This window comes from Ursus americanus, chromosome 25, assembly GCF_024610735.1.
Source record: "Ursus americanus isolate L20-20 chromosome 25, mUrsAme1.1.p, whole genome shotgun sequence".
NCBI classification, from domain to species: domain Eukaryota; kingdom Metazoa; phylum Chordata; class Mammalia; order Carnivora; family Ursidae; genus Ursus; species Ursus americanus.
This window is the reverse complement of record NC_142151.1, coordinates 1,218,496-1,332,637: the sequence shown is the minus strand read 5'-3', so window position 1 is coordinate 1,332,637 and position 114,142 is coordinate 1,218,496. Positions and strand designations below refer to the sequence as shown.

At 40.1% G+C, this 114,142-nt stretch overlaps 1 protein-coding gene across 3 annotated transcripts; it reads left to right on the top strand.

The window, feature by feature from the left end:
* The first annotated feature begins 16,489 nt into the window (after positions 1-16,489).
* On the top strand, positions 16,490-79,290 carry USP18 (ubiquitin specific peptidase 18). Of its 3 annotated transcripts, none has more exons than XM_045775409.2 (11): positions 16,490-16,658; positions 28,187-28,446; positions 29,548-29,644; positions 35,784-35,929; positions 46,737-46,816; positions 47,112-47,258; positions 47,628-47,723; positions 48,414-48,581; positions 60,610-60,741; positions 61,737-61,786; positions 77,354-79,290. In XM_045775409.2, the coding sequence occupies exons 2-11, from the start codon at positions 28,389-28,391 to the stop codon at positions 77,397-77,399; spliced, it is 1,020 nt and encodes a 339-aa protein (XP_045631365.2). In that variant the 5' UTR covers positions 16,490-16,658; positions 28,187-28,388; the 3' UTR covers positions 77,400-79,290. The 3 variants fall into 3 exon arrangements, with proteins under 3 accessions (XP_045631365.2, XP_087711565.1, XP_087711566.1); XM_087855439.1 differs by having other exon boundaries at positions 16,495-16,593; XM_087855440.1 differs by lacking the exons at positions 16,490-16,658; positions 28,187-28,446; positions 29,548-29,644 and adding an exon at positions 29,694-30,524.
* The last annotated feature ends 34,852 nt before the right edge of the window (positions 79,291-114,142 follow it).

Genomic DNA, 114,142 nt, shown 5'->3' with positions numbered 1-114,142 from the left:
ATAATCCCCAAGAGTAAAGGTGAGACTTGACTTACCCACATCTTTTCATGATGTGCAGAATGGAACTCCTTACGTGACTTTTTATATATCGTATTTTGGATTTAGAAACTAAAGTCTAAAATGTAAAGCTATTGTTTGGCTCATGATCAATGAGGCAGAATAGACTTTTTTAAAAGATAGATTTATGTATTTTAGAGGGAGTGAGCATAAGCGGGAGGAGCAGAGGGAGAGAGACTCCTGCAGACTCCCTGACGATCAGAGCCCAACTTGGAGCTTGATCTCACAACCCTGAGATCACGACCTGAGCCAAAACGAAGATTCAGATGCTTAACTGACTGCCACACCCAGGCACCCCCAGAACATAGACATTCTAAGCAGATTCCATTATTTTGCAGTGGGAGGGGAGGAAATAAAAATGTAAAATGGCTTCCTTATAAATGCCAATGCAAAAATCATTAGTAAATTATTATCAAACGGAATTCATACATTGAAAAGCACAGCACAACCAATTGGGGTTTATTCCAGGAATTCAACCATAGTTCAATATTAGGAATTCCATCAGTCTTAAAGCCTGCATCATAATGGGGAAACATTAGAGGCATTTCACTAAAATCAGGAACAAGGCAGGGATGCAGGATGCCTAGCATCTCCACCACTATTTAAATTGTACTCAAGTATTAACTAATGCATTCAGATAAGGAAAAATAGAAGAACAGTAGTTGGAAATGAAGAAGTAAAACAATTTGTATTTGTAGATGAGATGATGGTGCATTTGGAAAACCCTGCTCTATAAGACTAACTTAAATATGTCAGTATGGTAGCAGGGTATTAATTAATAGCCTTGATTTCACAAATACAATAAAACCTCCGTTAACAATAGAAACAAAGAGATGCTTAGAAATAAAAATTTAACTAGAAATGTTTAGAAGCCTTTATGAGAAAACTTTATACTCAAAGACACAAAAATAAATGAGCAAATTTAAAGACGTTCCTTATAATTGGATAGTAACTGTCAACAAAATAAACATATTATTCTCCCTAAGTTAATTTATAAGTTTAATTTAATCCAATAAAAATGCCCATTTCATTTTATTTTATTTTTGCCCATTTTTTTTCTTAAAAAAACCTTTATTTTGAGATAGAGATTCACAGGAAGTTGCAAAAATGGTACAGAGAGGTTTACCCAGATTCCTCCATCAATTCTACTTTACATAATATCAAACTCAGGAAATTAACATTGACATTTGTAGACGTATTTCTATGCCATTTTATCACATGTGTAGATTTGTGTAATTACCAGTCCAGTCAAAGATAAGGTACTGTTCTATCAGCACAAAGATACCCCCTTTATTCCTACTCATCCTCCTCCCCAACCCTTAAACATTGGCAATCCCCAATTTGTTTCCCATCTCCATAGTTTTGTTACCTTGAAAATGTTATACAGATGGAGTTATATAGTATATAAGTTTACCTCTATCTCTAGTTAAGAGTTTTAAATCATAAATAGAAGTTGAATTTTGTTAAATGCCTTTTCTGCATCAGTTGATTTTGATCACGTGATTTTCTTCTTTAGCCTGCTAATATGGTCGATTACATTGACTTTTGAATATTGAACCATCTTTGTATCCTTGTAATAAAACCCTACCTGGTCAAGGTATATAAACCTTCTTATATATTGATGAATTCTATCTACTAACATTTTGTGAAGAATTTTCACATCAGTATCCATAAAGAATATTGGTCTACAGTTTTCCTTTTTGCACTGTTTTTGCCAGATTTTGATATCAGGGTACCATTACAGGGAAAACAACTGGGCCTGGAGATTTCTTTTTTAGAGTTGTAAAAATTAAAAGTTCAATTTCTTTAAAGCTTATGGAGTTATTCAAACTATCTCATATTGGTGAAGTGTGGTAGTTTGTGCTTTTCAAAGAATTGTTCAGTTCAAATAAGTTGTCAAATTTATGTGTGTATAGTTGTTTATACTATTCTCTTATTTGCTTTTATATCTGCAGGTTTTGTAGTACCATCTCCTTTTAAATTCCTGATATTGGTAATTTGTATTTTCTCTCTTTTTCTTTTTAAAAAATTTATTTTATTTAAATTCAATTAAATAGCATATAGTGTATTATTAGTTTCAGAGGTAGAATTCAATGATTCTTTTTTTTCTTTGCCAGTCTTGCTAGAGATTTGTAATTTTTTTAATTTTTATTTTATTTTAATTGTTTTTGATTCAAAATAACAATCAGTATTTATTTATTTTAATTTTTTAAAATTATGTTAGTCACCATACAGTACATCCCTGGTTTTTGATGTAAAGTTCGATGATTCATTAGTTCCGTATAACACCCAGTGCACCATGCAATACGTGCCCTTCTTACTACCCATCACCAGTCTATCCCATTCCCCCACTCCCCTCCCCTCTGAAGCCCTCAGTTTGTTTCTCAGAGTCCATAGTCTCTCATGCTTCATTCCCCCTTCTGATTACCCCCCCTTCTTTATCCCTTTCTTCTCCTACCGATCTTCCCAGTTCTTATGTTCCATAGATGAGAGAAACCATACGATAATTGCCTTTCTCTGCTTGACTTATTTCACTTAGCATTATCTCCTCCAGTGCTGTCCATGTTGCAGCAAATGTTGAGAAATCGTTCTTTTTGATAGCTGAGTAATACTCCATTGTATATATGGACCACAGCTTCTTAATCCAGGCATCTGTTGAAGGGCATCTCGGCTCCTTCCACAATTTAGCTATTGTGGACAATGCTGCTATGAACATTGGGGTGCATACAGCCCTTCTCTTCACTACGTCTGTATCTTTGGGATAAATACCCAGTAGTGCAATGGCTGGATCATAGGGTAGCTCAATTTTTCACTTTTTAAGGGACCTCCACACTGTTTTCCAGAGTGGCTGTACCAACTTGCATTCCCACCAACAATGTAGGAGGGATCCCCTTTCTCCACATCCTCCCCAACAATTGTTGTTTCTTGCCTTGTCAATTTTTGCCATTCTAACTGGCGTTAGGTGGTATCTTAGTGTGGTTTTGATTTGAATTTCCCTGGTGGCTAATGATTTTGAACATTTTTTCATGTGTCTCTTAGCCATTTGTATGTCTTCATTGGAAAAGTGTCTGTTCATATCTTCTGCCCATTTTATGATTCGTTTATTTGTTTCTCGTGTATTGAGTTTGAGAATGATTCGATAAACCAGGAAATCAAAAATCAATTTAAATAATTTATGGAGAACAACGAGAATGAAAACACAACGGTCCAAAACCTATGGGACACTGCAAAGGCAGTCCTAAGGGGAAAATACATAGCCATCCAAGCCTCACTCAAGAGAATAGAAAAATCTAAAATGCAGTGTTTTCTTAATGTTTTTTTATTATATTAGTCACCGTACAGTACATCCCTGGTTTTTGATGTAAAGTTCGATGATTCATCAGTTCCGTATAACGCCCAGTGCACCATGCAATACGTGCCCTCCTTACTACCCATCACCAGGCTATCCCACTCCCCCACCCCCCTCCCCTCTGAAGCCTTCAGTTTGTTTCTCAGAGTCCATAGTCTCTCATGTTTCATTCCCCCTTCTATTACCCCCCCTTTCTTTATCCCTTTCTTCACCTACCAATCTTCCTAGTTCTTATGTTCCATAAATGAGAGAAATCATATGATAATTGTCTTTCTCTGCTTGACTTATTTCACTTAGCATTATCTCCTCCAGTGCCATCCATGTTGCAGCAAATGTTGAGAATTCGTTCTTTCTGATAGCTGAGTAATATTCCATTGTATATATGGACCACAACTTCTTAATCCAGTCACCTGTTGAAGGGCATCTCGGCTCCTTCCACTATTTAGCTATTGTGGACATTGCTGCTATGAACATTGGGGTGCATATGACCCTTCAATGTTTTTCCATCTTTTTGTGTCTTCTTCAGTGTCTTTCAAGAGTGATTTGTAGTTTCTAAAATATAGATCCTTTACCTCTCTGGTTAATTCCAAGATAACATATGATTTTTGGTGCTATTGTAAATGGGATGGATTCCCTAATTTCTCTTTCTTCAGTCTCATTGTTCGTGTATGGAAATGCAACTGATTTCTGAGCATTGATTTTGTATCCCGCCACATTACTGAATTGCTCTATAACTTCCAGTAGTTTGGGGGTGGAGTCTTTTGGGTTTTCCATATAGAGTATCATGTCATCTGCGAAAAGAGACATTTTGACTTCTTCTTTGCCGATTTGGATACCTTTTATCCCTTTTTGTTGTCTGATTGCTGTTGCAAGGACTTCTAGTACTATGTTGAATAATAGTGGCAAGAGTGGGCATCCTTCTCATGTTCCTGATCTTAAGGGAAAGGCTTCCAGCTTTTCCCCATTGAGAATGATATTTGCTGTAGGCTTTTCATTGGTGGTTTTTATGAAATTGAGGAATGTACCCTCTATTCCTACACTCTGAAGGGTTTTAATCAGGAAAAGATGCTGTATTTTGTCAAATGTTTTTTTCTGCATCTATTGAGAGGATTATATGGTTCTTGACTCTTTTCTCGTTGTATGATCTATCACAGTGATCGATTTGCGAATGTTGAAACCAGCCTTGCATCTCAGGGATGAATCCCACTTGGTCGTGATGGATAATCCTTTTAATGTACTGTTGGATCCTATTAGCCAGGATCTTGTTGAGAATATTGACGTCCATATTCATCAGGGATATCGGTCTGTAATTCTCCTTTTTGATGGGGTCTTTGCCGGGTTTGGGGATCAAGGTAATACAGGCCTCATAGAATGAGTTTGGTAGTTTTCCTTCTGTTTCTATTTTTTGAAAAAGCTTCAGGAGAATAGGTATTATTTCTTCTTTGAATGTTTGGTAGAATTCCCTGGGGAATCTGTCAGGCCCTGGACTCTTGTTTTTGGGGAAGTTTTTGATCACTGTTTCAATCTCTTCATAATTAATTGGTCTATTTAAATAATCAATTTCTTCCTGTTTCAGTCTTGGTAGTTTATAGGTTTCCAGGAAGGCATCCATTTCTTCCAGGGTGTTTAATTTATTGGCATATATTTGTTGATAATAGTTTCTAATAGTCTCTATTTCCTTGGTGTTGGTGATGATCTCTCCCCTTTCATTCATAAATTTATTAATTTGGGTCCTTTCTCTATTCTTTTGAATAAGTCTGGCCGGTGGCTTATCGATCTTATTTATCCTTTCAAAGAGCCAGCTTCTAGTTCTGTTGATCTGCTCTACTGTGCTCCTGATTTCTAATTCATTGATCTCTGCTCTAATCTTGATCAACTGCCTTCTTGTGTGTGGGTTAGGCCTGTTCTTCTGTTCCAGCTCCAGCTTCTTGAGGTGAGAATATAAAAACCACATTTTAGATTTTTCTATTCTTTTGAGTGAGGCTTGGATGGCTATATATTTTCCCCTTAGGACTGCCTTTGCAGTGTCCCATAGGTTTGGGACCGTTGTGTTTTCATTCTCATTAGTCTGAAGAAATTGTTTAAATTGATTTTTAATTTCCTGGTTTACCCAGTGATTATGAGCAGGATGGTTCTTAGTTTCCAAGTGTTTGAGTCTTCCAAATTTTCCCTGTGATTGAGTTCCAGTTTCAGAGCATTGTGGTCTGAGAATATGCAGGGAATAATCTCAGTCTTTTGGTATCAGTTGAGACCTGTTTTGTTACCCAGTATATGGTCTATTATGGAGAAAGTTCCATGTGCATTCGAATAGAATGAGTATTGTTTGGTTCTGGGGTGTAGTGTTCTATATATATCTATGAGGTCCATCTGGCCCAGTATGTCATTCAAAGCTCTTGTTTCTTTGTTGATTTTCTGCTTGGGTGATCTGTCTGTTGCTGAGAGCAGAGTGTTGAGGTCCCCTACTATTAGCTATTTTTATCTCTATGTCTCTTTATTCTGGTTAAGAGTTGGCTTGTGTATCTAGCTGCTCCCCTGTTGGGGGCATAGATAATTATAATTGTCATATCCACTTGTTGGATACATCCTTTAAGAATAATATAGTGTCCTTCTGTATCTCTAACTACAGTCTTTAGTTTAAAATCTAATCTGTCTGATATGAAAATTGCTACCCCAGCTTTCTTTTGAGGTCCATTGTCATGAAAAATGTTTTTCCATCCCTTCACTTTCAGTCAGGATGTATCTTTAGGTTCGAAATGAGTCCCTTGTAGACAGCAAATGGATGGGTCATGTCTTTTTATCCAATCTGCAACCCTGTGGCGTTTATGGGATCATTTAGGCCATTTGCATTGAGAGTGATTATTGAGAGATATGATTTTAATGATGTCATGTTGCCTGTGAAGTCTTTGTTTCCATAGATTGTAAATATCTGTTCTGTATCACCCTTGGGGTCTTTTTACTTTTATAGAACACTCCTTAATATTTCTTTTAGGGCTTTCTTGGTGGTCACAAATTGCTTCAGTTTCTGCCGGTCTTGGAAGGTCCTTATCTCTCTATCAATTCTGAATGACAGCCTTGCTGGATAAAGTTTCCTTGGTTGCATGTTCTTCTCAGTTAGAGCTTTGAAAATACCCTGCTCTTCCTGGCCTGCCAGGTCTCTGTAGCCAGGTCTGACATTATTCTGATATTCTTCCCTCTGTACGTAAGGATTTTCTTCCACCTGGCCACTTTTAAGACTCTATCCTTGGATCTAGTATTTGCGAATTGCACTATGATGTGATGTGGTGTAGGTCTGTTCTCATTGACCTTGGGAGGGGTCCTCTCTGCCTCTTGGACACAAATGCTTGTTTCCTTTGCCAGATTAGGGAAGTTTTCAGCTACAATTTGTTCAAATACCTCTTCTAGACCTCTCTCTTTCTCCACCCCCTCGGGGATGCCAATGATTCTGACATTGGAACATTTCATTGAGTCAGTAATCTCCCATAATCTACATTCTTGAGACTGGATATTTTTTGAGCCAAATTTCCATTTTTACTTTTCTTCTACCATCCCATCTTCCAATTTACTAATTCGTTCTTCTGCCTCATTTACCCTGGCCATCAGAGCATCTAGTTTAGACTGCAATTGATTCATAGCATTATTAATTTCTGCCAGATTTGCTCTCATTTCTGCCCTTAGAGAGTCTATATTCTCGTTAATATTTTTTTTCAAGCCTACACATCATCTTGACCATTGTTACTCTGAACTCCATTTCTGACAATTTGGTTATATCCATATCCATCAGTTCTGTGGCAGAGGCCACAGTCTCTGTGTCCTTTCTTTGCTGAGGGTTACTCCTCCTCGTCATTCTGATGAGGAGAGGTTGTGGGGATGCACAGAGACCAAATTATTGACCAGGACCCAAGCAATGTGCACTTGTTTTGTAGGGACCTTAGGGATGTGGGCTTCTTGATTTTTCAGCCTGCCTTCTGAGGGAGGGGCCTGCCACACTGATACTCAGGCAACCCTGTTTGTGTAGCGTTGCCCCGCTCCCTGTGAGGGGGGATGGGGATGGGCACAATGTGAACCGGTATTTCTGGGCTTTTATCCTCTGGCAGCTTTCCCTGGTGGTTTTCTGTGACTCTTCTGAGAGTCAGAGCAGCAGTGGCTGTATCCTAGCCTCTGTCTCAGAACAGAGAGATCACAGTCCGCTCTCCACCGAGCTCTCCTGGCCACTTTAACTCTGTTTCTGTTGGTGCTGCTAAAAACCCTGCAGTGTCCCGGGGTGTGCTCCCCACAGCCGCTCTCCCAGCCCTCGCTTCCAGGGCCAGCACATCTCTGTCCTTTGTGCTTCTAACACCGCCAGCTGCCCCCTTCTCACGCGTGCTCCCATGCTCTCTGTTTCAGTGTGGTTCGCAGGCACTCTGGAGTGCCACTTTTCCGTCTGGTTGTGCGCGCGCTCCTGAGCTCCCAGTATCAGTCTAGTTTGAGTGTGTGCTCCAGAGCTCCAGTTTTCATTTTGAACACACGCACGCTCCCGAGCTCCCGGTATCAGTCTGGTTCCAGTGAGTGCTCCAGAGCTCCGTTTTTCAGTCTGGTTGCATGCGTATTCCCAGGCTCACGGTCTCGGTCTGCTCTCTCGCAGGTGCCGGTCCGCGAGTCCAGCCTGCTCCCCAGTGCAGGTGGGTACTGCTTCCCGGCACCCGAGCACTTCGGCTCCCTCCCCCTTCCGTTTATCTTCCGATATCTGTGCGCAGTTTCACGGCTCCCCACTTCATACCTCAATACTCAGTGCTGGAGATGTTCATTTGTAGAGATCCAGATGTATCTTCCTGCGTCTCAGGCTGATTTCGTGGGAGATCGAGATGGTCTGGTAGATATCCATCTCAATTCAGGGGACCGGCTGAAAAAAGGGTCCCCTACTCCTCTGCCATCTTTTCCCCCACCCCAGGGGATCTAGTTTCTTTTAATAAGAAGATGAAATACACCCGGGATCTCGTTTTCTGTTCTGATTTGTTTCTTGGATGATTTTTTTTCTTATTTTTTTTGTTTTTGTTTTTTTTCTGATTTGTTTTTTTCCTTTTCTTTTGTTGTGGTTGTCATTGTTGTTTTTTTCTCTTTCTTTCTTCTATTCTTTTCTGGACAATATGATGAGATGGAGAAATTCACCCCAGAAGAAAGAACAAGAAGTAGTACTCACTGCCAAGGATTTAATCAATATGGATATAACTAAGATGTCAGAACTAGAATTCAAAAAAATAATTATAAAGATATGAGCTGGGCTTGAGAAAAGCATAGAAGAGAGTAAAGAATCCCTCACCTTAGAAATACAAGAATCTAATTAGGCCAAAATTAAAAATGCTATTACTGAGATGCAGTCCCAAATGGAGGCTCTAACAGCTAGGATAAATGAGGCAGAAGAGAGAGTCAGTGATATAGAAAACAAAATGATGGAGAATAAGGAAGCTGAGAAAAAAGCAAGAAAAACAACTACTGGGATCACAAGGGGAAAGCTGAGAACTTAAAGATTCCATAAAGCAAAATAATATTCAAATAATAGTGGTCCCTGAAGAGGAGGAGGAGAGAGAGGGGTAGAAGGTTTATTTGAACAAATTATAGCTGAGAACTTCCCTACTCTGGGGAAGGAAACAGACATTCAAGTGCAGGAGGCACAGAGAACCCCCCTCAAAATCAACAAACGTAGGTCAACACCTCAACATATGATACTGAAGCTTCCAAATTTCAAAGATAAAGAGAAAACCCTGAAAGCAACAGGGTCTTTAACCTATAAGGGTAGAAGCATAAGGCTGGCAGCAGACCTGTCCACAGAGACCTGGAAGACCAGAAAGGACTGGAATGATATATTCAACACGCTAAAGGGGTAAAATATGCAGCCAAGAATGTGGCTGTCATTTGGAATAGAAGGAGAGATAAAGAGTTTCTAGGACAAAAAACAAACAAACAAACAAACAAAAAACCTGAAGGAATTTGTGAACACTAAACCAGCCCTGTAAGAATTATTAAAGGGGATCCTTTGAGCGAAGAGAGAGCCCCAAAGTAACAAAGACCAGAAAGGAATAGAGATAATCTAGAGAAACAGCGACTTTACAGGTAATACAATGGCACTCACCTTCATATCTTTCAATAATTACTCTGAAGGTAAATGGACTAAATGCTCCAATCAAAAGACATAGTGTCAGGAAGGATAAAAACACAAGACCCATCAATATGCTGCTTACAAAACACTCATTTTAGACCCAAAGACACCTCCAGATTGAAAGTGAGGGGGTGGAGAACCATTTATCATGCCGACGGACATCCAAAGAAAGCTGGATAGCCATCCTTATATCAGACAAACCACATTTTAAACCAAAGATTGTAATAAGAGATGAAGAAGGACACTCTATCATAATAAAGGGGCCTATCCAAACAAGAAGATCTAGCAGTAGTAAATATTTATGCTCCTAACTTGGGAGCAGCTGATTATATAAAACAATTAAACAAAATTAAAGAAACACATCGACAATAATAGAGTAATACTAGGGGACTTTAACACCCCACTCAGCAATGGACAGATCGTCTATGCAAAAGATCAGCAAGGAAACAAGGGCTTTGAATGACACACTGCACCAGACGATATATTCAGAGCATTTCATCCTAAAGCAGCAGAATGCACTTTGTTCTCGAGTACACTCCATGTGCATATTCTCCAGAATAAATCACATACTGGGTCACAAATCAGGCGCCAACCAGTACCAAAAGACTGAGATTAGCCCATGCATATTTTCAAACCACAAAGCTTTAAAACTTGAAGTCAACTACAAGAAAACATTTGGAAGGACCACAAATACATGAAAGTTAAAGAGCATCCTATCAAAGATTGAACAGGTCTGCCAGGAAATTAAAGAAGAATTAAAAAAAAATACATGGAAGCAAATGAAAATGAAAACACGACAGTTCAGAACCCTTGGGATGCAGCAAAGGTGGTCCTAGGTGGGAAGTAAGTTTCTTGAGGCCTTCGTCAAGAGCCAAGAAAAATCTCAAATACACAACGTAACCTTACACCTAAGGGAGCTGGAGAAAGAAGAGCAAATAAAGCCTAAGTCCAGCAGGAGAAGAGATTTAATAAGGATTAAAGCAGAAATCAATGACATAGAAATTAATAAAAAAACAACCCCCGTAGAACAGATCAATGAAACTAGGAGCTGGTTCTTTGAAAGAATTAATAAGATCGATAAACCCCTAGCCAGACTTACCAAAAAGAAAAGAGAAAGGCCCCAAATTAATAAAATCATGAATGAAACAGGAGAGATCACATCCAACACCGAAGAAATACAACTATGAGAGAATATCATGAGTAGTGCTATGCCAACAAATTAGGCAACGTGGATGGAATGGATGCATTCCTAGAAACATATAAACTACCAAAACTGAACCAGGAAGAAATAGAAAAATTGACCAGACCCATAACCAGCAAGGAAATTGAAGCAGTAACCAAAAATCTCTCAAAAAACAAGAGTCCAGAGCCGAATGGCCTCCCAGTGCATTTCTACCAAACATTTAAAGAAGAATTAATACCTATTTCTGAAGCTGGTTCAAAAAATAGAAACAGAAGGAAAACTTCCAAACTCATTCTATAAGGCCAGCATTATCCTAATCCCAAAACCAGACAAAGACCCCACCAAAAAGGAGAATTACAGACCACTGTCCCTGATGAACATGGATGCAAAAATTCTCACCAAGATACTAGCTAATACGATCCAATAGTATATTCAAAGGATTATTCACCAGGACCAAGTGGGATTAATTCCTGGGCTGCAAGTTTGGTTCAACATCCACAAATCAATTACTGTGATACACCACATTAATAAAAAGAAAGGACAAGAACCATATGATCCTCTCAATAGATGCAGAAAATCATTTGACAAACTCAGCATCCATTCTTGATAAAAACTCTCTTCAGTGCAGGGATAGAGGGAACATACCACAATATCATAAAAGCCATATAAGAAAAACCCACAGTGAAATCATCCACAACAGGAAAAAACCGAGAACTTTTCTCCTAAGGTCAGGAACATGACAGGGATGCCCACTGTCACAACTTTTGTTCAAGATAGTACTGGTAGTCCTAGCCTCAGCAATCAGACAACAAAAAGAAATAAAAGGCATCCAAATTGGCAAAGAGGAAGTCAAATTTTTACTCTTGGCTGATGACATGATATTCTATGTAGAAAACCCAAAAAACTCCACCCCAAAATTGCTAGAACTCACACAGCAATTCAGTAAAGTGGCAGAATATAAAATCAATGCCCAAAAATCAGTTGCATTTCTCTATACTAACAATGAGGCAGAAGAAAGAGGAATCAAGGAGTTGATCCCATTTACAATTGCACCAAAAACTATAAGAAACCTAGGAATAAACCTAACCAAGGAGGTAAAGAATCTGTTCTCTGAAAACTATGGAATGCTATGAAAGAAATTGAGGAAGGCACAAAGACATGGAAAAAAATCCATGCTCATGAATTAAAAGAACAAATATTGTTAAAATGTCTATGCTACCCAGAGCAATCTACACTTTCAGTGCAATCACTACCAAAATACCATCAACATTTTCCACAGAGCTGGAACAAACAATCCTAAATTTTGTATGGAACAGAAAAGACCCTGAATATCCAAAGGAATGTTGAAAAAGAAAACCGGGGGCACCCCGGTGGCTCAGTAGTTAAGCGTCTGCCTTCAGCTCAGGGCGTGATCCCAGAGTCCTGGGATCGAGCCCCGCATTGGGTTCCTCCGCTGGGAACCTGCTTCTTCCTCTCCCACTCTCCCTGCTTGTGTTCCCTCTCTTGCTGGTTGTCTCTCTATCTGTCAAATAAATAAATAAAATCTTTAACAAAAAAAAAAGAAAGAAAGAAAAAGAAAACCATATCTGGAGGCATCACAATTCCCGACTTTAAGCTCTATTACAAAGCTGTAATCATCAAGACAATGTGGTACTGGCACAAACACAGACACATTAATAATGGAACAGAATAGAGAACCCAGAAATGGACCCTCAACTGTATGGTCAACTAATCTTCGACAAAGCAGGAAAAAATATCCAATGGAAAAAAGACAGTCTCTTCAACAAATGGTGTTGGGAAAATTGGATAGCGACATGCAGAAGAATGAAACTGGACCACTTTCTTACAACATATACAAAAATAGACTCAAAATGGATGGAAGACCTAAATGTGAGACAGGAATCCATCAAAATCTTACAAGAGAACACAGGCAGCAACCTCTTTGACCTCAGCCACAGCAACTTCTTGCTAGACACATCTTCAAAGGCAAGGGAAACAAAGGCAAAAATGAATTGCAACTTCATCAAGATAAAAAGCTTTTGCAGAGTGGAGGAAACAGTCAACAAAAATAAAAGACGACATATAGAATGGGAGAAGATATTTGCATGTTTTATCAGATAAAGGGCTAGTAACCAAGATTTATAAAGAACTTCTCAAACTCAACACTCAAAAAACAAATAATCCAGTCAAGAAATGGGCAGAAGACATGAACAGATGCTTCTCCAAAGAAGACATACAAATGGCCAACAGACATAAAAAAATGCTCCACATCACTCGGCATCAGGGAAATACAGATCAAAACCACAATGAAATACCATCTCACAGTAGTCAGAATGGCTAAAATTAACAAGTCAGGAAACAACAGATGTTGGTGGGGATGCAGAAAAAGGGGAACACACTTACACTGTTGGCAGGAAAGCAAACTGGTACAGCCACTCTGGAAAATAGTGTGGAGGTTCCTTAAAAAGTTAAAAATAGAGCTACCCTATGATCCAGCAATTGCACTACTAGGTATTTATCCAAAGGATACAAGCATAGCAATTCCAAGGGGCACCTGCACCCCAATGTTTATAGCAGCAATGTCCACAATGGCCAAAATACGGAAGGAGCTGAGATCTTTATCAACAGATGAATGGATAAAGAAGTGATATATATATATATATATATATATATATATATATATATATATATATATATACACACACACACACACACACACACACACACACACACACACACAATGGAATATTACTCAGCCATCAAAAAGAATGAAATCTTGCCATTTGCAAGGACGTGGATAGAACTAGAGGGTGTTATGCTAAAGGAAATTAGTCAGTCAGAGAAAGACCACTACCATGTGATTGCACTCGTATGTGGAATTTAAGAAACAGAACAGATGAACATAGGGGAAGAGAAGGAAAAATAAAATAAGATAAAAACAGAGAAGAAGGCAAACTATAAGAGACTCTTTACGGAACAAACTGAGGGTTGCTGGAGGGGAGGTGGTTGGGGGAATGAGATAACTCGGTGATGGGCATTAAGGAGCACACTTGAAGTAATGAGCACTGGGTGTTGTATACAACTGACGAATCACTGAATTCTACCTCTGAATCCTATTTTTTAAAAACTAGAAATAATCCAGTTGTTCTTCAACAAATGAATTGTTAAACTGTGGTGCCATGTAATACTACTGAGCAATAAAAAGGAGCAAACTATTGATACACTCAACAATCTGGATAAATCTCAAGAGAATTATACTGTGTGGAAAAAAACCCACAACTTTTCCCAAGGTTTATATCCTGTGTGATTCCAAATACATAACATTTTTGAAATGACAAATTAGTGAAAAGAAGGATAGATGAGTAATGTCAGATGAGGAGGGAGCAGGGCTGGAAGGAAGTAGGCGTGGGTATAGTAGTGCAACATGAGGGATTCTTGTGGTTATGGAAATGTCCTGTATTGACAATGACTGCATCGATGTCAATATCCTGGTCGTGATGTGTGCTATTGTTTTACAGGTTGGGAAAACTGGAATTTCTCTCTTGTGTTTGTTACAACTGCTTGTGACTCTACAATTATCTCAAAATAAAATATTTAATAATAAAAAACCCAGATGAATGGTATTAGGGCTTAGAGTCTGTGTGGGTAAAAGAGAATTAATATAAAGGACAATTTTTGGGATAATTGGCAATATTTAAATATTTACTGTATGTGTTGGAAAATTTTATTTTATCAATATTAAATTTCCTGATTTTGACAATTGCCCTCACTTTATATAAGAAAATTTCTTTGATCTTAGGAGATACATTGGATTATTACCAGTGGTGAATCTTGATATGCAATTTCCTCTCAAATTGTTCAGCAAACAAAAGAACGCTGGTTTAAAATATATGCATACAGGGCATGTGTGTATGTGTGTATGTGTGTATGTATACACAAGAGAAAAGTAATAAAGCAACTGTGCCACAATGTTAATAATGAGTAAATAGTAATGGGGTCATTGCAGTATTTTTGTAACTTCTCTGTATGTTTAAATTTATTTTCCAAAAATAAAATATTTAATTAAAAGAAGTCCTCCATTAAGGCAACAAATTGCCAGAGGATAGAAAATAATTTAACAGATGCCAAGTCATAATCTATTTTAGTTCTACCCTGAAATCCATGCCGGGAAATTGAAACTTAAGAGTTCTGTTAGACTGCTTCAATTTATCTCCACTCACTTCTTAAGAGATTGTGTTTACCCAAAGGACTTCTAGGAGAGAGATTTAGTATATACACCTGAAAAGCAAACTTATAATTTATTTTTGGAACCATGCAAAATAAAATGAAGTTTAAAATTTAAAAAAGCGTATCTTGATAAAAATGCAGAGGGAAATAGACAAACGAAAGAGCTGTGGAGGAGAATGAGCAAACAATTCACATGAATCCAGCAGTGTTTGTGGAGAAATGAGCTATGTAAAGAAGTGCTAATATGTACTTTATTAGTCATTGGGTTTTTTTTTTCCTTTTTGTTAAAACACCACTTGCCCTTATTCCATGCAACAAAGCCTGTCCTTTTCCTAGAAGAAAAATTAGCATCAGGTTCTATGAATTGTTCCTCATCTTGTACAAATAACTTTTCTCTAAAAGTAGCTTTCCACAGTGAAGAACTAGATAATCCCATAAAATCAGCCATGCGTCTTCTTCTGTGACCAAATTTTTAGGCAGAATTTTCAAGTGAGGCAGTTAGGTGTGGCTTCTTGTGTTGCACTTCAAATTAAAAAGGAAAAAGAGAAGGAAATCCATCCGTGATTTTCTATGAAACCATGCAAGCTACAGAAAATGCTTCTTAAGGCACAAACGTTCTTTCTTCTTCTCCTTTTTAAGATTTCATGTATTTGTTTGAGAAAGAGAGCGAGCACAAGCAGGGGAGGGGCAGTGGGAGAGGGAGCAGGGAGCAGGTGGCGGGGGCGCCATTCCAGAACCCCAGGATCATGACTCCAGCCAAAGGCAGACGCTTAAGGGACTGAGCCACCCAGGTGGCCCCCAAACTTTCTTTTGAAGCAATTATTACACAGTTTCAATTGAAACTCGTTCTTGCCTTGTTTTGAGAAATGTCAACCAGAGCATTCAAAGAGCACCATCTTCTTAGATCTTCCCATTCTAAGTTCTGAGCAATAAACAGCTTACTTTCTTTCCCCTTTGTGCTCCACTATTCACCACCTATGTCCTCTTCTGCTGGCTCCGCACAACAGCAGCAGAACAAAGGAACAAGGACTTTATATCTGTGCGCCACATTTCATTGAATCTACAAGCCATCGATGTTAACATACACAATTTCAGAAATTGTATTACGCAAGACAAAATGTTATGTATACTATGAAACACCAAAGGACTATAAAACACATCCTTTAAAAAAATTTAAATTCAAGTAGTTTCAGGTGTAATGTTCAATGATTTGTTTCTATAACGCCCAGTACTCATCACATTACATGCCCTTCTCAATGACGCACGATCATAAGACTCCAGATAAGACGACCCCTGCGTTCTGGCAATCGTAGGCAAACGGCAAGTACCCGTAGCACAGCACACATCCGTGAAAGCAAATTTTAAGACTCGCTGGGTCTTCCGGGCTCCCGGGTGGGGGCGGTGCATCGCTCCTCCTCCCCAAGCGGAGGCGCAGGTCTCACGCCGCCTCTGGCTGAGTTTCACTTTCCATTCAGTGGGAAACGAAAGCTGGGCGGCCGCGGGGGCGGGTGGGCGGTGCCTGAGCCAACCCAGGAGGAGCAGCCTGCGACCGCGCGCGGGGCCAGACGACTGAGGACTCTGCCGCAGCTCTGCAGCCCCTGTGCCTTCTCTCCGCCCAGCTCGGCGCTAGCAAGGCTAGAGAAGGTATTTCTGAGTTTCCCTAGCATTGAACTTCGCAGTGGAGGTTTGACGCTTCCGTGGAAATTGAGGCAAGTTTGGTGTTAATATTGGAAGTTTCTTTCCAGGGAAGACATCCAAGGGGGTTTTTGCTCAGATGCCACCTGGGCAATCAAGGAATTTATTTGGATTTTGCAAATTACAATAATAGTCTGTATTCATTACATACATATATTGGGCCAATGAATTTTTCTGCAACTTGACATATTTATTTGGTCTTTCTTGCGTTTTGTGTTTAATTTAAAAAGAAATTCCAAAAGCGTTGCAACCTTGTAAAAAAAAAATTGAAACAATGCAGACAGATAGTAAAGTGGAAACCGAAATTTCTCTTACTCCTCAACTCAGTATCATTTTTTTGTATACTTTACCAGGAATTTTCATCCATACAAGTCATTAAAATTGTTTTGTCATTTGCCTTTTCCCACTTAACAGTATAGATGGACCTCTTTTACTGGCAAGACATATAGCTACGTCAACCTCATTTTAAAAAAATTGGTGCGTAATGTGGCAACTACATCATTTATTTAAACAATTCATAGGCATTTATGTTGTTTTTACTTTTTACCGGTATAGATGATGCAGCAGTTACACATTTATATACACGCTCGTGTGAATATACAAATATATTTGTGAAAAATTCCTAGAAGTGGAATTGCTGGGTCACTGAGCATATATACTGAGAAATTCGAAAGGTTTTGTCAAATTGTGCAAATCAGCGTATTTTAGTCTTAACCCCCCTCCAACCTCCTCGCATTCTTTTCCTGGAAGAAAGCTAAATTCAGATGTTTAAACATAAAACTTCATTCTATGACTCTTGAAAATCTGGGTTCAAAGTGTTTGAAAATTAAAACAGTGGCATTAACTGCATGTTTTATAGCATTGAGGTAGTTATACTTTGAAATTGTTCCAGAAAACAGGCAAATTATTTACATTATATATTATTATTATTATTATTATTATTATTATTATTATTATTATTATTTGACGGGGGACGGGGCACCGGAAGACAGAGAGAGAGAGAATCTTAAGCAGGCTCCATGCTCAGCGCAGAGCCTGACCAGGGGCTCAATCTCAGGACCCTGCAGTCATGACCTGAGCCAAAATCAAGAGTCGGACACTTAAACAGCCGAGCCACCCAGGCACCCCTTAAACAAGGCAAATGTTTTAAAACATTTGAAAACATGTATTTATAGTGTTATGTAGTGGCAGAGTGAGATGGGGGGGTGTTTAAATCTAGATATCTAGACTATTTAACGTGTTCATAGGAACAAAATGGGTAGGAGAGTAACATAGGTATATATAGTTCCATCTTGATTTATGGAGCACTATCAAAGAACTAAAAAAAAAGCTTTCTGTTTTGTTTTTCCTTTTTCACTATTAAAAATATGTTGTGCTTTTGGTACTTTTATTTTTTAAATTTTTTAAATTTTCAATTTTTTTATTATGTTCGATTAGCCAACATATGTTCATATGTTATGTTCAATTAGCCGCCATTAGTTTTTGATGTAGTGTTCAAGGATTCATTAGTTGCATGTAACACCCAGTGCTCATGCCTTTGGCACTTTTACACTATGATGGGCTTGCAAAGGGGAAATACTTAACATGTACACAGCCTCAAAGAAGGTAAGTCCTAATGCCTTCCACATGGGTTGTTTCTTTTAGATAAAGTAGTCCCAAGATTCATTCCTTCTTATTTGGGGTTTCATCTGGTATGTTCTAATCCGTGTACACAGCACATTACCATTACTCAAGAAACATACAACAAATGATTAAAGATGAGGTCTATACGCAAATGAATCATCGAACTTTACATCAGAAACCAGGGATGTACTGTATGGTGACTGACATAATATAATAAAAAAGCATTAAAAAAAAAAGATGAGGTCTAAATTTGTTGTTGCCATGATGGGTTGGATTTGGAAGGCTGTGAGGTGGTTTGTATCATGTTCTAGGCACGTTAATTTTGTTCCTCTTAGGGCATTTAAAGACAGTCAGTTTTCCTTAGGGAGAGTCTAGTTGTGGGTGAAGAGCCCAGTTAGAGACCTAGATGACCCAGGTTTCCTGCATCACATTTTTTGCTGTTTCTTGGAACACCCTGATTGATTCTGTGGCTACAATGATGGTGGACTTAGATCTGCTTCTATCGTTCACATCTCCTATTTATTTTAAGGGTAAAATTTGGGGAAGGTTGGGAGCAAGGTTAGTTTAGTTCTTGAAACCAAAAAGAATTTAAAAAAATAATAGACGATTAGAGCAATTTTAGGTTCACAGCAAATTTGAGTGGGAAGTACAGAGTTCCCATATACCCTATCACTCCCTCCACCCTCATCTCAACCATTATCAACATCTGACACCAAAGTGGTACATTTGCTGCAATTGATGAGCCCACAGTGACACGTCATTATCATCAAAAGTTCATACTTTACAATAGGGTTCACTCTTGGTGTTGTACATTATATGAGTTTTGACAAATGTATAATGATGTGTATCCACCATTATAGTATCATACAGAATAATTTCACTGCCCTAAAAATCCTCTGTTGGAGCCAATTTTTTGAGTCAGGGCTTGAGTTTGAAAATTCAGCTTCCTTGGAATAAAACCATCCTTTTTTCTCTGCTGTGTGCTTATCACCACCTGCTTATGTCAACTCCATGTTCTCTGCCAACTCCGCCTTCCTTCATCCTTCTTAGATCTCTCGGTTTCATTTTCCTTCCTTTTGTAGCCACACCTACCTGTTTCTCCTCTGTGATCAGCTCTGAAGATTTTCCTTTTGGAATCTGGCCTACCAGCCTGCCCAAATGATAATCTCCACTGGGTTTTACTGCTATATTTGGCTAACATAAGTAGTTTTGAGATCTTTTTTTTTTTTAAAGACTTTATTTATTTATTTGCCAGAGAGAGAGAGAGCGAGAGAGCATGAGAGTACAAGTAGGGGGAGCAGCAGACGGAGGGAGAGCTGAGCAGGGAGCCCGAAGCGGGGCTCCATCCCAGGACCCTGGGATCATGACCTGAGCCAAAGGCAGACGCTCAACGAACAGCCACCGAGGCATCCCAATATCGAGGTCTTGACAGAGTACAGAACAATGTCTCTGGAAAACACAGGCTGGTCCTTTTCTACTCTGTTTCATCAGATTTCCCTCAGTGTGGTCTTAAAATCCTATTTCTTGCTCATGGAATTGCCAACTGGCGTCATTTCTCTCTTAGTTTAACCCTTCAGGCTGAGCCTCATAAGACTAGGAGATTGTTTTTATTTATTTAATATATTAAGAGACCTTTATTAAGACTGTTTAAGAGTATTGAAAATAAATAAAAATAAATACTAAGTAAAATAGGTTATTATCTGATTCATTTAACATGATTTATTAATATATGCCACTTACATATTTAGGTGTTTCCCACTTCTGATTTTACCTTTGCTTCACATTTTGTAAAAGAATTAAGAAAAAGAAATTCTAACAGTTCTTCTCATCCCTAATTTGTTAATTTTTTGGATCTTGATGTAGGAACAGTATTGCCAACAAAGGTTCCCTTAAGACATATTATTAAATCTATCCCCTAAATGAATTATTGCTTATTTTAAATTGCATATTAATTAATTGCAAGAAGTTTGGAAATTAAGAAAAATAATTAAAAAAGGGAAAATGATTTGTTATCCCACCAATGAGAGTTACTTTTTAATGACATTTTTGGTATATTTCATCCCAGTCTTTCCTCTCTCTCTCTGTAGTTATATTTATGATTTAAAAATTAGGTTCATACCATATGATTTTTTAATAACTTCTTTTTTATTCAATGAAATGTTATAGTCATTTCCCCATCTTTCTTAGTCTAAAATTATTGTAATGTCACCATAATATTTCATTTTATGAATGTGTTGTAATTAACTTTTATTGTTGCATTTCTGGGATGGTTTTTTTTTGTTTTGTTTTGTTTTATTTTTATTTTTTTTATTATATTATGTTAGTAACCATACAGTACATCCCTGGTTTCTGGTGCAAAAGTTCGATGATTCATTGGTTGTGTATAACACCCAGTGCACCATGCAATACGTGCCCTCCTTACTACCCATCACCAGCCTATCCCATTCCCCCACCCCCCTCCCCTCTGAAGCCCTCAGTTTGTTTCTCAGAGTCCATAGTCTCTCATGCTTCATTCCCCCTTCTGATTACCCCCTTTCTTTATCCCCTTTTTCTCCCACCGATCTTCCTAGTTCTTATGTTCCATAGATGAGAGAAATCATATAATAATTATCTTTCTCTGCTTGACTAATTTCACTTAGCATTATCTCCTCCAGTCCTGTCCATGTTGCAGAAAATGTTGAGAAATCGATCTTTCTGATAGGTGAGTAATATTCCATTGTATATATGGACCACAACTTCTTAATCCAGTCATCTGTTGAAGGGCATCTTGGTTCCTTCCACGATTTAGCTATTGTGGACATTGCTGCTATGAACATTGGGGTGCATATGGCCCTTCTCTTCACTATGTCTGTATCTTTGGGGTAAATACCCAGTAGTGCAATGGCTCAATTTTTAACTTTTTAAGGGACCTCCACACTGTTTTCCAGAGTGGCTGTACCAACTTGCATTCCCACCAACAATGTAGGAGGGATCCCCTTTCTCCACATCCTCTCCAACAATTGTTGTTTCTTGCCTTGTCATTTTTTGCCATTCTAACTGGCGTAAGGTGGTATCTTAGTGTGGTTTTGATTTGAATTTCCCTGATGGCTAATGATTTTGAACATTTCTTCATGTGTCTCTTAGCCATTTGTATGTCTTCATTGGAAAAGTGTCTGTTCATATATTCTGCCCATTTTATGATTTGTTTATTTGTTTCTCATGTATTGAGTTTGAGAAGTTCTTTGTAGATCTTGCATACCAGTCTTTTATCTGTAGCATCATTTGCAAATATATTCTCCCATTCCGTGGGCTGCCTCTTAGTTTTTGGGACTGTTTTCTTGGCTGTGCAGAAGCTTTTTACCTTGATGTTCATTTTATCTTTTGTTTCTCTTGCCTTTGGAGATGTGTCATGAAAAAGGTTGCTTTGGCCAATGTTGTAGAGAGTGCTGCCTATGTTCTCCTCTAGGATTTTGATGGATTCCTGTCTCACATCGAGGTCCTTCATCCATTTGGAGTTTATCTTTGTGTATGGTGTGAGAGAGTGGTCAAGTTTCATTCTTTTGCATGTAGCTGTCCAATTTTCCCAGCACCATTTATTGAAGAGACTGTCTTTTTTCCACCGGATGTTTTTTCCTGCTTTATCAAAGATTAGTTGCCCAAAGAGCCGAGGGTCCATTTCTGGATTCTCTATTCTGTTCCATTGGTTTATGTGTCTGTTTTTGTGCCAGTACCATGCTGTCTTTGTGATCACAGCTTTGTAGTACAGCTCGAAATCTGGCATTGTGATGCCCCCAGCTTTGTTTTTCCTTTTCAACAATTCCTTGGCGATTCGGGACCTTTTCTGGTTCCATACAAATTTAAGGACTATTTGTTCCCGTTCTTTGAAAAATGTCCTCGGTATTTTGATCGGGATAGCATTGAAAGTGTAGATTGCTCTGGGTAGCAGGGACATTGTAACTATGTTAATTCTTCCGATCCATGAGCATGGAATATTTTTCCATCTTCTTGTGTCTTCCTTCAATGTTTCAAGAGTGATTTGTAGTTTCTAGAATATAGGTCCTTTACGTCTCTGGTTAAGTTAATTCCAAGGTAACGTATGGTTTTTGGTGCTATTGTAAATGGGATGGATTCCCTAATTTCTCTTTCTTCAGTCTCATTATTCGTGTAGAGAAATGCCACTGATTTCTGAGCATTGATTTTGTATCCCGCCACATTACTGAATTGCTCTATAACTTCTAATCGTTTGGGGGTGGATTCTTTTGGGTTTTCCATGTAGAGTATCATGTCATCTGCGAAGAGAGACAGTTTGACTTCTTCTTTGCCGATTTGGATGCATTTTATCCCTTTTTGTTGTCTGATTGCTGTTGCAAGGACTTCTATTACTATGTTGAATAATAGTGGCGAGAGTGGGCATCCTTGTCGTGTTCCTGATCTTAAGGGAAAGGCTTCCAGCTTTTCCCCATTGAGAATGATATTTGTTGTAGGCTTTTCATAGATGGTTTTTATGAGATTGAGGAATGTACCCTCTATCCCTACACTCTGAAGGGTTTTAATCAGGAAAGGATACTGTATTTTGTCAAATGCTTTTTCTGCATCTATTGAGAGAATCATATGATTTTTGGCTTTTTCCTTCTGGATAAAATCTAAGACACCCATCGATTTGAGAATGTTGAACCACCCTTGCATCCCAGGGATGAATCCCACTTGGTCATGATGAATAATCCTTTTAATGTACTGTTGGATTCTATTAGCCAGGATCTTGTTGAGAATTTTGGCGTCCATATTCATTAGGGAAATCGGTCTGTAATTCTCCTTTTTGATGGGGTCTTTGCCTGGTTTGGGTATCAAGGTAATATTGGCCTCATGGAGACTAACGAGAATGAAAACACAACGGTCCAAGACCTATGGGATACTGCAAAGGCAGTCCTAAGGGGAAAATACATAGCCATCCAAGCCTCACTCAAAAGAACAGAAAAATCTAAAGTGCAGTTTTTATATTCTCACCTCAAATAGCTGGAACAGCAACAGAAGAACAGGCCTAAACCACGCACGAGAAAGCAGTTGATCAAGATTAGAGCAGAGATCAATGAATTAGAAACCAGGAGCAAAGTAGAGCAGATCAACAGAACTAGAAGCTGGTTCTTTGAAAGAATAAATAAAATAGACAAACCACTGGCAAGACTTATCCAAAAGAATAGAGAAAGGGCCCAAATCAATAAAATTATGAATGAAAAGGGAGAGGTCACAACCAACACCAATGAAATAGGAAGGATTATTGGAAACATTTATCCACAGCTTTATGCCAATAAATTAAGCAATCTGAAAGAGATGGAGGCCTTCCTGGAAACCTATAAAGTACCAAGACTGAAACAGGAAGAAATTGATTTTTTAAACAGACCAATTAATTATGAAGAGATCGAAACAGTGATTAAAAACCTTCCAAAAAACAAAACGCCAGGGCCTGATGTTTCCCCGGGGAATTCTCCCAAACATTCAAAGAAGAAATAATAACTATTCTCCTAAAGGTATTTCAAAAAATAGAAACAGAAGGAAAGGTACCAGACCCAAATATCCTTTTTTTTTTAAATGATTTTTTTATTGTATTATGTTAGTCACCATACAGTACATCCCCGGTTTCCGATATAAAGTTCGATGATTCGTTAGTTGCGTGTAACACCCAGTGCACCATGCAATACGTGCCCTCCTTACTACCCATCACCGGTCTATCCCATTCCCCACCCCCCCCGAGGCACTCAGTTTCTTAAGCAGGATGGTCTTTAGCTTCCAAGTGTTTGAATTCCTCTGAATTTTTTCCTGTGATTGAGTTCCAGTTTCAAAGCATTGAGGTCTGAGAATATGCAGGGAATAATCTCAATATTTTGGTATCGGTTGAGACCTGATTTGTGACCCAGTATGTGGTCTATTCTGGAGAAAGTTCCATGTGCACTCGAGAAGAATGAGTATTCTGTTGTTTTAGGGTGGAATGTTCTGTATGTATCTATGAAGTCCATCTGGTCCAGTGTGTTAATCAAAGCTCTGTTTCTTTGTTGATTTTCTGCTTAGATAACCTGTCTATTGTTGAGAGTGGAACATTGAGGTCTCCTACTATGAAATGTATTATTATTGATACGTTTCTGTATTTTGGTTAACAGTTGGTTTGTGTAGTTGGCTGCTCCCCTGTTGGGGGCCTAGATATTTACAATTGTTAGATCCTCTTGTTGGATAGACCCTTTAAGAATGTTATAGTGTCCTTCTGTATCTCTAACTACAGTCTTTAGCTTAAAATCTAATTTGTCTTCTCTGAGAATTGCTACCCCAGCTTTCTTTTGAGGTCCGTTGGCATGAAAAATTGTTCTCCGTCCCCTCACTTTCAGGCTGGATGTATCTTTAGGTTCAAATGAGTCTCTTGTAGACAGGGTCTACAAGATGGATGGGTCCTGTCTTTGAAACCTATCTGCAACCCTATGCTGTTTCATGGGAGCATTTAGGCCATTCACATTGAGAGGGATTATTGAGAGATATAATCTTAATGTCATCATGTTGCCTGTGAAGTCCTTGTTTCTATCGATTGTCTCTGTAAATTTCTGTTCTATATCACTCTTGGGGGTCTTTCTTCTTTTATAGAACCTCCCTTATTATTTTTTGCAGGGCCAGCTTGGTGGTCATATATTCTTTCAGTTTTTGCCAGTCTTGTAAGGTCCTTTTCTCTTCGTCCATTTTGAATGACAGCCTTGTTGGATAAAGTATCCTTGGCTGCATGTTCTTCTGACTTATTGCCCTGAATGAGTCTTGCCAGCACTTTCTGGCTGGCCATGTTTCTGTTGACAGGTCTGACGTTATTCTGGTGTTCCTCCCTCTGTAGTTAGAAATCTGTTCCCCCTCGCCGCTTTCAAGATGTTTCTCTGGATCTAAGGTTTGCAAATTGTACTATTATATGTCGTGGCATTGGTCTTTTCTCATCAATCTTTTTTTTAATTTTTTTTATTGTATTATGTTAGTCACCATACAGTACATCCCTGGTTTCTGGTGCAAAGTTCGATGATTCATTGGTTGTGTATAACACCCAGTGCACCATGCAATACGTGCCCTCCTTACTACCCATCACCAGCCTATCCCATTCCCCCACCCCCCTCCCCTCTGAAGCCCTCAGTTTGTTTTCTCATCAATCTTGGGAGGGGTCCTTTCTGACTCTTGGACACTAATGCTTGTTTCCTTCCCCAGATTAGGAAAGTTCTCAGCTATGATTTGCTCAAATATATCTTCTAAACCTCTCTCTCTCTCCACCCCTTCAGGAATCCTAATAATTCTGATATTGGAATGTTTCATTGAGTCAATCTCTCAAATCCCTTGGGCTTTAATCTGTTTTTTTCCCATACCTCCTCTGTTTTCTTCTTTTCTATCATCTTATCTTCTAGCTCACTAATTTGTCTTCTGCCTTGTTTACCTTGGCAGTGGGAGCATCCAGTTTAGACTGCACTTCATCATAGCATTTTTTAAAAAGTTTTTAAAGTTTTTATTTACATTTCAGCTAGTTAACATACAGTGTAATATTAGTTACAGGTGTATAATATAGTGATTTAACACGTGCACTCCTGAATCCCCATCACCTACTTCACCTCCCCTCTGGTAATCATCAGTTTGTTCTCTATAATTAAGAATCTATTTCTTCATTTGTCTCTCTCTCTTTTTTCCCTTTGCTGGTTTACTTCTTAAATTCCACGTATGAGGGGTACCTGGATGGCTCAGTTGGTTGAGCATCCAACTCTTGATTTCGGCTCAGCTCATAATTTCAGGGTCATGGGATCAAGACCCGTGTTGGGCTTGGCGCACTGAGCCTGCTGGAGATTCCCTCTTCTTCTCTCTCTGTCCCTCCCCCTGCTCTAACCCTCTCTTTCTCTCTCTCTTTAAAATAAATAAATAATAAATAAATAAATAAATAAATAAAATCTTTTAAAAAAATTCCACATATGAGGAAAATCATATGATATCTGTCCTTCTCTGACTGACTTATTTCACTTGGCATTATACTCTCTAGCTCCATCCATGTTGTTGCAAATGGCAAGATTTCATTCTTTTTGATGGCTGAGTAATATTCCATTGTATGTGAGAATATATAAAAATATATATATTTATATATTCTCAGATTTATATATATTTATATATTATTTATCCATTCATCAGTCAATGGACACTTGGGCTGCTTCCATAATTTTGTTATTGTAAAAAATGCTGCTATATACATAGAGGTGCATGTATCCCTTTGAATTAGTGTTTTTATATTTCTTTTTTTTAAATTTTAATGTTTTTTTATTATATTATGTTAGTCACCATACAGTACATCCCTGGGTTTTGATGTAAAGTTCGATGATTCATTAGTTGCGTATAACACCCAGTGCACCATGCAATACGTGCCCTCCTTACTACCCATCACCAGTCTATCCCATTCCCCCACCCACCTCCCCTCTGAAGCCCTCAGTTTGTTTCTCAGAGTCCATAGTCTCTCATACTTCATAGCATTTTTAATTTTGGCCTGATTAGATCTCATTTCTGCCCTTAGAGATTCTATATTGTCATTAATATTTTTCTCAAGCCTAAATATAGACTTCATAATTGTTCCTCTGAAGTCTTTCTGACATCTTGCTTATATCCATATCCTTTAGGTTTGTGGCAGAGCCCACAGTCTCTAATTCTTTTCTTTGTTGGGGGTTCCTCCTCTTAGTCATTCTGTTGAGGGGTGGTTGAGGGAATGTACAGAGTCCAAAGTATTAACCACAACCCAAGCAAGATGCACCGATTTTATAGGGACCTCAGAGTTGTTGTCCTATTGTTCTTCCAGCCTGTCTTCTGGGGGAGGGGCCAGCCACGCTGTTACTCAGGCAACCCTGTTTGGGCAGAGTTGCCCTGCCCCCTGTGGGGGGGGGATGGGCTCCGTGAAAACCATATTTGGGGGGCTTTTGTTCTCTGGCAGCTTTCCCTGGCGGCTTTCCATGTCTCTTCCAGGATTCAGAGCAGAAATGACCACATCCAAACGTCTGTCTCAGAACAGAGAGATCACAGTCTACTCTTCACTGAGCTGTCCAGGCCACAGTGTCTCCATTTCTACCTGTGTTGCTAAAAACTGCAGTCTCCTGGGTTGTGCACCCCACAGCAGCACTCCCAGCTGTTGCTCCCAGGGCCGGGCACATCTCTGCCCTTTGTGCTTCTAAAACCACCAGCCACCCCCAGTTCATGCATGCCCCTGTAGCGCCAGGTTTCAGTCTGGGGGGCTTCCCTAAAGTCCTTTCCCCTCCGCTGTCTGTGCCCGGTCCCCAGTGCCCTTTGCCCTCCAGTGTTATCTCACCTTCCTGGCACCAGCTTATGGTGGCTCCCTCCCCCTTCTGTTTATCTTCCGATATCTGCCCACAGAGTCACAGCTCCCTGCTTCATACGTTGAGACCAACCACCAGAGACATTCTGTTTGCAGAGATCCAGATATATCTTTTTACATCTCAGGCTGATTTTTGTGGGTGTTCAAAATGGTTTGGTAGATATCCAGCTTGATTCAGTGGACCAGTTGAAATGGGGTCCCCTACTCCTCTGCCATCTTTCTTTCCTCCAATAAGTGCCCTCTTTAATGCCCATCACCCATGTAGCCCATCTCCCCCAAACCTCCCTCCATCAACCCTCAGTTTGTTCTCTACCATTAAGAGTCACTTATGGCTTGTTTCCCTCTCTCCTTTTTTTTTTTCTTTTCCCCCTTCCCATATGTTCATCTATTTTCTTTCTTAAATTCCACATATGATTGAGATCATGTGGTATTTTTCTTGCTCTGACTTATTTCACTCAGCATAATAAACTAGCTCTATCCACATAAGACTTGTCTCTTTGGAATCAGAACTGATCACATGAATGTGCACTCCCTCTCCCCTTATCCTTACCTACCTCTGATGTGTTTTCACAGAATTCCCACCAAAGTTGACTCACGTGAGCTCTTCCTGGAAGTGTGCAGTCCTGAAGACAGGCTTGGCAGACAGTGACCTGGGGATTTTGGAGTGATCGCTAATGAGTCAGGTGTTGGGGTCCCTGAGGAAATTTGCCAGTGCATCCTGGCTGAGTCTCAGCATTTCTCAGCAGAATCCATTGAGAAGAAGGAAGAGAACAACATGAAGCGGAAGAAGGAGCAGCTAAGGGAGCGCATCAGTGCCTGGGACTGTCCTCACGGTCATTAGATCCTCACATTTTTCTCTTTTTGACCACATGGAAATGCTTTGCTCACCCACTGTACTCTGAAGCAGTAGAGCTTTGTGGTTAATGACTCTTGGTTTCTTATGCCTCCATTTCTGCATCTGTAAAATGGGAATAACCATAGTACTGAGCACATAGGGTTGTTGGGAGGGGTAAGTGAGATAATCTCTGGAAAGTGCTTCAGATTAATGCTTGGCACATAGCAGCAGCCAACATTGGTTCCTGCCTATACTGTTATACCTGTGTGCTAGGATGTTTAGAGGCAAAGTGCTTCTGCTGATTCAGGAGCCGAAATCTATGATTACTTGCTGTCTCTGGATTTTTTCCATCTTAATGCCCTATCTCATATATGCAAAAGTCCTTTCCCCAGGAACTCTGATATTAGTGGTATTCCCTCCCTCTTAAATTACTCACCTTGTGGAATCAGCTTAGCCCAAGTTGAGTTGGGAAAGGAGAGTTTGGTTGCTATTACATCAGATAAATGCTTTCTTTTGGTTTTCTCACATCTTCAGAAGTTCCTTTTGGCTTCTGGCCTCTGGAGGTGAGCTTAGATTAGTGAATCTCCCCCAGAGCTTTTTTTTCCCCCCTCCCTGATTTCCTTCAGCCACATGGTGGGGACTGGGCAGAGGCCTTTCCACTGGACCCTGAAATAGACTAGCTAGGAAATGACTTTTATCTCTGAGCTGTATAGATGCCCATTCTGACAACTCTGTAGGGAACAACTTGAGTGGGGGAAACTCATAATGCTCCCAGTTATGCTTTCTGTAATGTTTCTTTCTTTGTCTTTGCTCTTTTAACAATTGCTTGTACAACTCATTTGCCGTTGCTTACTCTTTCTTGTGACAGCTCTCTTTTCCTAATGAACTGTTAAAAGTTTTACTACTATTTTGTTTTTCAGAGTCCCATGCTTTATCTCTCCTCTCCAATTTGTTTGCAAGCTCTTTAGTGAAGTCTTTGTACTAGTGAGAGTATTTTGCAGAATTTCATGTCCTTAGTAGGTTTTAGAAAAACATTTGATTTTTGTTGAGTCCCTTAGCTTGCCCTTGTCCTCAGTATTTTTTTCCCTTCCCTGTATAGGCCCGGTTGGTTTACACAACATTGGACAGACCTGCTGTCTTAACTCCCTGATTCAGGTATTAATTATGAATGTGGGTTTCACCAAGATATTGAAGAGGTAAGACTAACGTGTATATTATTGTACATTTTCATATATTCAATTTTTCACAGCGACCTGTACTTTTAAAAGTCTTCTTTGAACAGTTGCCAGAGAAAAGATATTATTCTGAACAATCTAAACTATATCACCTAAGAAGTTTAAAAAGAAATATGAATGCCTAATGATACTACAGATAAAGGACTGGTGTCCAAGATCTACAAAGAACTTCTCAAACGCAATACACAAGAAACAAATAAACAAATCATAAAATGGGCAGAAGATATGAACAGACACTTTTCCAATGAAGACATACAAATGGCTAAGAGACACATGAAAAAATGTTCAAAATCATTAGCCATGGGGAAATTCAAATCAAAACCACACTAAGATACCATCTTACGCCAGTTAGAATGGCAAAAATTGACAAGGCAAGAAACAACAATTGTTGGAGAGGATGTGGAGAAAGGGGATCCCTCCTACATTGTTGGTGGGAATGCAAATTGGTACAGCCACTCTGGAAACAGTGTGGAGGTCCCTTAAAAAGTGAAAAATTGAGCTACCCTATGATCCAGCCATTGCACTACTGGGTGTTTATCCCAAAGATACAGACGTAGTGAAGAGAAGGGCCATATGCACCCCAATGTTCATAGCAGCATTGTCCACAATAGCTAAATCGTGGAAGGAGCCGAGATGCCCTTCAACAGATGATTGGATTAAGAAGCTGTGGTCCACATATACAATGGAATATTATTCAGCTATCAAAAAGAACGATTTCTCAACATTTGCTGCAACATGGACGGGACTGGAGGAGATAATGCTAAGTGAAATAAGTCAAGCAGAGAAAGACAATTATCATATGGTTTCTCTCATCTATGGAGCATAAGAACCAGGAAGATTGGTAGGAGGAGAAAGGGATAAAGAAAGGGGGGGTAATCAGAAGGGGGAATGAAGCATGAGAGACTATGCACTCTGAGAAATAAACTGCGGGCTTCAGAGGGGAGAGGAGTGGGGGAATGGAATAGGCTGGTGATGGGTGGTGGAGAGGGCATGTATTGCATGGTGCCCTGGGTATTATACGCAACTAATGAATCATCGAACTTTACATCAAAAAAAAAATATGTGAATACCTGTTTCCACCACCAGACATTTGGTTTCAGTTGGTCTAGGGTGGGGCTCAGGTAGTTACTTTTATTTTTTTAATTTATTCTAATTAATTAATTTTTTTGTTTTTAAATATAAAATCCATTTAATTAATGTATAGTGTATTATTAGTTTCAGAGGTAGAATTTAGTGATTCATCAATTGCTTATAACAACCAGTGCTCCCTCCATCAAGTGCCCTCCTTAATGCTGATCACCCAATTACCCCATCTCCCCACCCACCTTCCCTCCAGCAACCCTCAGTTTGTGTCTCCTTCTCTGATTTTGCCTTATTTTTCCTTCCCTTCCCCTATGTTCATCTGTTTTGTTTCTGAAATTCCACATATGGGCACTGGTACTTTCAAAAACTCCCCAGGTGATTTGAAACTGCAGCCAGGATTGACAGCCACTGATTTGGTTAAAACGGTGTCTGGACTATATCAGTATCAGAAATATCAGAGGAGGAATAAATCAACAAGTGGGCCCCTGAATCTCTCCATTGATTTCTTTCAAACAGAACACACACACACACACAAAGTGTATATATATATTTATACATATATATATGTTTATACAGTATATATATATATATATATATATATATATATATATATATATATATATATATACATATATATACTGGTATATACTTTATCACACATTCTTTTTAAAAAATGTTTATTTACTTTTTAATTTAATTAAATTGCTTTTAGTAAGGTTTTTTCTTGCCCCTGGATTATTAAGTTTTTATTTAAATTCCAGTTAGTTAACATACAGTGTAATATTAGTTTCAGGTGTACAATATAGTGATTCAACACTTCCATACATCACCTGGTGCTCATCACAAGTGCACTCCTTAGTCCCCATCACCTATTTCACCCATCCCCCCACCCACCTCCCTCTAATGACCAGCGGTTTGTTCTCTGTAGTAGAGTCTGTTTCTTAGGTGGCCCCTCTCTTTCTTTTTACCCCTATGCTCATTTGTTCTGTTTCTTAAATTCCATAAATGAGTACAATCATATGGTATTTGTCTTTCTCTGACTTATTTTCACTTAGCATAATACTCCCAGCTCCATCCCTGTTGTTGCAAATGGCAAGAATACATTCTTTTTTATGGCCAAGTAATACTATGGACTGTGAGAAACAATCTGAGGGCTTCAGAGGGGAGGGGGATGGGGGAATGGGATAGGCTGGTGATGGGTAGTAAGGAGGGCACGTATTGCATGGTGCACGGGGTGTTATGCACAACTAATGAATCATCGAACTTTACATCAGAAAACAGGGATGTACTGTATGGTGACTAACATAATAAAAAAACATTAAAAAAAAGGAAAAATAAAGAAAAATAGGTATTAGTTCTTCTTTCTTTTTTTAATTTTACTTTATTTTATTTTATTTAAATTCAATTAGCCCAGGTATAGTACATCATTGGTTTTTGATATAATGTTCAATGATTCATCAGTTCAGTATAACACCCAGTGCTCGTCTCATCATGTTCTTCTTTAAATGTTTGGTAGAATTGCCCTGGGAAGCCATCCAGCCCTGGATTCTTGTTTTTTGGGAGATTTTTTTTATTACTGTGTTAATTTCCTTGCTGGTTATGGATCTTTTCAGGTTTTCTGTTTCTTCCTGGTTCAGTTTTGGTAGTTTATATGTTTCTAGGAATGCATCCATTCCATCCACGTTGCCTAATTTGTTGGCATGTTGTTGCTTTTTAAAAATTTCTATGTCATTGATTTCTGTCCTAATCCTTATTAATTCTTTTCTCCTGCTGGACTTAGGCTTTATTTGCTGTTCTTTCTCCAGCTCCCTTAGGTGTAAGGTTAGGTTGTGTATCTGAGATTTTTCTTGGCTCTTGAGGAAGGCCTGTGTTGCTATATACTTCCGTCTTAGGACTGCCTTTGCTGCATCTCAGGGCTTTATTTTTATTTGTTTCCACATATTTTTTAATTCTTTAATTTTTATTTGTTTCCACATATTTTTTTAATTCTTTAATTTCCTGGTTGACCCATTCATTCTTTAGTAGGATGCCCTTTAACCTCCATTCTTGTAGTTGACTTCAAGTTTTAAAGCTTTGTGGTTTGAAAATATGCATGGGCTAATCTCAGTCTTTTGGTACTGGTTGGCGCCTGATTTGTGACCCAGTATGTGATTTATTCTGGAGAATATACACATGGAGTGTACTCGAGAACAAAGTGCATTCTGCTGCTTTAGGATGAAATGCTCTGAATATATCGTCTGGTGCAGTGTGTCATTCAAAGCCCTTGTTTCCTTGCTGATCTTTTGCATAGACGATCTGTCCATTGCTGAGTGGGGTGTTAAAGTCCCCTAGTATTACTCTATTATTGTCGATGTGTTTCTTTAATTTTGTTTAATTGTTTTATATAATCAGCTGCTCCCAAGTTAGGAGCATAAATATTTACTACTGCTAGATCTTCTTGTTTGGATAGGCCCCTTTATTATGATAGAGTGTCCTTCTTCATCTCTTATTACAATCTTTGGTTTAAAATGTGGTTTGTCTGATATAAGGATGGCTATCCAGCTTTCTTTGGATGTCCGTCGGCATGATAAATGGTTCTCCACCCCCTCACTTTCAATCTGGAGGTGTCTTTGGGTCTAAAATGAGTGTTTTGTAAGCAGCATATTGATGGGTCTTGTGTTTTTATCCTTCCTGACACTATGTCTTTTGATTGGAGCATTTAGTCCATTTACCTTCAGAGTAATTATTGAAAGATATGAAGGTGAGTGCCATTGTATTACCTGTAAAGTCGCTGTTTCTCTAGATTATCTCTATTCCTTTCTGGTCTTTGTTACTTTGGGGCTCTCTCTTCGCTCAAAGGATCCCCTTTAATAATTCTTACAGGGCTGGTTTAGTGTTCACAAATTCCTTTAGTTTTTGCTTGTCCTGGAAACTCTTTCAGCTATTTTATCTTCAGATAAATTTTCTTTCCCTTTTTCTCCCTCTTCTTCTCCTGTGACTCCTATAATATGAATGTTATTACACTTAATGGAGTCCCTGAGTTCCCTAAGTCTAGTCTCATGTTGCATAATTCTTTCTCTCTTTTGTTCAGCTTCATTGCTTCCCATTCCTTTGTGTTCTAGGTCATTAATTCATTCCTCTGCTTCTTTCAGCCTGCTGTTCATTGCATCAAGCATGTTTCTAATTGCATTTATTGCACTCTCCGTCTCTGATTATTTTTTTAATATCTTTTATCTCTGCAGTACAGATCTCACTGATGTCTTTCATTCTTTTCTCAAGCCCAGTGAGTAGCCTTATGATCATTTCTTTAAATTTTCCCTCAGGCATGTTACTTGTATCTGTTTCACTTAGATCTCTGGCTGTCGCCTTATCTTGTTCTTTTATTTGGGATAATTTCCTGTGCCTTCCAATTGTGTCTAAGTCTCTGCCTGCATATGTTAGAAAAGTCAGTTGTGTCTCTTCTTCCTCAAAGTAATGGTCTAATGGAGAAAGGTCATATAGTGTCCAGGGCCTGCTGCTTTGGGGATTGTCTCCTGTGTGTGCTGCATGTGCTCTGCTGTTGTGTTTTGGTTGCTCTATCCTTCAGGCCAGTCTTTTGAAGAGGCTCTCTTTGCCTGCTGTGGGCAGTGTTTTGTCTCTGGTGTGAATTTTAACTAGGCAGTGAGTTTTAACTAGGTGTGCCCTGGTCTGCTTGTGAAATGAGACCTATCACCACCTCCTCTGCAACTGAGGTCCTGCAGGACTCTCTGGTTGGGAGGTGTGCTATGGGTGGGGGTTTGTGCTGGTCTTCTGGGGGAGGGGCTCACCACACTGGGACTTAGGCAAGCATGACTGAGAAGCGTTGTTTTACTGGAGCTCAGGGGTATGAGGCTTGGTGTAGGTAAGTTAAGCAGCCAGTATTGGCACTATGCTGCTTCCCACAGATGGCTCTGTGTTCATGCTGAGGGGTGGGGGAGGAAAATGGTGCCACCTGGCTCTTTTATTCTTAAATGGTGTCGCTGTGCATGCTCCCTCTCAGGGATGTGCTCTGAGAGGAGCAAATAATCTCCCCATTGTGTGCCCCAGGCATGCTTTAGATCCCTGTTTCCATGCTCTTTGTCCCCCAGGTTGTTTCCCACCTTCTCTCCAGTAATAGCACAGTGACCTCGAGGTTCCTTCCCAGTCAGGCCCTCTGATCTTGGCTCTGGCCCTCTGATCTCTGGCTATGGTTCCAGCTTTAAGCCCTGGTGATTGCAAAAACTTATGAAATTCTATCCTCCTCCTTTCCTAAGCCAGTGGCTTTGGGGAAATGTTCTCGTCATGTGTTCTCTTATCTCTCTCTCCCCCTTCTCCATGACCATGGCTCCCTCCCCTCTGGATCACCTGCAGTCTGTTTCTTCCCTAAACCATATCTTTGCACTTCCTACATTCTTTGATGTGGCCTCTTTTCTCCCTTTAGTTGTGGTGTTTGTTGTGTCTTCAGGTCAACTTTTGTGTTGGACTGATAGTTATGTAGTTGTGTTCCTGGGACTAGTTGTATTCCTCCTTGGCTTGGGCAATGGGAGATACCTATAATTAAAGAAATAATTTTCAAAATAAACTGACATTCCTTCATGTCCTTTATTTCCAGGACCTAGATCAGTATTTGACTTTTCACTTTGGAGTACTTCAGCCTGGACATTTTGCTGTATGGCCACTTTGCTGTGGACCCAGGACCCTCTTCATCTGCCCTTCATTTAAATATGATTGTTGCGCAGAGTGGGGAGAGGAGTGAGGCAAAAGTTGTCTGATACCCCCCTTGAGAGGATACTCTCTATAGCCAGTTTGCTAATATGGTGCTTCTCAACCTTGTTTATACATTTAAATCATCTGGGAAACTTAAGAATTCTGATAAATGAGCCCCACCATCAGAAATTCTGATTAAAAAATTCTGATTTAGTTAGTCTGCAAAGTGGCCTGGACATGGAGAGTTTTGAAAGTTCCCCCAAGTGATTCCAGCATGCATCTAGCATTGAGAACTGTGGGGATAAGGAGGTTCACAGATGTTCTTATTTGGCAGGATAACAGTACCAAGGGGAACAGAAGAACAGAGAAGAAGTGTCCCCTTCCAGTTGCTCTTGCTACTGGAGAAGATGCAGGACAGCCGGCAGAAAGCAGTGCAACCTATGGAGCTTGCCTACTGTCTCCAGAAGTATAACGTTCCAAGTAAGATAGCCTTCTCAGCTCTGAGAGGGAGGAAGAGGGAGGAGGTTGGGGAAGGGAAAAGAGGGAGGGAAAGTGCCTCAAAGAATGAGTCAGAAGCTGTTCCCTCCCGTTCTTTATTTTGGAAGAGTTTGTGAAAGGATAGATATTAATTCTCTAAATGTTTGGTAGAATTAAGCCAATTCTGGACTTGAGCTTTTCTTTGTGGGAAGTTTCAAAATGACTGATCAAATCATTTTCCTTTTTACAGTTAGGGTCCTTTCTTCAGGTTGAAAAACTAAACTCCCTTTAGCAATTTCTTGTAAGGCAAGTGTAGAAGTGATGAACTCCCTTAACATTTGTCTGGGAAAGTATCTTTCTTTCATTTCTTTTTTTTCATATATATATATATATATATATTTTTTTTTTAATTTATAAAGTAAAGTTTTCTTAGATTGGCAGTTTTTTCTTTTATCACTTTGAATACGTCATTCCACCGTCTCCTGACATCTAAGGTTTGTGCTGAGAAATCCACTGATAGCCTTATGGGGGGTTCCCTTGTAAGTGATAAGCTCCTTTTCTCTTAATGATTTTAAGAGCTCTCCTTGTCATTGATTTTTTTATTAAGTTCAATTAGCCAACATATAGTAAGTTCATCATAAATTTTTGATGTACTGTTCAATGATTCCTTAGTTGCTTGTCATTGATTTTTAAAAGTTTACTCTTGATGTGTCTTGCAGAATATCTATTTGAGTTGAATGTGTTTGGGAACCTAAGAGCTTCATGAACTGTGATGTCTAAATCTCTCCCCAAATTTGGAAAATCCCAGTCACTTATTTCTTTCTTTATTTTTTAAAAATTTTATTTATATTCAATTAATTAACATATAGTGTATTATTAGTTCCATGAGTAGAGTTCAGTGATTCATCAGTTGTATAGAACATCCAGTGCTCATTATATTCGACATTCCCACGCCCACCGTTCCAGCAACCCTCAGTTTGCTTCCTGTAGTTGACTCTCTTATGGTTTGTCTCCCTTACTGATTTCATCTTTCCCCTCCCTTCCTCTATGCTCCTCCATTTTATTTCTTAAATTCCAAATATGAGTGAAATAATAAGATAATTGTCTTTCTCTGATTGACTTATTTTGCTGAGCATAATACTCTCTAGTTCCATTAATGTCCTTGGAATTGGCAAGATTTCAGCTTTTTGATGGCTGAGTAATATTCCATTGTGTGTGTGTGTGTGTGTGTGTGTGTGTGTGTGTGTGTCAATTCATCTGTTGATGAACATGGCCCTTTTCATAGTTTATTTATTGTGGACATTGATGTTATTAAACACTGGGGTGCAGGTGCCCCTTTGGATCACTATGTTTGTATCCTTTGGATAAATACCTAGTAGTGTAATTGCTGGGCTGAAGGGTAGCTCTATTTATAACTTTTTGAGGAACCTCTTTACTGTTTTCCAGAGTGGCAGCTTGTATTCCCACCAGTAGTGTATGAGGGTTCTCCTTTCTCCATATCCTCACCAACATTTGTTGTTTCCTGACTTGTTAATTTTAGCCATTCTGACTGGTATGAGATCGTAGTTTTGATTTGTATTTTCTTGATGCTGAATATATTGAGCATTTTTTCATGTGTCTGTTGGCCATTTGTATGTCTTCTTTGAAGAAAGGTCTGTTCGTGTCTTCTGCCCATTTCTTGACTGGATTACTTGTTCTTGAGTGTTGAGCTTGATAAGTTCTTTATAGATTTTTGGATACTACCCCTTTATCTGATAAAACATTTGCAAATATCTTCTGCCAGTCTGTATGTTGTCTTTTATTTTAGTCAACTGTTCATTTGCTGCTCAAAAGTTATTTATCTTGATGAAGTTCCAGTGGCTCATTTTTGCTTTTGTTTCCCTTGACTTTGGAGACATGTCTAGCAAGAAGGTCTGTGCATAGATTCATTTGTTTGCATGTGGGTATTCAGGATTGCAACACCATTTGGTGAAAAGACTGTCTTTGTTCTATTGTATTGTCTTTGCTACTTTATTAAAGAGCAGTTGACATTGTTTATGTTGGTGTATTCCTGGGATCTCTGTTTCATTCCACTGATCTACTTTTCTGTTCTTTTATAATACCACATTGTTTTGATTACTGACACTTTATAGTAAGTTCAGAATTAGTTCTTTGACTTTGTTTTTTCCCCTCAATATTGTGTTGGCTATTCTGGGTATTTGCCTCTCCAAATAGACTTTAGAATCACTTTGTCAATATCCACAGAATAACTTGCTGGGATCTTGATTGGAATTGCATTGAGTCTATAGATCAAGTCGGGAAGAACTGGAATCTTGACAATATTGAGTCCTCCTATCCATGAGCATGGAATATCTCTCCATTTAAGTAATTCTTCTGATTTCTGTCATTAGAGTTTATAGTTTTTCTCATATAGATCTTGTGCATATTTGGTTAGATTTATACCTAAGTATTTCATTTTCATGGGTTCTAATGTAAACCATATTATGCTTTTAATTCAAAATTTCCCTTAATCAGAAACTAATGATATATGGTAACTACCATATCATCATCATAATAAAAAAACCTAATGATGTACTATATATTGGCTAGTTGAACATAATAATAAAAAAAAAAGAAAAAAATTCCCCTTGTTCATTGCTGATATATAGGAAAGTGACCTTTATATATTTACCTTGTATGCAACTTAGTTCCAGTTGTATCCCATCCTAGTTTCAGGAGTTTTTGTTGATTCTTTTGAATTTTCTACATAGATGATCATGTCACCTGCAAATAAGGACAGTCTTAATTTTCCTTTCCAATCAATTTACCTTTTATTTTATTTTTTAAGGTTTTTTTTATTATATTATGTTAGTCACCATACAGTACATCCCCGGTTTCCAATGTAAAGTTCGATGATTCATTAGTTGTGTATAACACCCAGTGCACCATGCAATACGTGCCCTCCTTACTACCCATCACCAGTCTATCCCATTCCCCCACCCGCCTCCCCTCTGAAGCCCTCAGTTTGTTTCTCAGAGTCCATAGTCTCTCATGCTTCATTCCCCCTTCTGATTACCCCCCCTTTCTTTATCCCTTTATCCGCCTACCGATCATCCTAGATCTTATGTATCATAGATGAGAGAAACCATATAATAATTGTCTTTCTCTGCTTGACTTATTTCACTTAGCATTATCTCCTCCAGTGCCGTCCATGTTGTAGCAAATGTTGAGAACTCGTTCTTTCTGATAGCTGAGTAATATTCCATTGTATATATGGACCACAGCTTCTTAATCCAGTCATCTGTTGAAGGGCATTTTGGTTCCTTCCACGAATTAGCTATTGTGGACAGAGCTGCTATGAACATTGGGGTGCATATGGCCCTTCTCTTTACTACGTCTGTCTCTTTGGGGTAAATACCCAGTATTGCAATGGCTGGGTCATAGGGTAGCTCAATTTTTAACTTTTTAAGGGACCTCCACACTGTTCTCCAGAGTGGCTGCACCAACCTGCATTCCCACCAACAATGTAGGAGGGATCCCCTGTCTCCACATCCTCTCCAGCAATTGTTGTTTCTTGCCTTGTCAATTTTTGCCATTCTAACTGGCGTAAGGTGGTATCTTAGTGTGGTTTTGATTTGAATTTCCCTGATGGCTAATGATTTTGAACATTTTTTCATGTGCCTGTTAGCCATTTGTATGTGATCTTTGGAAAAGTGTCTGTTCATATCTTCTGCCCATTTTATGATTTGTTTATTTGTTTCTCATGTATTGAGTTTGAGAAGTTCTTTGTAGATCTTGGATACCAGTCTTTTATCTGTAGCATCATTTGCAAATATATTCTCCCATTCCGTGGGCTGCCTCTTAGGTTTTTTTTGACTGTTTCCTTGGCTGTGCAGAAGCATTTTATCTTGATGTAGTCCCACATGTTCATTTTATCTTTTGTTTCTCTTGCCTTTGGAGATGTGTCATGAAAAAGGTTGCTTTGGCCGATGTCGTAGAGGTTGTTGCCTATGTTCTCCTCTAGGATTTTGATGGATTCCTGTCTCACATCGATGTCTTTCATCCATTTGGAGTTTATCTTTGTGTATGGTGTGAGAGAGTGGTCAAGTTTCATTCTTTTGCATGTAGCTGTCCAATTTTCCCAGCACCATTTATTGAAGAGACTGTCTTTTTTCCACCGGATGTTTTTTCCTGCTTTATCAAAGATTAGTTGCCCAAAGAGCCGAGGGTCCATTTCTGGATTCTCTATTCTGTTCCATTGGTCTATGTGTCTGTTTTTGTGCCAGTACCATGTTGTCTTTGTGATCACAGCTTTGTAGTACAGCTCGAAATCCGGCATTGTGATGCCCCCAGCTTTGTTTTTCCTTTTCAACAGTTCCTTGGCGATTCGGGACCTTTTCTGGTTCCATACAAATTTAAGGACTATTTGTTCCAGTTCTTTGAAAAATGTCCTTGGTATTTTGATCGGGATAGCATTGAAAGTGTAGATTGCTCTGGGTAGCATGGACATTTTAACTATGTTAATTCTTCCGATCCATGAGCATGGAATATTTTCCCATCTTTTTGTGTCTTCTTCAATGTCTTTCAAGAGTGATTTATAGTATCTAGAATATAGGTCCTTTACGTCTCAGGTTAAGTTAATTCAAAGGTAACGTATGGTTTTTGGTGCTGTTGTAAATGGGATGGATTCCCTAATTTCTCTTTCTTCAGTCTCATTATTCGTGTAGAGAAATGCAACTGATTTCTGAGCATTGATTTTGTATCCCGCGACATTACTGAACTGCTCTATAACTTCTAATCGTTTGGGAGTGTATTCTTTTGGGTTTTTCATATAGAGTATCATGTCATCTGCAAAGAGAGACAGTTTGACTTCTTCTTTGCGGATTTGAATACCTGTTATCCTATTTTGTTGTCTGATTGCTGTTGCAAGGACTTCTAGTACTATGTTGAATAATAGTGGTGAGAGTGGGCATCCTTGTCGTGTTCCTTATCTTAAAGGAAAGGCTTCCAGCTTTTCCCCATTGAGAATGATATTTGTTGTAGACTTTTCATAGATGGCTTTTATGAAATTGAGGAATATACCCTCTATCCCTACACTCTGAAGGGTTTAAATCAGGAAAGGATGCTGTATTTTGTCAAATGCCTTTTGTGCATTAATTGAGAGGATCATATGGTTCCTGAGTCTTTTCTTGTTGATATGATGTATCACACTGATCGATTTGAGAATGTTGAACCATGCTTGCATCCCAGGGATGAATCGCACTTGGTCATGATGGATATACCTTTCAATGTACTGTTGGATTCTATTAGCCAGGATCTTGTTGAGGATTTTGGCGTCCATATTCATTAGGGAAATCGGTCTGTAATTCTCCTTTTTGATGTGGTCTTTGCCTGGTTTGGGGATGAAGGTAATATTGGCCTCATAGAATGAGTTTGGTAGCTTTCCTTCTGTTTCTATTTTTTGAAATAGCTTTAGGAGAATAGGTATGATTTCTTCTTTGAATTTTTGGTAGAATTTCCCAGGAAAACCATCTGGGCCTGGAGTTTTGTTATTTGGAAAGTTGTTTATCACTGACTCAATCTCTTCATAATTGGCCTGTTTAAAAAATCAATTTCTTCCTGTGTCAGTCTTGGTAGCTTATAGGTTTCCAGGAAGGCCTCCATCTCTTCCAGGTTGCTTAATTTATTGGCAGATAGATGTTGATAAAAGTTTCTAATAATCCTTCCAGTTTCATTGGTGATGGTCGTGACCTCTCCTTTTTCATTCATAATTTTATCAATTTGGGTCCTTTCTCTATTCTTTTGGAGAAGTCTTGCCAGCGGTTTGTCAATTTTATTAATTCTCTCAAGAAACAAGCTTCTAGTCCTGTTGATCTGCTCTATTTTACTTCTGATTTCTAATTCCTTGATTTCTGCTCTCATCTTGGTCAACTGCTTCCTCGTGCGTGGATTAGGCCTGTCCTTCTGTTGCTGTTCCAGCTTCATGAGGTGAGAATATAAAAAGTGCATTTTAGATTTTTCTATTCTTTTGAGTGAGACTTGGATGGCTATGTATTTTCCCCTTAGGACTGCCTTTGCAGTATCCCATAGGTTTTGGACCATTGTGTTTTCATTCTCGTTGGTCTCCATAAATTGTTTAAGTTGATTTTTGATTTCCTGGTTTATCGAGTCATTCCTGAGCAGGATGGTTCTTAGTCTCCAAGTGTTTGAGTTTCTTCCGAATCTTTCCTTGTGGTTGAGTTCCAATTTCACAGTGTTGTGGTCTGAGAATATGCAGGGAATAATTTCAGTCTTTTGGTATCGGTTGAGACCTGTGTTGTGTCCCAGAACATGGTCTATTCTTGAGAATGTTCCATAGGCATTAGAATAGAATGAGTATTCTTTGGCTCTGGGGTGTAGTGTTCTATATGTATCTATGAGGTCCAACTCGTCGAGTATGGCATTCAAAGCCTTTGATTCTTTACTTAGTTTTTGCCAGGGTGTTCTGTCTATTTCTGATAGTGGAGTGTTGAGGTCCCCTACTTTTAACGTATTTTTATCTATATGTCTCTTTATTCTGGTTAAGAGTTGGCTTGTGTATCTTGCTGCTCCCCTGTTGGGGGCATATATATTTATAATTGTCATATCCACTTGTTGAATACTTCCTTTAAGAATAATATAATGCCCTTCTGCGTCTCTAACTATAGTCTTTAGTTTAAAATCCAATCTGTCTGATATGAGAATTGCTACCCCAGCTTTCTTTTGAGGTCCATTGGCATGAAAGATGGTATTCAATCCCTTTACTTTCAGTCTGGATGTATCTTTAGGTTCAAAATGAGTCTCTTGTAGATAGCAAATGGATGGGTCATGTCTTTCTATCCAATGTGCAACCCTGTGGTGTTTTATGGGAGCATTTAGGCCATTTACATTGAGACTGATTATTGAGAGATATGATTTTAATGATGCCATGTTGCCTGTAAAGTCTTTGTTTCTATAGGTTGTGACTTTCTGTTCTGTATCACTCTTGGGACCTTTTTACTTTTATAGAACCCCCCTTAATATCTCCTGTAGGGCTGGTTTTGTGGTTTCAAAATTGGTCAACAACTGGCGATTCTGGAAGGTCTTTATTTCTCCATCAATTCTGAATGACAGCCTTGCTGGATAAAGGATCCTTGGCTGCATGTTTTCCTCTGAAAGAGCTTTAAAAATGCCCCCCCAACCGTTTCTCTCATTCCAGATCTGTGTAGATAGGTCTGATGTAATTCTGATACCTTTGCCTTGGTACATGAGGAACTTCTTTGCCCTGGCCGCTTTCAATACTATATCCTTGGATCTAATACTTGTGAAATGCACTATGACGTGACGTGGTAGGTTTGTCGTGGTTGAGCTTGGGAGGGGTCCTCTCTGCCTCTTGGACACGAATGTTTGTTTCCCTCGCTAGATTAGGGAAGTTTTCACCTACAATTTGTTCGAATATCTCTTGTAGACCTCTGTTTTTCTCCACCCCCTCTGGGATGCCGATGATTCTGACATTGGAACGTTTCATTGAGTCAATAATCTCCTGTAACCTACATTCCTGTGAGTGGATTTTTTTGTGTCCAGATTCTATTTTAGCTTTTTCTTCTACTAACCCATCCTCCAATATACTGATACATTCTTTTGCCTCTTTGACCCTGGCCGTCAGAGCCTCTAGTTTTGACTGCATTTGGCTCATAGAATTTTTAATTTCTGCCAAATTTACTCTCATTTTCGCCCTTAGAGATTCTATTTTCTCATTAACATTTTCGTTAATACTTTTTTCAAGTCTACACATCATCTTGACCATTGTTACTCTGAATTCCATTTCTGATAATTTGGTTATATCCATATCCATTTTTTCTGTGGCAGAGGCCACAGACTCATTGTCTTTTCTTTGCTGGGGGAGGGGACTTCTCCTTCTCCTCATTCTGATGAGGAGAGGTTGTGGGGTTTTCCAGAGCCCAAATTATTGACCGGGATCCAGGCCATGCACCCTTGTTTTATAGGGATCTTAGGGATGTGGTCTTCTTGATTTTTCAGCCTGCCTTCTGGGGGAGGGGCCTGCCGCGCCGATACTCAGGCAACCCTTTTTGGGTAGAGTCTCCGTGACCCCTGCGAGGGGGGATGGGGATGGGCACACTGTGAGCCGGTATTTCCAGGCTTTTGTTCTCTGGCGGCTTTCCCTGGCGGTTTGCTGTGCCTCTTCTGAGAGTCAGAGCAGCAGGGGCCGAATCTCAGCCTCTGTCACAGAACAGAGGGATTGTGGACCGTTCTCCACTGATGTTCTGGTCACTTTAACTCTGATTCTGTTGGTGCTGCTCAACCCTGTAGCGTCCCTGGATGTGTGCCCCATAGCCGGCATCACAGCCCTCACTTCCAGGGCCAGCACATCTCTGTCCTTTGTGTTTCTACACCGCCAGCCGCCAGCCGCCCCCCATGTGCTCCGAAGCTCCGGCCCTCAGTCTGGTGGCACATGTACCCGGCTCACGGTCTCAGTCTGCTCTCTCGCGGGTGCTGGTCCGCGAGTTCACCCGCTCCTCCGTGCAAGTGGCTACCGCTTCCTGGCGCCCGAACGCAGCAGCTCCCTCCCCCTTCCGTTTATCTTCTGATATCTGTGCGCGGTTTCACGGCTCCCCACTTCGTACCTCAATACTCAGCACTGGAGATGTTCATTTGTATCTTCCTGCGTCTCAGGCTGATTCTGTGGATGTTCAGGCTGGTCTCGTACCTATCCAACTCGACTCAGGGGACCGGCTGAAACAGGGGTCCCCTACTCGTCTGCCATCTTAACTCCTCCTTCTCAATTTACCTTTCATTTCCTCTCCTTGTCTTACTGCATTAGCTAGGACTTCCAATAGCACATTGAAAAAGAGTGGTGATAAGGGACATTCTTGTCTTTGTCCTGATCTTATCAAACTTAGGAAGTTCCTCTCAGTTACTAGTTGGCTGAGAGTTTTTATCATGAATAAATGTTGGATTTTGTCAGATGCTTTTTGGGCATCTATTAACATAATCATTTGAATTTTGTTTTTAGGGTATTGATATGATGGATTACATTAATTAGTTTTCAGATGTTGAGCTAGTCTTGCATACCTGGGGTTAAATCTCTCTTGGTTGTTGTATATAATTCTTTTTATATTTTGTTGGATTCTATTTGCTAATAATTTCTTGTGGATTTTTGCATCTATGTTCATGAGAGATATTGATCTGTAGTTTTCTTGTAATGTCTTTGTCTGTTTTTTGTATTAGGATAATGGCGATCTTATAGAATGAGTTCCCCTGTTTCTATCTTATGAAGAGTTTTTTGAGAGCTGGTATAATTTCTTCCGTAAATGTTTGGTAAAATTCATCACTGAGCCCATTGGATGCTCTGTGCATTTGTCCTCATTCATTTTTCTTTTCTTTTTTTTTTTTTTTAAAGATTTTATTTATTTATTCGACAGAGATAGAGACAGCCAGCGAGAGAGGGAACACAAGCAGGGGGAGTGGGAGAGGAAGAAGCAGGCTCATAGCGGAGGAGCCTGATGTGGGACTCGATCCCATAACGCCAGGATCACGCCCTGAGTCGAAGGCAGACGCTTAACCGCTGTGCCACCCAGGCGCCCCTCATTTTTCTTTTCATTCCTCAGTCTGTATGATTTCATTGACCTGTTTTCAAGTTTGATAATTCTTTTTTTTCTGCCACCTTAAATCTGTTATTTACCACCTCTTGAAAACTCTTCATTTCTGTTATTGTATTCTTCAGTTCAAGAATTTCTATTTGGATTTTTAAAATAATTTTATTCTTTATTGATATTCTGTATTTGGTGAGACAGTTTTCATACTTTAGTTATTTTGATATGGCTTTATTTAGTTCTTTAAGCAAATTATGATAAGTAATCTAAAGTCTAGTGAGACTAACACCTGGGTCTTCTCAGGAACAATTTCTGTAGATAAGGGTATAAGACTGATAGAGTCTTTGCCTCCATGGAGCTTACAACCTAGAGAAGAGACAGGCCAAAACAAAAATAAAACAAAACAAAATTAAATCCAAAAATGTTAAGTACAAATTGTGGTAACTATCATGAAGGAAATAAAATGGTGTTGAGATAGCTGACGTGAATATTTAATACATTTACAATAACTACCTTTTCTTGCAATGTCTTTGCATGTTAGCAGACATATATTCTTTTGTAAAATAGTCTTCAGTGTGTTTTTTATTTTCTTTGTATTCCTAGGTTTCTTTTGAAGAACAGAAGTTCATTTATATCTGTCTTTAAGGCTTCTTATATAACACATGGAGAATTTACTGCTTAATTCCTGTTTCCTCTTAATCAGCATCATCTAACACTAAGATGGTTCTTTCCTTTCTTGTTCTCCTAGATACTTTTGGGGAAGACCTGGGTCAGATTTGAGTATTGGGAAACTGCTCAATTTCTGGGGAATGAAAAAGAAATTAAATAAAAGTACAGAGAAATGAATGGCCATTAGAATCTAATTAAGGTGTTGGCTTGGCTTGGAAATAGGAGAGAATCCACTATTGAACATTGGTTTTATCTGGCCGGGTCCCCCAGTAGAGGCCAGTAGGCGTGGGTGGCCAGTCAGAGGAAAGGAAACTTCTGTGATGCAGTCGGACTGGATTTTAAGTTTTAAGAGGAGTTGTCAAAAATAAATAACAAGCTTATTTTTCATTTTTAGTGCCTAACTAAAGCAGGGGGGGTGGTGATGGTGAAGGCTACAAGTGAACCAAGTGATGAGTGTTCGTGTACATCTAGGTAACTAAGGCACAAGGGTATGCATGAGAAAAGTCCCTGGTGACCTCGCTGATCAGGCTGTTACTGTTCTCTCTGTCCAGTGTTTGTCCAGCATGATGCTGCTCAACTCTACCTCACAGTCTGGAACCTAATTAAGGACCAAATCACAGATGTGGACTTGGTAAGATCCTAGAACCAGAGAACACAGAAGTTTAAGACGCTGCTCATTTAGCTCATTCAGCAATCTGTAATATAATATAAAAAGGGATTAAAAGACCAATCTGCATAAAATGTTTTATCACAATTCCAGAATATTATTACTGTTACTATTTTGGACCTTTTTTGAAGATCAAAGAGCATCAGTGGCTACCATTTTTGGAGCTTCTGTCTGGTGGCTACAATTTCTGGAAATTGACTTGACCTGTTTTGTTTATGGCTTTGTACCCTTCTTTCGTCTCACCTCCTTTCTCTTACAGGTAGAGAGGCTGCAGGCCCTGTATACAATCCAGGTGATGGAGTCCTTGGTTTGCCTTGAATGTACTGTGGAGAGGAGCAGAAACAGTAGCATGTTGACCCTCCCCCTTCCTCTTTTTGATATGGACTCAAAACCCCTGAAAACACTGGTGAGGGATTTCTTTTGGTGAATTTGCTATTCCCATAAACCCAGTGCTGCCAATGTGCCTTTGCTTCTTTAATCCACCTTTGCCTTTTAAAAAGTTATTTCTATTTCCTTTGAACAGTTCTAAGTTTCTCCTTTGATTTGATGAAAAAAAAAGTTTCCTTTTACTTCCTTTCCTCACACTGCTACCTTAACAAGTGCTCCCTCCTGTTTTTTCCTTCCAGTCAGTAGGTACTTTTGGAGATCCTGCCACATGCACCACACTGGGCCAGATGTTCAGGGGGGACATGGAGAGAACCAGAAGGAAAACTTAAATCCTCATCTGTAGGGTGGTAAATACTAACTCTGCTTTTTCTTTGGTCTCCTGACACAGGAGGATGCCCTTCGATGTTTCTTCCAGCCCAGGGAGTTATCAGGCAAAAGCAAATGCTTCTGTGAGAAATGTGGGAAGAAGACTTGTGGGAAACAGGTACTCACTCTCTGAAACCAGAAGCTTCCCTAGTTTGGGGTTGCCTTTAGCGGGTTTCCTGATAGAGTCTTCATAGAGGCCTTGAGGGTACTGTGTGTTGGTTGAGGGAGGGAATCCGTATCAGGCTAGTATCGGATCTGGGGCTTCTGACTTTCAGAGGCCCATCACTGAGATTTTAAGAGATAAGAGAAGGGACTTCTGGGTGGCTCAGTCAGTTAAGCATTTGCCTTCGCTCAGGTCATGATCCTGGGGTGCTGGGATTGAGTCCCACATCGGGCTCCCTGCCCAGTGGGGAGTCTGCTTCTCCCTTGCCTGCTGCTCACTCTGCTCAGAACTCCCTTTGCCTGCTGCTCCTGCTGCTTGTGCTATTTCTCTCTGACAAAAAATAATCTTTAAAAAAAAGGTAAGAGAAGGTCCAAGAGCAGCAGGAAGTTTTCCATGGGTTAGACCAGCTATCTAGAGTAGACTCTGTAATTCCCCTGGGCTCTGGTTCCTGTGCATAACCCTAGGACTGCTCATGCCTTCTGTGGAGAGCTCAACAGATTCAGCAGATAGGAGCCCTTAATTCTGTATTATATAATTCTGATCCTTTTTGGGGAAGAAGAACACACCATTGGCCCTGGTATTTCTCTAAATCTACCCATTTCAAGTGCCCTAGGACTTATCTCCATAGTAATTTTGCTTTTTCAGGTCTTGAAGCTGACCCATTTGCCCCAGACCTTGACAATCCACCTCTTGCGGTTCTCCATCAGGAATTCTCAGACAGAAAAGATCTGCCACTCACTCTATTTCCCCCAGAGCTTGGACTTAAGTCAGGTCCTTCTGACTGAGGAAGACCTCTGCAATGCCGAGGAACAGGTGAGAAGCTCCTTAATTCCCTTCCATCCTCCATCTCTTCAGACCCCTTGTCTGCTTGATTTTGCCTCTCCTCGCCTAAGGTACTTGAAGTCACCCACTCATCAGATATAGCACTTTTGGTCATCTCATCTGTGTCATTATACTGTCTCATAAATCATGGCCTTTGCTGGCCGTGCTTGCGGCACACAAAGGGAGGAAAACTCACCAGCAGCTGCTTGGTGTGATTCATGATGTGAACATACTCATATGTTCAAGAAACGTTAATTTTTTTAAAAAGTATTTAAATGAGGGAAACCTGTGTGTTCTTAAATAACAATGATGGGTTATTATTACCATACTACTATGACCAACATTTGCTGTTTGTAGTTGCTTTTCTTTTAAGATTCAAAAGGCTTCTGTTGATGGACATCTGGGCTCTTTCCATAGTTTGGCTATTGTAGACATTCCTACTGTAAACATTGGGATGCAGGTGTCAGATGAATGGACAAAGAAGATGTGGTATATATATAATATTATATATATATAATATATGCATATAAATATATATTTTATATATATATACCCAATGCAGTATGACTAAGCCATCAAAAAATTTGGGGGATTGGGATAGGCCGGTGATGGGTATTAAGGAGGGCATGTATTGCACGGTACACTGGGTGTTATACACAATAATGAATCATGGAACTTCACATCAAAAACTTGGGATGTACTGTATGGTGACTAACATAACATAATAAAAAATTATTATAAAAAATTTGAAATCTTGTTATTTGCAACGATATGGATGGAACTAGAGGGTATTATACTAAGTGAAATAAGTCAATCAGAGAAAGAATTATCATATGATTTCACTCATATGTAGAATTTAAGAAACAAAACAGAGGAGCGTAGAGGAAGGGAGGGAAAAATAAAACAAAACATAATCAGAGAAGGAGACAAACCCTAAGAGACTCTTAACCATAGGAAGTAAACCAAGGGTTGCTGGAGGGGATGTGGGTAGGGGGATGAGGTAACTGGGTGATGGGCATTAAAGAGGGCATGTAATGTAATGAGCACTAGGTGTTATATACAACTGATGAATCACTGAACTCTACCTCTGAAACTAATAATATGTTAATTAATTGAATTTAAATAAAAAATATCCAAAATACATTATTTCTAAGTATTGGACTTTATTCATATCACTCACAGCACTGAGGAAGGGAAGGAACCCATAATTCAGCACCTTCCACTTAAATAAGATATATAATACTTATATATACATAGATAAACACAAGATCTTGGGTTCTAAACATAGTACCAACCTAACTTTCCTCTTAAAACAGCTTATGCCTACTTTGAGGTTAGTAACAAAAGAACCAGTTCATTGGGCCAAATTTAATCGTAGTAAAGTTGAATTCAATTATCTGGAGCTAATAGCTCATTGGGAAATTCTGAGAAAAAATCTGACATACATATATCTTTTCTTAGGTTTGAAATGCTACATTTAGTAAATTCTATATTGCTACACATATATATGTCCTTACATAGACTGTTTTTCGTGGTCAGTTTACTATTCATGTTCTAGAACCATGGTATTTTAAAAACGAGGCCTACAACAGACACATGAAAAAATGCTCCACATCACTTGCCATCAGGCAAATACAAATCAAAACCACAATGAGATACCACCTCACACCAGTCAGAATGGCTAAAATTAACAAGTCAGGAAACAACAGATGTTGGTGAGGATGCAGAGAAAGGGGAACACTCTGACACTGCTGGTGGGAATGCAACTGGGTACAGCCACTCTGGAAGACAGTATGGAGGTTCCCCAAAAAGTTAAATATAGAGCTGCCTTATGGCCCAGCAATTGCACTACTAGGTATTTACCCCAAGGACACAATTATAGTGATCCAAAGGGGCACCTGCACCTCAGTGTTTACAGCAGCAATATCCACAACAGCCACACTATGGAAAGAGCCGAGATGTCCACTGACAGATGAATGGGTAAAGATGTGTGAGATATATATATATAAATTTAAGTTAAAAAATTTTCACTATATCAAAAACTACTGATGTTGGCTAACTGAACATAATACAAAAATTTAAATTGAAAAAAAATAAAAAATAAAAATGGAAGCCTAATAATATAATAGCTCCTATAGAACATGGTTTCTTATCTATTTAGTGTATGTACGTTTCATAAGATTTTCATTTTCTGTCGAGTTTTCCTTATTTCAACCCCCTCCCCTCTGAAGCCCTCAGTTGTTTCTTAGAGTCCATAGTCTCTCATGCTTCATTCCCCCTTCTGATTATGCCCCCTTTCTCTTTTTTAATGTTTTTTTATTATATTGTGTTAGTCACCATACAGTACATCCCTGGTTTTTGATGTAAAGTTCGATGATTCATTAGTTGTGTATAACACCCAGTGCACCATGCAACACGTGCCCTCCTTACCACCCATCACCAGCCTATCCCATTCCCCCACCTCCCTCCCCTCTGAAGCCCTCAGTTTGTTTCCCAGAGTCCATAGTCTGAGAAGTTCTTTGTAGATCTTGGATACCAGTCTTTTATCTGTAGTGTCATTTGCAAATATATTCTCCCATACCGTGGGCTGCCTCTTAGTTTTTTTGACTGTTTCCTTGGCTGTGCAGAAGCTTTTTATCTTGATGAAGTCCCACAAGTTCATTTTATCTTTTCTTTCTCTTGCCTTTGGAGATGTGTCATTAAAAAGGTTGCTGTGGCCGATGTCGTAGAGGTTGCTGCCTATGTTCTCCTCTAGGATTTTGATGGATTCCTGTCTCACATCGAGGTCCTGCATATTAGGAGTTCATCTTTGTGTATGGTGTGAGAGAGTGGTCAAGATTCATTCTTTTCCATGTAGCTGTCCAATTTTCTCAGCACCATTTATTGAAGAGACTGTCTTTTTTCCACCGGATGTTTTTTCCTGCTTTATCAAATATTAGTTGCCCAAAGAGCTGAGGGTCCATTTCTGGGCTCTCTATTCTGTTCCATTGGTCTATGTGTCTGTTTTTGTGCCAGTACCATGCTGTCTTTGTGATCACAGCTTTGTAGTACAGCTCGAAATCCGGCATTGTGATGCCCCCAGCTTTGTTTTTCCTTTTCAACAGTTCCTTGGCGATTCGGGGCCTTTTCTGTTTCCATATAAATTTAAGGACTATTTGTTCCCATTCTTTGAAAAATGTCCTCGGTACTTTGATCGGGATAGCATTGAAAGTGTAGATTGCTCTGGGTAGCATGGACATTTTAACTATGTTAATTCTTCTGATCCATGAGCATGGAATATCTTTCCATCTTTTTATGTCTTCCTCAATGTCTTTCAAGAGTGATTTATAGTTTCTAGAATATAGGTCCTTTACGTCTCTGGTTAAGTTAATTCCAAGGTAATGTATGGTTTTTGGTGCTATTGTAAATGGGATGGATTCCCTAATTTCTCTTTCTTTGATCTCGTTATTCGTGTACAGAAATGCAACTGATTTCTGAGCATTGATTTTGTATCCTGCCACATTACTGAATTGCTCTATAACTTCTAATAGTTTGGAGTGGCTTCTTTTGGGTTTTTCGTATAGAGTATCATATCATCTGCGAAGACAGACAGTTTGACTTCTTCTTTGGAGATTTGAATACCTTTGATCCCTTTTTGTCGTCTGATTGCTGTTGCAAGGGCTTCTAGTACTATGTTGAATAATAGTGGCGAGAGTGGGCATCCTTGTCGTGTTCCTGATCTTAAGGGAAAGGCTTCCAGCTTTTCCCCATTGAGAATGATATTCATTGTAGACTTTTCATAGATGGCTTTTATGAGATTGAGAAATGTACCTTCTATTCCTACACTCTGAAGGGTTTTAATCAGGAAAGGATGCTGTATTTTGTCAAATGCTTTTTCAGCATCAATTGAGAGGATCATATGGTTCCTGAGTCTTTTCTTGTTGATATGATGTATCACGCTGATGGATTTGTGAATATTGAACCACACTTGCATCCCAGGTATGAATCCAACTTGATCACAATGGATAATCCTTTTAATGAACTGTTGGATTCTATTAGCAAGTATCTTGTTGAGGATTTTGGCATCCATATTCATTAGGGAAATCGGTCTGTAATTCTCCTTTTTGAGGGGGTCTTTGCCTGGTTGGGGATGAAGGTAATATTGACCTCATAGAATGAGTTTGGTAGCTTTCCTTCTGTTTCTATTTTTTGAAATAGCTTTAGGAGAATAGGTATTATTTCTTCTTTGAATGTTTGGTAGAATTTCCCAGGAAAACCGTCCGGGCCTGGAGTTTTGTTATTTGGAAGGTTGTTTGTCACTGACTCAATTTTCTCATAATTAATTGGCCTGTTTAAGAAATCAGTTTCTTCCTGTTTCAATCTTGGTAGTTTATAGGTTTCCAGGAAGGATTCCATCTCTTCCAGATTGCTTAGTTTATTGGCATATAGCTGTTGATACAAATTTCTAATAATCCTTCCAATTTCAATAGTGTTCGTCGTGACTTCTCCTTTTTCATTCATAATTTTAATAATCTGGGTCCTTTCTCTTTTCTTTTGGATAAGTCTTCCCAGCGGTATGTCAGTTTTATTGATTCTCTCAAAGAACCAGCTTCTAGTCCTGTTGATCTGCTCTACTGTACTTCTGGTTTCTGCTTGATTGATTTCAGCTCTAATTTTAGTCAACTGCTTCCTTGTGCGTGGATTAGGCCTGTCCCTGTGATGCTGTTCCAGCTTCTTGAGGTGAGAATATAAAAACTGCATTTTAGATTTTTCTATTCTTTTGAGTGAGGCTTGGATAGCTATGTATTTCCCCCTTAGGACTGCCTTTGCAGTATCCCATAGGTTTTGGACTGTTGTATTTTCATTCTCATTGGTCTCCATAAATTGTTTAAATTGATTTTTGATTTCCTGGTTTATCGAGTCATTCCTGAGCAGGATGGTTCTTAGTCTCCAAGTGTTTGAGTTTCTTCCAAATTTTTCCTTGTGGTTGAGTTCCAATTTCAGAGCGTTGTGGTCTGAGAATATGCAGGGAATAATTTCAGTCTTTTGGTATCGGTTGAGACCTGTGTTGTGACCCAGAACATGGTCTATTCTTGAGAATGTTCCATGGGCATTAGAATAGAATGAGTATTCTTTGGTTCTGTGGTGTAGTGTTCTATATATATCTATGAGGTCCAATTCGTCGAGTATGGCATTCAAAGCCTTTGATTCTTTACTTAGTTTTTGCCAGGGTGTTCTGTCTATTTCTGATAGTGGAGTGTTGAGGTCCCCCACTATTAATGTATTTTTATTTATATGTCTCTTTATTCTGGTTAAGAGTTGGCTTGTGTATCTTGCTGCTCCCCTGTTGGGGGCATATATATTTATAATTGTCATATCCACTTGTTGAATACTTCCTTTAAGAATAATATAGTGCCCTTCTGCGTCTCTAACTGTAGTCTGTAGTTTATTTTATTTTTATTTATTTTTATTTATTTTATTTTATTTTTTTAATGATTTTTTATTATATTATGTTAGTCACCACACAGTACATCCCCGGTTTCCGATGTAAGGCTCGATGATTCATTAGTTGTGTACACCACCCAGTGCACCATGCAATACGTGCCCTCCCTACTACCTATCACCAGCCTATCCCATTCCCCCACCCCCCTCCCCTCTGAGGCCCTCAGTTTGTTTCTCATAGTCCATAGTCTCTCATGTTTCATTCCCCCTCTGAATAACCCCCCTTTCTTTATCCCTTTCTTCCCCTACCGATCATCCTAGTTCTTATGTTCCATAGAAGAGAGAAATCATATGATAGTTGTCTTTCTCTGCTTGACTTATTTCACTTAGCATTATCTCCTCCAGTGCCGTCCATGTTGTAGCAAATGTTGAGAACTCATTCTTTCTGATAGCTGAGTAATATTCCATTGTATATATGGACCACAACTTCTTAATCCAGTCATCTGTTGAAGGGCATTTCGGCTTCTTCCACGATTTAGCTATGTAGTCTGTAGTTTAAAATCCAATTTATCTGATATGAGAATTGCTACCCCAGCTTTCTTTTGAGGTCCATTGGCGTGAAAGATGGTACTCCATATCCAATCTGCAACCCTGTGGCGTCTTATGGGAGAATTTAAGCCATTAACATTAAGACTGAGTACTGAGAGATATGATTTTAATGATGCCATGTTGCCAGTAAAGTCTTTGTTTGTACTGGCTGTGACTTTCTGTTCTGTATCACTCTTGGGTTCTTTTTACTTATAAAACCCCCCTTAATATCTCCTGTAGGGCTGGTTTCGTGGTTATGAAATTGGTCAATGAAGGCAATTCTGGAAGGTCTTTATTTCTCCATCAATTCTGAATGACAGCCTTGCTGGATAGAGGATCCTTGGCTGCATGTTTTTCTCTGAAAGAGCTTTAAATATGTCCCCCCAACCCTTTCTCTCATTTCAGGTCTGTGTAGACAGGTCTGACGTAATTATGATACCTTTGTCTTGGTACATGAGAAATTTCTTTGCCCTGGCCGCTTTCAACAATGTATCCTTGGATCTAATATTTGTGAATTTCACTATGACGTGACATGGCATAGGTTTGTCGTGGTTGAGCTCTCTGCCTCTTGGACACGAATGTTTGTTTCCCTCGCTAGATTAGGGAAGTTTTCAGCTACAATTTGTTCAAATATCTCTTCTAGACCTGTTTTTCTCCACCCCCTTGGGGATGCCGATGATTCTGACATTGGATCGTTTCATTGAGTCAGTAATCTCCTGCAACCTACATTCCTGAGTGTGGATTTTTTTGAGTCCAGATTCTATTTTAGCTTTCTCTTCTACTAACCCGTCCTCCAATTTGCTGATACGTTCTTCTGCCTCATTGACTGTGGCCCTCACAGCCTCTAGTTTTGACTGCATTTGGCTCATAGAATTTTTAATTTCTGCCAGATTCGCTCTCATTTCTGCACTCAGAGATTCTATATTCTCATTAACATTTTCGTTAGTACTTTTTTCAAGTCTACTCATCATCTTGACCATTGTTACTCTGAACTCCATTTCTGATAATTTGGTTATATCCATATCCATCAGTTCTGTGGCAGAGGCCACAGACTCATTGTCTTTTCTTTGGTGGTGGGGGGGAACTTCTCCTTCTCCTCATTCTGATGAGGAGAGGTTGCGGGGTTGTCCAGAGCCCAAATTATTGACTGGGACCCAGGCCGTGTGCCCTTTTTTTATACAGCAGGCCCTGCTCTGCTGGGAAGCCTGCTTCTTCCTCTCCCACTCGCCCTGCTTGTGTTCCCTCTCTCTCTGGCTGTCTCTCTCTTATTTTCCTTTATCCCACATTTTCTAGTTTGTTTTAATCCAGGAACCTGGCCATAGTCAAATTCCTTCTCCTTGAGCTACCACTCACTTCGCTCCTCAGAATGCACCCCGAGGAGCTCGGACCGCCTGTGCCTCCAAGCTCTCTCTTTCTGGTTCCCCTAAAATAAATTTATTTTTTATTTAATTTTATAATTTTTATTATGTTCAATTAGCTAACATACAGTACATCATTAGTTTTTGATGTAGTATTCACCGATCCTTAGTTGCATATAACATCCGGTGCTCATCACAACATCCATTATCCAGTTACCGCATCACCTACGCCCCTACCTTCTTTAACCCTCAGTTTGGTTCCTGGAGTCCAGAGTGACTCATGGTTCATCTCCCTCTCTGATTTCTTCTCCTTCAGTTTTCCCTCACTTCCCCTGTGGTCCTCTGCACTATTCCTTATGTTCCACGTATAAGTGAAACAACATGATAATTCTCTTTCTCTGCTTGACTTATTTCACTTGGCATAGTCCTCTCCAGTTTCGTCCATGGCAATGCAAATGGTCAGTATTCATCCTTTCTGATGGCCCACATCTTCTTTATGGATTCATTGCATAAAGGGCATCTCAGATCCTTCCACAGTTTGGCTATTGTGGACATTGCTGCTATGAACATTGGGGTGCATGTGTCCCTTCTTTTCACTACATCTGTATCTTTGGGGGTAAATACCCAGCAGTGCGATTGCTGGGACATGGGGTAGCTCTATTTTTATCATCTTCAGGAAACTCCATACTGTTTTCCTGAGTGGCTGTACCAGCTTGCATTCCCACCAGCAGTGGAAGAGGATTCCCCTTTCTCCACATCCTCACCGACATTTGTTGTTTCCTGTCTTGTTAATTTTTGCCATTCTAACTGGTGTAAGGTGGTATCTCATTGTGGTTTTGATTTGTATTTCCCTGATTGCTAGTGATGTTGAACATTTTTTCATGTGTCTGTTAGCCGTTTTATGTCTACTTGGAGAAGTGTATGTTCATTTCTTTTGTCCATTTTTTGACTGGATTGTTTTTGGGGTGTTGAGTTTGAGAAGTTCTTTCTAGATCTTGGATACCAGCCTTTATCTGTAATGTCATTTGCAAATATTTTCTCCCATGTCATGGGTTGCCTCTTAGTTTTGTTGACTGTTTCCTTTGCTGTGCAGAAATTTTCTTATCTTGATGAAGTCCCAGTAGTTCATTTTTGCTTTTGTTTCCCTTGCCTTTAGAGATGTGTCTCAAAAGAAGTTGCTGTGGCCAATGTCGAAGAGGTTATTGCCTATATTCTCCTCTAGGATTTTGATGGATTCCTGTCTCACATTGAGGTCTTTCATCCATTTTGAGTTTATATTTGTGCATGGCATAAGAAAACGATCCAGTTCCATTCTTCTGCATGTGGCTGTCCAGTGTTCCCAGGACCATTTGTTGAAGAGACTGTCTTTTTTCCATTGGGTATTCTTTCCTGCTTTGTCAAAGATTAGTTGAGCATAGAGGGTTGAGGGTCCATTTCTGGGTTCTCTATTCTGTTCTATTGATCTATAGGTCTGTTTTTGTGCCAGTACAATGCTGTCTTGGTGATCACGGCTTTGTAATATAGTTTGAAGTCAGGCATGGTGATGCCCCCAGCTTTGGTTTCCTTTTTCAATATTCCTCTGGCTATTCGGGGTCTTTTCTGGTTCAATACAAATTTTAAGATGATTTCCTCCAATACTGTGAAAAATGTTGATGGTATTCTGATAGGCATTGCATTGAATGTATAGATTGCTCTGGGCAGCACAGACATTTTCACCATGTTTATTCTTCCAACCCATGAGCACGGAATGTTTTTCCATCTCTTTGTGTCTTCTTCAGTTTCCTTCATAAGTCTTCCGTGGTTTCTAGGGTATAGATCCTTTCCCTCTTTGGTTAGGTTTATTCCAAGGTATCTCATGGTTTTTGGTGCCATTGTAAATGGAATTGGTTCCTTAATTTCTCTTTCTTCAGTCACATTGTTAATGTATAGAAGTGCCAATGATTTCTGTGCATTGATTTTGTGTGCTGCCACATTGCTGAAATGCTGTATGAGTTCTACTAATTTGGGTGTGGAGTCTTTTGGGTTTTCCACGTAAAATATCAAGTCATCTGTGAAGAGAGAGAGAGTTTGACTTCTTCTTTGCCCATTTGCATGCTTTTATTTATTTATTTATTTATTTATTTATTTATTTATTTATTTATTGTGGTCTGATTGCTGAGGCTAAGACTTCTAGTACTATGTTGAACAAGTGGTGGCAGTGGGCATCTTTGTTGTGTTCCTGACCTGAAGGGAAAAGGTCTCAGTTTTTTCCCATTGAGAATGATATGTGCAGTGGGCTTTTCATAGATGGCTTTTATGATGTTGAGGTATGTTCCCTCCATCCCTATACTTTGAAGAGTTTTAATAAGTAAAGGATGCTGTAGTTTGTGAAATACTTTTTCTGCATCAACTGAGAGGATCATATGGTTCTTGTCTCTTCTTTCATTAATTTGATCGATCATGTTGATTGATTTGTGAATGTTGAACCACCCTTGCATCCCAGGAATAAACCCCACCTGGTCGCGGTGAATAATCCTTTTAATGTACTGTTGGATCCTATTGGCTAAGATCTTTGTGAGTGTTTTGGCATCCGTCTTCATCAGGAATATTGGTCTGTAATTCTCCTTTTTTTATAATAATTTTTTTATTATGTTAGTCACCATACAGTACATCCCCGGTTTCTGATGTAAGGCTCGATGATTCATCAGTTGCGTATAACACCCAGTGCACCATGCAATACATGCCCTCCTTACTACCCATCACCAGTCTATCCCATTCCCCCACCGCCCTCTCCTCTAAAGCCCTCAGTTTGTTTCTCATAGTCCATAGTCTCCCATGCTTCATTCCCCCTTCTGATTACCCCCCCTTTCTTTATCCCTTTCTTCTCCTACCAATCTTCCTAGTTCTTATGTTCCATAGATGAGAGAAACCATATGATAATTGTCTTTCTCTGCTTGACTTATTTCACTTAGCATTTTCTCCTCCAGTGCCATCCATGTTGCAGCAAATGTTGAGAAATCATTCTTTCTGATAGCTGAGTAATATTCCATTATATATATGGACCACATCTTCTTAATCCAGTCATCTGTTGAAGGGCATCTCAGCTCCTTCCACAATTCAGCTATTGTGGACAATGCTGCTATGAACATTGGGGTGCATATGGCCCTTGTCTTCACTACGTCTGTATCTTTGGGGTAAATACCCAGTAGTGCAATTGCTGGATCACAGGGTAGCTCAATTTTTCACTTTTTAAGGGACCTCCACACTGTTTTCCAGAGTGGCTGTACCAACTTGCATTCCCACCAACAATGTAGGAGGGATCCCCTTTCTCCACATCCTCTCCAACAATTGTTGTTTCTTGCCTTGTCAGTTTTTGCCATTCTAATTCTCCTTTTTGATGGGGTCTTTGGTTTGGGGATCAGGATAACGCTGGCCTCGTTGAACAAGTTTTGACGTTTTCCTTCCATTTTTATTTTTGGAGCAGCATAATAGGTATGATTTCTTCTTTAAATGTTTGGTAGAATTCCCCTGGGAAACCATCTGGCCCTGGACTCTTGTTTTTTGGGAGGTTTTTGATTATTGTTTCAATTTCCTTGCTGGCTATTCGTCTGTTCAGATTGACTGTTTCTTCTTGTTTCAGTCTTGGTAGTTTATAAGTTTCCAGAAATGCATCCATTTCTTCCAGATGCCTAGTTTGTTGGCATATAGCTGCTGGTAATAAGTTCTAATAATTGTCTCTATTTCCTTAGTGTTGGGTGTGATTTCTCCCCTTTTATTCATGATTTTATTACTTTGGGTCCTTTCTCCTTTCTTTTGGATAAGTCTGGCCAGAGGTTTATCAATCTTATTAATTCTTTCATAGAACCAGCTTCTAGTTTCACTGATCTGTTCAACTGTTCTTCTGGTTTCTATTTCATTGATTTCTTCTCTAATCTTTATTATTTCTCTTCTCCTGCTTGGTTTAGGCTTTATTTACTATTCTTTCTCCATATCCTTCAGTGTAAATAACTTGAATTTAAATAAAAACTTGAAACTATAATAAAAATGAAGCTATAATTCTTTTTTAAAAAAGATTTTATTTATTTTCTTGAGAGAGAGAGAGAAAGCACGAGCAGGGGGAGGGGCAGAGGGAGAGCAGGCACAGGGAGCCTGACATGGGGCTTGATCCCAGGACCCCGGGATCATGACCTGAGCCAAAGGCAGACACTTAATCGACTGAGCCACCCAGGCACACCTATTTCTAATTCTTGACTTGACCTTTGTAGTCACACATCTTGTGACTTCCCAGCACCCTCCCTGACTCCCATTTCCTCAGCTTGCTCTGTTCTGCTATGCTGCCAAGCCTTTACAATTTTGGGGTCCATTCGAGTATACCCCTTACCTAGAACTTGTCTGCTAGTCTTATTCATCCTTCAAGATCAATTCAAGCATGTCTTCTCTGGGGAGCTTTTCTCAGATGATTATTCCTTCCCCTTTTGGGGGGCATGGCATTATAATTGTGGCTTAATTAATTGTGAGATTCTTGAGTTCAAGGACTATTTTCTAGCCCCCTTGAAGAACAGTGCCTGGCACAGAGTAGGCACCAAATAAATATGTGATGAAATAATGTTTCTTTATTCTAGACTATGGTTAGAAAAGGAGGGATAATAATTTTGTGCCTTATGTTCTTCCAGCTTGGAAGACAGTACGAGCTCTTTGCTGTGGTTGCCCACGTGGGAGCAGCTGACTTTGGTCATTACTGTGCCTATATCCAGAATTCTGTGGATGGAAAATGGTTCTGCTTCAACGATTCCAATGTTTCTTGGGTGAGAACATTGTCCAAAATTTCCTCTTGTCCTGGATTAGCCACCTCTAATAAATTCTAGAGCCCAGGACTAGATGGGTCCCCAAGGTCAGGACACATTGTGAGCCGGTTCTCTCTGTGTGGGGGGCCTTTAAACAGTCCTTTTCTTTATAAAAAGCTTTTTTAAATTCAAGTACAGTTGACACAATGTTACATTAGTTCCAGGTGTATATAGTGACTCAACAAGTTTATGCATTATGCTGTGCTCACTGCAAGTGTAGCTACCATCTGTCACTGTACAAAGCTATCACAGTATCACTGAATATATTCCTTATGCTGTGCCTTTTTTTTTTTAAGAAAAGAGATAGAGAGAGAGCAAGTGGGGGGTGCATAGGGAAAGAATCCCAAGCACACTCCACATAGAGCCCGTATGTGAGGCTTGAACTCATGACCCTGAGATCATGACCTGAGCTGAAATCAAGAGTCCAATGCTTAACTGACTGAGCAACACAGGTGCCCTATGCTGTGCCTTTTATTCATGTGATTTATTCATTCCATAACTGGAAGCCTGTATCTTCCACTCCCCTTCACCCATTGTGCCCATCCCCCCCTCCCCTCTGGCAACCATTGGTTTGTTTTATTTATAGTTCTGATTCTGCTTAAAGTCCTTTTCTGCATGAAGTCCCCATCTGGTGTATAACCCTGTGAGAGTTCCCTTAGCTCAGTGTCTAGGTTTTTTGGTGTCTTCATGCTCTGTGGGAGATTTATGGGAAGCAAGAAGAGTTAGATATATGTAAGTTAGAACCAAGCACGATCAAGTTTAAAGAGAGGGAGCAGGGTACTAAAAGAGGCTTCATAAACATGGCATCCTATCACCAGATGATCCAGGTCTTGAGAGGTACTGGGGGGGGGGTTGTCTGGTTGAGTGAGGGAGGGTAAATTGAAGCACCCTGTACTCTCCAGGTGCTTAACATATGTCGGCTGGTTGCTTCACTTCATCTATTTATGTACTTCCAGGTATCCTGGGAAGACATCCAGTGTACTTATGGAAATCATAACTACCGCTGGTAAGGGAAGTGTTTGAGTGATGGAAACCCAATGAGTTTACGCAGGGTTCTTATTGCTGTATAAAACTCAAGGATTCAGCTGCCACTTGTATTTGGATAACTCTTCAGTGACTAACTGTTCAGCCTCATCTCTCATTACACGTCTCACCATACCATGCATTTTTCATAATTTAGATGCCAATAATACTAAAGTATAACCAGCTCCCCAAACATCTTAGCCTCCATGGGTTGCACATGCAGTTCCTGGTCTCTTTTTCTCTCTCTTAATTTATTAGTGAGGCAAACTCCCACTTACACTTTAATATCTCTGCTTTTCCTACTCTGTAAAGCCTTCACTGATTGATGCTGGAAGATTTGTAGGGGCCTCTCATATACTTGCCCTGAACTTTAAGCATATGTACTTTATAGCGAGGACCACCCTGTTTGTAATTGTTTGCATATATCATTTTCTTTTATATTAGACCATAAACTATTTGGGATCAGGGAATATTCTTTTATTTTTCTTTGGTACAGTGGCTTGCATTTAGTAAATGGCTATAAATATATTTTTAAAAATCAACAACTACACAGGGGCAGCTAGAGAAAAAAACTGGATGAAGGGTTTTTTTGAAGATTTTTTAAAAAATTTATTTGAGAGAGAGAGCACAAGCATGGGGAGCAGCAGGCAGAGGGAGAAGCAGACTCCTCACTGAGCAGGGAGCCAGATGTGGGGCTTGATCCCAGAACACTGGGATCATGGCCTGAGCTGAAGGCAGACACTTAACTGACTGAGCCACCCAGGTACCCCAGGATGAAGGTTTTTAAATTTATTTTATTTTATTATCTTTTTTTTATTATGTTCAGTTAGCCACTGTATAGTACACCATTAGTTATTTATGTGGTGTTCAGTGATTCATTAGTTGCATATAACACCCAGTGTTATCACAACATGTGCCTCCCTTAATACCCATCACCCAGCTACCCCGTCCCCCCACCCCCCACCCTTCTGAAACTCTCAGATTGTTTCCCAGAGTCCATAGTCTCTCATGGTTCATCTCCCTCTCTGATTTCTCCCCGTTCAGTTTTCCCTCACTTCCCCTATATTCCTCCATGGAATACCATATGTTCCGCATATGACTGAAACCATATGATAATTGTCTTTCTCTGTTTGACTTATTTCACTCAGCATAATCCCCTCCAGGTCCATCCATGTCAATGCAAATGGTGGGTATTCATCCTTTCTGAAGGCTGAGTAATATTCCATTGTATAAATGGATCACATCTTCTTTATCCATTCATCTGTTGAAGGGCACCTCAGCTCCTTCCACAGTCTGGCTATTGTGGACATTGCTGTTATAAACATTGGGGTGCATGTGTCCCTTCTTTTCACTACATCTGTATCTTTGGGGGCAAATACCCAGCAGTGCAATTGCTGGGACATGGGGTAGCTCTATTTTTATCATCTTCAGGAAACTCCATACTGTTTTCCTGAGTGGCTGTACCAGCTTGCATTCCCACCAGCAGTGGAAGAGGATTCCCCTTTCTCCACATCCTCACCGACATTTGTTGTTTCCTGTCTTGTTAATTTTTGCCATTCTAACTGGTGTAAGGTGGTATCTCATTGTGGTTTTGATTTGTATTTCCCTGATGGCTAGTGATATTGAACATTTTTTCATGTGTCTGTTAGCCGTTTCATGTCTTCTTTGGAGAAGTGTATGTTCATTTCTTTTGTCCATTTTTTGACTGGATTGTTTGTTTTGGGGGTGTTGAGTTTGAGAAGTTCTTTCTAGATCTTGGATACCAGCCTTTATCTGTAATGTCGTTTGCAAATATTTTCTCCCATGTCATGGGTTGCCTCTTAGTTTTGTTGACTGTTTCCTTTGCTGTGCAGAAATTTTCTTATCTTGATGAAGTCCCAGTAGTTCATTTTTGCTTTTGTTTCCCTTGCCTTTAGAGATGTGTCTCAAAAGAAGTTGCTGTGGCCAATGTCGAAGAGGTTATTGCCTATATTCTCCTCTAGGATTTTGATGGATTCCTGTCTCACATTGAGGTCTTTCATCCATTTTGAGTTTATATTTGTGCATGGCATAAGAAAACGATCCAGTTCCATTCTTCTGCATGTGGCTGTCCAGTGTTCCCAGGACCATTTGTTGAAGAGACTGTCTTTTTTCCATTGGGTATTCTTTCCTGCTTTGTCAAAGATTAGTTGAGCATAGAGGGTTGAGGGTCCATTTCTGGGTTCTCTATTCTGTTCTATTGATCTATAGGTCTGTTTTTGTGCCAGTACAATGCTGTCTTGGTGATCACGGCTTTGTAATATAGTTTGAAGTCAGGCATGGTGATGCCCCCAGCTTTGGTTTCCTTTTTCAATATTCCTCTGGCTATTCGGGGTCTTTTCTGGTTCAATACAAATTTTAAGATGATTTCCTCCAATACTGTGAAAAATGTTGATGGTATTTTGATAGGGTTTGCATTGAATGGATAGATTTCTCTGGGTAGCATAAACATTTTAACAATATTTGTTCTTCCAATCAATGAGCACAAAATATTTTTCCATCTCTTTGTGTCTTCCTCAATTTCTTTCATGAGTGTTCTATACTTTTCAGAGTACAGATCCTTTACCTCTTTAGTTAGTTCTTCCCGAAGTATCTTAGGGTTTTGGTGAAATTGTAAATGGGATCAGTTCCTTTGTTTCCCCTTTATTCTGCCTGTTAGTGTATAGAAATGCACTTTTGTGCAATGATTTTATATTTTGCCACTTTGCTGAATTCCTATAATCAGTTCTATCAGTTTTTTTGTGAAGTCTTTTGGGTTTTCCACATAGAGTATCATGTCATCTATGAAGAGTGAAAGTTTGACTTCTTTGCCAATTTAGATGCTTTTTATTTGTTTTTGTTGTCTGATTGATTTGAGTATTATGTTGAACGACAGTGGTGAGAGTGTTCTGTCCCTGTCTTGTTCATGACCTTAGGGGGAAAGCTCTCAGTCTTTCCCCATTGAGAACGATTTTCACTGTGTGCTTTTTGTGTCTGGCTTTTATTATATTGAGGTCTGTTCCTTTTTTTTAAATTGTTTTTATTATGTTATGTTAGTCACCATACAGTACATCCCTGGTTCCCGATGTAAAGCTCGATGCTTCATTAGTTGTGTATAACACCCAGTGCACCATGCAATACGTGCCCTCCTTACTACCCATCACCAGTCCATCCCATTCCCCCACCCGCCTCCCCTCTGAAGCCCTCAGTTTGTTTCTCAGAGTCCATAGTCTCTCATGCTTCATTCCCCCTTCTGATTACCCCCCTTTCTTTATCCCTTTCTTCCCCCACCGATCTTCCTAGTTCTTATGTTCCATAGATGAGAGAAATCATACGATAATTGTATTTCTCTGCTTGACTTATTTCACTTAGCATTATCTCCTCCAGTGCCGTCCATGTTCTTTTTATCCCTACCCTATGGAGAGTTTTAATCAAGAAAAGATACAGTATTTTGTCAGATGCATTTTCTGCATCAGTTGAGAGAATCATATGATTCTTGTCCTTTCTTATATTAATGTGGTGTATCACATTGACTGATTTGTAGATATTCCTTGCAGCCCAGGAATAAATCCCACTTGGTCCTGGTAAATGATTCTTTGAATGTACTGTTGGATCCTATTTGCTAGTATCTTGGTGAGAATTTATGCATCCATGTTCATCAGGTCTGTAATTCTCCTTTTTGATGGGGCCTTTTTCTGGTTTGGGGAGCAAGGTAATGTTGGCTCTTATAGTGAGTTTGGAAGTTTTCCTTCCATTTCTATTTTTTTTAAAGTGGAAGAATAGGTAGGATTTCTTCTTTAAATGTTTGATAGAATTCACCTGGGAACACACAGCCATGCACAGCGTCTTCCTCCTGCCTGGGCTCCCAACTATCTCAGCCCCTGCCCTGGCTTCCAGACTTGTCCCAGGAGGTTCCTCTCAAATGAAACTGTGAAATAGTGGTTCACAGGCCAGAGCTAGCCCGCAACGAGTTTTGCCGCTGCTGCTCTTGGGTTGTTGTGTTTTTTATTTTGTTGTTGTTTTAAAACTTTGATGTAGGAAGAAAAAAGATGGGAGAGGAGTAGGGGTCCCCTTTTTCACCTGGTCCCCTGAGTCAAGTTGGATATGTACCAGACCATCCTGAAAACCCATGGAATCAGCCTGAGATGCAAGAAGATACATATGAATCCCTACAAATGAACATCTCCAGAGCTGAGTATTGAGGTACAAAGTGGGGAGCTATGAATCCACGCACAGATATCAGAAGATAAGCGGAAGGGGGAGGGAGCCGATGCACTCAGGCACCAGGAAGCAGTAGCTACTTGCACTAGGGAGTAGGCCAGACTCAAGGACTGGCACCCGTGAGAAAGCAGACTGAGACTGTGAGCCCGGGAATTCACGTGACCAGATGGAAAAAACAGAGCCCTGGAGTGCTCACTGGAACCGAACTAAAACCGGGACCTTGGGAGCGTGCATGCATCCAAACTTAAAACCGGAGCTCCGGAGCACACATTCGAACTAGACTGAAACCGAGAGCTTGGGAGCATGCGCGTGCGACCTGACTGAAAACCAGAGCTCTGGAGGGCTCAGTGGAACTGGACTGATAATGGGAGCTTGGGAGCGTGCGTGTGATCAGACTGAAAACCGGCACTCCAGAGCGCCCGAACCACACTGAAACAGAGAGCTCGGGAGCGTGCGTGGGAACTGGGGGTGGCTGGCAGTGTTAGAAGCACAAAGGACAGAGACATGCCAGCCCTGGAAGTGGGGGGGCACCGGCTGTGGGGCGCACAACCCAGGACACTGCAGGGTTTTTGACAGCACCGACAGAAACAGTAAAAGAGGCCATGAGAGCTCAGTGGAGAGCAGACTGCGATCTTTCTCTTCTGAGACAGAGGCTAGGATATGGCCGCTGCTGTTCTGACTCTCAGAAGAGTCACAGAAAACCGCCAGGGAAAGCCACCAGAGAACAAAAGCCCAGAAATACCAGCTCACATTGTGCCCATCACCATCCCCCCTCACGGGACAGGGCGACTCTACCCAAACAGGGTTGCTTGAATATCAGTGCGGCAGGACCCTCACCCAGAAGGCAGGCTGAAAAATCGAGAAGCCCACATTCCTAAGGTCCCTATAAAACAAGTGCACACTGCCTGGGTCCTGGTCAAGAATTTGGGCTCTGGGCAACCCCACAACCTCTCCTCATCTCATCAGAATGTTGACGAGGAAAAATCCCTCCCAGCAAAGAAAATATAATGAGGCTGTGGCCTCTGCCACAGAACTAATGGATATGGACATAACAAAATTATCAGAAATGGAGTTCAGAGTAACAATGGACAAGATGATGTGTAGACTTGAAAAAAGTATTAACAAAAATATTAACGAGAATATAGAATCTCTAAGGGCAGAAATGGGAGCGAATTTGGCCGAAATTAAAAATGCTGTGAATCAAATGCAGTCAAAACTAGATGCTCTGACGGCCAGGGTAAATGAGGCAGAAGAATGAATTAGTGAATTGGAGGATGGGATGGTAGAAGAGAAAGCTAAAACAGAAACTTGGCTCAAAAAAATCCAATCTCAAGAACGTAGATTACAGGAGATTACTGACTCAATGAAACATTACAATGTCAGAATCATTGGCATCCCCGAGGGGGTGGAGAAAGAGAGAGGTTTAGAAGAGATATTTGAACACATTGTAGCTGAAAAATTCCCTAATCTGGCAAAGGAAACAAGCATTCATGTATAAGAGGCAGAGAGGACGCCTCCCAAGGTCAATGACAACAGACCTACACCACGTCTCGTCATAGTGCAATTCGCAAATATTAGATCCAAGGATACAGTATCAAAATTGGCCAGAGCAAAAAGATTTCTCATGTACAGAGGCAAAAATATCAGAATAATGCCAGACCTGTCTACACAGAACTGGAAAGAGAGGAAGGGTTGGCAGGGTATTTTTAAAACTCTATCCTAGAAAAATATGCAGCCAAGGATTCTTTATCCAGCAAGGCTGTCATTCAGAATTGATGGAGAGATAAGGACCTTCCAAGACTAGCAGAAACTGACCAATTTCGTAACCACAAAACCAGCCCTACAGGAGATATTAAGGGGGGTTCTATAAAAGTAAAAAGGCCCCAAGAGTGATACAGAACAGAAGGTGACAATCACAGAAAGAAAGACTTTACAGGCAACATGGCATCATTAAAATCATATCTCTCAATAATCAGTCTCAATGTGAATGGCCTAAATGCGCCCATAAATGCCACAGGGTTGCAGATTGGATAAAAAGACATGACCCATCCATTTGCTGTCTACAAGAGACTCATTTTGAACCTAAAGATACATCCAGACTGAAAGTAAAGGGATCGAATACCATCTTTCATGCCAATGGACCTCAAAAGAAAGCTGGGGTAGCAATTCTCATATCAGATAGATTGGATTTTAAACTAAAGACTATAGTTAGAGATACAGAAGGGCACTATATTATTCTTAAAGGATGTATCCAACAAGTGGATATGACAATTATAAATATATATGCCCCCAACAGGGGAGCAGCAAGATACACAAGCCAACTCTTAACCAGAATAAAGAGACATATAGATAAAAATATGTTAATAGTAGGGGACCTCAACACTCCACTATCAGCAATAGACAGATCACCTAAGCAGAAAATCAACAAAGAAACGAGATTTGAATGCCATACTAGACCAGATGGACCTCATTGATATATATAGAACACTATACTCCAGAACAAAAGAATACTTATTCTTTTCTAACGAGTATGGAACGTTCTCCAGAATACATCATATGCTGGGTCACAAAACAGGTCTCAACTGATACCAAAAGATTGAAATTATCCCCTGCATATTCTCAACCACAATGCTTTGAAATTAGAACTCAATCACAAGGGAATTTGGAAGAAACTCAAACACTTGGAAAGAAGAACCATCCTGCTCAAGAATGATTGGATAAATCAGGAAATCAAAATCAATTTAAACAATTTATGGAGACCAATGACAATGAAAACACAATGGTCCAAAACCTATGGGATACTACAAAGGCAGTCCTAAGGGGAAAATATATAGCCATCAAAGCCTCACTCAAAAGAATAGAAAAATCTAAAATGCAGTTTTTATATTCTCACCTCAAGAAGCTGGAACAGGAATAGATGAATAGGCCTAATCCACACACAAGAAAGCAGTTGATCAAGATTAGAGCAGAGATCAATGAATTAGAAACCAGGAGCACAGTAGAGCAGATCAACAGAACTAGAAGCTGGTTCCTTGAAAGAATAAATAAACTCGATCAGCCACTGGCAAGACTTATTCAAAAGAATAGAGGGAGGACGCAAATTGACAAAATTATGAATGAAAAGGGAAAGGTTACATCCAACCCCAACGAAATAGGAAGGATCATTAGAAACGTGTATCAACAGCTTTATGCCCAAATTAAACAACCTGGAAGAAATGGATGCCTTCCTGGAAACTTATAAAGTACCAAGACTGAAAAGGAAGAAATTGATTTTTTAAACAGACCGATTAATTGTGAAGAGATTGAAGCAGTGATCAAAAACCGCTCCAAAAACAAGAGTCCAGGGCCTGACGGATTTCCCGGGGAATTCTACCAAACATTCAAAGAAGAAATAATATCTATTCTCCTGAAGCTGTTTCAAAAAATAGAAAGAGAAGGAAAGCTACAAACCTCATTCTATGAGGCCATTATTACCTTGATCCCCACACCAGGCAAAGACCCCATCAAAAAGGAGAATTACAGACCGATATCCCTGATGAATATGGACGACAAAATTCTCAACAAGATCCTAGCTAATAGGATCCAACAGTACATTAAAAGGATTATCCATCATGACCAAGTGGGATTCATCCCTGGGATGCAGTGATGGTTCAGCATTCGCAAATCGATCAGTGTGATAGATCATAGAACAAGAAAAGAGTCAGGAACCATATGAACCTCTCACTTGATGCAGAAAAAGCATTTGACAAAATACAGCATCCTTTCCTGATTAAAACCCTTCAGAGTGTAAGGATAGAGGGTATATTCCTCAATCATAAAAACCATCTATGAAAAGCCTACAACAAATATCATTCTCAATGGGGAAAAGCTGGAAGCCTTTCCCTTAAGATCAGGAACACAACAAGGATGCCCACTCTCACCATTATTATTCAACATAGTACTAGAAGTCCTTGCAACAGCAATCAGACAACAAAAAGGAATAAAAGGTATCCAAATTGGCAAAGAAGTCAAACTGTGTCTCTTCACAGATGACATGATACTCTACACGGAAAACCCAAAGGAATCCACCTCCAAACTACTAGAAGTTATAGAGCAATTCAGCAATGTGGCGGGATACAAAATCAATGCTCAGAAATCAGTTCCATTTCTATACACGAACGAGACTGAAGAAAGAGAAATTAGGGAATCCATCCCATTTACAATAGCACCAAAAATCATACGTAACCTTGGAATTAACTTAACCAGAGACATAAAGGATCTATATTCTAGAAGCTACAAATCACTCTTGAAAGACAGTGAAGAAGACACAAAAAGATGGGAAAGTATTCCATGCTCATGGATCGGAAGAATAAACATAGTTAAAATGTCTATGCTACCCAGAGCAATCTACACTTGTAATGCCATCCTGATCAAAATACCAATGACATTTTTCAAAGAACTGGAACAAATAGCCCTTAAATTTGTGTGGAACCAGAAAGGGCCCCGATTTGCCAAGGAATTGTTGAAAAGGAAAAACAAAGCTGGGGGTATCACGTTGCCGGATTTCAAGCTATACTAAGAAGCTGTGATCACAAAGACAGCATGGTACTGGCACAAAAACAGACACATAGACCAATGGAACAGAATAGAGAACCCGGAAATGGACCCTCGGCTCTTTGGGCAACTAATATTTGATAAAGCAGGAAAAAACATCCGGTGGGAAAAAGTCTCTTCAATAAATGGTGCTGGGAAAATTGGCCACTACATGTAAAAGAATGAAACTTGACCACTCTCTCACACCATACACAAAGATAAACTCCAAATGATGAAAGACCTCAATGTGAGACAGGAATCCATCAAAATCCTAGCAGAGAACATAGGCTGGAACCTCTTTAACATTGGGCACAGCAACTTTTTTCATGACACATCTCCAATGGCAAGAGAAACAAAAGCAAAAATGAACTTGTGGGACTTCATCAAGATAGAAAGCTTCTGCATAGCCAAGGAAACAGTCAAAAAAATTAAGAGGCAGCCCATGGAATGGGAGAAGATATTTGCATATGACGGTACAGATAAAAGCCTGGTATCCAAGATCTACAATATATGCAAGTAATGAATCATGGAACTTTACATCAAAAACTGGGGATGTACTGTATATCGACTAACATAATATAATAAAAAATGTTATTATTTAAAAAAAGAGCTTCTCAAACTTAATACACAGGAAACAAATAAATCAAATATGGGCAGAAGATATGAACAGACACTGTTCCAATGAAGACATACAAATGGCTAAGAGACACATGAAAAAATGTTCAAAATCATTAGCCATCAGGGAAATTCAAATCAAAACCACATTGAGATACCACCTTATGCCTGTTAGAATGGCAAAAATTGACAAGGCAGAAAACAAGAAATGTTGGAGAGGATATGGAGAAAGGAGATCCCTCTCACACTGTTGGTGGGAATGCAAGTTGGTAGAGCCACTTTGGAAAACTGTGTGGAGGTCCCTTGAAAAGTTAAAATTGAGCTACCCTGTGATCCAGCAATTGCCCTACTGGTTATTTACCCCAAAGATAGAGACATAGTGAAGAGAAGGGCCATATGCACCCCAATGTTTATATCAGTATTGTCCACAATAGCTGAGTTGTGAAAGGAGCCAAGATGCCCTTCAAGAGACGATTGGATTAAGAAGCTGTGGTCCATATATACAATGGAATATTACTCAGCTATCAGAAAGAACGATTTCTCAACATTTGTTGCAACATGGATGGCACTGGAGGAGAAAATGCTAAGTGAAATAAGTCAAGCAGAGAAAGACAATTATCATATGGTTTCTCTCATCTATTGAACATAAGAACTAGGAGGATCAGTAGGAGAAGAAAGGGATAAAGAAATGGAGGGTGATCAGAGGGGGGAGTGAAGCATGGGAGACTGTGGACTCTGAGAAACAAACTGAGGGCTTCAGAGGGGAGAGGGTGGGGGAATGGGATAGGCTGGTGATGGGTAGTAAGAAGGGCACGTATTGCATGGTGCACTGGGTGTTATATGCAACTAATGAATCATCCAACTTTACATCAGAAACCAGGGATGTACTGTATGGTGACTAGCATAATATAATAAAAAATTATTAAAAAAGAAACTTTGTTGTATTTGCCAGCCTTTAAAGAAAAAAAAAGAATTCACCTGGAAAGCCATGTCCCTGGGTTCTGTTACTTGGGAGGTTTTTTATTTACTGCATCAATTTCCTTGCTGGTTATGGGTCTAATCAGGTTTTGTATTTCTTCCTGTTTCAGTCTGGATAATTTATGTTTCTAGGAACGCATCCTTTTCTTCCAGATTGCCTAATTTTTTGGCATATAGTTTCTTTATATTCTTATAATTGTTTGTATGTCTTTGGTGTTGGTTGTGATCTTTTCTCTTTCATTCATGATCTTGCTAGTTTGCCTTTATCTTTTTTTTTTTTTTTTTTGATGTCTGTCTATGGGTGTTATTAATTCTTTCAAAGAATCAGCTTCTGATTTCACTGATCTGTTCTGTTTTTTTTAATTTCCTTATCATTGATTTCTGCTCTAATATTTATTAGTTCTCTTTTCCTGCTGGTTTTATGCTGTATTTGCCGTTCTTTCTCTAGCTTCTTTAATTGTGAGCTTAGCTTGTATACGTGAGACTTCTCTTGTTTGTTGAGAAAGGTCTGTATTGCTATGTACTTCCCTCTAGGACTGTATTTGCTGCATACCAAAGATTGTGAGCAGTTGTATTTTAATTTTCATTTGTTTCCATGAATAAAAAAATAAATTTCTTGGTTGACCCATTCATAATCTTTAGTAGAATGCTCTTTTTTTTTTTAAAGATTTTATTTATTCATTCGACAGAGATAGAGACAGCCAGCGAGAGAGGGAACACAAGCAGGGGGAGTGGGAGAGGAAGAAGCAGGCTCATACCAGAGGAGCCTGATGTGGGGCTCGATCCCATAACGCCGGGATCACGCCCTGAGCCGAAGGCAGACGCTTAACCGCTGTGCCACCCAGGCGCCCCTTTAGTAGAATGCTCTTTAACCTCCATGTACTTGTGTTCCTTCCACATTTTCTCGCGATGAAGTTCAAGTTTTAAAGCACGGTGGTCTGAAAATATGCAGGGAATAATCCCAATCTTTTGGTACTGGTTGAAACCTCATTTGTGACCCAGTATGTGATCTCTTCTGGAGAATGTTCCAGAATGTGTATTCTGCTGCTTTAGGATGACATGCTCTCTCTCTATATCTGTGAAGTCCTTCTGGTCCAGTGTGTCATTCAAAGCCCTTGTTTCCTTGTTGATCTTTTTTTTAATAATATTTTTTTATTATGTTAGTCACCATACAGTACATCCCTGGTTTTTGATGTAAAGTTCCATGATTCATTAGTTGCGTATAACACCCAGTGCACCATGCAATACGTGCCCTCCTTACTACCCATCACCAGCCTATCCCATTCCCCCGCCCCCTCCCCCTCTGAAGCCCTCAGTTTGTTTCTCAGAGTCCATAGTCTCTCATGGTTCATTCTCCCTTCTGTTTACCCCCCTTCCTTTATCCCTTTCTTCTCCTACCGGTCTTCCTACTTCTTATGATCCACAAATGAGTGCTTGTTGATCTTCTGCTTACGTCATATGCCCATTGCTGTGAGAGGGGTGTTAAAGTCCCCTATTATTGTATTACTATCCATGTGTTTCTTTAATTTTGTTATTAATTGGCTTATTAATTGGCTGTTCCAATCTAGGGGCATAAATATTTGCAATTGCTAGATCTTTTGGTGGATGGACCCTTTAATTATGATCTTTCTTTATCACTTATTACATTGTTTGGACTAAAATCTATTTTGTCTGATGTAAGGATGGCTACTCCAGCTTTCTTTGGATATCCATTAGCATGATAAATGGTTCTCCACTCCCTCACTTTTAATCTGGATGTGACTTTGGGTCTAAAATATGTCTCTTATAGACAGCATTTCAATGGGTCTTGTGTTTTTATCCTTTGTGATACCCTCTGTCTTTTGATTGAAGCATTTAGTCCATTTACATTCAGAGAAATTATTGAAAGATATGAAGTTAGTGCCATTGTATTACATATAAAGTTGCTGTTTCTCTAGATAATCTTTCCTTTCTGGTCTTTGTTACTTTTGGACTCTCTCTTCACTTGAAGGATCTCCGTTAATATTTCTTGCAGGGCTGGTTTAGTGATCACAATTTTTTTCAATTTCTATTTGTCCTGGAATCTCTTTATCTCTCCTTCCATTCTGAATGACAGCCTTGCTGGATAAAATATTTTTGGCTGCATATTTTTCCCGTTTAGCATGTTGAATATATCATGCCAGTCCATTCTGGCCTGCCAGGTCTGTGGGTAGGTCTGCTGCCAGGCTTATGTTTCTACCCTTGTAGGTTAAGGACCTGTTGTCCCAAGCTGCTTTCAGGATTTTCTGTTTGTCTCTGAAATTTGCAAGCTTCACTATTATATGTTGACCCAGTTTTATTGATTTTTGAGGGGGGTTCTCTGTGCTTCCTGGACTTGAATGCCTGTTTCCTTTCACCGATTAGGGAAGTTTGCCTCTATATTTTGCTCAAATAAACCTTCTGCCCCCTTGCTGTCTCTTCTTCCTCTGGGACCCCAATTACTGTAATATTGTTTTGCTCTGTGGTGTCACTTATCTCTCGAATTCCTCCCTCATGATTCAATAGTTGTTTATCTCTCTTTTTCTCAGCTTTTTTATTCTCTATCATTTTGTCTTCTATATCACTGACTCTCTTCTGCCTCATTTATCCTAGCAGTTAGAGCCTCCATTTTGGATTGCATCTCAATAATGCCTTTTTTGATTTCAGCCTTATTATATTTTAATTCCTTTTTTTCTCCAGAAAGAGATTTTCTGGTGTCTTCTATGATTTTTTCAAGTCCCCTGATATCTTTGCTATCACTGTAGTTCTGTTTTATTATCAAATTCTAGTTCTGTCATCTTACTTATATCCATATTGATTAAGTCCCTGGCAGTGAGTACTGCCTCTTGTTGTCTTTTTTGTTGAGTTCTTCTGCGTTGTCATTATGTCCAGAGAAGAATAGATGAAAGAGAATGGAAAAGATAAAAATAGCAACAATGACCCCAGGAAAATATACACTAAAGAAATCAGAAGAGATCAGAAACCAAAAAAAAAAAAAAAAGAATAAAATCAAACAGGTGAACAGAACAGAAAAATAAACTTGATTCTGGGTGTATTTTGATCTCTTTGTCAGAAGAAACTAGATCCCAAATTTGTAAAGAAAGAAAAACATATATGTGTGTGTGTGTATATATATATATATGAAATTGAAAACAAAGCAATCCAAAAATGATAAATATATATAAGATGTAAATGTAAAAATATAAATTAAAAAATTCCTAAAAAAGAGTTGATAAAATAAATTAGGTGAAAAGGAAAAAATTTAAAACTGAAAGACTAAAGAATGAGAAAAACCCATGAATTCTACATACTGTTTTCTCTTACCGCTGGAATTTTGCAGTTCGTATGATCAGTAAACTTGGTATTAGTCAGATGTTCTTGCTGATATTCTGAGGGAGGGGCCTGTTGCACTGATTCTCATGTGTCTTTGCTTGGGTGATATTGTGCCCCCTTAGCAAGGGAGCTGGGCTCAGTATAAATGGCTCTGGATTGCTCTATGTGGGTTTTGTTCCCTGAAGGCTTCAGCACTGATTTGGCAGAAGAAAATAAAAATTGTGGTGACCCGATCTCCAGCCTTGGAGCTGAAAGCTTGCACCCCCGCCCCACTCCCCAGTATGCCCTCAGGGGAAAGCTATCAATCACTCTTGTCTCCCTGGTTTCTGTCTGCAGTGCTCACTTAGCCTGTGATGAAACATTTTTATCTCATGCATTGCAACACCCTTTTGAATATCCAAACTTTACAGACTCCTGTGGTGCTCACCCACGCCACTCCTCCCAGGGCAGGGAGGGAGGTTGCACCACAGTTCTGCCTTTTTCTTGGGTCCCTGCTTTGAGAGTGGTCCCCCAACCATGCAGCCATTCAGGGATTATGGCAACACCAAGCAGAAAACCCACTCCTGGGCTTGCTGTTTGCAGCCAGGTTCCCCGAGCCAATGCTTGGGAACTCTGACACACTCAGGCACCCTGTTCTTTCTGTGACCTTGGGGTTCCTGAGACCATATCATCCCACCTGGGATTCTGCCCTACTTTCCCACCTGAGCACCTTTCAAGCAGGGACATCCCCCACTGGAACAGACTTCTAAAAGTTCTGATTTTACACTCCGCTGCTTCTATTACTTTCCGTTAGCCAGCTTACGGAGACTCCCTACCCCTGAGGTTTATCTTCCCATACATCGCCTTGGATTCTCTTCTCTGCACCTCCTACCTTGCAAAAAATGGTCACTTTTCTATTTGTAGAATTGCAGCAATTCTTTCCTTAGGTCTTTAGTTGAGTTCTCAGGTGTTCAGAATGATGTGATGAGCACTGGGTGTTATACTGAACTGATGAATCATTGAACACTGTATCAAACACCAATGATGTACTATACCTTGGCTAATTGAATTTAAATAAAAAAAGAATGATTTGATAGCTATCTAGCTGAATTCCAAGGACTGGATGAAATTAGGGTCCTCTACTCCTCTGCCATCTTACCTCTGTGTCTCTGGATGAAGTTAAAGCAGAGAGACTTTGTAAGTTTTTTCAGTTGTTTCTGGATTAGGGGCGACATTGTATACCAGAGGTGATATTTGAAATGATTTCTCTGCAGAAGTAGGCCTGATCACTTGAAAAATAATAAAGTAGGAGAAATTTGTGTTTGAAATCCTCTTGCAATCTTTTACTTTTTATCTTTGTCTTTTATTTCTTCCGAACATCTCTTTTAGATGCCCATTCTTTGTCACTTTCTGGTTGTAAGTGATTCTCCCATTATTTAGATTAGGGTTTGGCAAACTGTTTCTGAAAAAGGCCAGAGAGTAAATATTTTAGGCTTTGTGAGCCATACAGTCTCTGTTGCAACCATTCAACTCTGCTCTTGTAGCACAAAAACAGCCACAGACAATACATGAATGATTGAGTGTGGCTGTGTTCTGTTAAATTTATTTGCAGAAACAGGGTTAGATTTGGCTTGTGGGCTGTAGTTTGTCAACCACTGATACAGATGTCAACTAAGAAAAGCTTAGTGGCTGTTTTCCCAAGTTACCCATATTTTTTCCCTCTGAGGTGATGGATAGATGAAGACTTGATCCAACAACCAAAAATCTTTCTGATGCTTGTCCTATCATGAATTAATAATGTGTCAATTAACTATGAATGTTTCATTTCTGTTATGCTGTTGAATTTTTTTCTTTCTAGGAGAGAAACTGCTTATCTTCTGGTTTACATGAAGATTGAGTCCTAATGGATGTACCCTAAACCTTCAGAGATTGACAATTTCATTTTCCTTTCTATTCCCTGGATCTGCTGACTCCTTCAAGAGATTTTGCAGTGAGAAGCCTCATTTTCAAATTGTGGAGTTAAACTATTTATATTCAGGGGTACTTATCAAAATATTTAACAGTAACTTTGCAGGGGTCTTGATCAGTCAGAATAGATACTTCCACAGGTGGACCCTGGTCATATGGCCGGGGCAAGGACCTGAGTGCTCCCTGCTGTGGAAGACATTAATTATTTAGGTAGGGGAATGTGGGAGTCCAGGTGCTCCTAGGGGAGGAGAAGCCAGGCCAACAATGGTAGTGAGAGGCATTCAAGTGGCAAGGGGCAGTGGTAGGGAAGTATTTCGGTATTTTATAGCTAGTGTGACAGTACTGGTATGTACTGGCAGAATATGATTTTTGTTTATAATTTAAAACATTTTTAGAACCCATATCAGTTCTATAAAAGTCAAGTGTTTTGTCAGTTATTATGTATTGATCACCTACTCTCCATAAGATAGTGTGCTAGGCACCATCATGAATAAAGTTCTTTTTCTCAAAAGGAATTTGCAGTTTAATGGGGGGGGTTAAAAATACATAAAATACTGAGGATTTGTGCTACAGGAATTAAAGGATAGTGAAATTCTTCTATTGTGGGGACATGGGAGAAGCCATAAAGCTGAAAGGGGGGTTAAGATGGAGGATAGTCCATTTACATGGGTAAGCATACACAATGGCATGGCTGAAAAAGAGAAGGCTCAACGTTCAAAGATTATCCACCAACTTGGCTTCCCTCTACCAAGGAAGCAGTGGAGATTGACAAGGCTGGATGGTAGCTGGCGCTCAGAATGTGGAAGGTCTTGAGCTACTAAGAAGTTTGGATCTAATTTCATAGATAATGAGGAACTGTTGAAGGGTTTCAAAAAGGAAAGAAACTTTTAGTGGTGTTTTTGGTAAAATGAATCTGCTGGGGGCTGGCAACATGAATTAGAGACAGAGATGGTAGTGTAAATAGAAAAGTGTTCATAGTCACTAGAGCCATTTTGGAGGAAGAATGGATGTAGACAGTGAGAGAAAAAGGGTCCAGGGGGACTCCAGTACCACCCTGGAAGGTGAGGAGGGTAGGTGTTACTATTCCCATTTTACAAAAGAAGCAATTGAGACATTCATGTGTTTAATGATTTGCTCAAGATTTCATACTTGATAAGTGGCAGGGTCAAAACTTCCAACATAAAATGTGGGTAATTTATTTTTATTGGCAAAAAAATTAGCCATGCAATAATAAATTCTCACTGTAAAATATTCAAACAATATAGAGATATATAGAATTTCTTCCTTAGAGCTAATCATTGTTAAACAGGTGTGAATTAGTTTCCTAGCACTGCCACAATAAATTATCACAACATGGGTGGCCTGAAACAACAAATTTTCTCTCTCACAGTTCAAGGAGGCCAGAAGTTCAAAGTAAGGTGTTGGCAAGATTGGTTCCCTCTGGAGCCTCTGAGGGAGAATCTGTTCCATGCTTCTCCCCTAGTTTCTGGAGGTTGCCAGTAGTCCTTGACCTGTAGCTAATGTCACACTCTGTCTCCATCTTCACATGGCCTTCCCTGTATGTCTTCATATGACCTTTGTATAAGTATACCATTCATTGGATTTAGGTCCCACCCAAATCCACTGTGACCACATTTTTACTTGGCTAATTATATCTGTGAAGACTCTATTTTGAAGTAAGGTCTCATTCTCATGTCTAGAAAGACATGAATTTTTGTGGGATACTATTCAGTGCAGTACAAAGTGTGTATGTCACTAAGCTGTTTTCTGTGCATTTGTATACATGTATTACATATGTAAATTTTACATAATAAATTATTCACTTAATGTCTTAGAGAATCTTCTTGGAAAAGTTGTTGCATTTAATTCCGTAGATAAGTGTACTATATTTTTTAGATTCCCATACTGGTGAATGTTAAGGGCATTTCAGTTTCTTCAGTATTTAAGAAATGCAGAGTGAATGACTGCTTTAGACATATTTTTGTGCATGTATAAATGTTTCTGTAGGTACTGAAAAAGGAAATTAGGTCAAGGGCATGGGTATCTAAAAATAGTACTAGATACTGCTAAATTGATTCCAATTGACACCAATAACTTTTGTCAGGCTGCTGCTTCCTTTTTTTTTTTTTTTTTAAGTAGGCTCCATGCCCAGCAATGGAGCCCACCAAGGAGCTTGAAGTCATGACCCTGAGATCAAGACCTGAGCTGAAATTGAGTCAGAAGATTAACAGACTGAGCCCCATAGGCGCTTGTAGGCATCCCCCTCCAAGTTTTAATTTAAATTCCAGTTAACATACAATGTGATATACAAGTTCCCTCCTTAATGCTTATCACACATTTTAACCCATTCCCCCCACCCACTTCCCCTCCAGCAACCCTTGGTTTTTTCTCTATAGTTAAGAATCTGTTTTCTGATTTGCCTCTCTTTTTCCCCTATGTCCCTCTATTTTTCCCCTTAAATTCCACATATGAGTGAAATAATATAGTATTTGTCTTTCGACTTATTTTACTTAGCATGATACTCTGTAGCTCCCTCCACATCACCGCAAATGGCAAGATTCCATTCTTTTTTATGGCTGGGTAAAATTCTCTTGTTTATATATACCCAAATTTCTTTATCCATTCATCAGTTGATGGGCATTTGGATTCTCTATAATTTGGATACTGTTGATAATCCTGCTATAAACATTGGGGGTACATGTCTCCCCTTTGAATCAGTATTTTTGTATTCTTTGCATAAACACCTAGTAGTGTGATTGCTGGGTTGTAGGGTATTTCTATTCTTAACTTTTCCAGGAACCTCCACACCGTTTTCCAGAGTGGTTACATCAGTTTGTATTCCCATGAACAACCTTTCCCTACATCCTTGCCAACCTATATTGTTTCCTATGTTGTTAATTTTAGCATTCTGACAAGTGTGAAGTGATACCTCATTGTAGTTTTGACTTGTATTTCCCTGATGATGAGAGATGTTAAGCATCTTTTCATGTGTCTGTTAGCATTCTGTATTTCTTCTTTGGAAAAATATGTCTATTCATGTCTTCTGCCCATTTTCAAACTGGATGGTTTTTTGGATGTTGAGTTTTATAACTTCTTTATATATTTTGGATACTACCCTTGAAAATGAGATATCTGACAAAGGGTTAGTAACACCAATTACTTTTCAAGTTTTAACTTTTGTCATTCTGAAAAATCTGGATTAAATTTTATCTTTACAGATTAAGACAGTTCAGCTTCTTTCCATGTTTATTGACCATTCATTTTTCTTCTGTGACTTTCTTGTGATGTCCTTTGTCCTTAATGTGTTTGCATTTTTATTTAAAGATTTTCCATTTTATTGTATTATTTTTTAACTGATAAGCATTTTATTTTCATTTGTGTGTGTGTGTGTGTGTAGAATGCAACTTTCTTTTTTAAAATTATGTCCAATTAGCCAACATATAGTACATCATTAGTTCAACGATGCATATTTTAGAGAGAGGAGAGTGAGAACGAGGGGAGGGGAGGGATAGAGGAAGAGAGAGAGAGACAGTCCTCCAGCAGACTTCCTGATGAACACAGCGCCCAATGTGAGGCTCAATACCAGGACCCTGAGATTATGCCCTGAGCTGAAATCAACTTAACCAACTGAGCCACCGAGGCTCCCCAAGTGTATGTTATTTTTATTTTAACTTTGTTCTTCCTAGATTTATTTAAATTCAAGTTAGTTAACATACAGTGTAGTGTTAGTTTCAGGAGTAGAATTTAGTGACTCATCACTTACATATAACACCCAGTGCTCATCACAACAAGTACCCTCCTAAATGCCCATCACTCAATCACCCCATCCTCCCACCCATCTCCCCTGCAGCAACCCTGTTTGTTCTCTCTAGTTAAGAGTCTCTTATGGTTTGCTTCCCTCTCTGTTTTTATCTTATTTTTTCCTTCCCTTCCCCTATGTTCATCTGTTTTGTTTCTAAATATGAGTGAAATCAAATGGTATTTTTCTATCTTTTACTTTCTTCACTTAGCATAAATACTCTCAGTTCCATCCATGTCATTGCAAATAGAAAGATTTCAATCTTTTTGATGGCTGAGTAATATTCAATTGTGTGTGTGTGTGTGTGTGTGTGTGTGTGTGTGTGTGTATCTCACATCTTCTTTATCCATTCATCTGTAGTGGGACATCTGGGCTTTTACCAGATTTTGACTATTGTGGACATTGCTACTATAAACAGTGGGGTGTGTGCCCCTTCGAATCACTATGTTTGTAACCTTTGGATAAATACCTAGTAGTGCAACTTCTGGGTCATAGGATTGTTCTACTTTTAACTTCTTGAGGAACATCCACACTGTTTTCCAGAGTGGCTGTACCAGTTTGCATTCCCACCAACAGTATACAAGGGTTCCCTTTTCTCTGCATCCTCACCAACATCTGTTGCTTCCTGAGTTGTTAATTTTAGCCATTCTGACAGGTGAGAGGTAGAGTCCCATTGTGGTGTTTCAAATTTTATTTATTTATTTTTAATAATATTTTTTATTATATTATGTTAGTCACCATATAGTACACCCCTAGTTTTTGATGTAAAGTTCCATGATTCATTACTTGCGTATAACACCCAGTGCACCATGCAATACATGCCCTCCTTAATACCCATCAAATTTTATTTATTTTTAAGAATTCTTTCTTTAAATTTGATCTAGTTAACATATACTGTATTATTAGTTACCAGGGTAGAATTTAGTGATTCATCATTTGCATATAACAATAGTGCTCATTACATCAAGTGTCCTACTTAATGCCCATCACCCAATTACTTCTTTCCCCCACCCATCCCCCTCCAGCAATCCTAGTCTGCTTCCTAGAGTTCAGTGTCTCTTATGGTATGCCTCCCTCTCTATTTTCAGTTTATTTTGTTTTTCCTTCCTTCCCCTATGTTTATCTGTTTCTTAAATTCCACATATGAGTCTCTTATCAATGGGTCTTATTTTGGTTTTATCCATTCTGATACCCTGTGTCTTTCCATTGAGCATTATTCCATTTACATTCAGAGTAATTATTGAGTGATATGAAGTCAGTGCCGTTTTATTAACTGTAAAGTTGCTGTTCCTGTAGATTGCCTCTGTTCCTTTCTGGTCTTTGTTACTTTTGGACTCTCTCTTTGTTCAAAGGATCCTCTGAAATATTTCTTGCAGGGCTGGTTTAGTGTTCACAAATTCCTTTAGTTTTTGTTTGTCCTGGAGACTCTCTCTCCTATTCTGAATGACAGCCTTGCTGAATAAACTATTCTTGGCTGCATATTTTTCCCCTTTTGCATGTTGAATATATCATGCCAGTCTTTTCAGGCTTGCTAGGTCTCTGTGGACAGGTCTGCTGCCAGCCTTATGTTTCTACCCTTGTAGGTTAAGGACCTGTTGTCCCAAGCTGCTTTCAGGATTTTCTATTTGTCTCTGAAAATTGCAAGCTTCACTATTATAAGTTGAGGTGTTGACATTTTTATTGATTTTGAGGGGGGTTCTCTGTGCTCCCTGGATCTGAATGCTTGTTTCTTTTCATAGATTAGGGAAGTGCTTGGGTATAGTTTGTTCAAATAAACCTGACCCCTCTTCATCTTCTGGGACCTATTATTTGAATATTATTTTGCTTTATAGAATCACTGAATTCTCACAGTCTCCCTTCCTGACTCAGTTGTTGTCTTTCTTCTTCTCAGCTTCCTTATTTATCATCATTTCCTGTATCAATGGCTCTCTTCTGCTTTGTTATCTGTGCTTTTAGATCCTCCATTTGAGACTGCATGTCAGTAATAGCCTTTTTAATTTTGGCCTAAATAGATTTTAGTTCTTTTATTGCTATAGTAAGGGATTCTCCAGTGCCTTCCATGCTTTCTTCAAGTCAGGCTAGTATCTATATAATCATTCAATTCTAGTTCAGACATCTTAGTTATATCCATGTTCATTAAATCCCTGGCAGTGAGTACTACCTCCTTCCTTCTGGGGTGAATTTCTCTTCCTCATCATTTTGCCCAGGAAAGAATAGAAGAAAGAGAGAAAAAGAGAAAAATAACAACAAAAACAGAAAAAGAACAAACCAGAAGAAAACAAAACAAAATAAGAAAAAAAATCAAAGAAGAAACAAAACAGAAAAAAAAACAAAAAAAACTAGATCCTGGGTTTATTTTTGTCTGCTTGTTAAAGGAAACTAGATCCAAAAATAGGAAAGAAAAGATATATATACAAAAATAAAATACAATGAAAAGAAACAAAAAATTTTAAAAATATGTATGTATAATGCATATATAAAAATAAAAGTTAAAGAATCAAAAAGAAAAAATAAAATTCCTGAAAAAAACTGAAAGACTAAACTACATACAGAAGAATGAAACTGGACCACTTTCTTACACCATACATGAAAATAAACTCAAAATGGGGAAAAGTTAACATGGCAGACTATTAGAGGGATCCTGAACTTACCACATCCTTTGAATACAACTAGATCAACATTCTACTACTTTATATTATTTATTTAATTTTAAGTTCATGTCTTTTATTTTTTTAATTTTTTATTATAATAATATTTTTTTATTATATTATGTTAGTCACCATACAGTACATCCCTGGTTTTTGATGCAAAGTTCCACGATTCATTAGTTGCGTATAACACCCAGTGCACCATGCAATACGCACCCTCCTTACTACCCATCACCAGCCTATCCCATTCCCCCACCCGCCTCCCCTCTGAAGCCCTCAGTTTGTTTCCCAGAGTCCATAGTCTCTCATGCTTCACTCCCCCCTCTGGTCACCCTCCATTTCTTTATCCCTTTCTTCTCCTACCGATCCTCCTAGTTCTTATGTTCCATAGATGAGAGAAACCATATGATAATTGTCTTTCTCTGCTTGACTTATTTCACTTAGCATTATCTCCTCCAGTGCCATCCATGTTGTAGCAAATGTTGAGAACTCGTTCTTTTTGAAGCTGAGTAATATTCCATTGTATATATGGACCACATCTTCTTAATCCAGTCATCTGTTGAAGGGCATTTTGGTTCCTTCCACGATTTAGCTATTGTGGACAAAGCTGCTATGAACATTGGGGTGTGTGTGGCCCTTCTCTTCACTACGTCTGTATCTTTGGGGTAAATACCCAGTAGTGCAATGGCTGGGCCATAGGGTAGCTCAATTTTTAACTTTTTAAGGGACCTCCACACTGTTTTCCAGATATTTTAAACAACTAAGAAGGGGATCAGCGGAGTAAAGAAACAATCTGCAGTTTGAGCAAGAGAATTTGGCAGAAGCGAGGTTCAGAGCCCCGGATTGGGGGATTAGGAAGCTTTGTGGTCAGGAAGAGGAGGAAGCCCAGTTCTCAAAGCAAAGTCAGGAAGAGAGAGAAAGTTGGAAAGAGCCCAATGGGTTGCAACTACAAAATAAGCCACAGGGAGATTCCCCTGGCTCACTCGGAGAGATTGCTCCCCTTCTTGGAGGGCATTTGGAAGAGTGTATTTAGCCTCTCTAAAGACAAAAGGTCAGCTAGAGAGTCATTGAGTGGAACTCAGCAGCGGGTCAGAGGGGTGTGCAGAGGGCAAAAAAACTCACATTTTTGCTGTCTACTACAATAAGCTTAGACCTCTGTGTGTGTGCCAAGCAGCCACTTTTTTGGGGCTTAATTGAATAGAGTGTAGAGACCAGAGGAGATTGCAGATAACCTGGCTGCTATTTTTTTTGCTGGGAGCCACAGTAGGCTTAAACCTTTGTGTGCACACTGAGCAGCTGCTTTTCTGTAGCTAAACTGAGCAGAATGTAGAGACTCAAACAGATTGTGGATAACCTGGCCACTGCTTTTTACTGTCTGCCACAATATATCCAAGCCTCTGTGACAGTTTTGCTGGGACAAATGGGAGTAGGGGACTGAGTCTAGTGCAGATGACTGATAGCATGGCTCCATCTTGTCACTGAGTGTCACAATAAATTCTAGCCTCTGTGTGTGCACTGTGCAACAGCTTTTTGGGGATAGAACAGTACTGGGCACACCTCAAGCCTCCCTAAGCTTCCCTAAGCCCCCCTTCCTGGGGACAGGAGTGGGCATGCACCTAACCAGGCCCTTTAAAACTTGAAGTTTTGAATCCCAGCCACTGGCCAGAGATAAAATACAGGAGATCTGTGGCTCTGAGTGTGCCAATGACCTGGGCACAGACAAGTTAGGGTAGGGAACTGACAAGGGCCTGGGTCACAGGAGATTTCTAGCTTTTTTACGAGGGCCTCTTTAGCAGCAGCTGCCAGGAATTCCACTCCCCAGGGACAAGAGGGTACAACGACTCCATATTCTACCTCCTCCACCTCCTCATCCTCCTCCCGCCCACCAGCACAGTCTGACTCCAGAGAGAAACGCAGCGTTTCCAGTGGAGGCTGGAGTCCCCTACACTAAACCTCACACCCTGACCTAGCAGGAGCATCTTTAGAAGGAAAAAGTCAGTTTGTGAGCCAGCCCAGCAGGTCTCTCCCTCAGAAGACCATACAGGCCCCCGCATCTACCAAGTCTACTGATTAAAGAAAAATCCAAAACATCAGCTTCTGGCTTAAATTCACAAATCAAAGCACACCCACTTAAGGCCCAAACACTCCGGATACAAGCAAGGAGGAACTCTGTAGATTAAAGACAAGTGGGAAAGAGCAGCCTAAACACAATAGCAGAGTATAGCACAAAAATGCTATGTCCTGAAGTTATTGTTGTTGTTGTTGTTGTTGTTGTTGCTGCTCTTATTCTTTTTTTTCTTTCTTCCTTTCTTTTCTGGACACAATGACTAGAAGGAGAAATTCACAGCAAAGAAAGAACTGGAAGTAGTACTCTCTGCCAAGTATATAATTAATATGGATATAAGTAAGATGTTAGAATTCAAAACAATTATAAAGATACTAGCTGGGCTTGAAAAAAGCATAGAAGACACTAGAGAATCCCTTATTGTAGAAATAAAAGAACTAAAATCTAATCAGGCCAAAGTGAAAAATGCTATTACTGAGATGCAGTAAAAAATTGGGAGGCCCTGTCTGCTAGGATTAAAGAGGCAGATGAGAGAGTCAGTTATATAGAAAACAAAATAATGGAAAATAAGGAAGCTGAGAAAAAGAAAAACGACTACTGGATCATGAGGGGAGACTTCAAGAAATCACTGATACCATAAACCCCAATAATATTAGAATAATAAGGTTCCCAGAAGATCAGGAAAGAGAGAGGGATAGAAAGTTTATTTGAACAAATTGTAGCTGTGAACTTCCCTAATCTGGGAAAGGAAACAGGCATTCAAGTACAAGAGACACAGAGAACCCCCCTCAAAATCAATAAAAATAAGTCAACACCCCAACCTATTAGGGAAGTTTGCAAATTTTAGAGACAAACAGAAAATCCTGAGAGCAGCTCAGTGCAACACGTCCTTAACCTACCTATAAGGGTAGAAACATAGGTTGAGGGGGGAGGCAAGATGGTGGCAGAACAGGGGACCTCGTTTTATCTGGTTCCTCATATTTAGATGGGTATTTATCAAACTTCTCAACACACACGAACTCAGCCTTGATGTAAGAAAATATATCGAGAACTCTAAAAGCAGAAAAATAAGTGCTTTTTGCAAGGTAAGAAGTGCTGAATTGTGAATCTCGGGGGGAATATTGGGAGCTAAATGGAGGGGCGAAGGAGCCTCCATTAACTGGCTACCAGAAAGTCATATAACACCAGACTGCAAAATTGGAAAGCTTAGAAATCCACTCCAGTGAGAGACACCCTTTTCTGAAAGGGGAAGAGGGGATGAAAAGGGCAGAATTCTAGGTGTATCTTTGTGGTCTTAGGATCCCAGGAGACACAGAAAGAACAGGGGTATCTAATCCAATAGAGTGCCCAGGCAGTGGAGCAGGGAAATTGGTCAAGGTCAGTGCACCCAGAAGGGACTCTCAGCTCCAGTTGCCATAAACTGCAAGCTGGGCTGGTAGGGAGACAGCACGTGGCCTGAGCACCCTGAAGAGGACTGGAACATTTGGGCCATTTAACATCCCTTGGGAGAGATGAAACGGCTGTGCCCACAACTGCACAAAAGCTCTCAGGGTGGTGGTGGCCCCAGAAAGGACAACGGGATGACACCTAGCTGTGATGTGGGAACAAGGGAGCAGGATGCAGGCACGAGCCCACAGTCGCTCACAGTCACAAAGACACAAAGTGAAGTGTCACTGGCAGGCCACAGGGACTCCCCTCAAGAGAATTGCTATGGGGGTGAATAGCAGGAGTTGCATATTTGGGGAACACAGAAATGGAGGCAATTTGACCAGGTAGGTTTATTGAAGAAGAGGGATGGTGATCTTGTAGCTCTGGGCCAGAGATCCTGGCATGGCCATTTTTGTTCTGACCCTCTGAAGAGCTGTGGAGAGAGACCAGGGACCAAAGGCCAAACAGACAACCAGCTCACCTTGAGCCCATCCCCATGATAAGGGGGCAACTCTGGCAGGCAAAGAAACCTGAGAAGCAAGAGAGCAGGCCCCTCCCCCACAAATCAGACTGGAAGAACATGTGAATGACAAGCTTATATATCCCACAAGACTGTAAAACTCCAGGAAAATAGTATATTGAGCTCCAGGTGTTTCCTCACAACTCATTTTCCTTCAGTCTAAAATTTTACATTTCCTTTTTTAAAAAACCCTTTTCCCTTTGCAAATAGATTTTTATTTTACCTACTTATGTTTTTAAGTCACTTTTAAACCTTTTTTCACATCCACATTTTATAGATTTATGACTCATTCTAGTCCTTTTTTCACTCTATTAAATTTTATATATATATTTTTTTTGTTTTGGTTTGGTTTTTTTTTTTTTTTTTTTTGCATTTTTGGGATGTAGGGTCCTCTAACACAGAGACCTAAATTCAATCAGGTACAAGTAGATCACCCTGCTTTGTCCACCCTGTGAGATTATAGTCTATCTCCCCTCACCCCCTTTTTTACTGTTTTGTTCCATATTGGCTTTGTTTGTATTTAGGTGATGGCTTCCAAACACCAGATTTTTTCTAGGGTGCATTTTCTTGGGTTGTGTTCATATTTTGGACTCTGTTAATTCGTTCACCCATCCTTCCTTAGGCAGAATGACTAGAAGGAGGAAGTCACTATAAAAGAAGGCACCAGAGGCAATGTTTTCTACCACAGAGCTAAGCGATATGGATATAAGAAAGATATCAGAGATAGCATTCAGGATAGTGATTATAAAGTTAATAGCTCACTTGAAAAAACTACATGGCAATACAGAATCCCTGAGGGTGTAAATGAGATCTAATCAAGCCAAACTTAAAAATGCTATGAATGAGATGCAGTCTAAATTGGATGTTCTAACAGCAAGGGTTAATGAAGCAGAAGAGAGAATAAGTGACCTAGAGGAGAGGCTGATGGACAGGAAGGAAATTGAGGAAAAGAGAAAAACAACTAATAGCCCATGAAGAAAGGCTTTGAGAATTTAATGATGCATTGAAAAGAACTAGCGTGGGAATTATTGGGGTGCTTGAGGGGGTGGAGAGAGAGAGAGAGAGAGGGCCAGAAAGTACATTTGAGCAAATCATGGCTGAGAACTTCCCTAATCTGAGGAAGGAAACAAGCATTCACGTCCAAGAGGCAGAGAGGACCCCCCCAATCAATAAAAATAGATCAACACTCCCAACATATGATAGTGAAGCTTGCAAATCTCAGAGCCAAAGAAACTTTCCTGAGAGCAGCTAGGAAAAGGAGGTTCCTTACTTATGGAGTGAGGAACATCAGAATAACCTCAGACCTATCCACAGAAACCTGGCAGGCCAGAAAGAGCTAGAGAGATATAGTGAGGGCACTAAATGAGAAGAACATGCAGCCTAGAATATTTTATCCAGCAGGGTTGTTATTCAGAATGGAAGGAGAGATAAAGAGCTTGCAGGACAGACAGAAACTGAAAGAATATGTGACCACCAAGCCAGTCCTGCAAGAAATACTAAAGGGGGTACTGAAAGAGAAGAGAGACCTTAAGAGTCATATAGACCAGAAAGAAACGGTAACAATCTACAGAAACAGGACTTTACAGGTAATACAATGGCACTGAATTCGTATCTTGTAACTACTGTTACTCTGAATGTAAATGGACTGAATGCTCCAACCAAAAGACTCGGAGTATTATTTTGGATAAAAAGAAAGACCCGTTTTGAACAAAAAGACACCTTCCTATTGAAAGGTGAGGGAAAGCTGCTGCTATGAACATTGGGGTACATGTACCCCTTCTTTTCACTACATCTGTATCTTTGGGGTTAAATACCTAGTAGTGCAATTGCTGGGTAGCTCTATTTTTAACTTTTTGGGGAACCTTCATATTGTTTTTCAGAGTAGGTGTACCAGCTTGCATTCCCACCAACAGTGTAAGAGGGTTCCCCTTCACATTCTTGTCAACATTTGTTGTCTCCTGTCTTGTTAATTTTTGCCTTTCTAACTGGTGTAAGGTGGTACCTGATGAGGTTGGGGAATATAGGTGAGGTTCAGTGGGGTGGAGTCAGAGCCGACGACCAAGAAAGAATTCTTGAGGCATCTTTGGTGCAAAATTGGTGGTTTATTAAAGCACAGGGACAGGACCCGTGGGCAGAAAGAGCTGCTGCCCCAGGTAGTGAGGGGTGGTTGGTTATATACCATGGGGTTGGGGGAGATGAGGAAAAAGGGAGGCTGAGAAAACACTTTCATATGTCAAAGAAGACTCACAGGACACTGGAGGCCCCACGACCATCAAGCCAAGGCTGTCCACACTATCACTGTGTCCTTATCAATGAGCTGCAGTTACTTTCATATGTCAAAGAAGACTCGCAGGATATTGGAGGCCCCGCTATTGTCAAGCCAAGGCTGTTTACACTATCACTGTGTCCCTATCAATGAGCTGCAGGTCCTTTCCTTAGTTTTAGGGCAACCAGGAGTGCAGAGGAATGTTGCATACATGGAGGTGGGGTTGCAGGGTGTCAGCTTTTGCTTTGTCTTCAGCCAGCCGTCTATTCCCTCATCAGTACCACTCACTTTTTAAAAACTATACTTAAAATTTTTAGGGGGAGGAGTTAAGATGGCGGAGGAGTAGGGGTCCCCTTTTTCAGCTGGTTTCCTGAGTCGAGCTGGATAGGTACCAGACCATCCTGAAAACCCACTGAATCAGTCTGAGATGCAGGAAGATACATAAAGATCTCTACAAATGAACATCTCCAGCGTGGAGTTTTGAGGCATGAAACGGGGAGCTGTGAATCCATGCAGAGATATCAGAAGATAAATGGAAGGGGGAGGGAGCCATGCACTCAGGCGCCGGGAAGCAATAGTCACCTGCACTGTGGAGTGGGCCGGACTCACGGACCGACACCCATGAGAGAGCAGACTGAGACCGTGAGCCTGGGAATGTGCAAATGACCAGACTGAAAACCGGAGCTCTGGTGTGCTCACTTGAACTAGACTGAAGCCGAGAGCTTGGGAGTGCTCGTGCGACCTGAATGAAAACCGGAGCTCCGGAGCACTCACTGGAACTGGACTGATACTGGGATTTGGGAGCACACGCGTGCAACCACACTGAAAACAGGCGCTCCGGAATGCGCACAAACCACACTGAAACAGAGAGCTCAGGAGCGCACGCAGGAACCAGGGGCGGCTGGTGTTAGAAACACAAAGGACAGAGACAGGCCAGCCCTGGAAGTGAGGGCTGGGACGCAGGCTTTGGGGTGCACAACCCAGGACGCTGCAGGGTTTTTAGCAGCACCAACAGAAACAGAGTTAAAGAGTGCTAAGTGGAGAGTGGACTGCAATCTCTCTGTTCTGAGACAGAGACTGGGATTCTGCCACTGCTGCTATGACTCTCAGAAGAGCCACAGAAAACCGCCAGGGAAAGCCACCAGAGAACAAAAGCCCGGAAATACCAGATCACATTGTGCCCATCTCCATCCCCCCTCGCAGGGGACAGGGAGACTCTACCCTAACAGAGTTGACTGAATATCAGCGTGGCAGGCCCCTCCCCCAGAAGGCAGTCTAAAAAATCAAGAAGCCCACATCCCTAAGGTCCCTATAAAGCAAGTTCACACTGCCTGGGTCCTGGTCAATAATTTGGGCTCTGGGCAACCCCGCAACCTCTCCTCATCAAAATGACAAGAAGGAGAAATCCCCACCCCCAAGCAAAGAAAAGATAATGAGTCTGTGGCCTCTGCCATAGAACTGATGGATATGGATATAACCAAATTGTCCAAAATGGATTTCAGAGTAACAATGGTTAAGATGATGTGTAGGCTTGAAAAAAAATAACGAAAACATTAATGAGAATATAGATTCTCTAAGGGCAGAAATGAGAGCGAATTTGGGAGAAATAAAAATGCTATAAATCAAATGCAGTCAAAACTAGATGCTCTGATGGCCAGGGTAAATGAAGCAGAAGAACGAATTAGTGAATTGGAGGATGGGATGGTAGAAAAGAAAGTTAAAACAGAAACATGGCTCAAAAAAATCCAAATCTTCTCAATAGTGTATACATTTCTTGAGTTGATGGAAGGATTTTTATAGGCATTTTATGCTATTCTTTCCTTAGTAAATGCTAAATTTCATCATGCAGGGGAAAGAGATTTTTGTTTTTGTTGGTATATGGTTTAATATGTACTTGTACTCCCTGTGTGGTGGCTCCGATTTAATTGGTGTTTAGAATAAAGCTCACTACTGATATGTTTCATTAAAAAAAAAAACCCAATCTCAAGAATGTAGATTACAGGAGATTACTGACTCAATGAAATGTTCCAATGTCAGGATCATCGGACCCCCAAGGGGGTGGAGAAAGAGAGAGGTCTAGAAGAGATATTTGAACAAATTGTAGCTGAGAACTTCCCTAATCTGACAAAGGAAACAGGCATTCGTGTCCAAGAGGCACAGAGGACCCCTCCCAAGTTTAACCACGACAAACCTATGCCAAGTCTCATCATAGTGCAATTCGCAAATATTAGATCCAAGGATACAGTATCGAAAGCGGCCAGGACGAAGAAATTTCTCACGTACCAACGCAAAAATATCAGGATTACGTCAGACCTGTCTACACAGACCTGGAATGAGAGAAAGGGTTGGCACAGCATTTTTAAAGCTCTACCCGAGAAAAACATGCAGCCAAGGATCCTTTATCCAGCAATGCTGTCATTCAGAATTGATGGAGAGACAAGGACCTTCCAAGACAACCAGTCACTGACCAATTTTGTAACCATGAAACCAGCCCTACAGGAGACACTAAGGGGGGTTCTATTAAAGTAAAAAGGCCCCAAGAGTGATACAGAACAGAAAGTCACAATCTATAGAAACAAAGACTTTACAGGCAACATGACATCATTAAAATCATATCTCTCAATAATCACTCTCAATGTGAATGGCTTAAATGCTCCCATAATGACACAGGGTTGCAGATTGGATAAAAAACATGACTAATCCATTTGCTGTCTACAAGAGACTCATTTTGAACCTAAAGATACATCCTGACTGAAAGTAAAGGGATGGAAAACCATTTTTCATGCCAATGGACCTCAAAAGAAAGCTGGGGTAGCAATTCTCATATCAGACAGATTGGATTTTAAACTAAAGACTGTAGTTAGAGATACAAAAGGACACTATATTATTCTTAAAGGATGTATCCAACAAGTGAATATGACAATTATAAATATATATGCCCCCAACAGGGGAGCAGCTAGATACACAAGCCAACTCTTAACCAGAATAAAGAGACATATAGATAAAAATATGTTAATAGTAGGGGACCTCAACACTCCACTATCAGAAATAGAACACCTAAGCAGAAAATCGACAAAGAAACAAGAGCTTTGAATGCCATACTCGACGAGTTGGACCTCATAGATATATATAGAACACTACACCCCAAAACCAAACAATACTCATTCTATTCTAATGCCCATGGAACATTCTCAAGAATAGACCATGTTCTGGGTCACAAAACAGGTCTCAACCGATACCAAAAGACTGAAATTATTCCCTGCATATTCTCAGACCACAACACTCAGAAATTGGAACACAACCACAAGGAAAATTTTAGAAGAAACTCAAACACTTGGAAACTAAGAACCATCCTGCTCAAGAATGATTGGATAAACCAGGAGATTAAAAATCAATTTAAACAATTTATGGAGACCAACAAGAATGAACACACAATGTTCCCAAACCTATGAGACACTGCAAAGACAGTCTTAAGGGGAAAATACATAGCCATCCAAGCCTCACTCAAAAGAATAGAAAAATCTAAAATGCAGTTTTTATATTCTCACCTCAAGAAGCTGGAACAGCAACAGAACAGGCCTAATCCATGCATGAGAAAGCAGTTGATCAAGATTAGAGCAGAGATCAATGAATTAGAAACCAGGAGCAAAGTAGAGCAGATCAACAGAACTAGAAGCTGTTTCTTTTTTTTTTTTTAATGTTTTTTTTATTATATTATGTTAGTCACCATACAGTGCATCCCTAGTTTTTGATGTAAAGCTGTAGAAGCTTGTTCTTTGAAAGAATAAAAAAGATCGAAGAGCCACTGGCAAGACTTATTCAAAGGAATAGAGAAAGGACCCAAATTAATAAAATTATGAATGAAAAGGGAGAGATCACAACCAACACCAACGAAATGGGAAGGATCATTAGAAACTTTTATCAACAGCTTTATGCCAATAAATTAAGCAACCTGAAAGAGATGGATGCCTTCCTGGAAACCTATAAAGTACCAAGACTGAAAAAGGAAGAAATTGATTTTTTAAACATACCGATTAATTATGAAGAGATTGAAGCAGTGATCAAAAACTTCCTGAAAAACAAGAGTCCAGGGCGTGACAGATACCCCAGGCAATTCTACGAAACATTCAAAGAAGAAATAATACCTATTCTCCTGAAGCTGTTTCAAAAAATGGAAACAGGAAAGCTACCAAACTCATTCTATGAGGCCAATATTACCTTGATCCCCAAACCAGGCAAAGACCCCATGAAAAAGGAGAATTACAGACCAATATCCCTGATGAATATGGATGCCAAAATTCTCAACATGATCCTAGATAATAGGATCCAACAGTACATTAAAAGGATTATCCACCATGACCAAGTGGGATTCATCCCTGGGATGCAAGGGTGGTAAAACATTCACAAAACGATCAGTGTGATAAATCATATCAACAAGAAAAGAGTCAAGAACCATATGATCCTCTTAATAGATAGAGAAAAAGCATTTGACAAAATACAGTATCCTTTCCTGATTAAAACCCTTCAGAGTGTAGGGATAGAGGGTACATTCCTCAATTTCATAAAAACCATCTGTGAAAAGCCTACAGCAAATATCATTCTCAATAGGGAAAAGCTGGAAGCCTTTCCCTTAAGATCAGGAACACGACAAGGATGCCCACTCTCGCCACTATTATTCAACATAGTACTAGAAGTCCTTGCAACAGCAATCAGACAACAAAAAGGGATAAAAGGTATCCAAATCGGCAAAGAAGAATTCAAACTGTGTCTCTTCACAGATGACATGATACTCTACACGGAAAACCCAAAAGAATCCACCCCCAAACTACTAGAAGTTATAGAGCAATTCAGTAACATGGCAGGATACAAAAACAATGCACAGAAATCAGTTGCATTTCTTTTTTTTTATGTATTTATAATGATTTTTTATTATATTATGTTAGTCACCATACAGTACATCCCCAGTTTCCGATGTAAGGCTCGATGATTCATTAGTTGTGTATAACACCCAGTGCACCATGCAATACGTGCCCTCCTTACTACCCATCACCGGCCTATCCCATTCCCCCACCCCCCTCCCCTCTGTGGCCCTCAGTTTGTTTCTCATAGTCCATAGTCTCTCATGTTTCATTCCCCCTTCTGATTAACTCCCCTTTCTTTATCCTTTTCTTCCCCTACTGATCATCCTAGTTCTTATGTTCCATAGATGAGAGAAATCATATGATAGTTGTCTTTCTCTGCTTGACTTATTTCACTTAGCATTATCTCCTCCAGTGCCATCCATGTTGTAGCAAATGTTGAGAACTCGTTCTTTCTGATAGCTAATATTCCATTGTATATATGGACCACAACTTCTTAATCCAATCATCTCTTGAAGGCCATCTCGGCTCCTTCCACGATTTAGCTATTGTGGACAGTGCTGCTATGAACATTGGGGTGCATATGGCCCTTCTCTTTACTATGTCTGTATCTTTGGGGTAAACACCCAGTAGTGCAATGGCTGGATCATAGGGTAGCTGAATTTTTAACTTTTTAAGGGACCTCCACACTGTTTTCCAGAGTGGCTGTACCAACTTGCATTCCCACCAACAATGTAGGAGGGATCCCCTTTCTCCACATCCTCTCCAACAATTGTTGTTTCTTGCCTTGTCTATTTTTGCCATTCTAACTGGATCAGTTGCATTTCTATACACGAATAATGAGACTGAAGAAAGAGAAATTAGGGAATCCATCCCATTTACAATAGCACAAAAAATCATACGTTATCTCGAAATTAAGTTAACCAGAGATGTAAAGGATCTATAGTCTAGAAACTACAAATCACTCTTGAATGACATTGACGAAGACAGAAAAAGATGGGAAAATATTCCATGCTCATGGATCAGAAGAATTAACATAGTTAAAATGTCCATGCTACCCAGAGCAATCTACACTTTCAATGCTATCCCAATCAAAATACCAATGACATTTTTCAATGAACTGGAACTAACAGCCCTTAAATTTGTGTGGAACCAGAAAAATCCCCGAATCACCAAGGAATTGTTGAAAATGAAAAACAAAGCTGGAAGCATCACATTGCCGGATTTCAAGTTGTACTACAAAGCTGTGATCACAAAGACAGCATGGTACTGGCACAAAAACAGACACACAGACCAATGGAACAGAATAGAGAGCCCAGAAATGGACCCTCGGCTCTTTGGGCAACCAATATTTGATAAAGCAGGAGAAAACATCCAGTGGAAAAAAGACAGTCTCTTCAATAAATGGTGCTGGGAAAATTGGACAGCTACATGGAAAAGAATGAATCTTGACCACTCTCTAAACCCATACACAAAGATAAACTCTAAATGGATGAAAGACTTTGATGTGAGACAGGAATCCATCAAAATCCTGGAGTAGAGCATAGGCAGCAACCTCTAGGACATCAGCCACAGCAACCTTTTTCATGACACATCTCCAAAGGCAAGAGAAATAAAAGATAAAATGAACTTGTGGGACTTCATCAAGATAAAACCTTCTGCACAGCCAAGGAAACAGTCAAAAAAACTAAGAGGCAGCCCACGGAATGGGAGTATATATTTGCAAATGATACTACAGATAAATGACTGGTATCCAAGATCTACAAAGAACTTCTCAAACTCAATACACGAGAAACAAATAAACAAATCATAAAATGTGCAGAAGATATGAACAGACACGTTTCCAATGAAGACATACAAATGGCTAACAGACACATGACAATATGTTCAAAATCATTAGCCATCAGGGAAATTCCAATCAAAACCACACTGAGATACCACCTTACGCCAGTTAGAATGGCAAAAATTGACAAGGCAAAAAACAACAATTGTTGGAGAGGGTGTGGAGACAGGGGATCCCTCCTACATTGTTGGTGGGAATGTAAGTTGGTACAGCCACTCTGGAAAACAGTGTGGAGGTCCCTTAAAACTTAAAAATTGAGCTACCCTATGGCCCAGCCATTGCACCACTGGGTATTTACCCCACCGATACAGACATAGTGAAGAGAAGGGCCACACACACCCCAATGTTTATAGCAGCTTTGTCCACAATAGCTAAATCATGGAAGGAGCCGAGATGGCCTTCAAGAGATGATTGGATTAAGAAGTTGTGGTCCATATATACAATGGAATATTACTCAGCTATCGGAAAGAACGAGTTCTCAACATTTGCTACAACATGGATGGGACTGGAGGAGATAATGCTAAGGGGAATAAGTCAAGCAGAGAAAGACAATTATCATATGATTTCTCGCATCTATGGAACATAAGAACTAGGAAGATCGGTAGGAGAAGAAAGGGATAAAGAAGGGGGAGTAATCAGAGGGGGGAATGAAGCATGAGAGACTATGGACTCTGGGAAACAACTGAGGGCTTCAGAGGGGAGGTGGGTGGGGGAATGGGATAGACCGGTGATGGGTAGTAAGGAGGGCACGTATTGCATGGTGCACTGGGTGTTATATGCAACTGATGAATCATCAAACTTTATATCAAAAACCAGGGATGTACTGTATGGTGACTAACATAATAGAATAAAAAATATTATTATATTAAAAAGAATAAATAAAAGATGTATAGACCCTCGTATCCATTTTTTGAGTTGTTAGGTTCAATTAGCCAACATATTATTAGTTTTTGATTCTTGAACTAAGAAATCTTACAGGGTCATCAGCTATTGTATGTGGAAGGAAAAGATCCAGCCCTCCCTAGCTACTAAAGAGCACCCCCAAGTCCCCCTTTCTCAGAGGACTGGTTCACTTCAGTATAATGAATTCGGGCAAACAGCAGAGATAGCCCCTCAGAACTTCTGAGATTTAGAGGTTGAAGGTACTTTCACAGGAAGAGCAACAAGCACTGAAATTGGATGTCTTTAAGAGTAACCTGCCTCTGGATGATGGCTGCCTCTGGATGATGGCTGCCTTTCTACACTTTAAAGGAAGGAGGACTATTTCTTGCTTCTTTTGTTGACCTGGTTTTTAAAATTAAATGAAATTTTTTACCCAATATTTGGAACTTGCAGTTTTCTAGCTCAATCTCTGTAATTGAATCAGCACTAAGTGGGGGAAATCATGTAAAGAGATCAAATCCTGCATGTGGAAGGGACAAGGCCAAGGAAAGATAATTTGCAAAGGGTCTAAGAGCAGGCAGGACTTTCCATCCTGTTTCACTCTAGGTGCTCCAGGTTTACCCTTTACCAAGATGGAATCCTCCTGGTATCCTTGTCAATGATTTCTGAATTTTCTTGGTTGTTTTGTATGTGGACACAGTTAGTATGGTGTACTTTTAAGTCCACAGTTGGGCCTGGTTCATTCAACATATATGCTTACCTATGAACTAGGATTTCCAGCATTCCCGCATTTACTTATGCAGTTCCTTTTAAGGCAGAATTCCATTAAGGTCCCAGCTTCTTGGTTAGATACATGATAGCCACTGCTACTTGGCTGGGACCTGATGGATCAGAGATTGGTTCTCTCTTGCCAGGATAATGGTCCATAGGTACATGTTCTGAAGTCCTTGGTCTCAGACATTCACCAGTTTACACACTCAGTCTCAGTTTGCACAGTTACATAACTTCTTATATTGCTGAGCTTGACCCTATAGATCTTGCAGCCCCTGAGAAAGCTCTCCTTTTTTCCACAATCTAGTGTTTTGGTTATGTCATGTGGTGCATGAACCTTTCCTGTCAGGAGCTTTCAAAGATGACGAATGATAGGAGAGGATTCAGGGGGTTCTGTCAGGGAAATACCACCAAACTGATGACCAGAAGAATCAAATGGCAACAAATACATTCCTATCAATAATTAATTTGAGTGTAAATAGACTGCATGCTCTGAATCAAAGACAAAGGGGAAAGAATGGATTTAAAAATGAGACATTAAAACAACAACAACAAAAACCGAGACTCATTTATATGCTGCCTATTAGAGATGCATTTCAGATCTACAAGACACCTACAGATTGAAAGTGGATAAATATGCAAATGGATGCCAAAAGAAAGCAGTAGGAATACTTAGACAAAACAGACTTTAAAACAAGGAGAGTAGTAAGAGACAAAGAAGGACACTATATAATAGTAATGGAGACAAATGCAACAGGAGGATACAATTTTAAATATTTATGCACCCAACATAGGAGCCCCCAAATACATAAAACAGTTAATAACAAACATAAAGGAGCTAACTGACAATAATAGTATGGGATTTTAGCACCCCACTTACATTAATGGAGAGATGATCCAAACTGAAAACCAACAAGGAAAAAATGACTTTGAATGAAGCACTGGTTTTAACAGAGGTATTAAGAATATTCCATCCTATGGGACACCTGGGTGGCTCAGTCATTCAGTGGCTGCCTTCAGCTCAGGGTGTGATCCAAGGGTCCTGGGATCGAGCCCCACATCAGGCTCCTTTTCTGGGAGCCTGCTTCTTCCTTTCCCACCTCCCCTGCTTGTGTTCCCTCTCTCACTGGCTGTGTCTCTCTCTGTCAAATAAATAAATAAAATCTTAAAAAAAAAGAATATTCCATCCTAAAACAGCAGAATACTCATTCTTTTCAAGTGCACATGGAACATTCTCCAGAATAGACCATATATTAGGCCACAAAACAAGTCTCAACAAATTTAAAAGATTGAAATCGTACCATGCATCTTTTCTGACCACAATGCTATGGAACTAGAAATCAACCACAAGAAAAAAACCTGGAAAGAGCACAAACGTGGAGGTTAAAAAACATGCTACTGAACAATCAGTGAGTGAACCAAGAACTCAAAGAGGAAATAAAATATTACGTGGAAACAAAAATGACAAGACAATGGTCCAAAACCTTGGGGATACAGCAAAAGTGATTCTAAGAGGGCAGGTTACAGTAATACAGGCCTACCTTAAAAAAATCATATAAACAACATAACCTTACACAAAAGGATCTAGAAAAAGAAAAAGAAACAAAACCCCAAACCAGCAGGAAAAAGGAATTAGATGTTGAAATAAATGTTATAGACATAAATTTAAAAAAACCACTGGAACAGATCAATGAAACCAAGATCTGATTCTTTGAAAGATCAACAAAATTGATAAACCTCTAGCCAGCCTCATCAAAGAGAGAGAGAGAGAAAGGGAAAGAGAGGGAGAGACACACAGAGAGAAAAGACTCAAAGAAACAGAATCACAAATGAAAAAGGAGAAATAAGACCAACACTGTAAATATATAAATGACTCTTAACAGAAAATTGTGAAAAACTATATGCCAATGAATTGGACACCCTACAAGAAATGGATAAATTCCTAGAAAGATATAACTTACAAAAACTGAAGCAGGAAGAAAGAGAAAAGTTGAACAGATCAATTACCAGCAAGGAAATTGAATTAGCAATAAAAACTCCCAACAAACAAACATCCAAGACCAGATGACTTCACAGGCAAATTCTACCAAACATTTAAAGGAGTGTTAATACCTATTCTTCTCAAACTATTCAAAAAAAAAATTGAAAAGGAAGGAAAACTTCCAAATTCATTCTATGACGCCACCATTACCCTGATACCAATACTGATAAACACATCACACACAAAAAGATAACTACAAGCCAATATCTCTGATGAATACAGATGCCAACATTCTCAACAAAAAATTAGCAAACAGAATCCAGCAAAACATTTTTTAAAAACCATTCACTACGATCATGTGGAATTTCTCAGGATATAAGGGTGGTTCGATATTCATGAATCAATCGACATGAAACATCACATCAATAAGAGAAAGGATTAAAAAAATCTGATCATCTCAATAGACACAAAGCATTTGACAAAGTACACCCACTGATGAAAAACAGTACTCAACTCAGTAGCTGTGAACATGAGAAAGGCCATATATTGAAAACCCACAGCTAATATCATTTTTTATGGGGAAAAACAACCTTTCCCTATAAGGTCAGGAACAAGACAAGGATGTCCATTTTCACTACTTTCATTCAACCATGGTACTGGAAGTCCTAGCCACAGAAATCAAACAACAAAAAGAAAAAAGGCAACCAAATGAGCAAGGAAGTAGTAAAACTTTCACTGTTTGCAGATGACATGATGGTATTCTATATAGAAAAGTCTGAAAGACTCCACCAGAAATGTATTAGAACTGATAAATGAACTCAGTAAAGTATCAGAATACAAAGTCAATGCACAGTCAGTTGCATTTCTATATACTAATAAGTGGTAGAGGATAAATTAAGAAAACAATCACATTATATCTGCACCAAAAATAATAAGATACCAAGGAATAAATCTAACCAAGGTGAGGTCAGATTTGACCCCTCTGAAAACTATAAAACACCAAGGAAAGAAATTGAACTACACACACACACACACACACACACACACACACACCCCAAACTGATATTTCTAAATGTGTGGACTCAGTATCAATTAAAATACTAAAATGTTTACAACGTAGTAAAAAAAAAGAAAAGCAAAAAACAAAACAGACACTGCTAGGAGCTCACCGCAAGTACACACCCCATGATCAGGAACTTAAGAGTTACCACCTGGCATTGTGAATATCATCACTGGTAACACCCTATAAAAACAAGACCCAGATGAATGCCTTGGCAGTTATGTGTCATTCCTCTCCATCCAAAGGCTACAACTTTCCCTCAGACACACTGAAGAACTGGACTCTGCCAGGGAGGCCATTTCAGTACAACCAAGGGACTAAGCATAAATACAGTTTTCTGACAGCCCAGGCACATTCTGACATAGGCCAATCATCCATGGAAATAATTTTCTAAAAGACGGACAAGTAAGGCTATACTGTATGACTAAAGAGAATGGGAAGTGTTAGGGTACAGGACTATCAAGGCCAGGAGGAAGGCAAGTGTTTCTAGTGAGAACCTGTTTGTATATACTAGCTCATTTTATCCCCCAAATAAAATGTTTGGTCTTTTGGGTATTATCCCTGTTTATTTATATGGCAAGGGAAAAACAGGTAGGCAAAGTAGTGTGGCTGATATCACACATGCAGAAATAGATAGTGTTAGTATCCTAACAATTTAAGTCCCAGTGTTCTGTTTCTAAAGCAGAATGACAAAGCTTAGTCGTGGAGATTAAGTTAAAAGAAGTAAGTCTGGAAAATGCACCTAACAAAATATGGCAGTGTTTACAATGAGGTGATAAATAATGGTTACACAATTTCAATGGAACTGGAACCCATGAATTAGATGGGACTTCCCCACCCTGATGGTGGTTACTTGTGGCTCCTGTACAAGCTCTCATCGCCAGACTTTGAATAGATTCTGGACCATCAGGTACCTGATGACTGAGAATGAAGAATCTGAGAAATCTCACAAAGACACATGTACATGTATCCTAGCCTCCTAGCCTTCTGTCTGGGCCTTCTTGGCAGTCTATTCAGCCCTCCAAACACTAGAACTTTACACACCAGCTAACTCACCCTCAAGCAAGCCTAGGCTTTCCTGCTCCCACAACTTTGACCTTTTTTGTCCCCACCTAGAGTGCTTACTGACTTCATACTGGGTCACATCAGGTCTCCATGATACCAAAAGTTTGAGATTATTCCCTGCATATTTTCGGACGACAATGCTTTGAAACTGTAACTCAACCACAAGAAGTACTTGGAAGAAACTTAAACACATGGAAGTTAAAGAGCATCCTGCTAAAGAATGTATGGGTCGACCAGGAAATTAAAGAATTTAAACAATTCATGCAAAGCTAATGAAAATGAAAACACATTGGTCCAAAACCTATGGGATGATGCAAAGGCGGTCCTGAGAGGGAAGTACCTAGATATCCAAGCCTCTCTCAAAAGATTAGAAAAATCCCAAAAGCACAAGCTATCTTACACCTAAAGGACCTGTACAAAGAACAGTTAATAAAGTCTAAACCAAGCAGGAAAAATAATAAAAATTAGAACATAAATCAATGAACTAGAAATTAGAACAGTAGAACTAATGAACAAAACTAGAAGCTGCTTCCTTGAAAGAATTAATAAGATCAATAAACTTCTGGCCAGACATATCCAAGAGAAAAGAGAAAGGCCCCAAATTAATAAAATCATGAATGGAAGGGGAGAGATCATGACCAATACCAAGGAAATAGAGATATGTGTTAGAACTTATTATTGGCAGCTATATGCCAACAAACTAGGCAATCTGGAAGAAATAGAGGCATTCCTGGACATTTATAAACTAGTTCCCAAGCCTGACAAAGATCCCATCAAAGGAGAATTACAGATCAATAACCTTGATGAACATGGATGTAAAAATACCAATATTCCAACCAATAGGATCAAAGCATTATTCACCATGAGGTAGTGGGATTTATTCCTGGGTTGCAGGGTGGTTCAACATTCACAAATTAATCAAAGTGATAGATCACGTTAACAAAACAAGAGACAAGAACAATAGATCCCCTCGGAGGAGAAAAAAGATGGCAGAGAAGTACGGCACCTTTTTTCAGCTGGTCCCCTGAATCGAGCTGGATCTCTACCAGATCATCCTGAACACCCACGAAATCAGCCTGAGATATAGGAAGATACATCTGAATCTCTACAAACGAACATCTCCAGTGCTGAGTATTGAAGTACGAAGCGGGGAGCCATGAATCCACACACAGATATCGGAAGATAAATGGACGGGGGAGGGAGCCACTGTGCTTGGACACCAGGAAGCAGTAGCCACCTGCACTGGGGAGCAGGCCGGATTCTCGGACCAGTACCCGCAAGAAAGAGGACTGAGCCCGGGAACCCGGGAATGTGCGTGCAACCAGACTGAAAACCAGAGCTCTGAAGTGGGTGCGTGACCAGACTGAAAACTGGAGTTCTGGAGTGCTCACTGGAACCAGACTGAAACCGGGAGCTCGGGAGCGCATGCATGACTGACTGAAAACCAAAGCTCTGGAGCTCTCACTGGAACCAGACTGAAACTGGGACCTTGGGAGCACACACTCAAACTAGAATGAAAACGGGTGTTCGGGAGTGTGCGCATGACCATACTGAAAAAAGGAGCTCCGGAGCGCACACGAACCACACTGAAACAGGGAGCTCAGGAACACGCGTGGGAACCGGGGGTGGCTGGCAGTGTTAGAAGCACAAAGGATAGAGACGTGCCACCCCTGGAAGTGAGGGCTGCGAGAGTGGCTGCGGGGCGCACAGCCCTGGATGCTGCGGGGTTTTTAGCAGCACTCACAGAAACAGTGAAAGTGGCCAGGAGAGCTCAGTGTAGAGCTGTCTGTGATCTCTCTGTTCTGAAACAGAAGCTAGGATACGGCCACTGCTGCTCTTACTCTCAGCAGAGTCACAGAAAACCACCAGGGAAAGCCACCAGAGAGCAAAAGCCTGGAAATACCGGTTCACATTGTGCCCATCCCCACCACCCCCTAGGGGATGGGGCAACTCTACACAAAGAGGGTTGTGTCAGTATCAGCGTGGCAGGCCCATCCCCCAGAAGACAGATATAACCTGGAACTGAGGGCTGGGACACCAGGTGTGGGGCGCACATCCCGGGACACTGCAGGTTTAAGCAGCACCAACAGAAACAGAGTTAAAGCGGCCAGAACATCAGTGGAGAATGGTCCGCTATCCCTCTGTTCTGAGACAGAGGCTGAGATTCGGCCACTGCTGCTCTGACTCTCAGAAGAGGCACAGCAAACCTCCAGGGAAAGCCACCAGAGAACAAATTAATCAAAGTGATAGAGCCTGGAAATACAGGCTCACAGCGTGCCCATCCCCATCCCCCTCGCAGGGGACACGGAGACTCTACCCAAACAGGGTTGCCTGAGTATCAGCGCGGCAGGCCCCTCCCCCAGAAGGCAGGCTCAAAAATCAAGACGCCCACATCCCTAAGATCCCTATAAAACAAGGGCGCACGGCCTGGGTCCCAGTCAATAATTTGGACTCTGGACAACCCTGCAACCTCTCCTCATCAGAATGACCAGAAGGAGAAATCCACCCCCAGCAAAGAAAAGACAATGAGTTTGTGGCCTCTGCTACAGAACTAATGGATATGGATATAACCAAATTATCAGAAATGGAGTTCAGAGTAACAATGGTCAAGATGATGTGTAGACTTGAAAAAAGTATTAACGAAAATGTTAATGAGAATATAGAATCTCTAAGGGTGGAAATGAGAGCCAATCTGGCAGAAATTAAAAATTCTATGAGCCAAATGCAGTCGAAACTAAAGGCTCTGATGGCCAGGGTGAATGAAGCAGAATGTATCAGCAAATTGGAGGATGGGTTAGTAGAAGAGAAAGCTAAAATAGAATCTTGGCTCAAAAAAATCTAATCTCAAGAATGTAGGTTACGGTCCAGGGAGAGTTACGATGGCAGAGGAGTAGGGGAATGCTTTTTCAGCCGGTCCCCTGAGTCAAGCTGGATAGGTACCAGACCAGCCTAAACAACCACAGAATTAGCCTGAGACGCAGGAAGATACATCTGGATCTCTACAAATGAACATCTCCAGTGCTGAGTATTGAGGTACGAAGCGGGGAGCCATGAAACCGCGCACAGATATCAGAAGATAAACAGAAGGGGGAGGGAGCTGCCGCGTTCGGGCGCCGGGAAGTGGTAGCCACCTGCATGGGGGAGCGGGTGGACTCACAGATGGCACCCGCGAGAGAGCGGACTGAGACCGGTGAGCCAGGAGCTCACGCCACCAGGCATCTCACGGAACACCGAAATCCCAGTGTGCTCACTGGATCCAGACTGAGACCAGGAGCTCCCGGAGTCTGAGCGGGGCAGCTGGCGGCTGGCGGGCCACCTGCACAGGGGAGCGGGTGGACTCGCGGTGGGCACCCGCGAAACAGCCGACTGAGACCCTGAACCGGGTGCGTGTGCCACCAGGCTTCTCACGGAACTCTGGAATCCCGGTGTGCTCACCAGAAATAGACTGAGACCCGGAGATCTGGGAGCACGTGGGGGCGTCTGGTGGCTGGCGGCTGGCGGCGTTAGAAACATAAAGGACAGAGACGCGCCAGCCCTGGAAGTGAGGGCAGGGATGCCGGGTGTGGGGCGCACATCCCGGGATGCTGCAGGGTTGAGCAGCACCAACAGTAATGGAGTTAAAGTAGCCAGAACATCAGTGGAGAACGGGCCGCAATCCCTCTGTTCTGAGACAGAGGCTGGGATTCGGCCGCTGCTGCTCTGACTCTCAGAAGAGGCACAGCAGACCACCAGGGAAAGCCGCCAGAGAACAAAAGCCTGGAAATACCGGCTCCAGCGTCCCATCCCCATCCCCCCTCGCAGGCGACACGGAGACTCTACCCAAACAGGGTTGCCTGAGTATCGGTGCGGCAGGCCCCTCCCCCAGAACACAGAAGGCAGACTGAAAAATCAAGAAGCCCACAACCTGGGGCGCCTGGGTGGCGCAGTCATTGAGCGCCTGTCTTTGGCTTAGGGTGTGATCCTGGCATTCTGGAAAGGAGTCCCTCATCGGGCTCCTCCGCTGGGAGCCTGCTTCTTCCTCTCCCACTCCCCTGCTTCTGTTCCCGTTCTTCTGGCTGTTCCCCTGCTTCTGACTGTCTCTCTCTCTCAGATAAATAAATAAATAAAATCTTTAAAGAAGAAGCCCACATCCCTAAGATCCCTATAAAACAAGGGGCACGGCCTGGGACCCAGTCAATAATTTGGGCTCTGGACAACCCCGCAACCTCTCCTCATCAGAATGACAAGAAGGAGAAGCCCCCCCCCCAGCAAAGAAAAGACAGTGAGTCTGTGGCCTCTGCCACAGAAATAATGGATATGGATGTAACCAAATCATCAGAAATGGAATTCAGAGTAACAATGGTCAGAATGATGAGTAGAATTGAAAAACGTATTAACAAAAAGGTTACTGAGAATATAGAATCCCTAAGGACAGAAATGAGAGTGAATCTGACAGAAATTAAAAATTCTATGAGCCAAATGCAGGCAAAACTAGAGGCTCTGACGGCCAGGATGACCGAAGCAGAGGAACGTGTTAGTGAATTGGAGGATGGGTTAATAGAGGAAAAAACGAAAATAGAAGCTGGTCTTAAAAAAATCCACGCCCACGAATGTAGGTTACGGGAGATTACTGACTCAATTAAATGATCCAATGTTAGAATCATCAGCATCCCTGAAGGGGTGGAGAAAAACAGAGGTCTAGAAGAGATATTTGAACAAATTGTAGCTGAAAACTTCCCTAATCTAGTGAGGGAAACAAACATTCGTGTCCAAGAGGCAGAGAGGACCCCTCCCAAGCTCAACCACGACAAACCTACGCCACGTCACGTCATAGTGCAATTCGCAAATATTAGATCCAAGGATACAGTATTGAAAGTGGCCAGGGCAAAGAAATTCCTCACGTACCAAGGCAAAGGCATCAGAATTACGTCAGACCGGTCTACACAGACCTGAAAGGAGAGAAAGGGTTGGGGGAGCATTTTTAAAGCTCTTTCAGAGAAAAACATGCAGCCAAGGATCCTTTATCCAGCAAGGCTGTCATTCACAATTGATGGAGAAATAAAGACATTTCAGAATCGCCAGTCATTAACCAATTTCGTAACCACGAAACCAGCCCTACAGGAGATATTAAGGGGGGTTCCAAAAAGGTAAAAAGGCCCCAAGAGTGATACAGAAAAGAAAGTCAAAACCAATACAAACAAAGACTTTACTGGCAACATGGCATCATTAAAATAATATCTCTCAGTACTCAGTCTTAATGTGAATGGCTTTATTGCTCTCATAAAACGACACAGGGTTGCAGATTGGATAAAAAGACATGACCCATCCATTTGCTGTCTACAAGAGACTCATTTTGAACCCAAAGATGCATTCAGACTGAGAGTAAGGGGATGGAGTACCATCTTTCACGCAAATGGACCTCAAAAGAAAGCTGGGGTAGCAATTCTCATATCAGATAAATTGGATTTTAAACTACAGACTATAGTTAGAGACGCAGAAGGGCACTATATTATTCTTAAGGGAAGTATTCAACAAGTGGATATGACAATTATAAATATATATGCCCCCAACAGGGGAGCAGCAAGATACACAAGCAAACTCTTAACCACAATAAAGAGACATATAGATAAAAATATATTAATAGTAGGGGACCTCAACACTCCACTATCAGCAAAGGACAGAACACCCTGGCAAAAACTAAGCAAAGAATCAAAACTTTGAATGCCATACTCGACGAGTTGGACCTCATAGATATATATAGAACACTACACCCCAGAACCAAAGAATACTCATTCTATTCTAATGCCCATGGAACATTCTCAAGAATAGACCATGTTCTGGGACACAACACAGGTCTCAACCGATACCAAAAGACTGAAATTATTCCCTGCATATTCTCAGACCACAACGCTCTGAAATTGGAACACAACCACAAGGAAAAATTTGGAAGAAACTCAAACACTTGGAGACTAAGAACCATCCTGCTCAGGAATGACTCGATAAACCAGGAAATCAAAAATCAATTTAAACAATTTATGGAGACCAACGAGAATGAAAACACAACGGTCCAAAACCTATGGGATACTGCAAAGGCAATCCTATGGGGGGAAATACATAGCCATCCAAGCCTCATTCAAAAGAATAGAAAAATCTAAATGCAGTTTTTATATTCTCACCTCAAGAAGCTGGAACAGCATCACAGGGACAGGCCTAATCCATTCACGAGGAAGCAGCTGACCAAGATTAGAGCAGAAATCAATGAATTAGAAACCAGGAGCAAAGTAGAGCAGATCAACAGAACTAGAAGCTGGTTCTTTGAGAGAATCAATAAAACTGACATACCGCTGGGAAGACTTATCCAAAAGAATAGAGAAAGGACCCAAATTAATAAAAATGTGAATGAAAAGGGCGAGGTCACAACCAACACCAATGAAGTTGGAAGGATAATTAGAAACTTTTACCAATAGGTATATGCCATAAATTAAGCAATCTGGACGAGGTGGATGCCCACCTGGAAACCTATAAACTACCAAGACTGAAACAGAAAGAAATTGATTTTTTAAACAGGCCAATTAATTATGAAGAGATTGAGTCAGTGATAAACAACTTTCCAAATAACAAAACTCCAGGCCCAGACGGTTTTCCTGGGGAATTCTATGAAACATTCAAAGAAGAAATAATACCTATTCTCCTAAAGCTATTTCAAAAAATAGAAACAGAAGGAAAGCTACCAAACTCATTCTATGAGGCCAATATTACCTTGATCCCAAAACCAGGCAAGACCCCATCAAAAAGGAAAATTACAGACCGATTTCCCTAATGAATATGGACACCAAAATCCTCAACAAGATCCTGGCTAATAGAATCCAACAGTACATTAAAAGGATTATCCATCATGATCAAGTGGGATTCACACCTGGGATGCAAGCGTGGTTCAACAGTCGCAAATCGATCAGTGTGATACATCATATCAACAAGAAAAGACTCAGGAATCATATGATCTTCTCAATTGATGCAGAAAAATCTTTTGACAAAATACAGCATCTTTCCTGATTTAAACCCTTCACAGCGTAGGAATAGAGAGTATATCCCTCAATCTCATAAAAACCATCTATGAAAAGCCTACATCAAATATCATTCTCAATGGGGAAAAGCTGGAAGCCTTTCCCTTAAGATCAGGAACACGACAGAATGCCCACTCTCACCACTATTATTCAACATAGTAATAGAAGTCCTTGCAACAGCAATCAGACAACAAAAAGGGATAAAATGCATCCAAATCGGCAAAGAAGAAGTCAAAATATCTCTCTTCGCCAATGACATGATACTCTATATAGAAAACCCAAAAGAATCCACTCCCAAACGATTAGAAGTTATAGAGCAATTCAGTAATGTGGCAGGATACAAAACCAATGCTCAGAAATCAGTTGCATTTCTATACACGAACAATGAGACCAAGGAAAGAGCAATTAGGGAATCCATCCCATTTACAATAGCACCAAAAATCATGTTACCTTGGAATTAACTTAACCAGAGACGTAAAGATCTATATTCTAGTAACTATAAATCACTCTTGAAAGACATTGAGGAAGACACAAAAAGATGGAAAAATATTCCATGCTCATGGATCGGAAGAATTAACATAGTTACAATGTCCCTGCTACCCAGAGCAATCTACACTTTCAATGCTATCCCGATCAAAATACCAATGACATTTTTCAAAGAACTGGAACAAATAGTCCTTAAATTTGTATGGAAACAGAAAAGGTCCCGAATCGCCAAGGAACTGTTGAAAAGGAAAAACAAAGCTGGGGGCAACACAATGCTGGATTTCGAGCTGTACTACAAAGCTGTGATCACAAAGACAGCATGGTACTGGCACAAAAACAGACACATAGACCAATGAAACAGAATAGAGAACCCAGAAATGGACCCTCGGCTCTTTGGGCAACTAATCTTTGATAAAGCAGGAAAAAACATCCGGTGGGAAAAAGACAGTCTCTTCAATAAATGGTGCTGGGAAAATTGGACAGCTACATGCAAAAGAATGAAACTTGACCACTCTCTCACACCATACACAAAGATAAACTCCAAATGGATGAAGGACCTCGATGTGAGACAGGAATCCATCAAAATCCTAGAGGAGAACATAGGCAACACTCTCTACAACATTGGCCAAAGCAACCTTTTTCAGGACACATCTCCAAAGGCAAGAGAAACAAAAGATAAAATGAACATCAAGACAAAAAGCTTCTGCACAGCCAAGGAAACAGTCCCAAAAACTAAGAGGCAGCCCACGGAATGGGAGAATATATTTGCAAATGATGCTACAGATAAAAGACTTGTATCCAAGAAATACAAAGAACTTCTCAAACTCAATACGTGAGAAACAAATAAACAAAGCATGAAATGGGCAGACACTTTTCCAATGAAGATATACAAATGGCTAACAGACACATGAAAAAATGTTCAAAATAATTAGCTATCAAGGAAATTCAAATCAAAACCACACTAAGATACCACCTTAAGCCAGTTAGAATGGCAAAAATTGACAAGGCTAGAAACAACAATTGCTGGAGAGGATGTGGAGAAAGGGGATCCCTCCTACATTGTTGGTGGGAATGCAAGTTGGTACAGCCACTCTGGAAAACAGTGTGGAGGTCCCTTAAAAAGTTAAAAATTGAGCTACCCTATGACCCAGCCATTGCAGTACTAGGTATTTACCCCAAAGAGACAGACGTCATGATGAGAAGGGCCATATGCACCCCAATGTTTGTAGCAGCATTGTCCACAATAGCTTAGTCATGGAAGTAACCGAGATGCCCTTCAACAGATGACTGGATTAAGAAGTTGTGGTCCATATATACAATGGAATATTACTCAGGTATCAGAAAGAATGAGTTCTCAACATTTGCTGCAACGTGGATGGCATTGGAGGAGATAATGCTAAGCGAAATAAGTCAAGCAGAGAAAGACAATTATCATATGATTTCTCTCATCTATGATACATAAAAACTGGGATGATCAGTAGGGGAAGAAAGGGATAAAGAAAGGGGAGTAATCAGAAGGGGGAATGAAGCATCAGAGACTATGGACTTTGAGAAAAAAACTGAGGGCTTCAGAGGGGAGGGGGGTTGGGGAATGGGATAGACTGGTGATGGGTAGTAAGGAGGGCACGTATTGCATGGTGCACTGGGTGTTATATGCAACCAATGAATCATCGAACTTTACATCTGAAACCAGGATGTACTGTATGGTGTCTAACATAATATAATAAAAAAACATTAAAATAAAAAATAAAAAAAAGAATGAGATGCTTAAACAACTGAGCCACCTATGTGCCCCAAGACGCCTTCATTCTTCCTTCACAAAGAGAGAGAAAGCTTCTGACATTGGAGGTTTTCCTGCCTTTCCTTCAGTGCATAGAGGCAGCAGCGATTCCGAGGTACCAGGCTGAAACTCCCAACTGATGATCAAATGTTTGGAACGGCTACTTGGAGCATTCATTCTTCCTTGAAAAAGCTATTTCTGCACGGAACAGATCCTGGAGCATAGTAGGGCATGAACAATCCAACTATTCTTCAGAATGAAAGCATCTCAATCAGCCAGGAGAGTGTGGTAAGCTAGAACCTCATCTCTGTTCTTCCTCAGCTGGCCAAGAACCAAGAGTTCAGGGACAGAAGGGCAAACTTTCCTTTCCAATATTAGACCCTGATTGTTCTAGCTTAGCACAGGTCCAGAGTGGGAAGTCTGTGTGCTGTGTGAGTTAAAACACCGTGGCTCATGACGATGACCCAAGACCTTGTTAGAGAAACAATAAGGACACGGGAATAACTGCAAAGAGTGCCAAAGTTCTACACGTCAAGTGGGAATGGGATACATCTTGCAATAAGATATCTAGCTTTTCTTCCACTTGCTCCAAAAATGAGGCCAGCTCCCTCCAAAAACCTCTACCAGAGCCTACAAACATTCTCTGCTGGGCCTCTCAAGTTCCCTAGTCCTTCTGATGTCTCTGTACTTCTGAAACCAGGTTACCAGATGCATTTTGATCTAACCTAACCCATAGTGACAAGCATTCAGCCACACACTTCAGTTGAAAGCATAAGATATAGTTCTGAGGCCCCCAGGGAGAACCTAGTTTGAAAAAAGAGTAAAGGAATGGAAAGAGATCCACAAAGGGCCATAGTTCTTCAGTTGGGATGAAATGAGATAATGCTGAGCATGAAGTGACTAGCACAATGACCTAACAGGTTGGCAGTTTTGGGAATAAGAATAACCCATGGACTTGGGTTAATGGAAACATCCATTTGCAACCATAGGAAAATTTAGGCAGAGCCTCCATTCTGCCTCCATAAAGAGAAAGAATGCTTCCAGTGTTGGCTCTTTTTCCTGCTTTTCCATCAGTGGTTAAAGATAGCAGTGATTCAGGGGTAAAATGTTCATTCTCCCACCTGATGACCACGTATTTGCAGCAGTATTCCTTGGAAAAGTTCTTTCTGCACTGACCAGCTCTAGGAGAACGCTGCCCATGTGGGAATGGTCTTTTCTTCAAAATGAAGGCATCTCCATGAGCCAGAGGTTGGAGGCAAGCTGGTTACACATCACTGCACTTTGTAACCTGGCAAGAACCAAGTGCTCAGGAACAGGAATGCCATACTTCCTTTAGGAAGATCAGATGCTGACTGCTCTTGCTTAGCACGGACCAGACTTGGAATGGGCCACCCCTCACCGGGCACTGGCTGTGTGACAACACCATGGCCCCTGATGGTGACCAAGATCTCATTAGAAAAATGCCAACAAAATGAGAATATCTGCAATGAGAGTCAAAGTTCTACATTTCATATGGAAGTGAAATAAATCTGGGAATGAGGGGTCTAACTTTGTTTTTCATTACCTTACAAATGAAGGCAGTTCCCCACCCCAAAACCTCCGGCCATGCCTACACACAAATATTCACTGTTGAGCAACTTCAATTGCCTAATCCTGCCAAATTCAAAATAGTCCAGAAGGCATGATAAGAGGGCCCCTGTGGCCCAGTCTGCCCACATTCTCAAGGATTTAGCCAGATTCCAAGTTGAATGCAGAGGGTATTGCTCTGAGACATTGGATCTGGATGGCCCCTAGGGAGAACCAAGTTTGAGAAAACATCAAACAGATGGAAATGAAATACTCGAGAAACCAAAGTCCTTCATTAGGAATGAGAATGAGATAATACTAAAAATGAGGTGACTAGCACAATTTCCTAGCAATCTGACTAAGAAATAGGGATAGGCTTGGGCAAAGAGAAAACTCTATTGACCAAACCTGGAAGCCCTTTTAGAAAAATTCTGCATTATTCTTCTGGAAAGAGAAAAAAAGCTTCTGGCCTTTGTGTTTCCCCTGCCCTTCCAATCAGGAGATCCAGGCAGCATTTGTTCATTTGTATCATGTAGCTGCTCAGGCTAAGTCTCAAAGTTTGGAATCAGGCCTTGGGGTAGTTTTTGAAAGGGCTCATTCTGCACAGGACAGGTCCT

Coding starts and splice junctions, on each gene's coding strand:
- USP18 (XM_045775409.2), top strand. CDS start 28,389: ATGAAGCGGAAGAAGGAGCAGCTAAGGGAGCGCATCAGTGCCTGGGAC. Junction 47,259..47,627: donor CAAAACCCCTGAAAACACTG/GTGAGGGATTTC, acceptor CTCCTGACACAG/GAGGATGCCCTTCGATGTTT. Junction 61,787..77,353: donor GGAAATCATAACTACCGCTG/GTAAGGGAAGTG, acceptor TTTTCTTTCTAG/GAGAGAAACTGCTTATCTTC.